This window comes from Panthera pardus, unplaced genomic scaffold (genome assembly GCF_024362965.1).
Source record: "Panthera pardus isolate Hobbes unplaced genomic scaffold, ASM2436296v1 HiC_scaffold_21, whole genome shotgun sequence".
Lineage (NCBI taxonomy): Eukaryota > Metazoa > Chordata > Mammalia > Carnivora > Felidae > Panthera > Panthera pardus.
Window position 1 is genome coordinate 63,332,058 of NW_026526777.1, and position 144,179 is coordinate 63,476,236.

The 144,179-nt window shown below is 41.7% G+C and overlaps 1 long non-coding RNA gene across 1 annotated transcript; it reads right to left on the bottom strand.

The window, feature by feature from the left end:
* Positions 1 to 43,469: 43,469 nt before the first annotated feature.
* On the bottom strand, positions 43,470 to 98,392 carry LOC128778904 (uncharacterized). Its single transcript, XR_008424768.1, has 4 exons — positions 98,185 to 98,392; positions 97,994 to 98,089; positions 45,506 to 45,656; positions 43,470 to 43,923 (listed from the first exon to the last, which is right to left on the bottom strand). It is a non-coding gene; the product is annotated as an uncharacterized LOC128778904 (long non-coding RNA).
* Between the last annotated feature and the right edge of the window lie 45,787 nt (positions 98,393 to 144,179).

Genomic DNA, 144,179 nt, shown 5'->3' on the forward strand with positions numbered 1-144,179 from the left:
TCATGCATAGCTAGAGTCCATTCAGGGAAAAATTGTATTTCAACATAAAAACATGAAATTAGGTCTCCAGATATTACACCCTACTCAAAAATAAACTCTAGACTGATTTTTAAAAACTAAATGTGAGGGGAAAAAACAATTAGTAGAAAATACAGCAGAATATATTTGTTACTCCAGAATAAGGAAGAGATTCTTAGATAAGGAAAACCACAAATCCCAAAGACAAATACTTGGTTAAACTGATCATATACAATTTACGTTGTCAACTATAATTTTAAAAATAGACTAGTGACAATAGATACAGCATAGATGGCAAAAGATTACTATCTGGAATTCATAAAGAACTCTTCCAGAATTCATAAGAAAATGACAAATGATACAATAGAAAAATGGTTTAAGAATAGGTAAGTCACACAGGAAAAAAAACCTAAAGGGCTAATAAACAGCCAAAGAAGTTTAACCACACTTGGGTAATCAAGGAACATAAATTAACACATTAAGCTACCATTTCATTGTCATCAGACTAGCAAAAGTTTAAAGACTGATGATAAAAGTGTTGGTGAGAACAACACTATTAATGCTGTGGCTATAAATTATTAATACCATTTTGGAGAACAATCTGGCAAATTCTGATAAAGCTATGTTCTTTCTGTCTTGTATCTAGATAAGAAGACATGGAAATGATTGTTCATTGAAGTACTGTTTGTATAAGGAAAGATAATGACCAGTATAGTGACTAGTAAAGAGTTTGTTTACTTTCCTAATAAGAGAAGACATGCAAGTCAAGTAATTCACTGAGTAGTTCTATAATGGGAAAGAAGGGAGGGACAGGGCTCATGGAATCCATGCAAATTATACACTGGAGCTTGCACTAGAGATAGAGTTAAATATTTTAATATACTTCATAGCCATGCACAGTTGATTAAAACATGTTAGCAGTAAATGTTGAAGGAGAAAAATATCACCCAATATCTGAAACCAGAAAGCTCAACTTATTGCTTACTTAAGAGAGGGGCGGGTATGCTGGTCAGATATACAGTCATTAAGCAAAGCAAACTGCTCATCTTGTGTATAAGGTCCTTTGAGAAGCTTACTTTGGGCAGTGATGGTTACAGATGCAGAAGTAGATTGGCTCTAGTCTCAGAAGCATGGGTTGATTGTGTTGCCTACAGAGCATGTTTAGATTAGTTGTGGAGGTGGGAATGGGGTGACATCAGTCTTAGAAGCATAGTAACTGGAGTCTGATGCTGATTGGCTGCCTTTCAAAGCATGAAGCTGTCACTGACAGGTGTTTTCACTGAAGTGAGTTGCCTTTGATTTAATGGAGGGATTTTAAAAGCCAATTCTGATGCTTACTTGTTATTGTGGCTATAAGTCTATCATTGATTAAATAAATACATTTTAAAACCAGTTCCGATATTTATCTTTTACTTCTAAGAATAAGGGTACTTTAATTTTTCTTAGTATCAAGAAAGAGAATTAATTAGTTCACTGATACACCAAAGTCACTCCAAGCATCTAGTCACCATATTTAGATAGTAAGAAACAATCACAGAGAAATATATTACTTGGTTTGATTAGCTCTTAAGCAAGGGCTACTGTGAGTGTGAAATTTTTGTCTTACATTTGCATGAGGGAAAAATTGGAGATCAAAAAATACCATTAATAGAATAGGTAAGTTATGGTATATTGGTGTCAGGAATATTGTTAAAATGAGATAGATGCACATTTATCAAGACAGAATGTTTGGTACAGGAAAAAAAACCCTTCAAAATATTACATGTAATATACTACATGTGTAACTTTAAAAATAATAATAAATTTTGTGTATGTATGTGTATTAAAATTTAAAATACATGGACTTTATAACACCAAATTCATAATTATACCTAACTCTGGGAAGGGTGGGAAATATATGAAATTGGGGAAGGAAACCCAAAGAAGTTTGAAGCAAGTATTTGTTTATCTGGGGTAACTCATTTTGTATGTTTCTATATATTACACATGTTTTTGAAATAAAATAAAACATGAGGTTAGAATAATCATTCTACTTCTTTTCTTGAAACATTGTGCAAACAATAATCTAAAGAAACTTTTTCTAAAACCACAGTTTTTTCTGTTTGGATTATAAACACATAAATACTGAGATTAAATTTGTATCACCAATCTAAAAGCATAAATAATAGAAGATCTACATAAAAGGACAGTCTCCTTTTCTAGTACTACACTCTAGCTCAAATTCTGACTGGTGGCATTCTCCTCAGTTTCTGTGATTTTTAATTTAAGGGAGAGAAACACAGTCATCTCTGAAAGTTTCTCCAACATTTTCTCTAAGAAAAGATAGAAATTGCTAGAGAGAAAATATAAAGGGTAGGACTAAGCCCTCCCTTTTTTGTTGAAATTTTTATTAAGATAATTAGAATACAGAATAGGTTTACATGCAATATTACAAAATAATGCATAGAGATCCCATATACCCTTTTACCAGTTTCCCCCACTGGTAATATTTTGTAAAACTGTAGTATAACATCACAACTATGATAGTGACATTGATGCAATCCACAGATTTTATTCAGATTTCCCGTTTTACTTATGCTCATGTGTCATATAGACAGACACGTGTGTGTGTGTGTGTGTGTGTGTGTGTGTGTGTGTGCATGCGTATTGGTACTATCCACTTAAATTTTTTTTAATGTTTTTATTTTATTTTTGAGAGAGAGAGAGGGAGAGAGACAGAGCATGAGCAGGGGAGGGGCAGAGACAGAGGAAGACACAGAATCTGAAGCAGGCTCCAGCTCCCAGCTGTCAGCATTGAGCCCAATGCGGGGCTTGAATCCACAAAACGTGAACTCATGACCTGAGCTGAACCGACTGACCACCCAGGCGTCCTGGTACTATCCACTTTTATCACATGTGTAGGTACATGTGTCACCACCAAAGTCAAAATACCAAGCAGTTCCCACCCCACCTGAATCTCTCGTATTAGCCCTTTGTAACGAAACCCAACCCTCTCCGAACGCCCATCCCATCTTTAACCTCTGGAAACTACTGATCTGGAAACACCTATTTCTAATGTTTTGTCCTTTCTTAAAATGTTATGTAAATGGAATCATGTAGTACGTAACCTTGGCAAGATTGGCTTTTTTCTCTCAGCATAATTGGAGATTCATTCAAGTTGGTAGTGTGTGTCAATAGTGTGTTCCTTTCTATTGCTGAGTAATTCCAAGGATGTAACACCGTTTATATAACCATTTTTTCCCATTGAAAGACCTCCAGGCTATTTCCAGTTTGGGGCTATTATGCATAAAGCTATGAACATTTGCATAAAGGTTTTTGTGTGAACAGAAATATTTATTTCTTTGGGATAGATGCCCACGTGTTCAATGACTGGGTCATATGGTAAAGCATCTTTAGTTGTGTAAGAAGCTGCCAAACCATTTTCCAGAGAGGTGGTACCATTAGACATTCCCACCAGAAGTGGAAGAGTTCCTTCCTCTGCATCCTTGCCAGGTTTCTTGTTGTTGTCATTATTCTTATGTTAGCCATCCTGATCAGTGTAGATAAACATAGCTCATTGTGGTTTTAATTTGCATTTTTATGATGACTAATGACGTTAAACTTTTCACGTGTGAATTATTTTTAAAGTAAGCTCTACACCCAACGTGGAGCTTGAACTCAGAACCCTGAGATCTAGACAAGAATGCTCTCCTGACTGAACCAGCCAGGAGCCCCTTCATGTGCTACTTTCTGTCTGTATATTTTCTTTGGTCAGTTTATATTTTTTGCCCATTTTCTAACTGAATTCTTTGGATTTTTAATGTTGAGTTTTGATGGTTTGGAAGTGCAGGAATACCTTAGGGACATTGCAGGGTCAGTTCCAAACCACTGCAGTAAAAAGAATATTGCAATAAAGCAAGTCAAATGACTTTTTTTTTTAGTTTCCAGTGCAAATAAAAGTTATGTTTATACTACAAGATAACCTATTAAGTGTACAATAAAACAACTATGTACATACCTTAATTTAAAAAGACTTTATTGCTAAAAATGCTATCATCTGAGCTTTCAGCAGGTCATAAGCACTGATCACGAATCACCATAATAAATACAATAATAATGAAAAAAGTTTGAGATAATGTGAGAATTACTGAAACGTGACCCAGAGACACAAAATTAGCAAATGCTGTTGAGCAAATGGTGCCAACAGACCTGCTCCAGACAGGTTTACCACAGACCTTCAATTTGTAAAAAATAGTACCCGTGAAGTGCCATAAAAGGCAAACAAGCAATAACATGAGGTGCACCTGTATTCTCTTGTAGTTGGTAGCCTGTCCTTTCTGCCTCCTCACATGGGCTTTTGTAGATAACAAGTTTTCATTTTAATGAGTCCAAATTTGTCTACTTTTTCCTTTTAGGGATCCTGCTTTTGGCTAGAACTCAGTCAAAGGAGCAAAGAGTCCAACAGCTGTTCATTATTTACACAAAATTACCAAACAATGACTGCTATTTTTCTTTTCCTCTAGTTTGGACATCTTGTAAACACTGCCACAGGGGAAACAGGATATCTAATAGCAGCATTCTTGCCTTCCATTTTCATTTCAAGCTGAATCAGGCATCATACCCCTACCCAAATGACCACAGGGTTTCCAGGGGTCATGTATTCCTTCCAGAGGCACATTCTGGACAGTCCCTCTGCCGGGCAGTGGGCTGTTGTATGGGACTGTGACAATGAGGGTTCAGCTTCTGGCCACCAGGAGCTTGTAGCCCAGGCCAGAGGACAGACAGGGTGCGCACATGATCAGAATCCGGTGGGATGAAGGAAGCAAGGATAAATGTTGAGAGATCTCCAAGAAGGACGTGCCCAGCTCTGCAGTGGACAAGAGTGACCTTTCAGCTGAGACTTAAAAGACGAGCACAGACCTATATGTCAAGAAGAGAAATAAAACAACAAAAATTTTGAAAATAGATGTCATAGTGGTTAGAAAGACTGAAAGATGGCATGTGAGAGCAAATGGCATGTGAAAGGAGGTGGGTGGGAAGGGATATCAGCAGAGGTAGATTGGGACAGATGTTTCTGGACAGCTCTTCCTGTCGCTCCATCTCTGTCTCTCTCTCATTAATTAACAAAAAGCTAGTCTCACTTTTTAAAAGTCACCTTATTTATCCTGGTTATATCAAAGAAGTTGTTTGGGTTAAGAGAGAAACACACACAGGGGGAAGTCCAATTTTAGACTGTAGTTGTATTCTTCAGGAACGCCATATTGGGAGGTGGGACACTAGAGCTGTCCTTGCCACCTCACTACTAAGCTGAGGGATATACCATGACCTCACAATCTCAGGACAGACAGGCAGTTGTTGCTTTTTACAGCTGGGGTTAAAATGCCTCTGAGGTGTGAGTCTTCATTCATCATTAAACAGGGAATGAATGAGGGGAACCCTTCTGGTTGCTCAGTTACCAAAAATAAATATAGTCAACATCAACAATATGATAATTAAGTGGGTATTGATTTCCCAACAATATGATAATTAAGTGGGTATTGATTTCCCCCTGAAATGGATATACTGAACATTCCAAAGTGGTATTTCACTTACTTTTTTAATCCCAATGAACAGATGTGAGCCCAAGCTCAGCCCATGAAACGGTGGACCCCAAGCTTTTATTGGTGATCAGCAGATACTGCTTTAGTGCAGGGTACATCTCTTCTGATGATTGGTCTTTTAACTGTCACTAAATAATATAGAAGTTTGTTTACCTTGAACTTATTATATTGGAGCCCTTATGAGCTGATTAGTTGATTCTATACGAAGCAAACAAAGCTGCTTTTGTTCTACAGAAGGAGTCACATAGAATTGTGATTTGAGGCTCTCTAGAAGGTTTTGTCATTGACAGATCTGTCCCCAGACCTTTCTTATACCCAGTACACCCTCTGTCTCCTACTTGCCCCTGCATGAGAGCACTGGATCCCAGGGCAATGTGCTTCCAAAGACCCCTAAATCAATAAACACCTGATTTATGCCAGAAAGTGTGAGCACATTAAAATACACTGGTCATCACCAAATCTGAATTAGTCTCATATGTATTGAGAAGGTTGAGACATTGTAGGGAAAATTGGAGTCCCTAAAAAGGAGGCTGAAGAACCCCCAAACATATTTTTTTGCCTTAGACTGGGGCAGGACAAAGTGTCAGTGTCAATTCAACTTATAAATATTTATTAAACAATACCACCTACCAGATGTAGGGAAACACTAATACTTTACAGGTGGCTCAGACATAGGCTCTGCCCTCCACAGAGATCTGGATTCATATCTCCACTCTGTCACTGAATTGTATATGCAAATAACTTTACCTCTTGGTGTATTTTCCTTATCAGTAAAATAAGAATGGTAGGACCTGTCTCATGGGGCTTTGGTGAAAATTAAATGTGATATTTTAAATAAAGCTTCTGACACACAGTAGGAGATCAGTATGTGGTCAGACACCAAACAGAAGAATCAAGGAAGACATCCCAAAGAAAATGAGGCCTGGATTTAGCTTTGAGCTCTGTCACAGATCAAGCACATGATGGTAGAGAGGGTGGTACAGTCACAGAGAATAGCATAAGCTAAGCCTCAGAAGAGAGGGACACATGGGGAAATGCATTGTGGGAAGGACACAGGGAGGGGAAACTGAAGTTGTGGATGCTCAGCATGCTTAAGGTGGAGAAGCTGAGGGACAAGTGACAGGAGAGGACACAACACCGGTAGCTAATCTTGGTGGGACCAAGAAATTTGGAGTTGGTCCTTAAGGCTTTGTGGGGACTCACTCAAAGATTTTAAGTAAGGGAGGCAAATACTCAAGCTTGCATTTAGAATTATTACCTAGGCAGTGGTGAATGAACAAGAAAGAGGTATTAATTAGGGGACTGATGGAGTGCTCCGGGTGATGGTCCTGTCCCCAGCTAAGGAACTGAATCAATAAGACCAGGATTGATCTACCATGGCGAGTGAGGCAGGTGAAGGTATTTAGGAAGAATCTGGAATGTTGGTTTGGATAACTGACAGGGTGGTAGAAACTAGAAACACAAGACAAGCTTGGGGGAGGGAAAAGGAAAAAACAGGTCAAACTCAGCAGTCTGCCCCAACCCTGGTATGCACAATACACTTGGCATCTGACATCTCAGTACCTCAAGGTTTCAGATTTATAGATGTTCATGTTCCTGTCCCAAGAACACCTTGCTTTATTCATCAAAATCTGGCAGCAGATTAACTGAGCTATGAACTAGAAGCAAAAGCAGAGAATAAATTGCTAAATTGTGAAAAGCATTCAGATGATCTAATATGTGATTCGGTGCAGTTCTGTTGAGAAAAATGTCTCAGTGTTGGCTCGTCTCTCTCCCTGTTTTTGAGACAGAATATCATGCCCATTGCATATATGTGACGACCACAGGTCAATATAGTCCAGCAGAATTTTTAGATAAAGCAACAATTTTGCATGTTTCCTCCTGACTTCTATAGTGGTTTTGATCTACTTTCTATACACAAACATATCAGAGGCCGTCATGTCCCACCATAAAGCCACACATTTTTTTCCACACTATTTCAGATGGCCTTTCCCAAGTGGTCATGAGAATTAGAATTAATTCAATTCAACTCAACAAGTAATTAAAAGTCTGCTATATGACAGCAATGTGCTAGATAATCCTGAGTCAGAGAAAAAGAAAAACACTGTTTTTTATGATAATCACAGTCAAAGATATGAAGTCATAGATATGAAACGACAAGCTCGTGTGAGAATCACCAGACATAAACCAGAGTCCACCTTTCTGAATGAGGGATATAAAGACTGGATAGCTGGGGCTGCATGAATTTGGGAATGAGAGCAATGCTGAGGAAGAGAAGTCCTGCCAGTGTGCACTGACCTTAGTCAGATGTGCTGTTGTCTGACTTGGAAAGCTCCCTTTCCCCAGTTATAAGGGAAGGCAACTCTGTGCCTGGAAAGACTGGATTCTGGGACTAATTTTGACTCCCTGAACAGGCACCCCCATAAACCTTCTCTGTAACCTTGTATGGGGATAAGGCTGACAGGCCTTCAGACATTGTGAACCTATATTCATATTCCCATCTGTAATGTTTAGTGAATCATGGTATACGTTCCATGAACTGTGATTTTAGATGTTCAGTTCGCAGGACAATAACTTAAGAAGGCCAATCACTGGAAGACAATAATAAAATCAGTTTTGAACTTGGCACACATGGACAGGTAACTGTGGGACACCAGATGGAGGTGTCCACTAAGCAGTAGGAAGTCTGTGTCAGAAGCAAAGTCTTAACTGGGATTACTCACTGGGAATTACCAACTTAGTTGGAGGCTTGGACACAGATGAGAAGAAAAGACAACTGAGGTAGAATCCTGGGGGTCATGCACTTTCAGGGGGTAGAGGAAATAAGAGGAGCCCCATGAAAAAGAGTAGAAAGAAAGTGGCAATTAAAATGTGGGAGAATCAAATCTTATGGCACCTGGATGGCTCAGTCAGTCGGTTAAGCATCTGACTTCGACTCAGGTCATGATCTCACACTTCGTGACTTCAGGCCCTTCGTCGGGCTCTCTGCTGTCAGCACAAAGCCCACTTCAGATCCTCTGTCCCCCTCTCTGTCTGCCCCTCCCCTCCACTCTCTCTTTCTCTCTCAAAAATAAACTTTAAAAAAATGCGGGAAAATCACAAGACACTTCCATTCTGAAGATGCAGTGGAGTAAATCACCAGAAACACTTTCTGCTACAAAACACTTGGATAAACTGTATAATACATAACAAAACTATTTCTAATGCACGGTTGAGTTTCTAATAAATTGAGAAAGCTCCAAATATGCAAATGAAGAGGAAGTTGAAACCAGGAGAGGTGAGCATATTTTGTGAAGATATTTTGTTGATCTCAGAGACAAGCAGGGTGGATAGTAGCTACTCCATGGAGACCGGGAAGAAGGTTTTCGGCCTCTGCAAGGCCATAGGGTTGAAACCGAGACTTTTGCATGAAGCTATAATATTTTATATTTTTTCTGCATGTTTAAAATTTTCCAGATAAAAAAGGGTCACCAAGAGTGAACCCTAATGTGAACTATGGACTTTGAATGATCATGTATCCTATGTACTGCTCTGGTGGGGATGTTGATAGTGGTGAAGGCAGTTGGGCAGGGTGGAGGTGGGGGAAGGGTATACGGGAACTCTGTACTTTCTGCCTAATTTTTCTGTGAACCTAAAACTGCTCCAAAAATTAAGGTCTGTTAAAAGAAGAGAAATTGGGTTCTGGGTTTCCTGGCAGAAGTAGGTTTAAGATCTCTCTGGAGGAAAAATATAGGCAGTACCAAATTCTCACAGTTATGTGCTCACAATCGCATAGTGACAGATATGAAAAGACAAGCCCACATGAGAATCACCAGACATAACGACTGAGATCAGAGCCTTAGAATCTCAAATAATACAATGACTTACTATAGTATAGAAAATAAATAAGCTTTATATTATTAAAAATTAAAATAAGAAATTAGAGCATAAGAAAGAAACTATTTGCTTTTTAAGGGAAAAATATATTTTAAAAGGAATGAAACTTCAAGAAAAAAATTAAAACCCCAATAATGTAAAAAGTAGATTAGACACACAGCCAAAGAGATAGTTTTTATACCTGAGGACAGATCTGTATGAACTATCCAGAAAATAGCACAAGGAAAAAAATATACAGAAAATGTAAAAAGAATACAGAGAATAACAATAAGAATTCTTATATACTGTGGATAGGAGCAGAACTTGGTACAACCACTTGGAAATACAATTTGGTAAGGGTGCCTGGGTGGCTCAGTCAGTTACCCGTCCAACTTTGGCTCAGGTCATGATCTCATAGCTCATGAGTTCAAGCCCCACATTGGGCTAGTGCAGAGCCTGCTTGGGGTATTCTCTCTCTCTCTCTCTCTCTCTCTCTCTCTCTCTCTCTCCCCCCTCTCTCTCTCCCCCCTCTCTCTCTCCCCCCTGCTCTCACTCTAAATAAATATATAGACTTAAAAAATGCAATTTGGCAAAATCTAGTTAAATTGAAGAAGCACACATTCTCTACCTAAAATTTTCCTCTTAAAATATGCCTGTGGGTGCTGAGGTTCACGGCTTGGATCCTGCCCCTTAGGACTCAGGCACTAATTTCATCTCAGGAAATTGCTCTTATTGAAGGGAGCTGCCTCACCCAACAATAATGACCTGCTGGGGATAGCCAATATCCAACTTGGGGATCTAGAGTCCAAAACTTGCCTTGGGACAATTTCAATGTCCACATCAGCTGCAGAGTTGAGGCTTCTTTTGTAAGTACATCTCAGTGTAATATTTTTCTCTACTCAGTCCTGTTTCATTCGATTCCTTGCATGTATTGTTCCAAAGAGCACTGCATAGTAGCATCTTCTATATGTAAATGTCAGTCTCCTTCCTAAAGAACCAAATTGAGACAATACCCTAGAGTGAAACCCATCCAAACTGCACCAAGATTCATAGACAAGTTCATTGCAGCAATGGTGGAAACATGGGAACAACAAAAAAGGTCATCTACAAAAAAATGGATAAATGAACTTTATATATTTGTGCAATGTTATAATGTAAAATGTCATTAAGCACCTACTAGGTGTTAGCTGGCAGGTATGCATCAGTGAGCAAAACAAAAGTTTCTGCCTTAATGGAACTTACCTCTAGTCTGGGAGAGGAAAAACTATAGATAGAAGATGATAGATAGATAGATAGATAGATAGATAGATAGATAGATGATAATGGATGGATGGATAGATAGATGATAGAAAGATAGGTAGATAGATGATAGATAGATGATAGATAGAATGTTAAAAGGTTCTAAATGCTTATGAGAAAAAAAGCTAAGAGTGGGGGCTATATTTTTTGTAAATGTAATCAAGGTAAGCCTCACTAAGAAGGTGGCATTTGAGCAAAATTTGACAGGAGTAAGACATTGGTTAAAAGGCTATCCAAGGGAAGAGCATCCTGGGCAGAGGTCCAGAATATCAGGTGTAAAGGTCCTGAGGAAAGATCCTCACTGGTTTGTTAAAGTAAGGAAGCCAGAGCAGCTAGAGAGGAGTAAGGGAGAGGACTGGAAGACAGGGTATGATTAGATCATGTGAAGATTTCTTTGACTTTGTGTGTGGTGGGAAGATGTGTGAGGGCTTTGAACACATAAGTGGAGTGATGCATTTTAGGTTTTGAGAAGGATGATGCTGCTGAAAATGGACAGCAGGGGGCAATGAGAATCAGGGGCCACAATTGGAGGCTATTGCAATAATGCAGGCAGCAGATGGTGGTGGCTTAGACAAGGCTGGTAGCAATAAAATGGTAAGAAGTGGCTGGATTCTGGAGGTTCGTTGAAGGTGCAACCATGGGATTCACTAGTTACCTGGTGTGAGAAGTGATGAAAAAGAGTTCAGGAAGGACACCAAGGTGGTCATCCTGATCAATCAAAGGTATGGACTGCCATGAACTGAAATGGCAATGGCTGTGGGAGACATACACTTGTAAGAAAAGGAATCAGAAGGTTGGCTTTGAACACGGTACACCTGAGATACCCATTATACACCCAAGGAGATGTGTCTAACATGCAAATGGATTTAGGAGTCTGCAGCTCAGGGACGAGTCTGGGTGAGAGACACAAATGGAGGCTTCATCAGTAAGTGGATGGCATTTAACGTCGTGAGATTGGATGAGCTCATGCAGGTAATTAGTTTATATAGAGAACAACAAGGAAGTACAAGGGGTGAGCCCTAGACACAAATCTATATATTTGTAACTATCAATAAGTAACTCTCCATAATGATACTCTCAGTGCCTAAAATATTGAGGGCTTCGTAAGTAGGTACTCAGTAAGTATTTAGCAAATCAATAAGTGGAATGAATGAACAAAGGAACAAATATTGGGTTTCTGCATACATTTATGTTTGAAGAAAATGCTTTTATTTCTTTCTTTTAGAGTTGAAAAAACCACTGTACTTAAGAACTGTATATCAAGGGACACTGGTTTTATTTGAAACATTCCAATTTAATAAAAATTTACTTATGTATTAATTAGAACTAGTTAGAACTGCAAATATGTTGCAAAGAAAAATAATAGCCATGAGACCAGAGGACCAGATCAAAATAAGGAATCAGTAACATTACCAAATATCACATAGTTCAAAAGGAGTGGAAAATGTTCCCTTGCTTAGATAACAGGGAGGTCATTGATAATGTCAGCAAGAAATGTTTCCAGTTAAATAAATGAGAACCCCTAGGATTTAATTAAAATTGGGAGAATCATGGCTGTAAGTGGAAAGAGAAAGATCAATTGATGGCTAGATCTGGAAGATAAAGATCATGTCTCTGTGCTGCTGGAAATGAATTCAGAGAGAAGAGGCTAATGCCAGAAGAAAGGGAGTCATTGATAAAATTACTAGTTGTTGATGAGGGAGGGGTAAAGCCTGGTGAAATTTGCTTTATCTCAGAAAAGGAAAGAGTAACTTACACAAAGTAGTTCAGGAACATTTCTTTAAAGAGATGATCAGGAACTTAGAGAATATTTTCTCTAGGAAGAAGGAGGAGTGTGACACAAGTGAGAAGGAGGGAGTAGAAGAGGAGATTTGAAAAGAAGAGTGAATTTTTTTAAAGATTTTTTATTTTTAAGTAATCTCCATACCAGATGTGGGGCTCGATTGAACTCACAACCTTGAGATCAAGTCGCATGCTCCACCAACTGAGCTAGCCAGGCGTCCCAAGAATGGTGAATATTTTGAACAGATCGCAGAAGGAACAGTCTAGGAACTCCCCTGAGGGCTGCTAGGCATTGCCGAGGGTGTACCTGTGATCAGAGACAATGACATCATAATAGCAGCAATTCACATAAATTTTGATGTTCTTCAGAAACCTTTAGCAACATGGATGGAGGAGCAGAGATGACAAGTGTTTGGATTGGAGGTTAGACCAAGGGTAGCTGAATCTCACAGGATTAACAGAGTAGTTCAAATGACAAACCACTGGATCGAGGAAAATGTGAAGATTTGAAAGTGTTTACTAACTTGGAGGAAAAAAAATGAGGCGACAAGGACTAAAATTTGTGTGAGATTGATTAGCAGATAAGATGGGAAATGAGACTGGGAGAACTGGAAATGTGAGAGATTGTCATCTTATATATGATATTGCTGATCAGATCTTCAATGAGGGCAAAGTTCTGCACGATGATGGAATATGGGAGTCCTCAGATGGGCTGGTGGATTCAAGATGGAAGATAATGATGTCAAAGAGGTCAAATTTCTGTAGGGATTTTGGATGAACCATTTAGTTCCAACACCCACATCCACATGGGCAGTGGCAGGGCTAGTAGCACGGAGGGCATTGTTGCTAGAGAAGACAATGGTCTTGGAAGGATGAGTCAGGGATCAGGAATCTTCAAGCTCTTTGGGAATGCCTACACAGAGAGAGAAGTTTGCATAGTCTAATGGAGTTGGGGACATAAGGCTATCGGGTTAATTGGCCTCAAAGATCAGAATGGAATCTGATGTCAAGTTGCTTGGTACAAGCACATGCTGAAGTCCAAATTTCTGTCAGAGGCCTAATGTATCTTCCCAAGCTTCCAAGAGGAAGTTTGTCAAATGGTCTCTTGTGGCCTTGGCAAAGATCCAACAGTTGGAAGGGACACATGGGAGAAAGGAAGTCAGAGCACTCACTGCACACCAAACACTGTGCACAGCACTTAACAGTGATTATCTCATGTAATCCTAACAGTCTGTCTATAAAAATAACTATTATTCTTATCCCCAAGAAACTCTAAAGGGAGTTGAAGTTAGAAGACCGGAAACAATTCACAAAGATCATGCAGCTATTAAGTGATGGGACTGAACTTTGAACCAAAGTCTTTATACTCCAAAGCCGAACACTTCTTTCACCATACACATAAAAGTCATGCGATTCAGGAGTTATTGAATGGGCACACATCCCTGAATGAGCCCTGACTGGCTCAAGGCAAATCTTAGAGTCCCTTCACTTCAACCAAGGTGATTGGCTCAGGAGTTGGCACAAGCTCCAGGAAGGCCAATCAAGACCATTTACATTCATGGCCACGACTCAGCTTGTGTCCTGCTAGACCCAATAGATTACAGCCCCAGAAGCTTCTGGAAGGACCACAGAAGAGCAGACTGTCTCAGTTCAGAGACTGGGCTAAGAAACCCAGAGAGAACACCAGCAGGGTGGAATTGAAAAATGGAAAGAGAGAAAGGCGGCTGGCATGTATGTTTTGAGTCTAAATTAAGTCTTGTTTTTGAAATCTACATCTTTTCAGTTTTGTGAGACAGTAAATTACCTTTTTTCTTTTCCTAAGCCAGTTTTGTTTTGTTTATTTTGTTTTTTTTTTTTACTTTTTTTTTCCTAAGCCAGTTTTGATAAGAGTTCTTAACTGATTCAATACCAAAATATAAAATATAAGCATTTGTAAGCAAACCATGATCTTAAGAGTAAACTTGACTGTGAGAACAGACCTGTTTCCCTGTCAACATCTCATTCTTGGTTTCCCACCCCTCTACTCTGAGAATATCTAAAGAGTCTATGGATAGCACCATTTTTTTCTTTTAGGAGTAGGGAAATCCAAAACCTAGCAGTCCCTTGTCTTCCTTTTCATCCAGGCCCTCCTCCTCAGACACTTGAAGGTCTCAAAGTCAAACACGACATGAAATCACAAGGAGTTTCTCCTTGGCACTTTGCTGACTTCTTGGCAACAGACTCATATCTCTCTGAAAATGTGAATTTATCACACAGACTTGGAGAGGGCTTGTTTAGAAGAGGATGAAGCAATAATAAAGCTAATATGTGGGATGGAGTGAGGTGCAAATGTTAGCTTCATTTGGTGCAACGTGTCCTTAAATGTACTTTGTTAGTCTTAAATTTAAAAGGGGGAGGGGGAGGAAGGAGAAGAAACGGGAATCTCTCCAGGAGAAACGTTCTTAATCTTGGATGATATTTCTCTTTTAAATAGATAAAAGTTTCAGATATTCTAAACATATTCTCAATTTTGAAACTGTCTATGTAGAAATATACTTATCCAAAATTTGGATTTTCAGGGGAAGAAGATCACAAAGCTTGGTCAGTATTTGTTAATGGTTCTTGTATTACTTTTCAGGCAATCAGGACGTGTGAGTTGTGCCCTGGCTGTTTAGTTCATAGGTTGAGAGAAAGCCCTTCTCTTGTGTTATAATGGAGTAATTACCTTAAGTTACATACAGCCTCTAGAAACACAAGAACTGTGACAACAGAATTTTTCGGTGGGTCAACAGTAGCTTGGCAGATGGGAAGCAGAGATAATTTAATTTTAAAGAGGTAAAACTTGAGCTAATACTTGGAGGGAGATGCAATAAGACAAACGAGGCGTACTTGAGCCATCTGTCACCTTAAGGGGTCAATCCAGGGAGATCCTGGAGCCGGAGGTGGAACTAGGGTTCTTTACCCATCTTTGGCAATGTCTCTCATGCTTCTGCTTCCTGCTCCCACCACTCTGGCCTAGAGCATGGTTGTTTATGGAGCAGGTGAGCATCCTGAACTCTGCCATTGCCCCTGGCCGTGTAGTCCCTTCCAGGAAGCTCACAGGGCACAGTACCACCACAGAGGTTACAAACTGACAGAATGTATGGATGACATCCTGAGGATGTCAGGATCTCTGATGCTTAGTAATATAAATATTTAAGCAGCTAATAAGGACACAGAGGTACTGATTTGGATAACGAGGTGCCAGGAGGGAATGTGAGGACCAGCATTCAGAAACATGGTTCCCCGGAGTCCCTCAAAGCCAGAGATGCACTCAAGCTGATGGACAGCTTGCAGGACGCAGCCTCTGGGTCTGGAGAGCCTGCTGTTGCAATTGTCCTCATCGTTTCCAGGGGACGATTGCTGGAAATTGGTGAGGGTCCTCGCAGAATCAGGTCGACTATTACCCCTACTCATACTTGTGACATGGATCTTCTGCTGAACATTTGTGTGGGACACGTTTCATCAGGGGTCTATCCTCGGGTGTGTGATTTGGCTTTTCGTTCCTTCCAGGCTTGGATCTGGAGTGAGAAGCGTGAATTCTGGTTCCTGCCTTTTCTCCCCTAAAAGCTTATAAAAGAGGGGCGTCTGGGTGGATGAGTCAGTTAAGCATCCAACTCTTGGTTTCAGCCCAGGTCATGAGCTCACAGTTTATGGGTTCAAGCCCCACATCGGGCTCTGTGTTGACAGTGCGGATCCTGCTTGGGATTCTCTCTCTCCCTCTCTCTCTGCCCCTCCCCCACTCACTCTCTCTGTCTCAAAAATAAATGAATAAACATAATTTTTTTAATAAAAAAATAAAAGCTTATAAAACAGCTGCACCTGGTTCCATCTCTCCCTCAGCACCAACAGTGTGTGTCCACTCAAGACAGCATCCACAGATCTGCAGAAGAGAAGCACATTTCTCTCTTATTATATATATATATATATATATATATATATATATATATATATATATATATTTTTGCTGACTCAAATATTTATAAATAGACACTACAAATAGATCTAAGTCCAGTAAAACATTATTAAAACCCTGGCTTTGCCCTTCCACATTCTTGCCTAGAACATGTTGTATGTTTTGAATTATACTTGAAATTTGGTTAAATTCACAAAGTATTTTTTAAGCATCCTGATATTTCTTTGTTTAAGGCTGATTACATGTTTATTGAGGTGGCTGTGACCCCCAGAAGATGAGTAAAAATACATTAAATCACTTCTTTTATTTAAATATTTCTTGGGGCACCTGGGTGGCTCAGTTGGCTGGGCGTCTGACTCTTGATTTCAGCTCAGGTCATGATCTCATGGTTGTGGGATCAAGCCCCTCAGCAGGCTTGGTGCTGAATGTAGAGTGTGCTTAAGATTCTCTCTCTTTCTCTCTGTCTCTGTCCCTGCCCTACTTGCACTCGCGCACACTCTCTCTCTTAAAATTTAACGCTATATATATTTCTTGAACACTTACCATCTTCATAAAATGCATTCAAAGCATTCCAAAAGCATGTCAAATACAATGATTTTATCCTGTTTTTACAGAGAGGATGCCTGCATACATAGTTGAGGTAGACTGACTCAGCTCCTATGCCAATTCCTTGACCAAAATCTTTGGGCGGGAAGGCGGGGGCAGGGGGCAGATGAAGTCCCAGACTTTGTCTATAGAAATTGGTCCTAGCATCATAGGTGAAGTCTCAGCCTTTAAAAATGCCAAGATACCACTTTTGCTTTCTGTGTTTTGGTGCAACTAACATACTTAACATTCAGAAAAGTACAAGATGGATACAGATAGACAGAGATGGGAGTGCAGATTAGTTTCAGATATAGATGCTTATGCACAGAAAATGAAGAGAGCATCTACAGCAAAATATCAGTCTCTGCGTTCTCTCCAGGGTATCTCTGGGTGTTGTGATCAACTTGTGTTTCCTACCTTTGCTTTTTTGGCTTTTATACATTTTCAGTGAATACTTTCAGAATCAACTTTTTAAACTTGCTCCTCTTTTCCTTCCCTCCCCTTTCTTTTCCAAACAACCCAGTCCCCGAGCTGTTTGTGAAGCCAGAACAGGATAGGCTGGTAGGGGTGGATGGGCCATAGTGCCTCAAAGCAAGGTATCAAAGCCCACGTGGGCTGAGGAGGGCATCACATAGGAAAAGCTAGAGCCCAAGCAAGGAAAGGGGATTGTCCATGAGGTGGGCAGTGTGATGTGAAGAGTCAGAGTCCCAACAAGGACAGAAGGGCACCTCTGCAGAGGACAGTCTCGTATTGGTCATCAGAGCTTGAGTGGGGTGAGGGGGTGTCCATACTAGGGGGCCAGACCTGTGTGGGTCAGGAGACTAAGCAGCATCAGGAAGGCATCCTCACAAAGGGGCAGGCTGGCAGGGACTGTTGGATTCTGGGCAGATTGAGAAGGGTGTTCATGCATGGGAGTAGCCTGACACCATATATGAAAGACCAAGGAGGTAGCAAAGGTATCCATGTGGGTGGGAAAGAGGGTGGGGGAATTGGGAGCCTAGAACTGAGCATCTGAAACCAAGTGGGGTGAGGAGGGCTCAACATAAGTTGTCCTATTTGTCCCTGAATCATGTAATGCCTTGACAGCACTAATATCTCAGCATCTAGATTTTCTCTCTCCCCAAAGAAGGAAAGGACACCTGGGCTAATGTTAATATGACATTGATGCCATTGGAAAAGAAAATTTGCCAAAAAAAGTTATGTTATGTCATAAAATTTTTGAAGTTTGAAAAAAAAAAGCTGTCACTTTTCATCTGGTTTTATCGGTCACAGGCTCTCCCTTATCTCCCTGGGCTTCTCAGCTGTGTCTATGTGAGGAGGCTGTGAGCTCACTTCTGTTACTCTTCGCATTCACAGGCAGAACAAAGGCAATTTTGATGCCTGATTCACCCCCACAGGGCTCTGATACGGGAGTCGGACCTCAGCAAATGTAAAATTCAGCAAACACAAGACAACCATGCTACCGTCCTTGATTCTCACGTCCATCACAGATAGTAGTAATTGGGCAAATACTCTCCCACACCAGGAACCAACGCCTCAGAATATTTTTCCACACAAGACCAATTTTCCATTACCAATCAATAGAAGTTGATACAAGAGATAAAATTTATTTGCTAACCTTGATATAAAAATAATTGAAGTTCTTGCTTAACATGACATGTGTCTTATATTTAGGCAAAGAAAGTGTAGCAAAAAATCAAAATTCACTCAATATGTGTGGGGAAGAGCAACGTGGGAACTAACCAGTGTGAAAATATTTAGAAACCCTCGAATTTTGGCATATGGCTCTTTCTAAAGTAAGTATTCACCCTACCCAGCCCCGAGAAATTTTTAAGTGACCACTTGGCTTACCCTGGAGGAATACAATAATTAAGGGAACCAGAACCACCTGAAAGTTTCACATTATGTCAAGGGCAAAGCCCACACAATTTCCCTAGGAGCACATTGGCCTTTTCTAACACCAATGATTTGATAGCCTCACAACACGCAAGGAAGGGGCTCCTTCTGGCACAACCATTTGTTTCAAAGCCCTAGGGGGCATAGCAACATGCAGGGGCTTAGGAGAAAGAAAACATGCAAAATTACATGACCGATTCTCTTTGTGAAATGCAAGAGAATGCATGTAAATAGCATTAAAGGTTTGAGTAATAATGGCAATTGCTAACATTTATGGAGATCTTCTAACGGTCTGGGCACTCTGCAAAGTATTTTACGAGCACTATCTCATTTAATACACAAACAACACTTTGACGTAGGTAGTTTTTATCTTGGAAGCCCTTATCCTTATATAAAACTTATAAACTCCTTATCCTTATATAAAACTGTCCCTATACCCCATGCAAAAATGCAGTGAAGACAAGGGATATTTCAGAGGATGCAAACGCAGATGACATTTGAGATATTAAAACTCAATTGCTCACAAAATTAGGCATTTCTTTGGAAAGCTTTCATTTGTCATTGAAAATTAAATAGTAACTCACGTAAGTCTGTCAGTTGGCAAAAGAAAATGATAAACACTGTCTTCAAGAAGGAAAATGTTCTCACGGGGCAAATGGAAAACTGTGGTAGCTAACTTAACCATCAGCTGAAAGGAAGGGAAATGAAGTGAGCTTCAGGATTTACAGCAATGCTCTATTAAATCTTGGTCAATTGAAGGCACACTGCAGAAGCAGAACTCCCTAGAGCCAGGGGAGAAGGAGCCAGCTCTCACTCTTCAACTGGCTTATAACTTAGTCTGGGAATCAAACAGGTGGAACAATATGAGGATAAAACTGTGTGTTGAGCAGAGCAAAGGAATAAATACCAAAACAAGTCAAATTCAAGTTCTGAAGGATGCAAACCCAAAGCGTGCTCAGTCATTCTGTGTGATCCACGGTTCCAACAGAAGTGGAGTTTGAGCCAGATTATGTTCCAGGACGGACGTGAATGAGGATCAGAGCAGAAAAGACAAGTATCGGGAAAGGAGCGATCAAAGGCATGAGGAGGGAACTGAGTGGTTTAGTCATTTGAGCTCTGGACTCTTGATTTCAGCTCAGGTCATGATCCCAGGGTTGTGGGATTGAGCCGCACTTTGGGCTCTGTGATGAGCATGGAGCCAACTTAAGATTCTCTCTCTCCCTCTGCCCCTCTCCCCTGCTCGCACTCTCTCTCTCTCTCTGAAATAAGAAAATAAATTTTGAAAACTAAAGAAAAAAAAAAGAATTCCAAGATACTGTAAATTCTGCACTTCTTTCAAGGAGTGCTGGAAGTACTCTGCAAATATTAACTCATCTAATCCTCACAATAATTCAATGTCATCAGCCAGGAAGTATCATTCATCCCATTTTAAGTGAGGAAATTGAAACACAGAGTTGAATGAACTTGATGTCACCTAGGTGGAGTGGGAGGAATAAGTTTAGGAATTCCCTGAGCTTGCATCAATGGGTTAACAAGGCTTAGGATGAAAGCATCCAAGATTAGGTAATCAGGGCTAGGTAATCAGGGCAGAAACACCCCCAATATAGAACAAAGGCATAAACGAATAGGAAGTCACAGGATGAAAGCATCCAAGATTATTATTCAGGGCAGAAGTGCCCAAACTTAGTACAATAGCAGAAAGTTGATTTCACAGGAGAGAAGGACCAAAATAGGTAAACAGGTAAACAGGGCTATAGACCACAGCAGGGTGAAGTTGCCTGGAGGAAGGGAGCTAATCGGCAAAAGAAAAGTGCCTTGTTGACCCTGAGGTAGTACGCTCTATCTGTCTTATCCCCTAGGCAAGCTAAGATAAACAGACATGGTGCCTCATGCTTGTCCTAAACAACCATCTACCCTGCACTGGGATTTTGTTTTGTATTGACCTAAACCCCTAACACTGCATATCTTTGAAACCCCCTTTTTTTCACACACATAAATTAATATTCACAATTTCATTGTCTGTTTGTGCACGTCCATCACATTTGTAAGCCTTCTGATCCTAATAAAAACAAAGCAAGGACCCTTATTTGGAGCTCTTGTCTCCTCCTGGACATTAGCCTCTCTTGCATTTTAATTCTGTGCCCGCTCTCTTGCTGGATAAGAGAGAACTCCAGACCCAGAGGGTATGACAGTGGAAGTGGTAGAACTGAAAGGCAGGTATAGGCAGAATGCAGTGGTCTTAACCACTCTCTTTGGTTGCCATTCTGCTTGGTTACACATCAGAAACAGGACATAATCATTTGGTCCCAGGGGGTTGCATTTCTGGTACCACATTATGGGAGGGTTTTTGTTATTTTTTTTTAAGTTTATTTTTTTATTTTGAGAGAGACAGAGAGTGATCAGGGAAGGAGTAGAGAGAGAGGGAGAGAATCCCAAGCAGACTCTGAGCTGTCAGCACAGAGCCTCAAAAGGGGCTTGATCCCACAAACTGTGGGATCAAGACCTGAACCAAAATCAAGAGTTGTACACTTAACTGACTGAGCTACCCAGGGGTGCTAGGTTTTTGTTATTATTTAAAGCCCATCCATCAAAATCAAAGAGAATCTGTTAGGGGCTAAATTGTGTCCTGAAATTCTTACGTTGACATTTTTATCCCCAGTACCTCAGAATGTGACTGTATTTTGAGATAAGGTCTTTAAAGACCTAATCCCTGGAACTTGAAAATGTTACTATATTTGAGAAAAAGTTCTTTGCAGATGTAATTAAGGATCCTGAAGATCGTCCTGGATTGTCCAGGTGGGTCCTGCATGCCTTTACCAGTGTCTTATAAGACAGAAAGAAAGATGAGGGCACCTCAGTAGGCTCGCATCCAACTTCAGCTCAGGTCATGATCTCACAGCTCATCAGTTTAAGCTCGTGAGTTCAAACCCCCGCACCAGCTGTGCTGGTCAGCTGTGCTGACAGCTCGGAGCCTGGAGCCTGCTTCAGATTCTATGTCTCCCTTCCTCTCTGCCCCTCCCCTGCTCATGCTCTGTCTCTCTCAAAAATAAATAAACATTTTAAAAAGTTATAAAAATTGACAGAGGGAAAGAGAACCTCCAGAGAAGGTGAGAACCTGCCAACACCTTGATTTCAGACTGCAAGCCTCCAGAACTATGACTGAATAAATGTCTAGTTTTAAGCCACACTGTTTGTGGTAAGTTGTTATAATAGCTATAGGAAATTAGTAGAAAAGTAAGAAATAAACTGTTTTTCCGTGCAAAATGACATTATTTTATATGAATCTACATAAAAACCTACTAGAATCAATAAGTGAACTTAGCAAAGTTTCTGGAAGCAAAGTTAATAGATAGATATCATTTGGATTTTTATATATATTATACACTAGCAAAAACTAATTAGAAAAATTGAATTTTAAGATAACACTGTTTATAATAGTATTAAAAATCATCAAAGTTCTAGAAATAAATCTAAGAAAATATGTGCAAGACTAAGACAAATTATGGTTAAGAGAAATTGAAGAAAATCAAGAGATATATCATGTTTATAGATTGGAAGTTTCATTATCATTATGATATTAATCTCCCCAAAATTGATCTATACATTCAATGAAGTCTCAGTCAAACTTCCAACAGGTTTGTTTCTCATTAAAATTGACAAGCTAATTATAAAATTCACATAGAAATGCAAAAATATCCAGAAAAGCTAAGACTAGAAAAGGAAGACCAAAATTAGAAGATTTAAACTGCCAGACTTTAGGACTGACTATAGAGCTATAGTAAATAAAGCAATAGAATATTGGTTCAAGATATAAAAACATAAAAGTGGAACAGAATAAGAAAGACCAAAAATAAATCCACATTACAAGGTAATTTGTTACAACAAAGTTGCCAATTCAGTTTAGTAAGAAAGGATAGTCAATAAAAAAATAAATGATGCCAGAGCAATGGTATATCTATATGGAAAAATTATTTTTGACTCCATCTCACCCTATACAAAAAATTAAATTGAGAATTCTCACAGACTTAAATGTGAAAGCTAGATGAGTAAAACTTCTAGAACAAAACAAAGGAGCATATTTTCATGACCTTGGGGATAAAAAAAGATTTCTTAAGACACAAAAAGCCCTAAACATCAAGGGAAAATTTTTGACAAATAGAACTTCAATGAAATAAATCAAATCTACATATTAAAGACATCATTAAGAAAGTAAATAGGCAAGCTATAGGCTGAGAAATATAAAATGCATATAAAATGAGGATATATATATATATATATATACACACACACACACTTTCATATATGTCATATTATCTATACCCTTACAGATTATCTATATTCTCATACATCTATATTTTTATACACTCACACATGCACACACACACTAAAGAGCTTATATCCAGAATTCCTACAACTTAATAAGAAAAAGCCCAATTTTTAAAAATATTTTTAAAAATTTTTTTAAAAAAGTCTTAGGCACTTCACAAAAGAGGATATCTAAATGGCAAACAGGCATAGAAAAAGCTCCCAAAAATCAGTCCATATTAGGGAAATGCAAATCAAAATCACAATGGCATACTACTGCCTTCCCAACAGAATAGCTAAATTGAAAAAGAAAATATCGAATTTGGGAAGAACGTGAACAACTGGCAGTCTCTCAAATATTTCTGTGGTCCATGGAAATCGGTTCAACCACTCTGGAAAATTCTTTGCATTATCTACTAACACCAAACATATGAGTCAGCAGTTTCATTTCTAGATATATACCTGAGAAAAGAGTGGATGTTTCCATCAGGAGCCTAATTCACGAGAGCAAAAGATTGGAAACAACTGAAGGGTCCATCAGCAGGAGAATGGAGAAATGTAATATTCCAAAACCATCCCGAATTGAGATGAGGACTAGGTATGTGTATTTAACATCCACTAGTCATTGGATGGGTGTTGACCTTAGAAGGGCTGTGACTGGCAAGGTGGCTCTCTTCAGCCAAGGGCAAGTCCCTGAGAGAGACAGTCTAGAGCAACCAACCGGCAAACATCCTGTTACCTGCGGAGATCGAGCTTCTAGCCTGGAAGGGGTGTCTGGGCAGTGGACCACAGCTCCCACTATTCCCAACCAGGTCAGAGCTTATCCACCTGTGGTTCTATAACTTCAGGCTATTCCCAGAAACCCCCAGAAATCTGTCAAGTTGTTTGCAGGTTGTGTAGCCACTGGGGAGCAAAAAACTGTGAAATAAGTTTATTTGCATCCATATTTCGCATTTGAAATGTCAAAATTAATAAATCCTTTAACAAAAATCCTTCCTCATTTTGATAATGATTATATTCTTAAACCATCTGTTTCCACTAAAGGAGCTGAATGAATTAGATTATCTTGGTTATCATTCCAAGGCCCGGGGCACCTTGGCTAATATATTTTCATGTTAACAGCATATAATGTTTTATGTTGTTTAATTTACACTTTTTCTCATTATTAGGTTGATGTATTATATCCCCAAAGTGGCAAAAAGGGATGGCTGGCTCAAAACCGGTGCATTGATGCATGAAAATAGCAATGAAAATAGAACCCAAACACAACAACTCAGAATAGCACAATAAACATGAAGAGGAATAAGAATTCCAGTGCAGTGCACGCTCTGAGACAGGCGAGGGTTTTGTAGCAGCTGATAAGGAAACAGGTGAACAGAGAGCATAATAAGGAAAACACAAACAAGCTTGTATTGGCTACTTGTTTCTAGTGCTTCTGGTGTTCTGTTATGATACATTGTCAAACGTTGGTAGGAAGCCACTGAAGAATTTTTCATCACTTACAAGGACAGTGCCCTGACTTGTGAGTCCATCAAGTTGTCCAGGAATAACTTCAAAATGCTTTTTAGTACAAAATTAATGATTTTAGTCACAGAAAGTAGAGAAAAAACCAAAACCACAAAGTCATCATTCAACGTTGCATTCCTTATAGCAAAAATGGGGCCAGCTTCAGGATGTTGCCAAAGTCTTACAAAACGGGAGAAAGTTTTATGAAATGATGCTCAGAGAGAATGCAGAACGTGTTGTTGGCACAAATCCTTTTGGAAATGGAACTCTGAGCAAAGTAATGGCATTCAGTGTGGAGAAATAGTCACCATCATATATGTGCAAGAAATATAGTTTGCTTTGGGGACAAACAATCCCACTGTTGTACAAAACATGAATCAGCACTTGGAAAATGTATAAAACATATAATAGAGGGATTTTTATCTGCTTAGCATTGAAAATCAATGCCATTAAAAGTAGAAATAATCATTTATCAGTCTGATTTTTATATTGAAAAAAAATGTGTGCTGGCACCTTTCCTACCAGACCATCAGTCCTTAGCCTCCTGAATAGAAGTTGTATCTAAGTCTGTAAGTCTCTCTAAGTAAACTTGCTGCTTTATTAACAGACAACGGTTGGGGGTCAGTAATGTGCCTCTTGATCCAGTGTTGAAGAAAATTGTGAAAACTAGTTGAAACAATGTTTCCCTTAGAGTACATCTTTGTAGGTGCTGGGCAAAGAAAGGGCAATAAGGATAAGACCTTGCCAACTACTAAGGGCAAAATGACCATGAGAGTTTCTGAAATGAGAGGAGAAATAAGAAAACATTTTTTCATGACATGGCAATTGTAGTAAAGGCAATTTCTGCTCTCTCGAGTGGCTCAATTGAAGAAATTAACTCAACAATATATGTGGTGTCATAAATAACCTGCACATAGCACTCTCAACAATAGCCAAATTATGGAAAGAGCCTAAATGTCCATCAACTGATGAATGGATAAAGAAATTGTGGTTTATATACACAATGGAGTACTATGTGGCAATGAGAAAGAATGAAATATGGCCCTTTGTAGCAATGTGGACGGAACTGGAGAGTGTTATGCTAAGTGAAATAAGCCGTACAGAGAAAGACAAATACCTTATGTTTTCACTCTTATGTGGATCCTGAGAAACTTAACAGGAACCCATGGGGGAGGGGAAAAAAAAAAAGAGGTTCGAGCGGGAGAGAGCCAAAGCATAAGAGACTCTTAAAAAATGAGAACAAGCTGAGGGCTAATGGGGGGTGGGAGGGAGGGAGGGTGGGTGATGGGTATTGAGGAGGGCACCTTTTGAGATGAGCACTGGGTGTTGTATGGAAAACAATTTGACAATAAACTTCATATATTTTAAAAAAATAATAAATAAAAAAATAAATAACCTGCACATATTACATCACAATTTTGATCAGGAATTATAAGAAGTCCAACTAATGATCTCTTTAACAAATGGTGCTGGGAGAACTGGACAGCAACATGCAGAAGGTTGAAACCAGATCACTTTCTCACACCATTCACAAAAATAAATTCAAAATGGATAAAGGACCTGAATGTGAGACAGGAAACCATCAAAACCTTAGAGGAGAAAGCAGGAAAAGACCTCTCTGACCTCAGCCGTAGCAATCTCTTACTCGGCACATCCCCAAAGGCAAGGGAATTAAAAGCAAAAATGAATTACTGGGACCTTATGACGATAAAAAGCTTCTGCACTGCAAAGGAAACAACCAACAAAACTAAAAGGCAACCAACGGAATGGGAAATGATATTTGCAAATGACACATCGGACAAAGGGCTAGTATCCAAAATCTATAAAGAGCTCACCAAACTCCACACCTGAAAAACAAATAACCCAGTGAAGAAATGGGCAGAAAACATGAATAGACACTTCTCTAAAGAAGACATCCGGATGGCCAACAGGCACATGAAAAGATGTTCAACGTCGTTCCTTATCAGGGAAATACAAATCAAAACCACACTCAGATATCACCTCACGCCAGTCAGGGTGGCCAAAATGAACAAATCAGGAGACTATAGATGCTGGAGAGGATGTGGAGAAACGGGAACCCTCTTGCACTGTTGGTGGGAATGCAAATTGGTGCAGCCGCTCTGGAAAGCAGTGTGGAGGTTCCTCAGAAAATTAAAAATAGACCTACCCTATGGCTCAGCAATAGCACTGCTAGGAATTTACCCAAGGGATACAGGAGTGCTGATGCATAGGGGCACTTGTACCCCAATGTTTATAGCAGCACTCTCAACAATAGCCAAATTATGGAAAGAGCCTAAATGTCCATCAACTGATGAATGGATAAAGAAATTGTGGTTTATACACATAATGGAATACTACATGGCAATGAGAAAGAATGAAATTTGGCCTTTTGTAGCAACGTGGATGGAACTGGAGAGTGTGATGCTAAGTGAAATAAGCCATAAAGAGAAAGACAGATACCATATGGTTTCACTCTTATGTGGATCCTGAGAAACTTAACAGAAACCCATGGGGGAGGGGAAGGAAAAAAAAAAAAAGAGGTTAGAGTGGGAGAGAGCCAAAGCATAAGAGACTGTTAAAAACTGAGAACAAACTGAGGGTTGATGGGGGGTGGGAGGGAGGGCAGGGTGGGTGATGGGTATTGAGGAGGGCACCTTTTGGGATGAGCACTGGGTGTTGTATGGAAACCAATTTGACAATAAACTTCATATATTGAAAAAAAAAAATAAAATTCCCAGCAGCAACATGAAAAAAAAAAAAGAAGTCCAACTAATGAATTAAATAAGTCAATTGCTAAGAATTCAACTCTATCCCAATATTTTTATATTTTATTTCACTTATTAGAGGAAGAAATTAATCATGGACCATGAAAAAATGTAAGACCACATCTAAATATCTGAGCAAAATATCATTTTAACTTTCAGAATAGTATGCAATCAGTGAGTTCATCGTAATCTATGTTCTCCTCTCTCCCTAATTATACTTTTGAATTTTCTAGTGTTTCACTGTGACCAGTTCTCAGCACTGACAGCCACCAAGTACTTGCAACCCTTCTAGAGGACATATTGTGAATTTGGCATTTCTAATTTAGAAGAAATAAAACGTCTAAATAAGAAGTGGACGTGGAATTCGATCTATGGCTCACATTCCTTGCCCTAAAACTCTATAGACTTACCTGGGTTAAAGTTGAAAACATCATCTCACTGATGTGAAATCATATTTATCTTTATTTTAAATAATATAATTTACATATATTTCAAATTTATGATGAATCTTTTAAAAAAATATATGTATACCTAAACTTGTGGTCTGTGTTTGTTTTAAGTCGGTTTATGGACATCATAAGCTAATGAGAGCCACTAACTGAGGGTAATTCTGAAATTATGGCACAAAGGCAGCTGTCTTCAAAAAGACCAGCCCTGGACAAGAATAAGAGCCAGCACAATGAGTTCCTTCCCTCCTGTATGAGTTCAGCTATGTAAAGTCTTTGGGGATAGTGTCTGGCACATAGTAGGTGTTAAGAAGAAAATCTGTGTCTACTTCCTCTCATCCCTGGCACCAACTATTTATCTGATTTCATTAGAAGTGAGATGGAGAACACTTTGTTCCTTATTCTGAGCAGATACTTTGCATGGATCTATCAAAGTCGTGAACCATGCCACCTCAATGAGATTAGAGATGCTGTAATTGCCAAAATACCCAGTTTTCATTTCCTTTCTAGTTATATGGAGGCTGTGCTTCCCAGGCCCCAGTGAAGGTGGACAGAGCTGGGTACTGAGATGTGAGCACAAGTGTTGTGTGTCAAAGGCCCTGCCTGCATCAATCTCTAGTCTTCTTTGTTTTGGTTTTTGTTTTTGTTTTTTGTGCTTTCTCTTCTCATGGTTATAAAGGTTGTTTGTTTGAGGTATCAATGTACCCATCAGCCTGGGTCGCCGAGTCACAAGAAATTACCTTTTGCTCTATTAAAAAAACTGAGATTTCTACAACAACATGGAGAGACCTTGAGGGTATTATGCTAAGTGAAATGAGTCAGAAGAAGAAAGACAAACACAGTTGATCTTATGGAATCTGAAGGTTAGGGGTGCCAAATCCCACCCTCCCCACGCTGTCAAAACAACTCATGTAACTTTGACTCTCCAAAAACTTAGCTATTCATAGCCTACAGTTGGCTGGATGCCTTAACACATATTTTGTATGCTATATGTATTATGTAATATATTCTTAACAATTCAGTAAATTAGATTAAAGAAAATGTTATTAAGAAAATCATAAGGAAAAGAAAATACATTTATAGTACCGTAGGATATTTATCAAAAAATAATCCATATTTTACAAAAATCCACGTATAAGTGCACCTGTACAGTTCAAACCATTGTTGTTCAAGGGTCATCCATACTGTCTGATCTCACTTATGTGTGGAGTCTTAAAAAAAAAAAAAATCATAGATACAGAGAACAGGTTGGTAGTTACCAGAGGTGGGGTAGGAGGTTGGCTAATGGGTGAAGGGGGTCAAGAAGTACAGACTTCTGGGGTGCCTGGGTGGCTCAGTCGGTTGAGTGTCCGACTTTGGCTCAGGTCATGATCTCACAGCTCATGAGTTCAAGCCCTGCGTCAGGCTCTGTGCTGACAGCTCAGAGCCTGGAAGCTGCTTCGGATTCTGCGTCTCCCTCTCTCTCTCTACCCCTCTACCCCGTTCATGCTCTGTCTCTGACTCAAAAATAAATAAACATTAAAAAAAAATTTTAAGAGGTACAGACTTCCAGTTATAAGATAAGCGAGACCTGGGGGTATCATGTGGGCATGGTGAAGCTAGTTAACAATGCTGCACTGTATATTTGAAAGTTACTAAGAGTGTGGATCTTAAAAGTTCTCATCACAAGAAAGAAATGCATACATGTGGTGGTAGACATTAATTAAACCTACCGTGATAATCGTTTTGCAATATATACATGCACCAAACCATTATGTTGTAGCCCCGAAAGTAATTGTTGTATATCAATTACATCTCAATCTTTTTAAGAAAGAAAGAAAATCAATAGATAAATAATTAAATAGTTTCTTGTTTTAAAAAGAGAAACTGAAATTTGAAGTTTATTTTGTTACCATATTATAATATTGTGTATTCTAACTTACAGGCAGTTGCTCTCATTTAGGGAGAATTTAGGGAGAATATTTATAAGCATATAAGCATTTAGGGGGACCCATTCCCCCTAAAAAAAAAACCCAAATTCCTAATAACAGTCCTCCAACCTCCTCTTGATCCCAACACTAAACTCAGACCCTAGGGCTCTGATGTATAAGGTAGAGACAAACTTTTGTTCTTCTGGGGGGGAAAAAAGTATTGATTTCTACTAACTTACAACTTTATAGATCTGCAGGTGTGATGAACGCCTGTCTTTTTCAAATCACCTCCATTTTAATCGGCCATGAAGTCAGTCTTTTCTCCTACTTAAGCTTGAAATTCTATGAATTTTAGTTTCCTCATCTATTCTATAATAAAGACATAGAAATATTATATGGATACTGACTGAAGCAGCCTGGCAGAGAGAAAAGAGCTTGGGTCTTGGCATCGAACAGACTGGTTTTCAATACCAGTTTCTAAGCTCACTCCTGTTTATCCAACCACCATTTCCTTTCAGAATGTGCCGGGTTCAAGGCTAGATGCAAAAAGGCATGGTCGTGGCTTCCCTCTAGACGTTCATAGATAGGTTTCTGAGACTTTATACCTCCTATACTCTTACCCTAATACTGTCTCCCATCCCTATTTGTGTCTCAGGTCTCAGCCCAGACTTATTTCCAGAAAAAAAAGCTTTACGTGATCTCACAAGACACACCAGATGGTCGTCCCATGTGCAGTGGGAAGTCCCATTAATTTGCCCCCTATGTCTGGCCACTTACCCCACTTCTATTGCCAGCACGCTCTGGTCCACAACTGTCGTCTCTGGCCCTGCCTTCTGCAGAAGTCTCCTACTTCCTCTCCTCAAATCTACTCACTCCCTTACAGCAAGAGAGATCTTTTCAAAACTCAAATCTGATCAGATGCCTGTTAATTGATATTTCACAACACACACTCGCCCACACAGCCCTTTGCTGTGTTCCCACCGCTCTTAGGCTAGACAGAGATCCAAAGCCTTCACCTTGTCCCACTGGGTCTGCACCAGCCACACTGACTTTTCTTTCCTCAATAAGCCCTGCTACCTCATGCAAGGGGCTTACACACCTTCTGCCCTTTTCCTGGGTTAATCCTCATCTTTCAACCTTCACTTCCTGGAGGAAACCTTCCCTGATAGGATCCGTTGCTCTGATGTAAGTTTTTATAGCCCATGTACCTCTCCTTTGCATGTATCACTCTTGTAATTCTACCTTTACAAAAAAGTATGTAGTTTTTTTGATTAATGGTTTTCCTCCCCCACCCTACACCCTTTCCAGGCTAAGCTGGATGAGGGCTAGAACTATGTCTTTGTTCACATCAGAACAAGAAGACATGAAAGGGGACCAGTCAGGAGGTTACTACCGTCTTTCAAGTGAGAAGTCATGACAGTTTGCTGGAGAAGGGTGGCAGTCAGGAGGCAGGCATGGATTTGATAGTTATTTAGGAATCAAAAATGAAAGCACTTGGAAATGGCTTGGCTGTGAGAGGGCAAGGGAGGGAGGCATCAGGATGGTTCTTAGGACTTGGAACAGTTCAGTGGATGAGGTGTCAATGGTTAAGGCAGAAAAGCTTGGAAGAGGTTCAGTGTGGAGATATTTGGTTTTTAGGAAGAGGGCCTAGAGGAGGCTACTTGGGCCTATTTGTACACATGCTGGGGGACTCTGAGAGCCAGGTTTAACTTCGTGCTGGCCTCAGCTTTTGAGCCCCAGCATGAGGAAGCCTATAGGTAACTACCTATTGCTTTTAAACTCCTGACGACCTGCAAAACTGCCAAGGGTCTTAGAAAACAATGCAAATAAGCTGCCAGCAGGGTGCCAACACTTATTGCCTTAACTACATTTGCATGGAAATTGGCAATTAGAAACCTATTAATCTTGCACCAACTTATGTGAATTGTTGCTGTCAGGTCTGTTTTGCCAACTCATTCCCCAATTTAAGACTAGGTATACTAGATAATTAAGAACTTTCTGAACCTCCTGTTCCCTTGACTTTTTGGTAAAATAATAATAATAATAATAACAACAACAAAATATCTACTTCTGAAAAGAATAAGGTAAGATGACCTTGCTTATAGTCTAAGCCCACTGTGACCCAGCTGTTTTTTTTTTGTTTTTTTTTTTTTTTTTTTTTTTTACTAATAAGCCTTGATTGCTTCTCACTTGATTTTCTCACTGATTCTCTCACTTCTGCATTGTACAGACCAAAAGGAAGCCCTGATATATGATGTTTTCTTGGTACAAGAAAGAATTCATGAGGGGCACCTGGGTGGCCCAGCCAGTTAAGTCTGACTTTCACTCAAGTCATGATCTTGCAGTTTGTGAGTTCAAGTCCTGCATTGGGCTGCATTGACAGCTCAGAACCTGGAGCCTGCTTCAGATTCTGTGTCTCCCTCTCTCTCTGCCCCTCTCCCATTCATTCTCTCTCCCTCTCTCTTTCTCTCTCTCTCTCTGTCTCTCTTTCTTTCAAAAATAAATAAATATTTAAAAAAAGAAAGAAAGAAAGAATTTATGAGGCATGTGCCCCACCCTCTACAGGAATTTGGAAATAAGGCTGCCAACTTAAAGTGGAGCTAATGAAAAACCACCCCCCATGAATGAGATTAGCTAGAGGCAAAAATAGTCCCGGAGATGATTGTCCTTGTGCAACTGACAAGGTCTGGGAACACTGAAAACTCCAATCTCAGTGGCCTGGGAGTAAGCTCAGGGCTGGACTGTGGGCTTCCATAGATTTCTATGGCCGCCCAAAAAAAGTGCCACCAACTGGGTTGTTTAACAGCAGAAACTTACAGTGTCATTGATGAGGGAGCCAAAGCAAGCTGAGAACAAAGCACAAGCTAACAAAGCCTCCCCACCCAACCCCCCTACCCCACCAGCAGTGATTCCTCAGGCACTCTTAGCTGCCCAGGAGCAAAGGAAAGGGAAAAACCAATGGTTAACTGATGGAGATCACAGTCATGCAGGACATGAGTCTCCATCTTTTACATGTGTCTTAGTAAATTACAAGGAAAAGGCAGTCTTATCAGTAGCCTAATCTCCAGAAATCCATAAACTCAGTTTCCAGGAGCCCCAACACCACTCTCCCTTCCACAGTGATGTGGGGAACAAAGGCAAGAAGGAAATGGCAGGTAAAATTAAATTTCTTTATAACCTGCAGTCCATTGACAAATACTTGAGAAAGGCAGAATATGACATTTCTCCAGGAACTCCCTACTGTCTTAATGTTAATGCCTTACTAGAGGAAACAACCACCTTAGCTTGACAATAGCTAGGCCTCCAGTATCTATGAGCCCTCTTTAGCATATGAAAGTCCTTTTAGAAACCTCCCTTTTGTCTTTACCTCCCCCAACTCCATAGTATATAATCAGTCACTCCTCACAACCCCAGTGCAGCTCTTTCTGTCCCTGTGCTTTAATTAAATCACCGTTTTGCACCAAAGACGTCTCAAGAATTCATTCTTGAACATCAGCTCCAGACCCCCACCACCACTCCAAAACTGCGTTATCACGTTCTAGAGGTCAGAAGTCTGAGATCAGATCAGTGTTGGTAGGAGATCTGTTCCAGGCCTCTTGCCTGACATCGGGTGGTTTGCAGGTGATCTCTGGTATCCTTTGGCTTACAGACGCATCACTTTGATCTCTGCCTTCATCTTCACATAGTGTTCTCTCTGTGTGCATGTCTGTCCCTGTGTCCAAATGTCTCCCCCTTTTATAAGGACACAGTCATACTGCACTAAGGGGATCATCTTACCTTCAATCTGCCAAGATCCTATTTCTAAGTAAGGTCACATGCACAGGCACCAGGAGTTTAGACTTTTGTGAAGATACAATTCAATCCATAATAAGAAGTAAAGTTTAATAAGCCAAAATGTAATTGATGTATCCTCAGTGACCTGTCAAGAAAAGAGCTCTGTAAACACAACAGGATTCAGCCTAGAGCATCTGTGAAAGACCAGCCAGAGAGTACACATGGTAGTATGTCAAGGAGGAGGGATGGACCAGGGAATGACAAAGGGGATTTTCTAACTTTATAAGCAGTAGAATCATTTTTTTTCCCTAACGAAATTTCAAACAAAACCCAATGAATAAAATAACTAAAAATAGAGCTATTCTAGTGGCATCTTGGGTGGTGGTCTTGAGATTCCATCCAATGAGCCTTCCCCTTATCCATCAAGAGTATGTTGTCCCTAAGACATATTCCATGAAAATGGTACCAAATTAAAGCAGTAGTGGCTATACTTAAGTCAACAACTAACTCTAGAGAGAGAGTCGTTGTATAATGCTCAATGAGTCAATTCAACAGGAAGATATAAAAATTATAAATCTATATACACCTAACTTCAAAACACCTAAATATATAAAGCAAATATTGGCAGGTCTGAAGGGAGAAATTCACAGCAACACAATAATAGTACAAAACTTTCATACTCCACTTTCAATAATGCAAAGAACATCCAGACAGGAAATCAATAAAGAAAGAGCTATCTAGACCAAATAAACCAAATAGACATATTTAGAATTTTCCACAAAACAGCAGCAGAATACACATTCTCCTCCAGGATATATCACATGTTGGGTCATAAAACAAGTCTTAAAATGCTAATAAGATTGAAATTATTACAGGTATCTTTTTAGACCACAATGGAATGAAACTAGAAATCAACACCAAAAAAATAGGAAAATTCACATATCACATGGAAACCAACAACACACTTCTTGTATAGCCATTGACTCAAATGGGAAATCAAAAAAGAATTTTCAGAATATTTTGAGGCAAATGAAAATAAAAATACAACATACCAAAACTTATGAGTTGCAGCAAAAGCAGTACTAGGAAGGAAGTTTATAGCAATAAATGCTTTCATTGAAAAAAAATATCTCAAGTAAACAACCTATGTTTACACCTCAAGGAACCAGAAAAAGAAGACACTAAGCCTAAAGTTAGCAGAAGAAAATAAACAATGAATATTAAAGCAGAAATAAATCAGAGAATAGAAAAATGAAACCCATAGCCAGACTAATAAAAAGGAGAGAAGACTCAGATAAATAAAATCAGAGATGAAAAGGAAATGCTACAAGGAATGCCTCAGAAATAAAAAGGATAACAAGGGACTTTTATGAACAATTATACACCAACAAATTGTATACCTTAAAAGATATGGGAAAATTCCTGGAAACACAATGCACAAAACTAAATCAAGAAGGATTAGAAATCTTGAACAGACCAATAAAAAAAATAAAAAGATTGAAGTAGTAATTATAAACCTTCCAAGAAAGAAAAGCCCAAGGCTAGATGGCTTTACAGGGAAATTCTAGCAAATACTCAAAGAAGAATTAATGCCAATCTTTATTAAACTTTACCAGAACCAAGAGGAGATGCTTCTGAACTCATCTTATGAGGCCAGTATGACCCTGATACCAAAGACAGAAATGCTACAAAGAAAGAAAGCTATAAACCACTAAATCTGATGAAGATAGATGCAAAAATCATCAGTAAAATACTAGCAAAGTGAATTCAACAACACGTTAGAAAGATTATGCACCATGACCAAGTGAGGTTCATCACTGGGATGCAATATTGATTCAATATATTCCAATCAATCAATGTGTCCCAGTACATTAACATAATGAAAAAGAAAAACCACATGATCATCTCAATAAATGCAGAAAACATATTTGACAAAGTTCAGCATTCATTCATGATAAAAATTCTCAACAAAATCAGTATAAATGGAACTTACCATAATCAGGGCCATTTATAAAAATCCCACAGCTAATATCATATTGGGGGGGGGGGGGAGACAGAGCTTTTCCTCTAAGGTTCAGTACAAGGCAAGGGACACCCACTCTCGACACTTCTCTTCAACATAGTATTGGAAGTCCTAGCCAGAGCGATTAGACAAGAAAAAAAAAAAAGACATCAAAATCAGAAAGAAAGAAATAAAATTATTTCTGTCCTCAGATGACATGATTCTATATGCAAAGACTCTATTAAAAAAACTGTTAGAACAGCTAATAAATGAATTCAGTAAAGTTTCAGGTTACAAAATCAACATACAAAACCCAGCAGTATTTTTTTATACCAACAAGGAAATCCAAAAGGAAATCAAGGGAAAAGGTCCCATTTACAATAATCTCACAAAGAAGGAAATACTTGGGAGTAAATTTAACCAAGGAGATAAAGATATGTACTCTGAACACTATAAAACCTTGATGAAAGAATTTGAAAATGACACAACTACTCTTCAACAGAGTGCCGAGAACACGGAACAGGGAAAGGATAGTCTCTTGAATAATGATTCTGAGAAAACTGGATAATCACATACAAAAAAATTAAATCAGACCCTTATCTTATACAGTACACAAAATCAACTCAAAATGGGTTAAAGACTTAAACAGGAGACCCAAGACCATAAAACTCCTATAATAAATTATAGGGGAAATTATACATATTATACAAATTATACAGAAAAATCATGCATATATGGAAAGGTGTGCAACATTGCTAATCAGAGATAGGCAAATCATCAGAGATAGGCAATCATCAGAGATAGGCAAATCAAAACCACAATGCGATGTCACCTCACACCTGTTAGAATGACTACAGTCGAGAAGGCAAGAGCTGTGGGTAACAAGTGCTGGTGAGGATGCAAAGAAAAGGGAACAATGGAAAGTATTCAGCCTTAAAAAAATTATAAAAAGAAAGGGACGCCTGGATAGCTCAGTCGGTGGGACATGTGACTCTTGATCTTGGGTTTATGAGTTCAAGTCACACATTGGAGGTAGAGACTACTTAAAAATAAAATCTTTGGGGAGCGTGGGTGGCTCAGTCGGTTGAGCGGCCAACTTCGGCTCAGGTCATGATCTCACGGTCTGTGAGTTCGAGCCCCGCGTGGGGCTCTGTGCTGACAGCTCAGAGCCAGGAACCTGCTTCAGATTCTGTGTCTCCCTCACTCTCTGACCCTCCCCCGTTCATGCTCTGTCTCTCTTTGTCTCAAAAATAAATAAACATTGAAGAAAATTTTTAAAAATAAAATAAAATCTTTAAAAAAAGAAAAGGAAGAAGGAATTCCTGCCATTTGTGATAACATGGATGAGCCTGGAAGACGTGATACCAAGTGAAATAAGCCAAACACAGAAAGAAAAATACTGCATGATGTCACTTATATGTGGAATCTAAAAAACTCAAACCCACAGGTGCAGAAAGTAGAAATGGGGCTACCAGGGACAGGGAGGTACTGGTGGAAGGGTGTGAAGTTCCAGCTATGTATGATGACTGAGTTCAGGAGATCTAATGCACTGCTTAGAGACTGTAGTATGTACTTAAAATTTACCAAGAGAGTAGATCTTAAGTTCTCTCTCTCTCTCTCTCTCTTACACACACACACACACACACACACACACACACACACACACACGGCAACCATGATGGATATGCTAATTAGCTTGACTGTGGTAATCCATTCACAGTTTGTATGTATGAATAAAAAAGTATCTTGTCCCTTTGACAGGTATATCAACAGTGGACTCAGAGACAGAAAACTCACATAGGATATGTCAACCCCCTTTCTGAGTGTATGTTCACCAAGAAATCTTCTGATTATATGTCAGTGTCCCTGCAGGGAGAGATTATCCTGATAAGATGATTCAAGTGTCTATTCGCAAATTATATTTACAATTATAAGGTATACTGACCTGACTTATCCATTGATTTCATATGAGTTTGTCTATCTTGGCAGTCAGTGTCCCACAGCCCATTCAACTCCTGCTGCCTGGTCATAGATGGAATCAGGCCCTGCAAACAGAGAGACAAACTGAAGCCTTCGTGAGAAGGCTCCTGCACATTCCCTCTCTTCATTCTTTCCCACCAGCTTACTCCAATTATTAAAACATGTATGATTAAGGCCACCCAATATCTGTTCCTGAATGCTTTCATTTGGAGCCCTCACTGTTGTTCTAAATACTGTTTCTCAGTACCATTGACATTTTGAGTCAGACAATTCTTTGGGGAGGAGACTATGCATTATTGGGTGTTTAGCAATATCCTTGACTTCTCCGTCCTAGATACCAGTAGCACCTCCTAAGTTGTGATAACCAAAAATGTCTCCAGATATTGCTGGAGGGGGTAATCACCTCTGGTTGAAAACTGGTATTCTAAGTTAGGACTCTAGAACCAAGGCAATTCTTCTTTGTACACTATCCAAGGGAGGTGGTAGGCTTGAAGGAGAATTGACTGTTTCTGCCACAGATTGTTATATATACGATATATATATATATGTGTGTGTATATATATATATATATAAAACGTATATATATATAAAACGTATATATATATATAACGTATATATATATAACATATATATATATAATTATAGAGCTGGACATTTTTCCCATGTAGCTTTAATCCTGTGGGAAGTTTCATCACATGTACCAAAGGGTAAATAATCCCTGAGAAGTGTTATAACATTTATGAGAACTAATCCTTACTGGAATAAGAAATAGACTATTCTGGGGTTGGGTTTTTTTTTTTAAGTATAATTTACATATAACATTATATTAATAGTTCAGGTGCACAACATAATGATTTGATATTTGTATACATTGCAAAATGTTCACCAAAAAAACTCTAGGTACCATCTGTCACCAAACATAGTTACAGAAATTTTTTTCTTCTTTTTTCTTGTGATTACAACTTTTAGGATTTACTCTCTTAGCAGTTTTCAAACATGCAGTACAGTATGATTAACTATAGTCACTATGTTGTACATTATGTCCCCATGACTTAGTTATTTTATAACTGGAAGTTTGTTTCTTTGGACCCCTTTGGACCATTGTACCCTCACCTCCACCACCCACCCCTCCGGCAACCACCAACCTGTTCTCTGTATCTGTGGGTTTGGTATTTTGTGTTTTGTTTTGTTTGTTTCATTTTTTAGACTCCACAATAAAAATGACATCATATGGTAGTTGTCTTTTTCTGTCTGACTTATTTCACTTTGTATAATGCCCTCAAGTCCTACCATGTCATCACAAATGGCAAGATTCCATTCCCTTTAGCTGAATACTATTCCACTGTATCGATACATATACGACATCTTCATCCATTCATCCATTGGTAGACACTTCCATGTGGAAACATCCATTGTTTCCACATGTTAGGTATTGTGAATAATGCTGCACTAAACATGGGGTTGCATATATCTTTTTGAATTAGTGTTTTTGTTTTCTTCAGATAAATGTCTAGAAGTGAAATTGCTAGATTATATGATTACTATTGTTTCTTAAGGAGCCTCCATACTGTTTTCCATGGTGGCTGCTCCAATAGTGCACAAGGGTTCCCTTTCTCCACAGCCTCCCTAGAATTTGCTACTTCTTGTCTTTTTGATAATAGCCATTCTAACAGGTGTGAGGGGATATCTCAGTGTAGTTTTTGTTTTCATTCCAATATTGTTAGCATACAGTGTCATATCAGTTCCAGGTGTACAACATAGTGATTCCACAATTCCATATATTACCCTGTACTCATCACAAGTGTACTCCTTAATCCCCATCTTATATTTCACTCACCCCTCCCACCAACTCCCCTCTGGTAACCATCAGTGTGTTCTCTATATTTAAGAGTCTTTTTTTGGTTTCTCTCTCTCTCTCCTTTTGTTTTTTTTTTCCTTTGCTCATTTGTTTTGTTTCTTAAATTTCACATATGAATGAAATCATATAGTATTTGTCTTTCTCTAACTTATTTCACTTAGCATTATACTGTCTAACTCTATCCCTGTCATTGCAAATGGCAAGATTTCATTTTTTATGGCTGAATAATATTCCAGTGTGTATATGTATGTATGTATGTGTGTGTATATGTGTGTGTATAAACATATATATATATATATATATATATATATATATATATATATCTCACATCTTCTTTATCCTTTTATCTTTTGATGAATACTTGGGCTTCTTTCATAATTTGGCTATTATAAATAAATGCTGCTATAAACATTGGGGTGCATATATCCCTTTGAATTGTGTTTTTGTATTTTTGTATTGAATTTTGTTTTTGTTTTTTTATTTTAAGGTAAATACCCAGTAGTGTGATCACTGGATCATATGATATTTCCATTTTTAACTTTTTGAGGAACTTCCATACTGTTTTCCACAGTGGCTGCACCAGTTTGCATTCCCACCATCAGTGCACGAGTGTTCCTTTTTCTCAGCATCCTCGCCAACCTTGTTGTTTCTTTTATTTTTTATTTTAGCCATTCTGACATGTGTGAGGTGATATCTCCTTGTGGTTTGGATTTGCATTTGCATGTCCTTGATGATGACTGACACTGAACTTCTTTTCATGGGTCTGCTGACCATCTGGATGTCTTTGGAGAAATATCTGTTCGTGTCTTCTGCCCATTTTTCAATCAGATTGTTTGGGTTTTTTTGCTGTTGAGTTGTATGAGCACTTTATATATTTTAGATATTAACCCCTTAACTGATATTTGACTTGCAAGTATTTTGTCTAGGTTGTCTTTTCATTTTGTTTGTTTGTTTGTTTGCTGTGCTGAAGCATATTTGAGGTAGTCCCACTTGTTTTGTTGTCTTTGCTTTTGGAGTCAGATCCAAAAAGTCATTACCAAACAAATGTCAAGGAGCTTACTGCCCATGTTTTCTTCTAGGAGTTTTATGGCATCAGGTTTTACATTCAAGACTTTGATCCCTTTTTAGTAAATTTTTGTGTATAGTGTAAGATAGTAGTCCAGTTTCATTCTTTTGCATGCATCTGTCTACTTTTCCCAACAACATCTGTTTACTGTCATTTCCCCCCAGTGTATATTTTTGCCTCCTTTGTCATAGATTAATTTGCCATATATGCATAGGTTTACTTTCAACCCCATATCACTTCTTTTGGGGGAAGGATGTTACAAATGAGAGGCTGGTACTCAAGCCATGACTGTAAATACCAACCCATCTCCACAGATGAGATTTGGTCCACTCTCATTATTGCTGCTATTCCTTGGTAATTGGAAGGAAGCATTTTTAATAGCTGTCTTAATGCTGAATAAGCTTTCTTTCCTATTCCAACTGGGCTTGCTGCTTATTAAAAGTACTCAAAAGTATTTATTGTGATCCTGGTATGGTATAAAGGAATCTCATTACCTTTTTGCAATAAAAATCTTTGGGAAAAATGAGTTTTCCCCTGCAGTTCTAATAAAATAGAAGAAAAATAGCTGGTTTCTGCAATAATATTTGCTTGGGGAGCTGGCAATGAAACTGGCACTTAAGATACTGGCTACAGTAGGGACTGTGTGTCTTGTCATAAACTCCTTGTTCAGAGCTGGAAACAACTAGGGCTCTTCCCCCAGACTCTAGCTCAGAGCAAACATCAGAAACAGTAAGGTAATGATCCCAGAGGCTGGTGTGGTGACCCAGTGCTCACTATTCCCTCCATGCTGGTGGCCCTGTGCTGCCTGACATTCACAAAGGAGGATTTCACTCCGTGGACATGGTACCTGTTCAGAAAGTGGAGCTTACACGCCATCCTTGAAGTGGTCCACTGTGAGTCTATAGAAGAGGGACCCTATGTAGCTTTCAGAATGGAGAAGCATAGGCAGGGCAGATGTCACAGTTGTGAAATTTATTTTTGTTGCCCCGTTGTACATCAGTAAGAAGGGTGGGAGATCGAAGGACAAGTTTATTCCAACAACCAGGGCTTTTGAGCACATCAGGACTTGTGAACTTTATAGACACACTTGATTTTTCTGGCCCAGCACATTTCTAGGCGCAGAAAGAGCCCAAATTCTATTGTTCTATGCCCAAAAGCAATTACTCTCTTCAAATTCATACCCAAGCTTAAAAACAAACTTTCTAAGCTCCATATCTGTCATAAAATAACTAATGTTTAATTTAGTTGAAATTTTTTAATAAACATGAAACTCAAGGTTTGGTATTATTTAATGAAAACATTGAAAAATGATGTTGACCCAAGATCTTTTGATAACACAGCAAGGAAGCAATCATGACTTTTTTTCATACAGGCTAAGGGATAAGTTTAGGGAGTTCTTCCCACGGAGAGAGAAGCCCAATCACAACTGTAAGACGTGGAGCTCTGTCCATGTCACGGCATAAAGCTACGTTGTACATGCCCAGCACTGACACACTGATCAATTTACACAAAACAAGAAATGTCCAGGAGACTGTTTTATTCCTTGCAGACAAAGTGACTATAGCTCGCCAAATTTTTCACGTTAGCCAGTGGCACGTGCAGTGTTCCGAGCTTGGCTTCTCCATGGATTTGCTAATGATCATGATGTCACCTTGCTTTCCTTCTTTAATGCCCTTTGGCATCTTCTTCAATGATAAAGACTTTTCTGAAATTCAGCACCTGACAGATTGTTTTCCAGTTCCAAATTCAGTACACAACACATCCTGCTTTGAATCCCACTGTGCATCCAAATGTAAATCCAATTCAGTGTAAACCCAATTCACCATCTTTCCGCCACTAAAAACTGAACTAATCCAGATGCTCAGAGTATTGTGGCTAATTAAATGTTCTGATTCGCTTCAGATTGAGCAGAGAATTCCTTTTTGTTTCAATCTGTGTTGTTAAAAACATTGTTAAACTGTGTTAGTTCACTTCTTGCATAAATACCAAGACTTGTAAGAACCCTGCCCTGGAAAGAGCCCTTCTTTTCAGTATGCCAGAAAGAGAAAGTTCCCATTCAGGTTTCAACAAGGGTCATTCCTTTTCTGAAGTCCTACTTTTGAGTCAGAGTGCTGGGTGGTGCTAAAGTTTTGAGAACTGTCACCCAAGACTAAATCCAGATTTAAATATAAATCTTAAGTTTATTAATTCAATCTCCCCACCCTCATGCTAAAATTACACTGTGGTCACCTTTTTGTTCTTGACTTTTCGGGATGTATTTTTGCAGGGAACTTGCCTGAAATAATGTCTATAAGGAAAGATCAGGTTAGAAAAATTTGGCCTTTTGAGTTTTTTGCCTTTGTATCCTGTCCATAAACCTAGGCTTAGATTTATCAAGCCATGTGTAAATGAGGGAGTGGATTTTGCTGATGCTCATATGGAGACAGATTATCCAATATTAAGTGAAGAATAAGTAACTTGGGAAAGATAATCAGTCTGGAAGGTAGGAGAGTTTATTTCCTATTCCAGCTACTTATTAGTTTTGAGTTTCAGGACAAGTTATTTAACCTTGATCTCCAAGGTTCCTGATTTATAAAAAGGAAGAGGTTTATGATTATTTTTAAAGTCTTTTCTTGCTCTCCTCTTTTACAAACTTATGAACTTCCTCAGCAACATTCAATCAAATGGAAAAATTTTTACTGCTGATTAAGACAAATTTCCAGGATTGGTTCCATCATTTCAAACCAGCATCTTAACTGACATACAGAACACATTGTGATTTTTATTCTTCTCTTATAATCTTACATCAGCCAGTGGCATCCTGTCAACAAACCTTTATGGGGAGCAATTCCACAAATCCTGGTGATCAGAGAGATAATTTTTCTATAAAGTAAAAGTGGGATCATTTCATCATTCATGTATGAAACACCCTATAAATTTGACAAAAGTATAATTGCATTTGAGAGGACACTGCTTGGCAGATTTCACTGAGTGTTGAACTAAGAATCTGAAATCATTTATACACCCCCAATTTGCCATCAGAATGTGGAAGAATCCATAGACTACTGGAATCTCCATTTTTAAGCTATTGATAAGTGAAGATTATTAGAAATTATTCTGGAACAAAGATATGAAGTTGTTATATTTTAGTCAATCCCACAAGTTTAGAAGAAGCATAAATCAGAAGAAAATAAGAAATAAGATTATTGTAGGGGTGCTTGGGGGGGCTCAGTTGGTTGAGCATCCAACTTTTGATTCCAGCTCGGGTCATGATCTCAGGGTTGTGGCATCGAGCCCTGCATCTGGCTCAGTGCTGAGGTGGGAGCCTGCTTGGGCTTCTCTCTCTCTTCCCCTCTGCCCCTCTTCCCTGATCATGCTGTTGTTCTGTAAAATAAAACAAAAGAAAGAAAGAAAGAAAGAAAGAAAGAAAGAAAGAAAGAAAGAACATTATTGTACACTTGGTACATATAATGATTCAGTTCCATAATCGTTTCATTGCTTGGAAGCATAATTTGTAGTTATTTTCATCTCCTATATTCTTGGATCTGAATCTAAGTTGGTGATTTTTTATTGGTTAACTATAATAATAAAGATACCAAGAGAATATGTTAGAAAAGTTAGAAAGCCTACATCTTTGCAATCATCATGATTTTCTGGTTAGTATCTTGGGTCTTTTTGGTTTCGATCCCACAGTTTAATAATGCTTTTGGGTGCGGTTATGATCACAGTGGTATACAGTGATTTGTTGGCCAGAATTCAACATCATACTCTTCTGAAGGTTATTAACACTTTTTTCAAATAAGATTCCTAAAAATAAAATCTCACTCCTATCCTCAGTCACTCTCTCTTTCTGTCTTTCTATCTCTCTCTCACTCAATCACTCTTGCATCTACCCTTTCACATCTGAATAAAGATAACATTTACTTCATTGAAAATATTACTGGACCATGGTTTGAAGTCACTCTACCAAAGAGAAGCAAGGACAAAAAAAGCATGAAATGTCTTTCAGCTGACTTTCATTTATATTCCACTTTCTTCTTTGTAGCACTACACATCCTCTCATTGTGTTTTGCAATTCCCTTAATATATTTTAGAAAGAAGAAGCTCAGACCTCCTTTTTTCCATTAATAGGTATTTCTTCATTTAGATATCTGTCTGTTTCTTTCTTCACCCTCAAACATGATCTTTTATATAAAAGTGGGTCACAGAAAATTGTTAATGTCAAGCCATTCAAGATCTATCAATCTACCTTCCGGGGCTTAAGAAGCAATAGCTGACATTACCAGGAAGCAATTTCAGGTGAGCTCCACTAGCGTTTCTAGTATTCTTCCCTAAGGAAATGTCTTGATCAGAAGAAAATGGGTAATTTCAAATATTGCACTCGGTTTCAAAGGCTTGACAATCCCACAGCCTTGTGCTCAGAAGAGTAAACAGAAATAAACCTGCATTATATTACATGTTATCGGATTAACAATTTTTCAAACTATTTTTTAAAAATTCTTCAGTCCCAGAGCAACATGAAGAACACTGAACTTGGAGCCAGAAAGTCTAGGTGTGAGACTAGATCTGCCACCGACAAACTGTAACAGATTTGCACGCTCATCATTGGCTGCACTGTTTTCTCTGCAAAATATGGATTTAAACTAGAAGACCTTTGAGGTCCCCTATAACTCTATGACATTTCTACCACTTGCTGCAGTCCATGCCATCTGTATATATTTGCCAAATCTGAACTTGTGCCAGGCCCCGTCCTAGAGCCCGAAGAAAGAATAGATGACAAGGTACAGCCCTGACCGCTCAAGATCCCGCTGGGCTGACCAGCAAGTGAATCCAAATGAGCACACATTCAAGCATGGTGGCACCTGCCGATATTTTCATCACTTCCATCAGGTTCTTGCTACTCATACATGCATCTCTATCCGCATGCACAGATGCCTACTCACTCTTCTCACACACACCTACCTACCTTACCACAAAAAGATAGCTATTCATCCAATTTGGTGAATCGATATCCACTATATTCACATGGCCAAATGTATCGTTTTGAATGGCTGAATTCTTCAGGGCGACCTGGTTCTCCAAAATGTGAATGGGAAGCTGAAAACCCTCCATCATGACTACAGAAAAGAAAGCGTTTTCAAAATGAATTATGTTAAGCCACATGTTAACAAGGAAAGACATTTCAGTTGTGAGCCTCTCTAGAAGAGTGTAATCATCTTGCACTAAAGTATGGCCTCCGTTAGTTTCTCATATTGCCTGAAACATAACTATCATATTCTTTTGCTTTGGTTTAAAGTATCAGCTGCTGTTAGAAGTTAAAACTTCATGATATAGATATTAGATGCTGTATCTTTTCCAATCATGAACTGCTTGGAGTAAATTAATTATCAGCTTCTATTTTATAGTGAGTGTAGAGTGAAGAGTGCATAGTAGAAGCTGAAATTGTCCAAACCCCTCTGCTGTAGGTGGGGGCTAAGGAGCAGACTGTGCAGAGGTTCTCAGAGAGGTTGGACTTAGAATTGGCTGAGGCTAGGGCTGTGGACAATGCAGCTGGGAGAGAGAGCCACAGGTGATATCTAGAAGCAGAGTCACAGCAAGACTCCAGAATAGAGTCCTAGTGAAACGTTAATCCAGAAGGACTGGGCAGGGGAACAGAAATGATGTGACCAAGAGAAGGGTCAGTAACACAGATCCCTAATATAGAGTAAACATGAGCAGAATGGAGTTGAAATATGGCATTCAAGATATTTCTGAAGATACTGGCATGTAAAACCACAGGAAATTTTTACAGAAAGCTATAAAGATGGCCAAATCCAGAAAGAAAGACAACAAGGAGAGACAAAATCAGGGAGGGAGGACAACTTGGCCCCAAACTTATGAAAACATTTTGAAGGTGTGTTAGAAAAAAATTTAATGGCCTTGAGCACCTTTAAAGGAGTTGAATAATGCCAGCAAAGTCTTGCTTTTAGCTATCAGTCAGTTTAGTGCCCAAATCGTATTACCTTCCAACAGAAAGTGCAAAGGGAACATTTGCTTTGGTCTTATTTCTTAGTAATGCTAGATCTCATGTTCCACACATGTCCCTAGAGGACATAGCTGCCAGGATAGTGACATAGACTTTAGAGATTAACAGAACAACTGAATCAGTAAAATGACATTTTCTTATCACTAGTTTACCCCCAATATCTAAGCAGCAACTGGTCCAACCTTTCCCAGTGCTGGACCCTGGTTCTGTTCTCCCAGATTGTCCCTGTCGACCCTGACACCACACTCATCAGATGTCATTACATCTGATCTAGTGAGTCCCTTGTGCCTACTAGAATTGGGAACATCGTAGGTTCTTTAATATATATTCATTGAATAAATTAATGAAAGGATCTATTGATCAACTCAGCTCATTTTATAGGTCGACCACCCAAATTTGAAAATATTCCTTTTCTTGGATATATAACTAATAACCACCCAAATCTCTCCAAAAAGCAGGCCTTGTCCTAAAGCTGCTTTACTTCTATTAAGTAGAAGTCCAAGGCAAAAGCATTTACTTATTTTAAAAAAGCTCTTTGGGGCTAGAAACACATGTCCAATTTGGGGGCCTTTCAGTGTGAACCAGACACTTTCTTTGCTAGACAATAATTTATTTTTTTCCCCCTACACTTCATAAGCACACTGCTTCTCAAATCACCTCCTGTTCACATCCCTTTCTATGTTAGAATGCAGATTTATAAAGGTGGAAAAGATAAGGAAACACAGGTCTAGGACGATTATGACAAAGAGGTTTTGCCCTGGATTTTAACTGCTCAGATAGAAATACACACTTTGGATTAAGCTCTGCTTGGAAATTTCAGCTCATTAGTGCCCCTTCAAGCCAAAGAGACCCCAAAGGACATGTTGAAAAACAGGGCTGGTAGAAATGGGTTATAGAGGAGATAGAATGCAACCCCTTTATATTTTCTGACAGGACAGGTCCTGTTGGATACAGCATCTTTTCTGACCCTCAACAGGGAATCCAAAGTTATCAAGGTCCCATGTGACAGTGGAGTCATGTAGAGGACAGATGATGAATGGGGTCCTGGCTCTGGGACATCCACAGGGGTCCTTTCCCAGGTCCCAAGTGCATAACGATGTGAAGGGTGGACACACTTTGCATACAGTAGAATCTTCACACTAGCCCCTTGATTTGTGAGGTAAGAGCCATCATTAAGAAAAGCCAAGAAGAAGCCCTTAAAACTGTTCCTCCCTCTCTCCCACCAAGATTGCCAGTAAAAAAGAACACTATCTCTTATGTGGATGGAATAGCAGAGATTCATGCCACTCTCAAAGACTTCAAGCTTGCAGTAGTAGGGAACCTCATCATACCCCCCTCTTAATCCCAGTCTGACCACTGAAGTAGACAGATGGGTCATAGTGCTTGATAGAGACAACTGCAAACCAAATCAAGAAACGGCCTAATTGTAGTTGCTGGGCAATTTTATCCTTAGTAGAGTATATCAACAAAGCATCTTACACAGGATGTGTCTGTGGATCTGATAATTTCATCCTTGTCAATAAGCCACCAGGAAAGAAGACCAGAAGCAGTTCACATTCAACTGGGAAGGACAACAATAAAAATGCAATCTTATCCCAGGGCTGTTAACACTCCTGTTCTCTTTATAGTATTCCCTAAAGAGAACTTTATTGTTTAGACATTCTACAGAGTAGCACACTGGCCTAATTAACAATTGGATCTGATAGGCAGGAAGTGGCAGGTCCTCTGGATGTCCTGATGAGACACATGCAGTCCAGAGAGGGTAGAAAAACCCAACAAAGATTCAGAGACGTAGCACACTGGTGAAGTTTTGGGGGTCTAGTGGTCTAGGGCATGACAGGATATCTCCCTTCCAAGTTAAAAAATAAGTACTACTGGGGCACCTGGGTGGCTCAGTCAGTTGAGCATCTGACTCTTGACTTCAGCTCAGGTCATGATCCCAGGGTCATGGGATAGAGCCCCACATCTGGGTCTATGCTGAGCATGGAGCCTGCTTAAGACTCTTCTTCTCTCTCTCTCTACCTCTGTCCCTCTCACTTGCTTGTGCTCTCTCTCTCCCTCTTTCTCAAATTAAAAAAGTAAAAATAAAAGAATAAGTACTACATCTTGCAACTTCTACCACTAAGTAAGAAATACTGCTCTGAGTAGCCTCCTCAGAGTGCAATGTAGCATACACCAAACTTAAGAATACTGCTCAACTCATTGATCAGTAAACTCAGAAGTCTTACAGCTTTGAATGGAGCCCAGAACAAAAGAAAGCTCTACAGTGGGCCAGCAGATCCCATGGTGCTAGTGTTATTTGTAGTAGACAGATGCTGAACTGGGTATCTGGCCAACTCCAATAGGAAAGTTTCAGTGCAAGCTCCTAGAATTCTGGAGTAAGACCATTTGAAAGCATCTTCTGGCAGACTGGGTCCTTCTGGAGACTGAGCTCTGACCATAGATCAAGTGACCACGTAACTGGAGCTTCCCATCATGAGCTGGGTGCTATCAGACCAACCAAGTCATAAAGCCACTTGAGTAAAGCCACAATCTGTTGTACAATGGAGGCAGTACATTGTGGATGGGGCACAAGCAGGACCACTGCGCACAAGTAAGCTTCATGAACAGGTGGCCAGGCTCTAGCATTACCCACCCTGTTGCACCCATGTGTCTCCCTCAACTCACATCTATGGCCTCCTACTGCAGTTCTCTACAACCAGTTGTCAGACATGGAAAAATCCTGGGGCTGGCTTACAGAAGGGTCAGCTTGATATGCTGGTGTGAACTGGAACAAATATTGCTGCTGTACTATGGTTTCATTCAAGCATGAGCCTGAACCCCTGCGATGAGAGCAAGCCCTCCCAGTGGGTGGGGCTTCAGAAGGCATCTGGTTGTCCATTTTGTTGAGAGAAAGAAGGGATATGCACACATTCCCGCCTTTGGGGTAGTGTTTAGCTGGTTTGTCATAGGGTTGTAGTGAACAACCTGGAGAAGAGGCATATGGAGAAGCATGTGGGAGTGGGCTCAACGTGAGCAATTCTTTGTGCTCCACATTATTGCTCACCAGACAGTATCCACGGCATAAGGGGTGCTAAACAACCAGGTAGACAGAATGACTCATCCAGTAAGTGTTAGCAATCCCAGTGCTTGCAAAATGGGCCAGGGCAGAGTACAGCCATAGTCTAACAGATGGAGGCCATGCCTGGGCCCCAAACCAAAAGCTCCCTCTCATCAAAGCTTATCTAGCCACTGCCACTGCTGCATATCCAACCTGTAACAGCACTAGTCAACATTAATAGGGTACTACGATGTCCAATTATGTACAGAGTGGGATCTCATGGAATATCACCCTGGACCAAGAGACCGGCTTATTACCAAAGGACATGCAACCATGAACATGGTCTATGGTATTCCATGATCATACACCATACTGTGCTGCACCACACAGATGCCACCAGCCTGGATGATGATGAAGCAGTCATTTGAAGGTGCAGCTGAGGCACTAACATGGAGATGACATTCTGCAATGTTGATGCACTGTCCTTCAGAATGAAGTACGTATCCTAAACCAGTGGTCTCTATATGGTTCTGTGTTCTACATATGTAGAATACAACAGTCTAACAACCAAGGGGTGGAAAGACTCTTATCATCACTGCTAAAGTCCCACTGGAGGCAAACAGGTTCTGAAGGTCTAGAGTACCTTGTTTCCAGAAGAGGAACTCCTCTACCTGGGGACTATAAGGGTCCTCTATACTTAAAGTCATAGCTTGTCAGGTGATTTTAGGTTACACTGGTAGACCAGCAGGCAAAGAAATTGTATCAGCAAGGGTAATCTACCATTGGTAGGGTTATTGCTACATAATGGGGGCAAAGAGGAATATATTTATGACACAGATATTCACTAGGAAATATCTTGGTATCTTCATGTCCAGTTTAAACTGTGAAGAGACAATTAAAGTAACCATGGATTGACAAAGGTATGATAAATAAGGACTCTGATCCCTCATGGATGAAAATCTGGATCAGCTAACCAGACAAGCTGTCTAGACCAGCACAAGTATTAGCCATGCTGAGGAGAATCTGGAATGGTGGTGGATCAGTCATAGCACTTTGAAGGATCCGCCGCACCAGGAGATGAAATGAAATAGCTCGTCCACCACTGTGTCTTCATGTGCCCCCTCCTGCTCTGGTTTTCAAAATCCATACCTTCAGCAGACTTTGGAGGACTGCCCTCATTGCTCTCTTCAATCACAGAGAACTGTCTTCCCCAGCCCCATACCTTGTAGCTTACAGGAGGTTACTCAGGACTACAGGTGAACTCTATGCCTATGGAATGGAACAGGGAGACACTGGGACAGCATCTTCTGTTCACAGATGGAAACTGCCAGAACGGATGGCCCCCTTAACACTGGTCATCCACCTAAACATGTTAACTGTCCAAGGAAGGGAAGTGCAAGTTATATCCTTTGAAAATTATGTGCCCAAAACACAGAAGATTTCACCACAGAAATTACACATATCAATACAACTCCAATTTCTGCCAAGAGGGATAATTAGCCCAAAAGTATCCCTTTTTTGGATGCTTTCTCAGATAAAGTGAATGCAGAGCATACAGACGACAGGTCTTTTGTTAAACTGCTTTAAAAAAAAAGAAGACAAGACATGGGTACCCATTATGTCAGATGGACATGGTGGCTCTTTGTCACAGTGGCAGTTCCGACAAAGGCTGTGTGTTTTGAAATTTCCTTCTTGGTGCCAAGAACCTGTGTGCTGTCTATAAATGTCCATCTCACTCTGTGGAAGGCCCAGCAGTTATCTACAATTTGGTCACTTCCCTTCCATCAAAACCTTTCCATTTTCTTATCTCTAAAATAAACCACTATGGCTATTTTCTATTTTGGAGGAAGGAAGAGAAAAGACGGCTTATCTTTATTTATTTAAAGACATATATACTGTGTGCTTCCAGAAGGACCTGGGGCTAGCTCACAGTTTTGGCATGTAGCGCAAAGGCACAATGGGACATTTAAGCATAGAGCAAAAAGGAGCCCACAGAAAGGGAAAGGAAAGAGCTGGTGCTAGTAGATACCACAGCTGAACAAATTTTTCCATTTGGAAAATTATTATGGACCTCACTTTTCTATGACTGAAAGTGAAAAGAGAAACATGTTGTGGTTATCTGGCTTTGGCTTCATAACATTACACGGCTCATAAATTTATCTTCAGGAATGCAATTACTCCTGAAACAATAGAATGGATTAGAAACAATGATTCCCTCTATCAAAGTTACCAAAATACAGAAGGCCCAAGATTTTTAGAATCATTTCTTCAGAGCTAAGGAGATGACAGCAGTTGGAGCTATGCTCTGTTTACTGACCTGAAAGAGCCTGGTCACCCTGGGACAGAGGAAGAAAAACCCAGATCTCCACAATATGTGCTGCCAGGTCACTGGGAAAGACACTGTCTCTAGGTACAAAAGAGCCAGAGGACCGTCTCACCAAAGACCAAGCAGAGAAGAGAGAGACTGGCAGAACTACAATAGAAAAAGAAACACCAAAATCAAGCTTTTAACCTTCCTATATTTTTTCAACGCTGTTAACACAGTTTCTGGCAACCAAGCATGTCTTTGAAATTCACCCCATCATTGATTTATTACCAAAATTAATAAATGCTTCTTGGAATAGCTGTCATCATGTGGTCCCCTTCTGTGGGAGCAGCCCTTTCTCAGCTACAGGACTCCAACAGCTTCTTCTGTGATCCCCAATTTGAAACAGACACAAGCTGGTGGGTCACATTTCCTTTCTTATGAATGAAAAGCTTGGACTGGAACGTTGTAATGGTGGAAGTTGAGCTGATAACAGTACTCTGCCAGAAAAGAGACCTCGGAACTCTTGCTCCTAGATACCTTAGAACTCCCACAGGATCGTTTCTTCCCTGGATCCAGATGAATCATCTTTTTCTTGGATTCTGTGGGCTGTGCCATTGTCTTTCAAATTTTCATCTCCTTTTTTTCCCCTTTAGTTGCCCAGAATTGATTTCTATTTCTTAACTTATAGCACAAATGAATCCTTGCATAAGTCTTGCAAATGACACTAAGCGACATTGGTGGAAAATAGTCAATGATTATTATGAATAAGAAATACAATCATACCCAATAAAATTAGAAAGAACAGAACAAAAACAGGGGGCAGGTGGTGTATGGAATTAGCCAGTGCCTTGGTTCCAAATGGAAACAGGTGCTGTCACAGGTGGAGTTTTCTAGAAGCAAATGCTGAGAAAGTTTGGATGCAAGATGTATACAAAGGATGAACACCTGTGAATAGAAAGGATAGGATCTGTGCAAAGAGCAAAGTCAAATTGTGATGTCCATCCAGAAAATCCTCTTGGCCAGGAGCCCTGTAGTACCAATGCTGAGGCAGACCCTGCAATGAGCAGATAACTGGAGGTTGCCTTCTGGTCACTCCCACAGTCGGGTGGCAAGTCTTCCCTTGAAGGTATAGACTCAGTGTCTATCAGAGGCCACCCTTGGTGCCATTTGGATTCACTTCTCCATATACATTCAGGAAATATCTCGTCCCATATCCAGTGGCAGAAACTTAGAAAAGCAAGGCTAGTTAGGGGGAAGAATTGCCCTCCTTCTACTGTGGTTGACCTTGGGGCTGCAAGGATACCCATCATCTCCCTCCTCCACTATCATCCTCAATTGCCCTCATCATTAGCTGCATCCCTGCTGATCTCATCAGCTTACCCGGGCCATGAACCAGACCATCACTTCTGAAACATGTCCTGCTCAGGCCAAGGTTACGATCTCTGTCCATTTGCAGTCACAGTTGTGAAAGACAGTCCCAAGAAGCACCCAAGTGGATCATCTTGGTTTCTTACAGATCCCTCCCTACCCCTGCACAACAGCAACCCTGTCCCTTCCGGAAGCTCAAGGCCAATGACCCTTACCAAAACAATGACACCTCTTCTTGTCTGTCCTCCACACAAGTTGTCTACAGGGCTCAGGAGGTAGCCATACCTCAAAATTCAATGGGAACCTTGGCAATAGTATGCCCCCTCTGGGTACCAGCATCTCTCACCCTATAGAATCCAGAGTTGCAGAGATGGAAAGCACAGAGTCATTCTGTGGATTTCTGGGAGTCTTGTAAATTGTAAATGTCATTCCAAACAATGGCTGAAACCATGCAATCAGCACAGAAACAGCAGTACCCATGAAAGGGGCACCTGTTAGGAAGCAGGCACTGTGCATGAGTTATTTCATTTGACACTCTCAGCACCCGATGACATGAGTCCCTTCATTATCTCCACGCTGCACTTGAGGACAGCAAGGCTTCCCAAAAGGAAATTACTTGCTCTGGGTTGCGCAACTAATAAAGGTAGAGCTGGGACACCTTCGCTTCTGCTATTTTGTGACATCATATAAAATAATTAAAGTTTAGCTACAAAGCCAAAAATAAATGAGCAAATGCATGTTGATGTAAGAAATAACTTTATGGTGCTCTGTACACGCTTGCTACTTGAATAAATGAAGAACTAGCTTGGCTTTATCCTTTCTGTTATCAGTTAATTATTCTTCATACTTTCATGTCTCAGAATGGCCCTGCGTCTCTTCTTGTTATCATTATTCAATTAGAACCATGCCCCAGTTTCTATCCTGCAGTAAATCCTGGAGTGGTGTCTGTTGAGTGTAAGTGTAAGAGAATGATAAGACAGTCTCTTATTCTAAAAATACAGCGAAGCGGGAGAAATAGGCTGTACATTAATTTTTTTTTTCCTAAAGAAGCTCAAAATGGCATCTCTCTCAGCTCATTAATTCTAGAAGCTTCCCTGTGAAGATGGCTACCAAAGGAGTTTTCTAATGTCTCAGAATGAAGGGGAAGTAGTAAGTGGATAGAAAGAAGAGATCTCAAAACTCCAGAAAGAGCCATCTTATTAGAAACTCAGTGTCTGCCAGTGAAGGAGCTAAAATCAGATCTTAATTCAAAGCCATAGTCGGAAGACAATTTCTCTCTTTTGGGAGCAGGCATGAAAGGGCACGGGTAAAGTATTTTTAGAGATAACTTGTTTTTAATCTAGGAAGGAGAATTTGTAGATAATGGGTATTCATTATATTATTATTCCTACTTTCCTATATTTTTTCAAACTTTTTAATACAAAAAACTTTTTAGAGAAATCAGAAAGAAAGGTAACAAAGACCAGATTTATTTTTCCACACACAGATCTCTCTTCTTCCCGCAAGGAGAAAATACCTCTCAGAATCCATTTATAAAAGTAACCACCCCAGCTTTTCTTCCTCTCTTACCTTCCAAATTAAAAAAGCAAACACGAAAAGCAATATCCCCCAAAAGAATGTAATAAACTGGAAGAAAACCTGGAACTGACCGTGTTCTGTAAGAAGTTCCTTCTTAATAAGAAACACGAACTGATTGACAAACAGCAGCAGGGAACAGCAGTGGCCCCTAGGCACTGCTGACCTCTGGTGAATGTGTGGCTCTGCCATTTGCTGGGGTGCGGCCTGGGCAGGCTGTTTAATCTCTTAGTGCCCTACTTATCTGTGGTGTGAAGATAAGAAAACCCACCTCTGCAGAGTTTTCTTAAGAGACTACATGAGATGGGGGCGCCTGGGTGGCGCAGTCGATTAAGCAACTGACTATCAATTTTAGCTCAGGTCAATCGCACGGTCCATGAGTTTGAGCCCTGCATTGGGCTCTATGTTGACAGCGTGGAGCCTGCTTGGGAATCTTTCTCTCCCTCTCTCTCTCTGCCCCTCCCCCGCTCACTCTTGCTCACTCTCTCTAAAAAAAAAAAAAAAAGAAAAGGGAGAGAAAGAGGGACTACATGAGGCGATTTAATACAGTGTCGGGCATTAAGTAACAGCCTTTTGTAAACCCTCTTCCCCACCCACTTTTTTTTGTTTTTTTATTTATTTTTGAGAGAAAGTGACAGAGTGTGAGTGGGGGAGGGGCAGAGAGAGAAGGAGACAAAGAATCAGAAGCAGGTTCCAGGCTCCCAACTGTCAACACAGAGCCCAATGTGTGGGCTTGAACCCACGAATGCAAGATCATGACCTGAGCCAAAGTCAGACGCTCAATTGACTGAGCCACCCAGGTGCCCCTCTGCCTACTTCTTTACGAGTAGATTGGCTTAGAAAGGAAGCTGTGTTGACCCAAGAAGCTGAGCTCTTTGGTGCTTTTAGGTGCAGCCCTCTGCATACAAGGCCTTCTCTGCACATGAGCCAGGATGGATTTACTCCCTGAGTCTTATGACAGGGCACAACCAGGGCATCACCCCTCTTAAGGGCAGCATTGGGAGCAGCAGGTGCACACCATGACCTGATTCCTAATAAGCCTCTAATTTACTTGGCTCTAGACCTATGTCTTTGCTCTGCTCTGATGCTGAAGTGGCTCTAAGGCTTCCATGCCCTCCAGACTCCTGTGGCTGGGGAAGCTACTGCAGGGGAAAAGATGGCAGGGGTGAGGTCGGGAGGGGAAGCAGGGACAGAGATGGCGCGGGGACGGTGCATACAGAAAGAATGAAAAGGAAAAGACCACAGTCCACCAATGTGATTAGATGCCACCTTTCTCAGGACTTTACTCAACCCAGAGTGACAGCATTTCTCACATCCTGCAGGAGCAAGGTTCCTGAGCAGAACCCAAGAGAGTTTAAGCTGCCAACATCCGAAGTGAGAGTAGAAAGACAGATTTTAAGTACAGTTGAAAGGCTCAGAAGTGATCGTGGAAAAAGGGATAAAAGCTTTGTTAAACATGCTCCCTTGTTAGGCTTTCTCAGCTTCTACTCTCCATGATAAGGAGGAAAGCAACCTTGTCTAAAGCCTCTCAGACAGCACTAGCTACACCTTGTTGCCCAGCAAGCTGAACACACATGGCTCAAAAGGGCAGCTCAACTCTGGTCCACTATGACCCCAAGCCCATCTTTTCAACTTCGTCTCCAATCCAGGTCCTCTTCCCAAGACTAGATTAGGTAACAATATTATTTGCCTCTAAAACACCCTGTCGCTTTCTTTCATAGAAATTACACAATTCTGGGGGCACCTCAGTGGCTTAGTTGGTTAAAGTGTCTGACTCTTGATTTTGGCTCTGGTCATGATCCTGTGGGATTGACTCCTACATCAGGTTCTGTGCCAACAGCTCAGAGCCTGCTTGGGATTCCCCCTCTCTCTCTGCCCCTCCCTCCAGTCTCACACACACTCTTTCTCAAAGTAAATAAACATTAAAAAAAAGAAATTACACAATTCCTTGTGCATTTATGTATTTAAAGTGTGTTTAGCAAAAATGCTGCTCAGGCCAATTTATTTTTATTTCCCACTCACTATGTCTTTCCGTTTATTCTATGGGGGTCTTTTTCTTCTCCACTCCAAACAAAAATTCAGGTGGACACCATTTCTTATCTGATCACTTTAAGTAATAAAATTTTCCCTGGAAATGAACTGAAATGCAACATTTATTTCTTTTAATTTTTTTAATGTTTATTTATTTTTAAGAGAGACAGAGACAGAGTGTGAGCCGGGGGTTGGTGGGGGGGGGCAGAGAGAAGGGGAGACAGAATCTGGAGCAGGCTCCAGGCTCTGAGCTGTCAGCACAGAGCCTGACGCACGTGGGGCTCGAACTCACCAGGCTCAAACTCACCAACCACACGATCATGACCCGAGGGGAAGTCCAATGCTTAACCAACTAAGCCACCCAGGCACCCCTGAAATGCTACATTTAAAAGGTCAACTATAGAGCCGAGGCTTCTGCTCCTGCCCCTTCCCTGCCTCTTGACTGTGGTAAGCAGTGGTTGAATGCTTCTCGTTCCCCTTCTTCTGTCCCTTCTCCACATTGATGAACTGTCTCCAAGCCTTCCTGGTTGGCTCTTGAGGGCAGAGAAGAGCTAAGGGAAACAGAGAGGTTCTTACATGGATAGTATTTTCTGAGCTTGGTCAATGTGTCGTCAGAGCCTCCCTCAGCACCAAGAGACTTTCCGTGTGGAACAAATGCATCCCTACTCTGGCTGGTTGGTTTCCCTTTCCTGTAGCTCAGCTCTTCCCAAGGAAGGCTCCAGGAAGTCCTGTGGATTCTTGGGACCCTTTCAGGGAATCCCTTTGGACGCTTAACCAACTAAGCCACCCAGGCACCCCAAGATTATTGCTCTTTTTAAATGAATTCGTAAATAAACGTTTAAAATTGTTTCAGGTTTAATTTCTAATATGGTAAGAATCAGTAGCTATAACCCATATAAACAAAAACTCTTCAGGGTCCACAATTATTTTTGAAGGTGTAAGGAGACTCTGAGGCCAGAAAAATTGAGAATCACTTCTTTAGCCCTGGAAATCCAGAGCCTCCAAGTTTTTTCTGCTGACACCGGCCCCCTGTCCAGGCAGCCTTCTCTATAAGGATGTAAAATAACATGCTGACTCCTTTCATGACCCTGTATGGCCCTCTAATGCAGTCAGCCAGGCAGGTCACACTTATGCAGTCACAGAGAAGCCAGCCTTCCTCAGTTTCCACTCATTTCAGCTCCTCAAGGTGACTCAGACGGAAGTTCACTATTCCTCAAACTGCTTGGGATGTGATCAGGCTCACAGCTTGGAGGAGAGAACACCTGTGAGGGGTGGTGACTTAATCCACAAACTCTCTCCCCTCCATTCCTTCAGACCCACAAGGTGGGAAGGGGTTCAATACTGCAAAGTCTGAATCCTAAAACTTCCCTCTTCTGAACCTCCATAATATGTTGAGGTTTTGAGGTGCCTACCATTGTTTGAGGTCGTGGACAAACCTGGACCAAGTAGAATGTAAGCTTCTTGAGGCTCTGATTTATTTACCTTTTAATCCTCAGCACTTAAAAGAGCAGTACTGATGGCATATTGGTGGAATTCACAGAGGCCAGTTCTAACCTCCAGAGAAGAGGTCATCAGAAAAGAAGATCGCTCTTAGACTGTGTTCTTGCCCATTTTTCTAGCATTTGTTCCTCTAGATCTCTTCTACACTATTGGTAAGAAAAGCAGCATCAATGACAGGCTGGGATGAAAGCCCAACCTTCATGGGCTGCCTGAGGCTCTTGAATGAGGCTGTGTTGACTTAGGAACATCATGAGCCTGTTCTGGGAGGAGGTGGCCACAAGCTCAAGACAAACTGTTCATGGAGCCATTTATGTCATCCTTCAAGCACCCCAGAAACAGTGACACCATTTTCTCCCGCTTTGCACACAGATGTGGGCAGGTCAGAGCATCCTGAGACACCTGTGCAAATAAGAACTTCGGACACATCTGGCCCAACCACTCATCTGCAAGTGAGTCATGGATGTTGCTCAGGGGCTAACCAACAGTGGAGCTCTCACTCAGGTACGACCCTGTCAGCTGCACACATTCCAAGAGTATGTGACTGTATGACCATCACCTGTCACAACAGAAACAGGAATCAATCTGACAGGGAAGGGATACTTCAAAGGAAGGTTTGTGGATGGAGGGAGAGAAACAGGAAGAAAGGAGGGCAGGAGGAAATAGAATGCAAGCACAAACACATAACACTAAAACTATGATTACTGCTCGAAAGAAAAAACAGGGGTCCCTGGCGGCTCAGTTGGTTGAGTGTCTGACTCCTGATCTTGGATCCGGTCATGACATTGGGCATTCTTGAGACTGAGCCCTGTGTTGGGCTCTGCACTCATAGCTCCGAACCTGCTTGGGATTCTCTCTCTTCCTCTCTCTGCCCTTCCCCATCTCTTGCACACACTCTCTCACTCACTCTCTTTCTCTCTCTCTCTCTCAAAATAAATAAACTTCACATAAAAATTAAAAGAAACAAAACAAAGCCAAAGCAAATCACATCACATCCCTGTGTTGTTCCACTCAGAAAATCCACTGTGGATTTTCTTTTTTTTTTTTTTTTTTTTTTTTTTTTCTTTTTTAATATATGAAATTTACTGTCAAATTGGTTTCCATACAACACCCAGTGCTCATCCCCACTGTGGATTTTCTATTTCTGCACCACAAATCACCACAAACACAACTGAGCATAACTCCCAGTGGCTCTGTCAGTCCTGCAGCTCAGAAGGGCCAGCAGGGCTCAGCCATCCCCTCAACTCAGGTGTCACAAGGCCATAATCTTGGCCTCTCATAGCAGCTTGTCTCTTCAAGGCCCACCAGAAAGTGTCCCCACTACTTTGACTCTTTCCGTATCACTCCTTTGAAGGGTTTCACCTGATTAGGTCAGGCCCACCCAGGATAATCTCCTTTTGAAATTAATTCAGTCAACTGGCTAGTAACCAGTTGAATAATATGTGTGAATTAATATTGATTTCACATATTAATATGTGAACTAATATGTGTGAATAATATGCCATCATATTCACTAGCTCCACCTACACTCAAAAAGAGAGGACTATACAGGTTGTGTACATCAGGCGTCAGGAGTTCGAAGGGCCAGAGTGAAATTCTGCCCCACTATAGCCCCAGTTCAAAGCCTAAAACCTAGCCTTGTTTCTCCACTTGCTGATTTTCAGAAGATGAAAGTAACAGTTCTGACCACCAGAGGTTAAACAAAAGTAGATTCATTACTTCTAACAAGAAGATATTTGTTATCGGGGTGCCTGGGTGGCTCAGTCAGGTTGGGTCCCCAATTCTTGATTTCAGCTCAGGTCATGATCTCACAGTTCTTAAGTTCAAGTCGCACATCAGGCTCTGCGCTAACAGTGTGAAGCCTGCTTGGGATTCTCTCTCTCTCTCTTTCTCTCTCTCTCTCTCTGTCCCTCCACCACACCCTCTCTCAATCTCTTTCTCAAAAATAAATTTTAAAACTTAAAAAAAGAAAAAGAACAGGAATACCATGACTGTCCTTAAAGATTGCTTCTGGTCTACATACCGGAAGTTCTTCATTAATTCTTTGCAGTCATTACAGACTTGGATTCCCCAGAGTACAAAAAAAAATAAGGACTTTAGAGGCTGTTCTCTGAGTAGCACATACATTCAGTCTCTGGCCACACTACCAGCTGCTTTAGGTGGGCTTTGTACTCTATAGAACTAAGAGGTTGTCACTACAAATGGTCTCTGTGCCTTATTCACTGGTTACTCTAAGCTTGCCATATAATAGTTCCTCCAGTTTCTATTATGCAAGGAAGTGAGCTGGCCAGCAGACCACACCTGAGGCAGCAGGGAGGGCCTGGACAAGCTGTGCCATTTGCAACCAGCGGTTAGATTCAAAGCAGGCATGGGAGAGAATGGAGAGTGACTGAGGAAATGCCTCCTGCTCATCATCTTTTCTGGACACCTGTCCCTTATGTCTCTCTGGGTTTCACCAGTACTACGTCTTTTTTTTTTTTAATTTTTAGTAGTATACTTGAGATATAACATATTAGTTCCAGGTGTACAACATAATGTTTTGGCATTTGTAAATGTTGCCAAATGATCATGACAATAAATCTAGCTGTCACCTGCCACCATACACAGATACAAAATTCTTTTCTTTAATGAGAGCTTTTAAGATTTCCTCTCTTAGCAATTTTCAAATGTGCAATAGAATGTTATTACCTATAGTCACCATGCTGTACATTCTATCCGCATGACTAACTTATTTCATGCCTGGAAGTTTGTGCCTTTTGACTCCCTTCAACCACTTTGCCCACCCCCCACTCTGGCAACCACCATTCTGTTCTCTGTGTGTTTTGTTCTCTATGAGCATGGCTTTTGTTTGTTTTGTTTAGTATCCACCTATAAGTGAAATTGTATGATATTTCCTTCTCTGTCTGACTTCTTTCACTTAGCATAATACCCTCTAGGTCCATCTGTGTTGTTGCAAATGGCAAGATTCCATTTTTTTTAATGGCTGAGTAAAATTCTATTATCTATCTATTTATCTATCTATCTATCTATCTACTCACATATTCTTTATTTAGTTGCCCATTGATGAGCACTTGAGTTTTTTCCATACCTTGCCTTTTGTAGATAATGCTTTGATGAACATGGGGGTGCAGATATTTTTGTTTTCTTCAAATAAATACCCAGTAGTGGAATTGTTGGATAATAGAGTAGTTCTATTTGTAATTTTTTTGAGGGACCTCCATTTTGTTTTCCACGGTGACCGCACCAGTTTTCATTCCCACCAACAGTGCCCAAGCATTCCTTTTTCTCCACATCCTTGCCAAGACCTGTTGTTTCTTGTCTTTTTGATAATAGCCACTCTAACATCTTCATGACGGTTACCCTGAACTCTTTGTAAGGTAAAATACTTAACCCTGTCTCATTTAAGGTTTTTTCCTGAGGTTTTATCTTGGTCTTTTGTTTGGAACATATTCCTCTGTTTACTCAGATTGCTTGCCTTTCTGTGTTTCTAGTACCAGGAGAAAGAGCTGCCTCTCCCATTCTTGACAGAGTGGTCTTGCATAGGAGATGAATCTTATCCTTCCACCTTGCCTTGCTGTTGGTTGTCTCCAGAACCTTTGGGACTGTCTAAGTAGCCTGATTTCTTTGTATTGGCTTCAGTTGTTGAAGGTGTGCCAAAATACACTGGTGTTCCCCAGGGAGGGATCTCAGCCAGCACCTAGTTTCAGGCTGATTGGAAACCAGACCCTCAGGCAGCCGCTTTCAAAGTGTGCAAATATACACAGTCCTGAGGGGCTGCAATGGTAAACTCTGCTGGTCTCCACATCAGGAGTTCTGGAGGCGACCCCTCATGCAACAGCTGCAGAGATCTGGGCTCAGGGTCAAGTGTAGAATCTCCTTTCTGAGAGGTACCAACGAGCTGCCGTGAGGCACAGAGAGAGAGTGAGAGAGAGAATCCCAAGCAGACTCCACACTGTCAGCACAGAGCCCAACTGGGGGGACTCAATCTCATGAGCTGGGAGATCATGACCTGGGCCCAAATCAAGAGTTGGATGCTTAACCAACAGAGCCACACAGGTGCCCCCTGAGATGTACATTTTTAACTGAGTTGAGGAAATACTTTACTTTATTTTGAAATGGTAAATAAAAAATGAACTTCATCAAACATTATTTTGCTAGCTATTGGGACAATACATTTTCCCCCTCCATTGAACTATTAATAGAGTGACATATAGTGATTCATTTCTATATATTGAACCACACACTTGCATTCCTGGAATGAATTCCATGTGTCAGTGTATTAATCTTTTGCTGTACCACTAGAATTCTATTGACTGACATTTTGTTTAGGGGTTTTGCATCAATATCCAAAAGCTGGTTCATTTGCAGTTTTCTGCACTATCATTTGTTTTTGGTAGTATGTTTCTATGCTGAAATTATACAAATAATGAGAATTTTTTCTCCTATAAACTCTGGAAAGGGTTGAATCACAGCACAATGATCTGTTCTTTTAAAGTTTGAAGGAATTTCATTACAAAGCTATAGAGACGCCTAGTACTTTCTGGAATGGTAGATCTTGACAATTTCAAAATCTTTTTCACAATAACTGGTTTATTTTGTGTGCAGTGAAGAATACTCAGTGGGAATAAGTTGTTTAGACCCTGCACGTTCCAAAGGTCTTCAGGACTGATGCTTGACCAGCTCCTGGGACATGATGTCTGAGTCCTTTTGCTATCCTGCCTGAAGAGTATGTCTGCACAATGGAGGCGTCAGGCCATGCCAGAGTTTGTGCTAACCATGTGATTTATGGTGAGTGCCTAATTTTGTTCATCTGGGGTCCTGGACCATGCTGTGTCAGTTTGACTTCAGAAGGGGCTGGAAACTAAATATGAAAGTCAGACCCAGGGGCACCCCAGGCCCACATGACAGCAAGGCTCAGGTGAACATCCCTGGTTGGCAATACTCTGCCCGTGTTGGTCCCACACAGCTGCTGTCTGTGGGAGTCCCTGGGAGAGGACAAGCTGGCAGTGGTTTCTCCTGGGCTTCATCCTATTCACCGTTTTCCTGTGCTGATTTCAATCTGTGTCTTTTCACTGCAATAAACGGTGTTTCTGAGCTCTGTGAATTCTTCCAGCAAATCATCAGTCTGAAGCTGGCCCTGGAAACGCCTGTCATATTTGGTTTTGAATTTCTTCTTAAGTGAATTTTGTTTGTTTCTAATTTCCTCAAATATCTTCGTTCTCGGGGTGCCTGGGTGGATCAATCGGTTAAGTGTTGGACTTCAGCTCAGGTCATGATCTCACAGTTTGTGAGTTTGAGCCCCACGTCGGGCTATGTGCTAACAGCTCAGAGCCTGGAACCTGCTTTGGATTGTGTGTCTCCCTCTCTCTTGTCCCCTCCTCTGCTTGCACTCTGTCTCTCTTTCAAAAATAAATAAACATTAACAAAAAATTTTTTAAGAAAAAAACTTCCTTCTCATTCAGTTACAAATGTAAGAGCAGAATATTTCATATTATTATATATTATAGTTACCTTATAATTATTCTTATAAATATTATATTTATTATAGTATTATTTCTTATAATTATTATTCTTATAATAATTCTTATAATTATAAATTATAATTTCTTTTGTGATGACAATATTGCTTCTCTAATCCCTGCTTTTGTGTACTTGTGTTTTCTCTCTTTTTTATTAAAAAAATTTTTTTTAATGTTTTATTTGTTTTTGAGAGAGACAGAGACACAGAGAATGAGCAAGGGAGGGGCAGAGAGAAAGGGAGACACAGAATCTGAAGCAGGCTCCAGGCTCTGAGCTGTCAGCACAGAGGCTAATGCGGGGCTCAAACCTGTGAACCGTGAGATCATGATCTGAGCAGAAGTTGGATGCTTGACTGAGCCGTCAGGTGCCCCTTTTTTATCTTTAAGATTGGTGTAGGTGGTGTTTTAACTTCTTTTATGGTTGCTTTATATTCCGCTTGAGTTTACTTCTTAAATGAGCTTCTTTATTTATAATTCATTAATTTCTGCATTTATCTTTTATTTTCTTACTTCTACTTTACTAATGTTTGTTCGTCTTTTTCTTAATTTATGAATTCAGTGCTTAATTAACTGACTTCCACTCTTTCTTTTCTGGCAAACAAGTGTTCAAGTCTCTGCATTTTTTCTGATTATACCTTTGACCACATCTATAGGTTTTGATATGCAGTATTCTTATTCTCATTATTTTCTAGCTCTTTTGGAATTGCGATTTTTTTCTTTTTTGACTGAAGAGGTTTTTTTAGGAAAGGATGTTAAACTTGTTATTGGGGATGTGAACTCTACTTTTACTATGTGTTTCTAATTCCAATTAATTAAACCCAGAGTGGCCTGTGCCAGTTTTACACAAAAAAACTAATTAACTAACTTAATGTAATATAGGGTCAATGTAAAAATTTAATCAGTAGTAGGAAGTAATTTGTATTTTCTGTTTGCAATGTATAAAATTTGATGTATTTCTTTAAAATCAGTGTCAAAGGGGCACCTGGCTGGCTCAATTGGAGCCTGCAAATCTTGGTCTCAGGGTTGTGAGTTTGAGCCCCCCATGGTGGGTGTGGAGATTACTTTAAAATAAAAATTTTAAGGGGCGCCTGGGTGGTTCAGTCGGCTAAGCGTCCGACTTCGGCTCAGGTCATGATCTCGCGGTCTGTGAGTTCGAGCCCCACGTCGGGCTCTGTGCTGACAGCTCAGAGCCTGGAGCCTGTTTCAGATTCTGTGTCTCCCTCTCTCTCTCTGACCCTCCCCCATTCATGCTCTGTCTCTCTCTGTCTCAAAAGTAAATAAACGTTAAAAAAAATTGAAAAAAAAAACATTTAAAAAATAAAATAAAAACTTTAAAAAAATAAATTAAAAAAAATGAATTGAAATCAGTATCAAAAATTATGCCATTCTTGGGCCCTTGGGTGGCTCAGTCGGTTAAGCATCCGACTTCAGCTTAAGTCATGATCTCACAGTTTGTGAGTGCATCAGGCTCTCTGCTGTCAGCGCAGAGCCTGCTTTGGATCCTCAGTGCTCCCCCATCACTCTCTCTGCCCCTCCCCCACTTGCATGCACTTTCCCTCTCTCTCTCTAAAATAAAAACATTTAAAAAATTATGCCAGTCTTATCCTATATTTTCCATTGTCTCCTTGATCTATCAAGGACTGGGAGGTATGTTAAGAGCTGTCACAATTATTGTGCTGTTACCAGTTTTCACTTACATTTCCAAAGATATCTGCTTTTTGTATCCCAAAACTCTTGGTTTTTAGAATTGTGTTAATAGCCTCCTTGAGGACCAAACCCTCATCCTCAATAACCCTCCTGGCTATTTAATATCTTTATATTTTTCCATCAAACTCTTGTGCATCATTTTCCTTCCAATGTGTGAGTCACTTCATTTTCGCTACGTCAACAGATTGCTGGATGCTTGTTTTTAAATCCACTCTCAGAGCCTTTTTCTTTCAGCAGGTAAGTTCCCTCCCTTCTGCTGTGAAAACAAGTTCAGTTTTCTTATTCATTTTATTTTGTATTATGTTTTATATCTCTTTTATATTTCTAAGTCCTCTTTGTTGTTTTCTTTGTATTTTATTTTTGTTTATATTATTTTATGCTTTCTTTGATTTTTTTTTCCTTGAGATTTTGAAAGGTCTGTAGTCTGGGTTAGGTTCTACATAGGCTTAGCTTTAAGTTATATGCCTAAAGCTACGTCACCAATTACCTCAACTTTGAACTAAGCCAGGAAATAATTAGCACCAAATTCTGGAGAAGAATTGTCTTTGGGGCGTAGGCAGCAGGATGGGATGAGAGTAGAACACACAGAAGCAAATGATGGATACTTGTTCAAGATCCCATGTTGGATGGTGGGCTCCAAGCACTCATTGCATCCTGACGTTGATAGCTCACATACGTATTATTTACATTGTCATGCACATACCAACTGTGATGTAAAACCTAATTATCAAAAAACTGTTATTTAAAGTTTAATGATAAAAAAAATTTAGACATATTGTCCTCGTCCACTCTCTTCCCTGTTTGATCTATCAGCCTTCCCCCTCCCCCAATTCTCAGCATGCTATTTTCTATCATTATCATCTTGACTTCTCATCCTGTTTGTTGTAGACAAATGACTATTTTGAGACTGTGGGACGTTTAGTTAAAGAATACCAACAAAATGGCTGGCATACAATGATTACAACACAATTAAAAATTATTTATAAATCAGGGCGCCTGGGTGGCTCAGTCAGTTAACTCTTGATATTGGCTCAGGTCATGATCTTACAGTTGGTGAGTCTGAGCCCCGAGTTGGGCTCTGAGCTGACAACACGAGCCTGCTTGGGTCTCTCTTTCACCCTTTCTCTCTGCCCCTTCTCCACTCATCCTCTCTCTCTCTTTCTCTCTCAAAATAAATAAATGAGCATTTTTTAAAAAACTTATAAATCATATAAACAAATTCTAAAGGATAAAATGCAGAAATGAAACCATTTTAGGTTACTGTTGTGGAATTATGTAAGACAATTTTTCCCTGAAATCATTTCTTGCTACCTCATCATTTGACTTCAAATGTCAAGAAGAAACAATAAATGTAGGGATAGTCTTCTTACAGATGTAGTGATGAAAATATCACTACAATTTTTTTTTTACATATTTGTGTATTTTATTCTCAGAAGTGTTTTAAACTGTCAGAAGAAAATAGTAAACTGTCTCTTTAGATGAATGGCTCTAGCAGATTACAAAAGCCTGAAACTGTTGGCAAACTTGCATTTACAAAAGTAGTTTGATGCTAATTAGCTATTTAAATATGCAAAAGACAGGTGAAGTGAGAGAAAGGAACAGAAGAGAAAGTCAGACCTGTACAAATAGTAACAATATAGAGGAATGCAGATACTGCAGAGCTGCAGGGTTAAAATATCTCCTAACAGAACAAAAGGGAAAAAATACTTTGAAGTCTTGGCTCCGATAAATATGGAAAACCCATAGTTGAAAGAGCCTATCTACTATCTACAAAAATTGCATTTTTAAAAACGAGCTCATGTTTTACCAACCAACTTCAAATTAGCATGAGGGTTCCCACCTAGAGTGGAAATAATTCCAGTCCAAAGTAAAAACACCTGACATTTTAGTTAGCCTGAGGAGTCCACCATGGGCAAACATGTACATTCCTTTGTGATTTTTGAGGTATGGAAAACAGCCCTGGACCCGAGTCCAAGGTTGAAACCAGGGCTGACAGTGGACTTTGCAAATCAAACTTTGCTATTGCAAATGTTACATAGACCCAGATCACTGGGAGAGCTGGGTGTATATGACTGACATTATTTTTACCTGAACCCACTCTCCAAATACCGGGGGCTCCCTGAGGGTTGCCAAAATAACCCAAAAGGCTCCTTATAGAAAAAGCTTAGGTCATTTATGTCAATGTGTTCGATGTAGGAAATGTAAAACCCTCTGTCTGCTGGGATTCCTCACCTTCCCTGAGACTCAGTCATATTCTTTCTCTTCCCAAAATAACTTGGTTCCAGAACAGGGCAGAATAGAGAAGGACATCCGGACTTCAGTTTGGCTCTTTCTCACAAATTTCTTCCCTTCCCAAAGGGCAGGAATACATCAAAGCCCTGAAGTTTCTAATGCAGCTTTTGACTCAGCCCCTGTTCTTCCATGCCTCAGTTGTGGAAATGCTGCCGCAGTTCTGACATCCCTCATGCCATCTGCCCTACACCGAGTTTCTCCTGGTGCTCTCCACAGCATCCACACAACACTGAATCATGGAGCACCTATCAGACACAAGGCACATACTGGGCACAGACAGAGGACTGTAAGGTGTGTAATATACAAAAATTAATAACCTCAACATAAAGTATATAATAAGGAATGGATTGAAGACAGTGCTTTGGGCTCATAGAGGCAGGAACAGATTATTTTGTGGAAAACCTGTGAAGTTCCATGTAGCAGCTGTATTCTAGAAAGGAGTCAGAGAAATAGGACACTAATGGCTGTTTTCCAAGGAAAGGCAACCAAAGAGAGGATTTAAAAGCACAGGGATGCTCAGGAGATGTCTGGGAAAGAATGAGTAGCCCAACTTAGCTGAAGTATAGTGAGCTCAATGGGAAAAACTGATATAGCATAGAGTTTGTAGTGGCCTATGTTTTCCAAGGAATACATGTATGCAGTTGGTCCCATGGAAATTCAAAGCTACTTTTTCCCTTTATCTAGACAATGCCACTTCTCTAGGATCTAATTTTGTTTGTCCTCCCCAAAAGTAACAACTGTGGACATGACCGGTCAGCTTGTAGGGGTGCTGCATGCCTCTCTCAAAGGAAGTGGCCTAATCTGATTTAGCACCCTTTCCTCTGGTCTTTCTCCGGCTCTGAGGTAATGCAGCACTGTACTCCTGAATAATTATATTAAGAACTGCCATCACAACCAAAATGAAAGACAGCCCAGTCATAAGGAAGAGCAATGATGCAAGTCAACCTGTGGAAACATTCAACAGACACGAGAGTACAATGTCATTCAATGTGATGGAAAATTATAACCTGGAAGAACCACTGGTCTAGCACCAGCATGAGGCTTCCCTCAGTAAAGGGAAAGTTCTGCTTTGGGGTCTACACTTGGTGAGGGGGGCTGGGAAGGGGATATGAAAATGGGAAATAATAATAGTAGGGGGGGGCACCTGGGTGTCTCAGTCAGTTAAGTGTCCAACTCTTGATCTCAACTCAGGTCATGATCTCACAGTTTGTGAGTTCAAGCCCTGCATCAGGCTCTATGCTGACAGTGTGAAGACTCCTTGGGAGTCCCTTTCTTTCCCTCTCTCTCTGTTCCTCCCCCACTTGTGCTGTCTCTCTGTCTCTCTCTCTCTAAAAAAGAATAACAGGATAGTTTAATAAGAGACATGTGAATGGGCACAAATGTACAAGCATCTAATTGGCTGAGAGAAAAATATGGTTTGTGTTTATTGTCCTGTAGAAATGAAAGAAGAATGGATTTTTCATCAAAGAAAAAGTCTACAAAGAATCTACCTGTAGAACATTAATTCCATTTCTTTCTCCTGAAAGACATAGAAACTAGCCAGACTCTTCCCATGTATTCACCTACTGGATAATTAATAATAGGGCAACTCATTTTTTTTATTTTCTCTAAAGAAAGATAAGAATGCTGACAGATTTTTTAAAAATGCTCTCCACCAGCAAGGATGGTGATGATTCATTCATTTATTGATTCCACAAGGATTTATAGAGCCGATGCTTTTCTAGTCATTAAAAACATGAAATTAAATAAAAAATGTCCCTTCCCTACTGTACAGTGGGAAAGCACTTCCATAGACAAAAGGATGTACAATCTAGAGAGCTAAGTGGTGTGACAAAATCACGTACAAGAGGCTCTGGGAGCATGAAAAATATTTCATCTGTGCTGGAGAGAAATTGGTGTGATGCCGCTTCCAGATTGTCCTAGGCCAAGGATTAAGTGATGAGTGGAATTGTCCCAGTGAAGAGGAAAAGAAAGTACTTTTCAGGCAAGCGGTTACAAAAGATGCCCATAACCTGTCATGAAACTGCTGGTAGTTGAGCGAGCCTAAGAAAAATGGGGCAAAGACAGAGAGGGACTGGTGAGCAGGAGGCCCAGGGCCTTATGTGTCATGGACAGGAGTCTGGACTTGGCTAAAAGCAATAAGGAACCAACAAACAATTTTAAAAAGGTGAACTTCATGTTCATAACTGTCTCTGATCAGTCAAATTTGTGAAACAAAGAGAATGTTTCAGGGAAGGGCAAAAGCGTATTTGCTAGGAAGCACATTGTAATCCTAACAAGAGTTGATGAGCCAAATTTGTGGCAGTGAGGATAGAGAGGAGACATTAGAGGACTTGTGGGGGTGGGGGGGGATGGGGGTAGGCAAAGTTAGAGGATTTGGCTTGAATGTGGAGAGTAGAGGAAAGGATTAGGGATTGGGGAAATAGATGACAGTGGCATGACTGGTCACACGCGAGAGTCCTCCACACGATTTATCGGTGAATTTCTCAGCAGAAGTCTTTTAGACCAGAAGGGAGTGGGGATGATACACTTAATGTGCTGAAGGAGAACTCCACATCTGCAAAAGTGTCTGTGAACATGAGGACAAAACTAAGACATTCCCAGTCAAACAAAAGCCAAGGGAGTCTGTTATCATGAAACCTGCCCTGCTCGAAAGGCTAGGAGAGTCTTTCTGGTTGCAGTGAATGCCAAGTTATTATTGAGTGGGTACAGAGTGTCTATTTAGGCTGATGAACAAGTTCTGGAAAACTACAGTAGAGATGGTTGCACAACACTGTGAACGTACTTAATGCTACTGAATTGTACACTTAAAGATGGTTAAAAGAGTGGGGCATCTGAGTGGCTCAGTGGGTTAAGCCTCTGACTCTTGGTTTCAGCTCAGGACATGATCTCTTAAAAAAAAAAAAAAAGAAGAAGACAGTTAAAATAGCAAATTTTAATATATGCATATTTTACCAAAAGAAAAAAAAGAAAAAAGAGACATAGAATGGTGCTTATTATCTGCACCTACACCATGATTGGTATACAAGTCAACAGGTTGATTTTCTTAATTCAATTAAATAAGTCATTGTTTTATTTTTCAAAAATCTATCAACGGGCTGAATAATCAGCTTATTCAAAATACCTGATCTAGTATTTCTGTGTGCACGAAGTCTGCAGGTGGCAATATTGAGGAACAAAAGTCTTCAAATATTACTCTCAATAATCAATACCACTTTACGTCTCCAAACCAGCCACATCTTCCTTCTTATCAGTTTCTACAGCACCACTGACAAATTGTAACCCACTATAAGAGCTACAAATGTCAATTCTCCGTGGCATGACTTTAGGAATCTCCTATAGGGCTATTCCCTCCTATTCACCTCCCTGTCAACGTTTCAGAGGTAATCTGAGGTCATGGGAATTTTTAGTTCCTTTAGGGCCTCGTGCTCCCTTGATGGCTATAACTGGTTTTACGAAGGCATGGTTATCAACTATGACATGGCACCATGTAGGTCCCTAAAGACTCAAGCAAGTAAAATGTGTTTCCTGGAGGAAGGAATATCAACCTCACTGGAGGGCCCACTGGGAAAGGCATCAGAGAGGAGGAACATGAAAACTAGCTATAACAAACTGCTTGGGATACCAAAGATACACCCAGGACTCAGATGCTGTTTCTGTCACTTACTGCTATGAATGTGAGAACATCTTCAATCTTGGAGACAGAAATAACCCTAGAGGTCTCAGCCGGTTCAACCTCAGCTTCACTGCAGGTGCTCCCGCCCAGCATTCCCAATAGGAATGAACCCGTTCTCAAACATCGGGTGCCTACTGGAACCACACACTGTTCCAGGGGCTAAGGATTCAATAATGATCAAAAGAAAGGCCCTGCTCCCATGGAGCTCATAGTCTAGCGGAGAGAGCAGAAACTAGCAAATAAACACATAATATGTCAGGTGGTGGTGAGCGCAGGGAAGAAAAGAAGGATAAAGTGACAGAGAATGATAGGAAGTGGTAAGCAGAGCAGACAGAGGAAATGCCCTGAGCCACACAGACATAGTGGAACAGTTACCGAGGAGTGTAGCTAAAACAGGTATAGTTGTAAAGTCTCTACACAGATTAACTCTTTGAATCATCATCAAAATCATATTCTGTGGGTGATGTGATTAGCCTCATTTTGCATATGAGGAAACTGAAAACACAGAAGAGCTAAATGTCTTGTCTGGCAAGCGGCAGAGGTGTGGTTTGAACCCAGGCAGGCTGGCCGGAGCCTATGGGTAATCCCACCACGCCAACCTGAGGAGGGAGGGTCTCAGGTGGAAGGAAAGTTAGGCAAAGGCCCTGAGGTGAGGAGAGAACTTACTATGTCTCAGGAGCAGCCAAAAAGTGAGAGGGGAAAGATTTATAAACACAGGTCCAGGAGGTGTGGCAGGACCCAATCCTATAGGGTCTTGAGGACTATCATTGGACTTGGGAGTCTGACACACTGGAGGTCCTGGGCAGAAAAGAAACATGATCTGTCCAAGGTTCTCAAAAGTTCCCTGTGGCTGTGGGTGGAGAGTAATACTTAAGGTGAGTCTATTACTTTCCTATTGCTCCTATAACAAATTACCAACAATTTAGTGCCTTATGACAACACAGATTTATTATCCTATGGGTCTGTAGGTTAAAAGCTTGACACTGGTCTTGCTGGGCTAAAATCAGGATGTAGGCAGTGCTGCATTCCTTTATGAAAGACTCTATGGGGCAATCCATTTTCTTGCCTTTTCTGGCTTCTAGAGGCCACCCGGATTTCTGAGCTCCTGGTGCCCTTTCTTCATCTTTGACACAGCAATGGTGAGTGCAGTCCCACATCTCATTATTCACACCCTTCTTCTGTCTCCTTCTTCCACTTTTAAGGACTCATGTGATTACATTGGACCCACCTAAAAAGTCCAGGATGATCTCCTCATCTCAAGGTCCTCAACTTAACTACATCTGTAGGATCCTTTTGCCACGTAGGGAAACGTATTCACAAGTTCCAGGGTTTGATCTCCTCATCTCAGGGTCCTCAATTTAATCACATCTGCAAGATCCCTTTTGCCATGTAGGGTAATGTATTCACAAGTTCCAGGGATCACAAGCCATCACAATAGTGCAAGGAACTAATGCCTAAATAATTATCTTGGACATTTATTCTTAAACAATGCACATTCTGCATTTTACATATTTCATTTCATTGAAATATTTTTTATTTTTTAATTTTTTTTGAGAGAGTGAAGGAAAGCAAGCATGAACAGGGGAGAAGCAGAGGGAGAGAGAGAGAGAATCCCAAGGAGGCTCCATACCTTTGGCAGAGCCCAGCATGGGGCACAATTCCACAGCTGTGAGATCTGACCTAAGCCAAAATCAAGAGTTGGATGCTCAACCGACTGAGCCACCCAGATGCCCCTTCACTAAAATCTTATAACCACAGTCCAAGTAGACATTGTCATGATCCTTGCTTTACAGCTGAAGAAATCAAGAGTTATGTCTGGTCCAAAAATGCATGGCTCGTATTGGAGAAAGCTGGACTTTGCATACAGGCCTGCTTGATAACACATCCCCATGCCTTTTCTACTGCCACATGACTTCACTTCAATAACAGAAGCAAGTTCAAAAAATAATATAAACAATAATTTTAAAAGCTTTTTGAAACCTGTTAGGATATGGGAAGTAGGAGAAGTATGCATAGTGAGAAGCAGGAGAGCCCAGTCTTCACAAAGGAGTTGTTTCCTCACCAAGGATTTAAAGGACAATATAAGGATCCCCACAAGGAAATCAGCCTGGTTCCCAGCACACCACACTTCTGGAAAATTCTGCCATGTTGAAAACCATTATATACAGGCACCGTTATTTGTGTTAATGCTCTAATGGTAAGAGTCCACAGAATTAAAGCTTTCTAGACAGCAAGCTGGACATGAGGGATAGATGGTGAGTGAACATATAAATATATACTTTCTCTTGACCTATTTCTAACAAGCCATTCATCAGTTATTTCAATAGAAAACTCATTAAGGATTTTCTTCCCCAATAGACCTTTTCCATTTCTTTCTTTCTGCCGAGTCTACCCGTTACTCTAATGCATTGCTATTTAATGTGTTCAGGCTTTAGACTGCAGTGATGTTGCAAATCAGATCCAATAATTCCTCAATCACTCATTTTCGAAGGCTTCCTAATTAGGACACTTATCTCCTCTCCACAGAAATGCACTATTAGGGCTCCAGGAAGCAACACAGGTGAGCCCCCCCTCCCACCCTGTCCCCTGGTGCATAGCAAAGCAGCCGGGGGTATGTGGTTGTGGGGGAAGACTGGGATGGGGGTCAGGGGCATTTTGCTTTGTTCCTCTTTGCTTCGTTGTATGGCACTTCTTATGCTGTGGACATAGAGCAGAGTTCATGTGAAGCCATACCTGATGCTGTTCTTTGTTTATGTATTTCCACTGGGCAGGACGAGTGTCAGGGCTTCCCGTTCTGCTATAGAGTAATTATCATTCTTTTTTTTTTTAAGTTTATTGATTTATTTTGAGAGACAGCAAGAAAGAGGGAGAGCATGAGCAGGAGAGGGGTAAAGAGAGAGGGAGAGAGAGAATCCCAAGCAGCCTCCACGCCCAGCGTGGAGTCCCATGCGTGGCTTAATCCCACGACTGTGAGATCATGATCTGAACCAATATCAAGAGTCGGATGCTTAACGATTCAGCCACCCAGGTGCCCCTAGGGTAATTATCATCTTGAAAATTAGGAGCCAGTTTGACTGAATTCATGAGGAGAGCCTCGTTGAGCATTTCCGTGGAGGGGGGCTGGTCATACTGCAGTGTCCTCCCTAGTGTTCTCTTGGGAGAACTACTTGTGAAGTCTCTGGGTCACAGCCAGACAGGGAACAAAACGTTTCCAGAGCTAGTAGCACCCAGTGGCCCTGTGGCCCTGGGTGGCCTCCTTCCTTGGTCATGGAAGATACCTCTGAAGCTCACGGTAGGTGGGAATCTGGAAACTCCCTTCCTTCTCCCCACAGGAAACTCAATGTCAGGAGCGAGTTTGGTCTTCCAAGCTTGACTGAAACCCAAGTATAAAGAAACCCTTCTAGAAGATGTCTGCTTCCAACTCTTAGAAAATCAAACAAGTCCAGCAAGTTGGGATATGCTGCAGCTCAGTTGTGTGTCTTCAGAGAAGCCTATCCTCATCGGGATACAATGCCATGGTCTGGTGTCCTCTTGTTCGCTGGTCTGCGAGAGTGACAGGAACAGGTGACTTCTTCGTGGGAGCCTGTGCTTGAAAAACCATGTCCCCTTCCAGTGGCAGGGGCCAGTAGCAGGCTGCATCTATTAACATATTTCAGTCATGGGAGGTTCCTTCCTGAGGGAGAGCCAGCGGAAAGGTGTTTTAACTTTGCATTTTAATACTTTCCCAGTTTCCATGGAGACCAAGGTAAAGCAGCTGCACAGAATTTCCTTGTGGAAGGCAGAGTGACATCATCGTGCCTGAGGAGACATTTGTGGCTCCCTCCCGCCTCCTCAGAGCACTGCCCTTCTGGCCCCTCCTGGAAGCTCGCCATAGAAAGTTCTATCCTCCTTTCCATGGTCTCTCTCAACTTGCGAGTGAATGTTGCTCTAAAGTAAAGTGAAATTAAATTTTTACATGCAAGGACACATTTTACTGCTCACCTTGTTCATTTTCAGAACGCCCATTGGAAGTGCAAACAGAAGTAGGAGCAGTAAGAAAGGAAATGATAGGGCTCCTTAGCCACGCCAGTTCCTTAACGGCCATTTGCGTTGGAAGCAAATTGTGGCTGGAGTAGAAGCTGGCCTTTGGGGGCTCTCGGTGCCCTGTTCACTCAGCCTCGGCCGCACACTTAGCACATTCGCACCTGGAGTCTCATGAACTCCTATGCACCTGCTGTATGGGAACCCTCTGCTCTGCGGCTCAGGATACGCAGGGCGTGTGGGACACAGAATGGTAGACCAGTGAATCGTGCATTTCTTTTGTTTGTTTGTTTGTTTGTTTGTTTTGAGAGAGAAAGAGAGCAAGGGAAGGGCAGAGAGAGGGAGAGAGAGAATCCCAATCAGGCTCCCAACTGTCAGCACAGAGCCCAATGTAGGGCTTGAACTCATGAACTGTGGAATCATAACCTGAGCAGAAATCAAGAGTCAGATACTTAACCCACTGAGCCCCCCAGGTGCCCCGTGGATCATGCATGTCTGCTCCAGCCATGTGCGTGTCTATCACCCACCCCTGCCCGCTCACAAAACACACATGCACAGATAACATCGCTCAGGATTTTAAAATGACAACAGCAGAGTACTAAACCCCTGGTGTAGAGCCCTTTAGAGCCCAGAGGCATGCGGGAGGGCACAGCCCATGAAACCAGCCCTGAGTTGGAGACATGGGCTCCTCCCTCTGATGCTTTGTGCGGGCCAGGCAAGTTCCCGGGGAAGCTTCCGTCTCCTTCTCTGTCAACTGAAGGCAAAGCATTAGCTTCAAGGTGGCTTCCAATATAAAAACTTTGTGCTTCCAGACATAGGACTAACCTCAATCCCAAATGCTGGTTTAGATGGCTCAGCACAGAGGATTTGAGGCAGCCACTGCCCAGAAATAACCTTGAGCACTTTCACCAGCTAGACATAGAAGCACCTCACTAACAGCTAAGCTTTCCTGCCCCACCATCCACCTCCCACTGCAGCTCAGTTTGACGGACTTGCCTGCCTGAAGACCCCTGTGGGATATTTGTTTAAAATGGGATCCTGACGGGGCTCCTGGTGGCTCAGTCGGTTAGGCGTCTGACTTCAGGTCATGATCTCATGGTTCGTGGGTTCTGGCCCTGCATCGGGCTCTGTGCTGACAGCTCTGAGCCTGGAGCCTGCTTCAGATTCTGTGTCTCCCTCTCTCTCTGTCCCTTCCCACTCATGCTCTGCCTCTCTCTCTCTCTCCCTCTCTCTCTCAAAAATAAACATTAAAAAATAAAGAAAATAAAATGGGATCCTGACCCCCACCCCACCCCACCCCCACCTCTCACCCAGTCTCCCAGCATCACATTCAATAGGCCCTGTGCCATTTTTACCTTCAGGTTCATTTGAGAAACCTAGTCCTCCAATTACAAGACTCTTGCATGAGCAATAGAAAATTCTTTAAAAGATGCCCACTTTACAGGGTGCCTGGGTGGCTCAGTCAGTTAAGTGCCCGACTCGGTTTCAGCTCAGGTCATGATCTCATGGTTCATGAGACTGAGTCCCACACTGTGCTCTGTGCTAACAGCATGGAGCCTGCTTGGGGTTCTCTCTGTCTCCTTCTCTCTCTGCTCCTCCCCACTTGTGCTCTCTCTCTCTCTCAAAATAAATGAATAAAACCTTAAAAAAAAAAAAAAGATGCCCATTTGACTCCAAAGCTGACTTCTCATCTAACCAGAACATTGATAATTTGGTTTCACATTCTCAAGACCCCATGATTTGTGTACTGCACAGTACAAAGGTAGGCGGGCTCAGGGTTAACAAAGGCACGGTGGAAGAAATGAGAATGGCCAATCAGCAGGACAGTAAGGAGCCAGGCTGCTGAGCAAGGAGGTCACAGTGAAGGACAGCTTCACTCTGGGTCACAAGGAAAAGAGCCAGCCACGCAATACCCCCCACAAGCCTGAAGCAGTACCAGAGTCTGAGAGGTGTGTTACTTTCAATTAAAACAAAACTCAAGCGAAGTTTCTTCCCGATACACCTGCTACACAATCTTCTTGCTCATTCTGCAACCCCCCCCCCCCCCCGCCCCACACTTTGATTTGCAGTGTGGGCAAAATTTTCTCGGTCTTAAATGGACTCATCGATTCAGGCAGAATTTTACCTTCCTCAGTGGAGCTAAGTCAGTAAAGTGGGAGGTTAGGCTCCTTGGTCTAAAGATAAAGGCTGATTGACGGAATGTTTCACTTTGAAACCAACTGTAGCGACCTCATGTAGACACAGCTAACGTCCCTTCTCAACAGGGAATGCCTCCAGGGGACTGACAAACCTATTTCCAAGAAATCAATACCAAAAAAAAAAAAAAGAAAAGAAAAGAAAGAAAAGAACAGTGATAGGGTAACTCACACCCCCCTGCACAGTGGGGATGGGTTTTATACCTGCTCAGCCCCTTCCAGAGGGTCTGTAGACCCTGTCTCCCCAGATGAAGACTCTTTCTGAACTCATGTGGCAGAAGCCACTGGAAGAAAACTTCATGCCAATTTGGCAATAGAGATTGTGTTTGTTCTTAAATGAGAAAAGAGCTGTGCTGTCTGCCCCACTATGTACATACAGGAGTTAAGGTAGACAATGAGTGAGGGGCAGAAATTTTGTAAATAGGGGGAAGAAACAAACTTCCTGGTGGACTTTTTTGGAAGCATTTTGATGACAAAACTCTTGAGAGTGAAGATAAAATTCATCCATGAAACCCTCTTTATGTTATTATTAACACCACGTTACCTTTTTCATGGAATGGTAACTCCCTGTGCTGTTTCCCGGAGAAGAGAAAATCAGTAGTTAGCTCTCAGAATTACAGCCATAATTTTTCTCATTCATGCCACAAAGTTTGCCCCTCATTCACCTATTATCTACTGACAGTGCAGAAATTTATCAGAAGCAGAAACTCACAATAAAAAGAGAAGCTCCTTTTTATAGCTTGATTTTACCATATTCCCCAAAGAATGAAAGCTATTATCTCAGTAAATTTCTGCAGTTTGGTTTTAGTATTAAATATTAAATAAATATTATGAATTTATAAATACTGACTTTGGCAGAAACCTCCACAGCCTCATAACTTAGCATATATTCAGATGGGCTGATTTTGCTATGAATTTGTTCTTCTGGAGAATAATGTTACATAACCGCATTTACTCAGTTTCTGTTTCTTAAGTAGCAGTGTAAGTCCTTAAAATAATTAAGGCTTAAGATACCATACGGACAGCTGTTGGATTATTCACCCCAAATCTTAACCCAGTTTCCTATTGTTGCTCTTGCTTTTTAAGTAATAAAGAGGGCCTATGCTCTCAACAAATAAATACTGGGTACCTACTATTGTGCAGGTGCTATTTTAAACATTGTAGGATACACAGGGATGAACAAAACAGATTAAAGTCTGTTACACTCTAGCGAAAAGAGGTGAAATAAACAAGTAAATGAAGTTATTAATTTCAGAGAGTCATAAATGTTTTGAAAAAATAATATAGGGTGATGCCAGCCTTAATTCACAAATGTGTTTACATGATGATATGCATGAAACTGGGTATCCTCATACAGTGGGTCTGGGGAAAGAGCATCCCAGGTAAAGGAAACAGCATGTGCCAAAGCCCTGAGGCAGGAAAACTATTGGCAAGCTTGGAAAACAAAGACCAATGAGCTAGAGGATGGCGAGCACCAGAAAGAATGGAAGGCAGAGAGGGAGAAGTAGCCAGAGGTCAGTGCACCCAGGAGTCCGTAAACCAGCAAGGACCTTGGGTTGATCAGACTTGCAATGGGGAGCCACTGGAGGGTTTCCAGCAAGAAAGTGACATGATCTTGTAATGCAGGATCATGTTCTGATGGAGCTGAAGAATGGAACCCACGAACAAGGTTAGGAGCACAGGCACCAAGTGTATTAGGGCGAGAATAAACAGGGGAAAAGGCTCCTTAGGGAGGACGCCTGTTTAGACAATCATCCAATATATCAGGAAGGAGTGTACCAGCCTGGTAAGTGGCCAAACACATTCTACAAGAGGTTCTTAGACCAGGGTCCTGATTTAGGGCCATTCAGGGATGGACATAGGGTACCTCAGTCTATTTGCTTTGTTTCCTACAGAAGAAGTAACTTCAGTAGTTAGTAGGGGAACTGATGAAAAATAATAAAGCCATCCTGGTCTATGCAACATTCCAACACATGTAGTCTTTACAGCCAACTTTCCTTGGAAATGGTCCCCAGTTGGGTTGTAATTCAGTCAGGTAGTATTTTTGACGGGTTCTGAGCAGAGGTCTCAGCTAGAGAAGAGATATGGAGGGGACCACATTAGACCAATGAGGAGGCAAACTCACAAAGGAGTCTTAAAGATTGGCAGCCGTCTGAGGGACTTAGGTGGCTGTACTGTGCCCAAGACAGACAATTTTGTATAAGAATAAGAATAAAGAGAGGGCATCAAGTTTCTGAGTCTTATTACCATTCTGGCCAGGGTACTAACTTCCAGCCAAAGGACAGGCTTTCTCTTCCCTGTAGAGTAGCCGCAGGCTAGAGGATTACAGCCTGAGCAATCGACATGAAAGTGTTCCAACAAGACCATATTCCTTGAAAAGCCCCCAAAATGAGAGTAAGGTAACAGAAGAGGAATTAATCACCAAGTTTGCTCTGGGGCTCAGGGTCCAGATGAAAAGACTCAAAGCCTCATATAAGGGTGTCAAAATGATGAAATTATAAAGTGGAGTTCATGAGCAGACAGATAAGAAAGAATTCTTGAGACGTTTTGGTGCAAAAAAGGTGATTTTATTGTAGCACGAGGACAGGACCCATGGACAGAAAGAGCTGCACCAGAATTGTGAGGAGAGACTGATGGTACACTTTTAAGTTGGTGGGGGTTAGTGATAGCATACATTTCTAAGGAATTTGAAAGCAAGGATTTCAGGACCTTGAGGGGCTAGCTGCTGTTAAGATAAGGTTACTTTTAGGGGTGCCTGGGTGACTCAGTCAGTTAAGTGTCCAACTCTTAATTTCGGCTTAGGTCTTGATTTTACAGTTTGTGAGTTCAAGCCCCGCACTGATTCTGGCTCTGCACTGACAGTGTGGAACCTGCTTGGGATTCTCTTCCGCTCTCTCTGCCCCTGCCCTCATCTCTCTCTCTCTCTCTCTCTCTCTCTCTCTCTCTCTCTCTGTCAAAATAAATAAATACACTTTTTTTGAAAAGATAAGGCGGGGTGCCTTGGTGGCTCAGTTGGTTAAGTGTGCAACTATTGAAATCGGTTCAGGTCATGATCTTAAAGTTTGTGGGGTCTAGCCCCATGCTGGGTTCTATGCTGATGGAACAGAGCCTGCTTGGGATTCTCTCTCTCCTCTCTCTCTCAAAATAAATAAATAAACATTTGAAAGAAAGAAGAAAGAGAAAGAAAGAAAGAAAGAAAGAAAGAAAGAAAGAAAGAAAAGAAGGAGAGAGAGGGAGGGAAGAGAGAGAGGGAAATAAATTAATAAGAAAGAAAGAAAGTGAGGAAGGAAGGAAGGAAGGAAGGAAGGAAGGAAGGAAGGAAAGGGAGGGAGAGAGAGACTGAAAGAAAGAAAGAAATTAAAAAAGGAAGAAAGGAGAGGGAGAGAGGGACGGAGGGAGAGAGAAAGGAAAAGAAAGAAATTAAGGAAGGAAGGAAGCAAGGAAGGAAGGAGAGGGAGGGATGGAGGGAGGGAGGGAGAGAGAGGGAACAAAAGAAATAAGTTAAGAAATGAAGGAAGCAGGGGTGCCTGGGTGGCTCAGTTGGTTAAGCATCCGACTTCGGTTCAGGTCATGATCTCACAGTTTGTGAGTTCTAGCCCCATGTCGGGCTCTGTGCTGACAGCTCTGAGCCTGAAGCCTGCTTCAGATTCTGTCTCTCTCTCTCTCTATCTCTCTGCCTCTCCCCTGCTTGAGCTCTGTCTCTCTCCCTCTCTCAAAAATAAATAAACATAAAAAAATTCTAAAAGAAAAAGAAATGAAGGAAGGAAGGAGGGAAGGAAGGAGGGAAGGAAGGAAGGAAGGAAGGAAGGAAGAAAAGAATTGCAAAACAAAGGAAGACTCCAGACCAGAGGAAAACTAAGAGAAAAGAGATAGTCTATGAAAAACATTCTCCTCTGTTTCTCTTCCTATGTGCAGAGGTAACTGTAAACATCTGAAAATGAGTCTAACACGTTCAACTAGGAAGGATGTAATTTGCTTCCTATTTCCTGTTCTCTCCTTTCCATGTGAGTGGACACAGGGAGTAGTTGATGAACCAAATGCCTCAGACTGAAATTGTGGGTGGATATTAACACAGCCTCTGAAGACAGAGGAGACTCGGCCAGACAACTGGCATGGACTTCAGGTCTGGCCACTGCTCGCACTGCCACGACCTCGCCGTCTTCGGAGCCAAATCGGGAAGTTCAGTTTGACCTCCATAACCCTGCTGTCTCTGTGCAGCCACCTGCCCGTCCTTCTCCCGGGGCCCAGCGGGACTGCAGGAGAAGACTGGAAATCCATCCAAAGGAAATTTCAGTGACCTGTTGAAGCTTAAAACATGAGGCCCCAGCAAAGCTCCTTTCTTAATGTCTTCTGCTCTCTCGGGAATTGGAGTGCCAACGAAATGTACTGCTTGGCCAGTGAGAGGGACAGAGACTGCTCAGCACGGCTGGATGCCAAGAGAAGCCTGAGAACAGTGTGTCCAGGGGCTGCTCTTGCACAGGCTCCCCTCCCCATGGGGGATGCGCTCCAAGACCCCCAGCGATGCCCTGACACCGGGGATGGTCCTGACCCCCATATTTACCGTGTCGTTTCCTGTACGTACATACCTATGAGAAAGTTTAATTTGTAAATCAGGCACAGGAAGAGATGAACTACAGCAACTAACAAAACAGTAGAACAATTATTGCTATATTCTGTAGAGCTGTCCGCAGGGGTCTCTCAGACTATCTCACTGTACTGCTCTCACCCTTACTGTGACGATGTGAGATGGTAAAATGCGTATGTGATCAGATGGCGTGAGGCGAATGACGTTAAGCATGTGACCTAGTGCGAGGCTCCTGCTGACGTTCTGAGGAGACATCAGCGGGGATCATCTGTTTCCAGATCACAGTTGACTGCGAGTAAGTGAAACCCCAGATAAGGGGGAGGACTTCTGTGTTCCATTAGTCAGGCCTGCATAAGCTGCCCATTCGGGGACCCAGTGCCAGGACCACACAACTCCTAACATCTGCCTGAATCTGCCTGGACAGCTCCCTCCTGGGTCCTGAGGGGAAGATAGAGAACTGCCGCTCCCTTCTCCTCCCTTCTCTCTCCTCTCTTTACTTTCTCTCATTCTCTCTCTCCTCCCCTTCCCTTCCCCCCTCCTCCCACTTTCCCCTCACCTCCCTCCCTGCCCCCACTCAAAACCATCGACACAAAAAGTCTTTCAAGACCCTCCAGCTCTCTCCAAGTCTAAGACAGCGAATCTAATTTCTCCAAAGAAGAGGAGAAACAGCCATCCATCGTCACCCGCTTTCCTTGCCCCTGGATCACACACATACTCTTCCCTCCCATGCACCCAGCAGACAGCGGTCATCACTCTGGGCCTGCCATCGGAGTTATTACCACCCTGTACAAGGCTAGGTCAAAGCTCCCTTCGAAATTCACTGAACTAAGTTCTTGCTTCTGACCCACCCTTTCACACTAGTACTTAAAAAGGCAGTAAAAAGCAAAAATAACTCCAAAGACTTGAGAAATTGACAGCTTGGCTATTTGGGGGCAGCACATTGGCCTGCGACTAGATTTCTGTATTTCCTGCCCAGGTCCTGTCCAGGCACATGTTGGGGCATGTGGCTCAGTCGGTTGAGACTCCGACTTTGGCTCAGGGCATGATCTCACCGTTTGTGAGTTCGAGCCCCGCGTCAGGCTCTGTGCTGACAGCCTGGAGCCCACTTTGGATCCTGTGTCCTCTTCTCTCTCTGCCCCTCCCCTGCTTGCACACTCTCTCTCAAAAAGAAATAAATATTAAAATAAATAAATCAACAAATAAAGGCACATCTTTCTGTGAGATAATTATGCCAGGGCAGTTGGTCTTGAGTATCTGTGTCACTTGTGCGATACATGTGTCTGGATAATGGATACGAAGCCTGATATTCCTTCCCAACCTCTCTCATCTTTCTATTCCAGCACAAAATAAGGTCACGTCCAACACATCCACCGAAGAGCTCTTACGTTTAATGTGTTTTCAAGTTGCCTTCAGTCACTTTCTTTGGCACATAAGAGCCATTTGGCTGTAGATACTGTCCTCTCTCTTCTCAATTCAAAGACGTCATTTTTCAAGATGAAGTTTTAACCAGAACGAAATATGCACAGTTCTTTGCACCCTGTTCTTTCAAGCACTCTTACTACCTACATCTTCCACCCTGCTCGGCTGACCCTTCCATTCATTAGCCAGTTATTCCAAGAAGCATCTCCTGGGCACCTCATGTGTGGTAGACACTGGACAGTCCCTGGGCCATGAAGATGAATCATCTCTGCCCACCCAAGCCCAGAATCCATCTGGGGAAACAGTTGTGAAACTGCCCAAATAAAACAACACCCTGTGAAAGAGGGAGGTATCATGGGATGCCATGGGAACACAGCAAAGGAGAAACCAGCTCGGCCTGGGTGAGTCAAGGAGGGCCCCTCAGAGAAGGTGGTAGGAGAAGATGATATTTACTCTGGGTCTGAAGAAAGCCTAGATGTTAAGCAGATGGGGATTTGGAGGGGAAAGTGACCCAACAATGACTCATAATTATGGGTGTCATTCTCGCCCCCTTCATTCCAGCCTCAGACCAAGCCCCAGGTGGTCCTTGCCAAGAATCTACACTTGACTTAGTCCCTGTACACTGAGAATCACAGATCTGCCCTTGCAAGAACCCCCTCATTTATGCAGGAAAGAGCTACCTCACCTGTAAGCCCACCAGCACACCTGGGTTTTATTTTCCTCCATTCCACCTCAAAATAACACAAATCATTTCTGAGAGCATCCTGATTCTTCACTTTAAAGTTTCCTTGCTAGAGGCACCTGGGTGGCTCAGGCAATCGAGCATCTGACTCTTGATTTCAGCTCAGGTCATGATCCCAGGGTCATGGGATGGAGCCCCACATTGCACTCTGTGCTGGACATGGATCCTGCTTAAGATTCTTTCTCTCTCTCTCTCTATCTCTCTCTCTCCACCCCCCCCACCCCTTTCCCCCCTCACTCTCTCTCTTTATAAAATTTTAAAAAAAGGATGATTTTGATTGTTTAGAATCACAAGTACATCGTTGGTGGCCAGCCAATTATCATTTAGAAGACCACACATAAAACTGGCTTGTTTACAAAATTATTGTCTGCATCATGGAGGGTAGTTTGGGGAGAAACGCTTTATAAACTGTCAAGAATCCTTTACAGAAAAGGGAACACATAAATCAGTAGCACCCCTTTTCATCTGTGTATTGGCTTTGGGAGACATGAACTGGCAGGTGGCTGTTCTTAAGAGGTTGTTTAAACACCTTGGATGGAAAAGGTTAGTTAATAAAATGACCAGCCCAGAGATGCATGTTTGTGGGAGACAGTTATTGACCTCAGTGTTCATCTGTTAATATTGAGGCGCAGGTAGAAAGGCTAACCAGGCAGCTGGACAGACAGACTGAAGCTTGAGAAAGATGAGAGTCAGCTATAGGTTGGAGCAATAACTGTGTGCATCCTGGACAAGACTGCTGCCCGTAACCCACAGTCCACTGCCCAAATGTCTTCGAAGACTGTGATAGTTAAGAAAGGTGGTTCAAGTTTCCTTCTCATGTGCAGTGGGAAACACAGGGAGCTCACTTCTTCTATAGATTCCCAAGGCAGGGGACGTGCAGATATCATCATTATTACAATTTTTCCTTTCACTGAATTTTCTAAGACCCTCATACTTGGTTCATTTTGACTCCCCAAAGCACCCTTAATGTGATGTACCATACTTTTATGTATGGTAGTAGGGAGCAAAATCAAGCCAAGCCCAGAACCAGCTTCACCTTGAAAATCGGACGTACCACCCTCCCTCATCAGAGAGCTTTTCTCCCCAAGGGGGTTGTGCTCAGGTGCTTGGCTGGTCCCTGTCACTGGCTGCATCTCACCTCCACTTCCTCCCCCTACTCAGAGCTGTGCAGTTTCTTTCAATCCAATCCTGCTGCCTTTTCACGCCTCCTTCCTGGATTGCCATCACATCGCAAAATTCCTCTCCCTTTACTGTGCATGTGATTTCAGTTCTACCTTGTAATTAATGTTGCCCAACAAGCTGTGTCAAGGGAGTTTCACTTTTCCACCCACACAAGGCCCCTCAGGGTCCATCAACCACTGGGAAAACCCACCCCTGAGACAAATTACGGTCCTTCTGCAGATGACAAAGGCAGTGGCCAATATATTTGGAAAGACATGCTATCTTCCTACTATGCAGAGAAAGCAGAGAAGATTGAAACTGTTTATTATATTAATTTTATTGCTAATTGTATTAGCCATCATTTCTAAAGCCCATTCCATAAGCTGAGCTAAGAATTGTGATAAATGTCTTATGTGCATGGCACTGACTGAACCTCACAACAACCCCACTTTACAGATGAGGAAATAATGCTCAGAGACCCTAAGCATCTCACCCAACGTGATACAGCCATTGACCAGAGACTGAGAGCCTGCTCTGTCGCTCTCCTGAGGCTATACCCTCATGCTGCACTCGGTGGTGTGCTAGTAAATGTCTAACAACCGGCTCTACAGAAGAAAAATCCCTGCTTTGTTCAGTTTGCCGATTTCCATGGTGAAAATACTCCCACCAAAGCCTATTTCAGGCTATTTCATGACATCACTGAACACAGAGTGGAGAAAAAATGGAGAGCAAGTAGCATATACCGTTATATATTCATTCCACCCATGGACCAATAACTTTAAGAGCACGCGTAATACCAAAATGTAGTAAGATAATTAGAAAGTAATAAATTTTACATATTTATTACCTGTTTTTAATATTACTTAACTATAAGCTTCAGTAGTTTTAAGTTTTAATAATAGTTATGTTTAATAATCAGCTTACAGGGGTGCCTGGTTGCTCCTTCAGTTAAGCCTCCAACTCTTGATCTCAGCTCAGGTCTAGATCTCAGGGTTGTGGGTTAAAAATCAGCTTGCAAAATTCCTGACAACTTACCAGTTGGCTCTAACAAGCCGGTACGAGCTGCCTCTAGAATATACAACTGCTTCTTGACTGTACCTTAAATACCCAGACTTGGAGGAATTAGGGAAGGAAATAACATCAAGATGGAAAGAAAATCAGAAACGTGTTCTGTGAGGAAGTACAAAATTTCAGGAAGCTGGGACCCGAATTGGGGAGGGCAAACACTTGTTGTTAAATATCATGACAATGCTTGGAGTTTGGACATATTTGTCATAAGTTTCAGAATTTGGTTCAGCAGACAAGATGATTAGGGGAAACGTGTGGTTGCTTGATTATTGATCACGGTGAAACTATAAACGAATTATGAGCCTGATGACTTCTCATAAAGACAAGAAAATATAAAAGAAAATAAATGTAATCACTGTGGATTTAGGAAATGTTTGGCTTGGTGGGGAAAACAGAATGATTTCAAGTCAGCTCCAAATATCTTTTAATTCATTATCAATTTTGAAATATTTTCATATTGGAACATTCACACAAGGAATTTATAGCAGCTAAGGACAATAGTTTTCTAAAACTTTTCATATCCATTCCCTTAGGGGTGGAGAGGAGGATCCGTGAGTGTATGGAATTCGTGCTGTGGTAGCTGGGGAAACAGACCCCAGGCTCATGAGGACAGGCTCAGAGACAGGAGCCCAGGGCCAACCTCTGCTTTTTCATTCACTGGCTTTTTAACTTTGGGACAGGTAACTTGGCTTTTTGCTCCCTCGGTTTACATGCTCCGAGGATATTGATAATCCTATCTGCTCTTCCTGGCTACTCTTGAGTATGTAGCCATTAAAATAATAGAAGCCAAAGTTCTTGGAATCCAGTTCCCCTTGAGAAATACTGATTGGGCAAAAGGTGCTTAGAGAATGAAAATCTATATGCAATATATTCATTCCTGTTGTTATTTCTTATTCAAGAACATACATTGGCCAAGTTGAGGATTTTAAAAAGAATCCATGAACACCCAGAACATGCAGAATGTTCTACACAGTGTCCTGAAATTCAAAGAAAGGGACAGGGTTACACTGAGATAATGATTTTTGCAATGAGAAGACCCACCATCAGGACCAGCTCTAAAAACAAGACAAATTCTATTCCCTGACAATGGTTTTCTTTGTAACTTTAAGAAACTCCTTCCACTGCAAATAGAAAGCATTTAGGAGATAAATGTGTGGTGAAAACAAGTCAAGATAAAAGCCTACAAACCTTTTCCACACTTTCCAGCAAAGCCACTGTTGGTGACAAGGTTAGTTTTAAGTTGGACTCAAGGTATTTAACCTTGAATGTCTGGTTTTCATTTGCATAACAATAAGTTCTGGCTGTTGTGCACTCTGTCCAAAGATCTAAACATCTATTATGACTTGGCTTAATGGCCTGTGTAACCTAATTTAAAATGTAAGGGTGAACTTCACGTTGTCGCTCGTCAGTTTGCTGTGAAGTCGGTATTAGCATATTATTGTGTTCTTGCTGTCATTTATCATGGATGGTTCCTTCCAGCGAGAAGAACCCGTCCCATCACGGTGTCTGGTTCAAAGATAGCCCTTTACACGTGCCCAGACTGACACAGGGGCCGGGGTGGGGGTGGGGTGTGGCAACAGAGTAGATGGTACTTGGAGAGATGGTAGGCTTTAAAAGGCATAGAAATTTACATTATTTTATTTTATTTTATTTTATTTTATTTCATTTTATTTTTAGAGAGAGAGAGCAAGCAGGGGAGGGACAGAGGGAGAGGGAGAGAGAATCTAAAGCAGGCTCCATGCCAAGCGAAGAGCCCAACTTGGGGCTCGGTCTCATGACTGTGAGATCATGACCTAAGCCAAAATCAAGAATCTGATGCTTAACCAAATGAGTCACCCATGTGCCCCTAGAAATTTGCATTTAATCTAAACTCTGCATCTCACTGATGAAAATGTGCCCTTGAGCATGTAACCTGATGTGTCTGAATTTTAGTTGCCTCATCTCTACAATGGGAATAGTGACTCAGTAAACACGTCCTGGGGTAGCTGCCTTCTCTGCAAACACAGCACTGTGGGTCCCCCAGAGCCATGCCTGTACCAAGTCACCTTTCCACCTCTGCCTCAAACAACTCATCCCAAGGTGACACCTGGCTCAACAGCAGGTGTCTTAGTACAGCAACAGTACTAAACAAGAACAATAAATCGAACACAGGTAGGGTTTACTGGGTGCCAGACACCATTCTAAATGCTATTATTGTTTACATCTTCAGAACCAATCTACATACAAGGACTGTTGTCATCTCCATTTAACAGATGAGGAAACTGAAGCCCAGAGATGGGTCTGTGGGGAGAAGATTCACAAAGAGCTGCCTCTCAGACCCCTGGGGATGCCCAGGCTCTGACCTCTTCCAAATCTTCGTGGTCCAACAGTTTGGATTCCATGGGGGACAGGGCATTCCATGCTCCTTCCTCTTTTTGCTACGATTGCCTAGAAAGTGGTTGTTTGCAAAACAAAAAAAAACAAAATCTTGACGAATGCAATATTTACCATCAGTATTGTTAGAAATAGCTTAACTAAAGCAGATAACAAAAGGCCTAGCACAGTTATGAGAGAGATTCTAGAAGAGTCTATCACAGAAGCATCTCAACCATCCGAGGTCCTCCAGCCCCCAGGAGACAGCTACAGTACTCCTACTACTAATGGCTCTTGAAAGATTGTTCTGTGCCCTGCACTGTGCTGAGGCTTTGCTTCCATTACTGCCATTTGAATTTGGGGAATTGCCTATGAGGCAAGTATTTTCACTGTTTCCATTTTGCCTGTGGAAGAAGGCGGTTCTGGTCCCTTTCACCCCTGCCCCTCCTCCCCTTCTTCCACTGAGTGGAAAGAAGGTCTGACTTAGTATAAATAGCTACAGACTGCATTTGTTAATGTCTCTGAGGAGCTGACCAACATGAGCAAGAGAAAACTTGGCTTGTTTTACAGACGCTAAAACTTACAGAATGTGAAAGCCGTGAGGCCACTCATACCTAGAGCATCTGAAGCCAGAAATGTTGTTCACAGAGGGAGCTGGGACCCTGATGTGGACAGAGTGGAATGAAGAGGACAGATGAGAGGCAGAGCTGGGGAGAGAAGAGGCTCTCCAACACTGCCACACACACTCTGAGACTTGACGAGGAAAGAAGGGCCATCATCTGGGTGCTAGAGTACCCACCATCTGTCAAGGCCAAGGTGGTGCCCTCGCTGGTCACAAATGGCAAGACCCACAAGATGCTGTGGGCAGCACCGAGAGTTTCCTTATAAATGGGGGTACTTCGGCGGAGAGAGGTTAAGTAATTTGCTTAAAGTTACAGAGCTAGTGGGGCGCCTGGGTGGCGTAGTCGGTTAAGCGTCCGACTTCAGCCAGGTCACGATCTCGCGGTCCGTGAGTTCGAGCCCCGCGTCAGGCTCTGGGCTGATGGCTCAGAGCCTGGAGCCTGTTTCCGATTCTGTGTCTCCCTCTCTCTCTGCCCCTCACCCGTTCATGCTCTGTCTCTCTTTGTCCCAAAAATAAATAAAAAACATTGAAAGTTACAGAGCTAGAAAGGTAGAGGCAGACGTGAAACCAGCCAGCAGATTCTGGAATCCACGCTCTTAACCCACCACTCCATATGTCCTCATTGGCTCTCTATAGAGAGAGTTAATAATACCATAGGTATGATTACAATTATTACAATTATTACCTATTACAATAGGTAATAATACCATAACATGTACTTGAAATTACCTACTGATGTTCATGTACCTACTGATTGTTCCAGGTTTCATACCTTGGAGCTTTTCTTGGCTTGCATTTGCTCACCTAAGTCCCCCAAATGTGCAAATCCGCCTCATCCTTCAAAACTGGCCTCAGATGCCAAGCCTTTCCCAGTCCCTCAGGCCCCAGGATCCTCCTCCTCCTGACCCCCCCACGGCACTTTACCTCTAACCATATAAAATGGATTCTGCTTGGCACAGAGCTGGGTAGGCATGTCCGGTCTCCCCTGCTAATGGCAGCTCTCAAGTGCAGAGGTATTTTATACATCTCGGGCTTTCCCCCAGCCCCACCCCAACACACACACACCATACCACCACCACCAGGACATTGCCTTGCAATTGGAACACAAGAAATACAAATTATAAATAAGTCCTGGGGATCTAACGTGCAGCATAGGGACGTAGGTAATAATACCATAACATGTACTTGAAATTGGCTAAATGTAAATGTTAAGCGTGCTCACCACAAAAAAAGGAAGTAATAACTATGTGAGGTGATAGATGTGTTAATTAACTTGACTGCGGTAATCATTTCACACCGTATATGCATAGCAAATCGTCACGTTGGGCACCTGAAATACACACAATTTTTATTTGTCAATTATACTTCAATAAAGCAGGGGGGAGAAAAAGAAATATGTATTGAGAGAGGCAGGCATTCAGAGGCTTCAAACAACACACACACCACAGCCTCCGAGAAAATGTCAGAAGTGAGTCTCTGCCCCAGCACCATCCGTCAGGCTGGAAGGGCAGCCTGAGTCTTCTGAATCAGCCAGCCTCAGGAAGCTTCTTCCAAAGACAGGGATATGGCATCTTATGAATAAGTCATCTGCTGACTCGCTCGCTACACAGGAATAGTTAATTTGTTATCTAATTTAAATGCACAAAAAAGGAACCTGAAGGAAGACAGGATCTGTGTTCCCCTAGTGGGACCGATGGAATTTACCACATTTACTCTGGTAATTTCCCTTGGTGCCAGTTTGGTACAAGGAACCGCTTTCCTAACCTCACAGGCCTCCAGCGCCCTGCCCGGTGCCCCCCTCGTGGAGACCCAGCAGGTGCCGCACCCCCACCCTCAGGAGCCACCCCCCTGCTGGCCCGCAGGATGTCACTGCGGCTTCTCCCAGCTGCACTTGTGCGCGAGGCACCTGCTAACTCACCCCATCACGGACCGTGCCAGCGGGCTTGGACCAGGGTGTCGCTGACAGGCCCTGTTCCAGAAAGCCTGACTGAAAGCCGTCTGGGGAAGCTCGGCCTTAATGTGGCTTCGCCGTGTTGCTGCTGAATTTACATACCTATTTGCGGGGGTAATTGCAAAACTGCTAAACAACAGAGGAACAAAAAAGTGCTGTGCTCTTTCTCCCTGGTGGTCGGATGTGGGTTTGCATCGATACACAGCGAATGGCAGGGCGGGTTTTCCTGCTCCACTCACCTCCGCTGCCCACAGATGACTGGTGAAATACCTGCTCCCCTTGGAGCTGCTTTCTGAGCTCTGGGTTCCTCAGATGGGTCGCATGACGGCACTCTTCTCGCACCTCCTTTACATCGGGGAGACGCAGGCTTACTGCAGACTTGCCTCTTCAGTCCTGCCACGGGCCTGCAGATTTCAGGGCGCAAGCGATCGCTAACTCACCGGTTCCAAACACCCAGCGCTGGATTTCGTATCTCTTTTAAGCTCCGTTAAAAAAAAATCACCCCAAAGGCCAGGAGCTGGACCTCCATTTCCTTGAAAGGGCATATCGTATAGCCCACCTCCAGCATCACCCAGAAAGCATCCCCAAACCCGGGATGGGCTGTCTGCCACAGTCTTGAGGAATCACCCTAAAATACAAGTCTATCTTTGTTGCACATCTACCTCCTGTCTGGTCCTCTGTGAGGAGAAGGAGGGCAATCCAGATGCAGTTATGGTACAGGGTTCAAGCCAGCCACAGGGAAGCACCCGCTGCAGGCTCAGGGGCTATAGAATGTGGAGGAGAAGGGGAAGCAGGAAAGCCAGTGGTCAGGGACACCTGGGCGGCAGTTCAGACTGGAGCTAGAACTAGAACGGATTAGTGCACGGCTGGGGGAAGAACACTCTGGAAGAGAGGGAAGCATGAAGAACAACTCTGCTCTGGTGCAGCTGAGATGGAATGTCACTCTGTCCGAGGAACAGGTCTGGAAAAGGAGCAAGATCTCTCAGAGGGTCTTGACAGGATCTTGAGAGCATGCCTGGAGATTTAAAGGTGCCCTGCAGACTTTTCCAACGTTCCTCACGTCTCCGCCTAAGTGGGCCAGCTACTTTTTACATCTCTAGATATATTTTTCACTTAGATACCAGACGCCTAGCTAAAGCCTGGGCCAACGTTTATTGAGTGTTGGCTGTGCCAGGTGTCCTGCCCGGGACAGGAGCATTGTGGATGAAAGTCCTGGTTACACTCAAGAAGTCCCAGCATGTGGAGAGGGATCCACAGGGTCACAGTTAGTGGTCATCTACGTGGGGCAATGGCAGGGCGCTTTTATTTTCTTAGTTGTAATTTTTAAATTTTTTTCCAATTTTCTGCCAGGAGAAAAGATTACATTGTGATAAAGATAACAATAACGTAGGGGCACCTGGGTGGCTCGGTCGGTTAAGCATCTGACTTCGGCTCAGGTCATGATCTCACAGTTCATGAGTTTGAGCCCCACTTTGGGCTCTGTACTGACAGCTCAGAGTCCGGACTCTGTGTCTCCCTCTCTCTGCCCGTCCCCGGCTCGTGTGTGCACGCACTCTCTCTCCCTCTCTCAAAAAATAAATAAACACTAAAAAAAAGTAACAATATATAACAAAATATCTGGTGTGATACATGACATGATAGGGGTAAGAAAAGGGGTTTTGGGGGAAAAGGGATGAAACTTCCCTTGTGCCATAAATAAATAAATAAATAAAACAAAAGCTGCCGAGCCTAAGCCAAAGTACTTTGGGGACTAGATCATGTTCAAATATATTCCTACAGAGACCCTGTTCGGGAAGGTTCTGAAGCTACCAGGGAGAAGGTGACTAGGGAGAGTGTTGTAAATGCACAGGCCTTCCTGGGCTGAAACGTTAAAACGGAGCCCAGGGATCAGCCGTCTGACATGAGCGAGGCTTTGGGCTTCCCCGCTCACTCTGAGAAGGCAGCATTTGAAGCAGGAGACCCAGCCCCGCCTTCTCTTAGCAACTTCACAAGTCTTCTGTCTTCTGCCCTCTTCTGCCCTCTGCCAACAGCCTGCGAGCAGAGTCCTTTAACTCGCGCCAGGGACAGGGTCCCCTGGACAACACCTGCAGCCACATCCCCAGAGGACGTCTCAGCCCCTGATGTCTGTTCCCACTGTCCTCCCTCTTTCCCCTCACTTGTTCTTCTAGAGGCGGCAGAAGATGGTGATGGGGTTTAGAACTGGACTTTTATTTAGCTATTTATTGTCAGATTTTAATCTAAATTCCAGTTAGTTAACATACAGTGCAATATTGGTTTCAGGAGTAGAATTCGGGGATTTATCACTTATGTACAACACCCAGTGCTCATCCCAACAAGTGCCCTCCTTAGTACCCATCCCCCATCTAGCCCATCCCCCACTCACCTCCCTCCAGCAACCCTATTTGTTCTCTGTCCCTAAGAGTCACTTGTAGTTTGTTTCTCTCTCTTTTTCCCCCTTCCCATATGCTCATGTGTTTTTTTAGAGCTGGGCTTTTTAGACCGGACTGCTTTCTGCCTCCTCCTTCTGCTGCCTCTGTGACCTCAGGCTACTTACTAACCACTCTAAGCCTTCAGAGCTCATTTTCACCATCCGTATAATGGGTATGTGGGTGAATGACAAGACTAACAGAGATATTCCAAACTTATTCCTAACCCGTCTCCGTGCTTCCATGGCTACCCCCAATCTCAACTTATATTTAATCACAGATATAAAACAATAACAACAACAAATAATTCTACAAGTCTTCTTACCAAAAAATGGCCTTCCCCAGGCAGCTCTTTACCTCCCATTTCCTCCTCCCTGGAAGAAGCCACCTTCAACTCTTTGAATCTGCTGCATTTGTCTTCATGTCCCTAAATAGCCTGGTGAGTCTTAGGCATTAACCTGATTTTCCAAGGCAGAGAATGAGGACATGGCTCTTGTATGTACCCCACCCCCTAGTCTGTGAACCCCTAGTCACTCTATCTTCCCAACTTATTAATTTTGACTTGATTACTAACTAGGATTTCCATTATTGTGACTCAGTCACAGCTCTTACAAGGGAATCTGAAATAGGGGGCAGCGTTTGGTTTGTCAGCATTGGGGGGTGAGGGGTTGGGTCAGCGGCATGTACCGGGTGAGGGCACAGAATTCTACAAGCCCAACAAGTCCAAAAGCCAACAAGTCCTCCTGAGAAGCAGTTCACAGGAGGGTTACATTCCAAGACCCCACAGTGGAGGCCTGATCCAGCAGACAGCCAGAACACGACAGGTTCTATGTTCCTTTCCCTTATGTACAGAACCACGATAAAGGTGAATTTATAAATGAGGCACAGTAAGAGATTGGCCACAACAAGTAATAATAAAATAGAACAATTATCACAATATGCTGTAATAAAAGTTATGTGGACATGTTCTCTCAAACTATCTTGCAGGGCTGTACCCACCCCCCTTCTTCTTGTGATGATGTGACTCCTATACCTAAGAGACAGGCATCTAAATATTTGGCGACGTTGGTGATCCTCCAGGGCCTGAAACCTGAGTCCTTGAGGTAGCCCTTTGTGAGGAAGCTAGTATTCCTCACAAGCTAGTATAGCTATGGAAGCTAACATTCCATACCACGATGTGGGAATGTTCTTCCCTGGTGGCCCAGGCATTCCCACATGGCTGTGTCCTACAGAGGACACCAGTCTTTTAAGTCTAGAAAAAAGGGTCACTGGGAAGCACCTCCTTTGTGCTTTTTCCCTTTAACAGACCTCCATCCACATCCCAGCACAGTTTTACTGTGGTGCTTTATGCTTGGTTGTCTCTTTACGTGCCTCCCCTGCTAGACTATGAGCTCCTGAGGACACAGGCTGTGCTTATTCATTGTAATATCCCAAATAAATGTTTAAGAACTCATTAATAATCAATCGCTACAGTGAATCCAGGCAATAGCCATAATAAAACTGCAAATAATAAAATTCGGGGCGGCCTATAAATAAAGTAGTAGACAGAGTCGACTATTTCTTTCATTCTTAACAATAATAAGTGGCTATTAACCAGGCTTAGCCACGAACTAGGCATAGAATGGAAAATTAAAATTGCGTCTGTAGAAACAGTACACTTTATTGAAAATTGCTTTAGAATGTTAAGGAAGACTGACGCCCAAGTGACTCAGTCGGCTAAGTGTCTGACTTCAGCTCAGGTCATAATCTTGCAGTCTGTGAGTTCAAGCCCAGCATTGGGCTCTGTGCTAACAGCTCAGAGCCTGGAGCCTGCTCCAGATTCTCTCTCTCTCCCTCTTTCTCTGCCTCTCCCCTGCTCGTACTCTCTCTCTCTCTCTCTCTCTCTCTCTCCTCTCAAAAAATAAATAAATGAACATTTAAAAAAATTGTGGCACCTGGGTGACTCAGTTGGTTGAGCACCCAACTTCAGCTCAGGTCATGATCTCACAGTTTGTGGTTCAAGTCCCATGTCAGGCTCTGTGCTGACAGCTTGGAGACTGGAGCCTGCTTCCGATTCTGTGTCTCCCTCTCTCTGGCTCTCCCCCGCTCACGCTCTGTCTCACTCTCTCTCTCAAAAATAAATAAACATTTAAAAAAAAAAGACTACAATGAGGTCTGTCTCAGAGGGATCAGCTTCCCCCGTGGCAGTGATAGAGTTTGGGGGTGATGGAGGGTTCGTGGGATCCAAGAAAGAATTCTTGAAAACATCTTTGGTGCAAAAAGGTGATTTTATTAAAGCATGGGGACAGGACCCACAGGCAAAAAGACCTGCACTGGGGTCCTGACAGATAACTCATTATATACCCTCAGGTTGGGAGAGGGTCAGGGATAGAGTAAGTCTCTAAGGAATTTGGGAAGCAAGCTTTCCAGGACCTTGAGCGGCTAGCTGTTGCTAGGGAAACACCATTTATCGCCGTTTAATAAAACCTCAGTCATGAGACCCCTCAGATGCATATCAGGGGACCATAAGCTTGAAGCATGATTGCCAGCATAAATCCTGAGGCAGCTGAGAAAAAGAAACTGGACTTACAGCGTCCTCAAGGTTGGGACAATGTTGAGCCATGGTTCTCTTTTGCCCCCAACAGAGTGTCATCATAGAGGCAGCTGAGCTCCTAGAGGGAGGTTTCAAGGACTTGTCAGTGGGCTGCAGACAGGAAGGGAATTTAATTTTTCATTTGCCTTAGTTTCCCACATCACCATGGCAAGCACTTAAACCCCTTTCCTTTGTTCCTGGGTAGCCAGGAGTGTCTGAGGAATATCACATATTCCACCTGGCAAGTGGGGTGCCAACCTATATTTTGCCCTCATCCTCCCTCACCAACAGCTCCACACACATTTGAACCACAGTACACAGCCACACATTTGGAAGGCCAACAATCATTTCATTACCTCCTCCTCCCTTCCCCCATCTCCCAACACGTGCACTAATGGGAAGGCCACTCCTGCCCTGGGCAACGTCACACACAGCCCGTCATCCAGTGTTGCTGGCCTTCCACTGATGCTTGCAACCCCTCCCAGACACCCTAATTCAATAGCACATCGTGTTCAGTTGTCAGAAGTCAACAAGCTTTTAACTTATTTTTTTAATGTCTATTTATTTTTGAGAGAGAAGAGAGAGAGGCAGAGAAACAGAGCGTGAGTGGGGGAGGGGCAGAGAGAGAGAGAGACAGAATCTGAAGCAGGTTCCAGGCTCTGAGCTGTCAGCACAGATCCCGATGTGGGGCTCGAACTCACGACCCACAAGATCATGACCTGAACCGGGGTACGATGCTCAACCAACTGAGCCACCCAGGTGCCCCAGCAAGCTTTTTATTTTTAAAATTTAAGAACCCTTTTCTTTTAGCATCTTCATATTTTGTAAAGAAATTGCCTGTAGCCATCGAAAAAGAATTGCCTGGCTATTTATTTTCTACAGCATCTACCTTTTCAGTTGGAAGACTCAATGTCATTCATTCATTAAACGTATGAACTCGAGCTCCAAACTGAAGTCAGACTTCTCAGTCTGGCTGCTTGTCCCTGCCCCGCATCAGCCATACACTTAGTCTAGGAGTCGTGGATACTTTCTGAAAAACTCTGACACTTGTATTAAATCACACTCCCCCAGCACTGTTTTGCCTGAGCTTGACCAAGTGAGATTTACTGTTCTTATCCTCTCTCTTAACCTGTATCTCAGTGCTGCCAATAAATTAAACAACAACCAAAAGGTGGGCTGGTAGAAAAAAACAGGAAGATAGGGTTCAAATGAAAGTAGTTGGTTCCTTGCCCTTCTAAAGTGTTACTCTCTAATGTGTATAAACACCAACGGCCTTTTGGCTCATTAACTGATGGCACCTTACCTGGCATCTTCCCTCAGAGAATCCACATTGCAAACAGTGATACCCATAGATCTATGTGAGATTCCTGTTGTCTCTCCTCAGTGGAAGGATTTCAACCTAAGTAGAGAGACAGCAGATCAGAAACTCATCTTCAATCAAGTGAACCTTCTAAAGCCAGTCTAGGCTGTTCCGGCTGAGTGAAATATTCTTACTGTTGCAGGAGAACACACAGGGGAGTCCAGGAGAACAGTCTGCCTCCTCTTTTTGTGTGAAATTAGAGCACAGACCTCTAACTCTGGTGCAAAGAATGCAGAATGCCACGGAACTCCCAGAAGGAGTTTGTTTGCAGAGAAAAATACACTTCCTTTGGCCCAGGGGTGAGGGAGGGTTCTCTTTACAGAACTCGAAATGTACAGGCTAATGGCACTGGGTATACAGAGGACAATCACTCAGTGCTATTGGCTAGCAAATAGCTTGAGAAGCAGTCTGAATGCTCCCGGAATTGGTGATTTTCTAACCCCTTTCATCCTGTCTTCAGTTTGGCATTTGAAACATCCCCCTCAGGACCTCTGTTTGAAAGAATTGCATCATTGTAGATTCTTTTAGATCCTTAAGAAGCCTTATAATTTCTTTGACTTCAAAGGCTTGGGGTCAGTCCACCTCAGATGAGGAATGTGAATGTTAGGAGTCTTGTCTTTTAAAATTGAAAAACTTTCGCCTTCACACTGGGTTGACAGTCACTGAGCACAGGAGAACTGAATCCCCTTCCCCTGCTTCCAGCTGATGTCCTGGCCACCCAGGCAACAAGAAGGTTCCAGAAAGTACAGGGCAGGGCCCACTTCCTCTTTCCACAAGTCTTAACCTATTGTCTCTAATTTTTAGATGTCTTGGGCAAGGTGACCAATACCTCTTATAGTGCATTCTATCTTTGTGACCTTTCTTGCATAGGGATCAGGTAATGGGTGAGAGGGGATTAAAAGTCATCAAAATGGGCTGAATTGATTGACACTAGACATGACAGGTAATCATTGACCAATGAATATAGATGACACACAGAGATGAGATGAGAGAGGGGAAAAAGAACCACTGGGACAGGATTGGAAAGAGCTTGGGGGGAGATGAGGGTGAACACAGATGATGGAGGAAAGGATTATTGGGGTAGCTGTCATGTTCATGAGTTGCTGAGAAGCAAGTGACAGAGATTTTTTTTAACTTTTTTAATGTTTATTTATTTTTGAGAGAGAGAGACAGAGTGGACAGAGAAAGAGATGGAGACAGAGACTCCAAAGCAGACTTCAGGCTCTGAGCTGTCAGCACAGAGCCTGACAAAGGGTTTGAACCCATGAACCATGAGATCATCACCTGAGCCTAAGTCGGACACTTAACCAACTAAGCCACCCAGACACCCCAAGAGATTTAAAAAAATTTTTTTGAGCATTTATTTATTTTTGAAACACAGAGAGAAAGTGAGCAGGGTTGGGGGCGGGGGAGGGAGGGAGACAGAATCCAAAGCAGATTCCAGGGTCTGAGTTGTCAGCACAGAGCCTGATGTAGGCCTTGAACCCACGAATTGTGAGATCATGACCTGAGCCAAAGTAGGAAGCTTAGCCAACTGAGCCACCTAGGCGCCCCTGCCCTGAGAGATTTCAGTAAGCTTGCTTCATATTAAGAATGGTTTGGAATTGTTCATAACATTGAACTTGCTTTTCTTTTTTTCTGTTTATTTTTTTTTAATGTTTATTTTTGAGAGACAGAGAACAGAGCATGAGAGATGGTAGGGGCAGAGAGAGAAGGAGATACAGAATCCAAAGCAGGCTCCAGGCTCTGAGCTGTCAGCACAGAGCCTGACATGGGGCTCAAGTTCATGAACTGTGAGATCATGACCTGAGGCAAAGTTAAACTCTTAACCGACTGAGCCACCCAGACACCCCTAAATTTGTTTTTAATGTTTATTTATTTTTGAGAGAGAGACAAAGCGTGACTGGGGGAGGGGCAGAGAGAGACTGAGACACAGAATCCAAAACAGGCTCCAGCCTCTGAGCTGACAGCATAGAGACCAATGCAGGGCTCCAACTCAGGAGCCATAAGATCATGACCTGAGCCAAAGTTGGATGCTTAACCAACTGAGCCACCCAGGTGCCCCTCTTTTTTTTTTTTTAATGTTTATTTATTTATTTTTGAGAGAGAGAGAGTGAAGGAGAGGCAGAGAGAGAGGAAGACAGAATCCCAAGCAGGCTCCACAGTGTCAGCGCAGAGCCGGATGCAGGACTCGAATTCATGAACCCGTGAGATCATAACCTGAACTGAAATCAAGAGTTAGAGGCTTAACCGACTGAGCTACCCAGGTGCCCAGAAATTGCTTTTCAAATACTGTTGGATGTCAAGGGGCGCTCCTGCGAATGCCATGCTGCGCTGAGCCCCTGGGCCACCAGGGAGCTCAACTTAGGAGTTAAGGGGCTGTCACACTTTTGTCCAAGTCTACTCTGCCCTGTTGCAAATGCCTTCAAATGCATCGTGTTGTTTTATTTACCACAACATTGGCGAATAAGAGGCTCCTCCTCAAAATTTATTTCTATAGAGTCTGAGTGTTAGGCAGGAAATCTAATCCTATATCAAAGATCGATTTTTTTTAATGAAGGAGAAATCTTCTTTGATTTCCAAAGGTTTTATTGATTAATTTTAGGACTTGGGTATGAACTTTATATATTTATTTCTTTATATAAAAAGCTCTATTCAAATCTCAAAACTTTCAAGTTATTAACCCATTCTCTTTTTTTATAACAGCTTTATAGAGATACAATTTATTTACCATATAATTCACCCATTTAAGTGCACAGTGAAATAGTTTTTAGTATATTCATAGAGTTGTACAAACATCACCACAATCAACTTTGTTTTGTATCACTCCAGAAAGAAACTTGTACCCTTTAGCTATCACTCCAAACTCCCTCTTCCCCCATTGCGCTGACCTACAAGCAACCACGATCTACTTTTTGTCTCTTATAGATTTACCTATTCTAGACATTTCATATAAATAGAATCATCATTTGTGGTTCTTGTCACTCACATCTTTCACTTTGCATAATGTTTCATGTTGTGGCATCATTAATTGTTATGAAGCTTTCTTGGCCAAATAATATTCCATTGAATGAACATACCACATCTTATCTATTCATTTGTCAACTGATGGATATTTGGGTTGTTTTCACTTTTGGTTATTTCAGCTATTATGGGTAATGATGCTATGAATAGTCATGTATGTGTTTTTATGTAGATATATATTTCATTTCTCATGGGTATATACCTAGAACTGGAATTACATGGTCATATGGTATCATTAGGTTTAACTTTTTGAAGGCTTGTCCTAAAGTTCTCCAAAGTGCCTGCATCATTTCACATTCCTACCAGCAGTGTATGAGAGTTCCAATTTCTCCACATCCTCACCAACACTTGTTTTTACCTGACTTTTTGGTTATATTACCCTTGTTAGTATGAAGGCCTATCTCATTGTGATTTTGATTTGTATCTCCAGGATAACCAATGGTGTCAAGCATCTTTTCATGTGCTATTGGACATTTGTATGTTTTCTTTGGAGAAGTGTCTGTACAAATTCTTTGCCCATCTTTTAATTGGGACATTTGTTTTCTTATCTTGAGTTATAAGAGGTTTTTTATTTACATATTCTAGATATATTTATATATTACATATTTAGATATTGTATTTATAGATTTAGACATTTAGATTTAAGATTTGCAAAATTTTTTTCTCATTTTATAGATTTTCCTTTCAGTTTCTTGATAGCAAAGCAAAATTATAAACAAAAGTTTATAATTTTGATGAAGTTCAATGTGTCTATTTTTTCCTTGTTTGCTTGTGTTTTTGATCTATCTAAGAAACTATTGCCAAATCCAAGATTATGAAGATTTACCTCTGTTTTCTTCTACAAGTTTTATAGGATTAGCTCTTACATTTAGGTTGATCTATCGTGAATTAATGTTATATGTGGCATGAGGCCATCTTCATTTTTTGGCCTGGGGATATCCAATTTTCCCAGCACCATGTGTTGAAGAGTATTCTTTCCTCATTAAATGGTCTTGACACCCTTGTTGAAAATCGACTGACCATAGATGCGTGGGTTTATTTCTGGACTCTCAGTTCTATTTCGTTGATCTATATGCCTATAATTATGCCATGCCCTTGGTTACCATTAGTTTGTAATAAGTCTTGACATTAAAAAGTGTGTATTCTCCTACTTTGTTCTTTGCAGAACTATTTTGGCTATTTTGGGTCCCTTGCAATTCCATATTAAGTTTTAGAATCAGCTTGTCTGTTTCTACCAAGAAACCAGTTGGAACACTGATAGGAATTGCATTGAATCTGTAGATCAATTTGCCACCTTAATAATATCCCAGTCCATGAAAATGAACTATCTTTCAAATTACTGAGGTCATCTTTCATTTATTTCAACAATGTCTTACAGTTTCCAGAACATAAGCTTTGCACTTTTTGTTAAATTTATGTCTAAGTGTTTTATTCTTTTGTAAATATAATTGCTTTTATTTTATTTCATTTTCAGATTGTTCACTGCAAATATACAAGAATACAATTAATATTTACATATTAATCTTATATTCTGATACATTGCTGATCTCATTTGTTACTTCTAATTGTTTTTTAGTGGATTCCTTAAAGTCTTCTATGTACAAGAGCAGATTGTCTGTGAATAGAGATAGTTTAATTCTTCTTTTCCAGTCTGAATGACTTTTTTCCATTTTCTTGCCAAATTGTCATGACTAGAACCTCCAGTACACTGTCAAATAGGAATGGTGAGAATGGATACCCTTGACATTTTTTCCTAGGGAAAACACGTCCAGTCTTTCATCATTAAATATGATGTGTATTTTCTATAGATGACTTTTATTAGGTTGAGGAAGTTCCTTTTATTCCTTGTTTGTTGAATGTTTTTAACATGAGAAAGTAATTCTTTCTCTATTGAGATGATCATGTGCATTTTGTTTTTTATTCTATTGATATTACATTAATTGATTTCCAATTTTAAACCAACTGTGTGTTCCCAAGATAAATACCATTTCATCACGGTATATCATCCTTTGTATATGTTTCTAGATGTGGTTCACTAGTATTTTGTTGAGGATTCTTGCACTGATATTCATAAGAGATATTCATCTGTAGTTTTCTTGTGATGTCTGCGCTTTAGCATCAGGATGATCTCACAAAATGAGTTGGGAAATGTTCCCCCCATTTTATTTTATGGAAAAGTTTGTAAGGACTTGGTTTTAATCCTTCTGGAAATGTTGGGTAGTGTTTAATTCATTTTTTTACTCATACATATTTGTTCTGGGACTACTAGGGTCAAGACAGTGTCCTAGGCACTGGGAATACAGTGATAAATAAACTCCTGTCCTCAAAATGCTAACATTGTTGCCAATTTTTGTTTAGCTAACTAAAATGTGAATATTCAGTTTATTTGTGCCCTTTCTCATATTACTTAAGATTTAACAACAAAAAAGTATGAAGTGAGGACATAATTAAATTTAGTATTCCAATTCCTGGGGCCTTCATTTAGCATTTAGCATAAAATGACCTCTTTCCGTCTCTGTCTCTCTCTCTTTCTCCTTCTCTCTCTCCACTTCTCTTTCTTCTCACACACACACACAAACACATATGCATGCATGCATGCGTGGGCACACACACACACACACACACACACTCCTTTTCTTCTTCCCTCTCTTTCTTTCTCTTTCTCTTCCTTTCCCTCTCTTTTTTAATACTAAGCTTTGCCCCTGATCCCCATCCCCCCCACACACACACATGCGTGTGAGTGTGCACACACACACACACTCCTTTTCTTCTTCCCTCTATCTTTCTCTTTGTCTTCTTTCCCTCTCTCTTTTAATACTAAGCTTTGTCCCCGATCCCTACCCTACCTCTCCACTGGCATCTACTCTCTCAATCTAATACAGGATTCTAAAAAATAAGGGTACATTACCTAAAATAATTTCTGCCTCTGAGAAAACTAGCAAATGTGTCATCTTAGACTTCTCAGTCTCTGAGAAGTGTACTCTGTGACAGAGGGGAGGTAGACTTGTGTGTGTGGGGAGTGCCAAGGGCTTTCTTTATCACTCTATTCACAGCATTTTGACAGTTTCTACTACAAATATGACTTGTTCTGGCCTTGCCTATAAAGATTTCCCACAGGGGTTGCAGAAACTTGTTTGTATTCAAAGCCAGACAGCTGGATCTCTGCCACAGATTCTGGGGATGGCCAAGGCTACCACAAATCACTGAGGCAGCGAGGGACCTTTCAAACTGCATCCCCCATAAAAGAACATTGACTTGTCCCCATCCAAGAAAGAGAAGAGAGTTCAACCCCAGGCAGCCATATGATCCCCTTTAGCAGATTGATTGAATGTTCTGAGTCAATACTGTTCCAGACAATATCATCATTGGTGGCCAACAATAGTACTGAGAACTGAATCTTTAGAAGTTGACAGAGAACAGGAAGCACATCTCAAAGCTGACCACTCACTGCTCTAGTGGTCACAGCTATGGAGCCAATACAATTCCTTCTTTAGTGATGTATTCATTCTCTGCCATCCATAAACATGTTGACCACTTACTATGTGCCAAGGACTTTGCTGATTTATTATGAAGATAACTAAGAAGAGATTCTGTTCTCCAAGAGAAACAGTGAGGAACTCCCTTCCAGTGGAGTGCATAGGACAGAGTACTTTCTCTCAGATAAAACTCCTTATGCCACCAGAGGATCTAGAGACCTTATGACAGCCTGAAGTAATGAGATGCACTTAAAGCTTCAATACAAACAGGGGCACCTGGCTGCCTCAGTCGGTAGAGTGCATGACTCTTGATCTCAGGGTTGTGAGTTCGAGCCCCACGTTGGGTATAGAGATTACTTAAAAATAATATCTTTAAAAAGAAAAAAGCTTTGGGGCACCTGGGTGGCTCAGTCGGTTAAGCGTCCGACTTCGGCTCAAGTCATGATCTCACAGTCCATGGGTTAGAGCCCCGTGTTGGGCTCTGTGCTGACAGCTCAGAGCCTGGAGCCTGTTTCAGATTCTGTGTCTCCCTCTTTCTCTGACCCTTCCCTGTTCATGCTCTCTCTCGGTCTCAAAAATAAATACATGTTTAAAAAAATTAAAAAAAAAAAAAAGAAAAAAGCTTTAATACAATGTAGCCAGCACAAAAATATAAACATAAACATTTCCAGGAAGCATCTACATGCCCTAGAATCCCATAATAATCTAAATAAATATCTGTGTCTCTATGTCCCAGGCACTGTGCCCGGTGTTGGAACATAATGTTGAATAAGACAATCCTTTTCCTTACAATGGACTAAATGTAATTCAGTAATTCAAAAAAGACAGCAACTCTGTCAAAAGTGATGAATTTCTTTAAAAAAAAAAAAGCCAAAGAAAACTATAAACGAAGGCAATTACTGTTACAAAACATGCTAAACCCCATGCCAGGTATAACTTACTTATTAACAATGCTCTATAAAGACTAATGGTCTCTGGCATTCTCCAAACCAAGTGTCACATTACTCCCTTAATTGATCTGTTTCTTTTTAAACCCAAAGCATGACTGGAAAGACACCTTCCCCAGATCCCTATAGCACAAGCCATTCAATATCTTATAATAAGGCAGAAGATAATGTAAAATAAACCCCCTCAAGGCCAAAATATGTACTAAACATAGTTGGGATGTTTTTCTAAGATAAAACCAACCACTCACCTTATGCTTACTCTGGCAATTGTACAGCAGTGATGAATGCCTGGAGAGAGCAAGAGAAAAAGGTAAGTGATGAGGTCCCAGTTTAAGGAAGTGTCTTCTGGGTGTACAGAATGATTCAGCCCTGAATTCTACCCCAAGAAGGTTACAATCTAAGATGAGAGTGAAGGTATAGCCATGAATAATAGTTGAGGTAGAAAGTGAAATCCTGATTAAACTCTGTTAGCACAGGGGACTAATAAAGGAACATAAAAGGTGTAGCCAAAGCCATCAAATTGACTTTCTCATGGTTGTAAATGTACTCTTATTAGCTGAGAATCCCATCACGTATGTGAGAAAGCTACACACACACAAAAAGATTCTATATAGAACATACAAGAGTAGCTCCTTAGGGATGTATACATGAATTCTTAAGGCTGCTGGAAAGATTGCCCCATTTGAGCTAAAGCCAGGCACAAACCTGGCAGGAAAGGGGGTCAAAAAAGACTCCTGGACCAGAAACTACATCTTCCAACAAGGAATATATAAAATTAGATGAGTTTATCCAACAGGGACAAAAACATTTCTACAATGCTAGTGATAATCTGAAATGCATAAACCCCCTGGCTCACCACCAGCCTTGACCAATCCCACGTAGTCCTCCTCCCCCTGCCACATGGACCTTCTGCTTCTTGGGATAGAACCAGCTTCCTCCACACCTGCCACTTCCTTTAATGGAATATTCTTTTTCCTTATCCGCCCCCCACCTCCAGCCAATGGCTACTCACCCATCACGTTTCAGTTCAAATGTCACCTTTGCAAAACTCCTTTCTCTGAGTCTTCATTCTAAATAGAATGTCTCTGCTGGTCTTTTTTGTGGCATTTTATATATATTTGCTTCATCAAATTTATCACAGTCTTTGGTTATGTATTTGTAAGAATATAATATAGAGATATTTATAGATCATCGATCATCATTACCTTCTACCTAAGTGAAGGCAGGCACGACATCTGCTCGCTGCTACCTACTGCTACCTACTTTACTGCAGGGAGCCAAAAGTTATGGGATGACTAGATAATAAGGGAGCATATAAGAGAGATAAAGTTATTTTCACAGGTCAGAGCTAAAACCAATAGAAAGAAGATAGTTCCAAGGCTATAAATAAAAGTTGGTTATTTCCTCTTATAATTTTAATCAATATTGTACTCATAATGTAAGTTAGTTGTAATGTACATGTATTAAATTATATGTCCCAATCATTATGCTAAGTAAGGAAATTGCCATGTCAATGAGTAATGAGCTGTCAGTCACCAGCGTGTCCGAGAGGAAGCAAGATGATCACCTTGCTTGTGAAAACAAGGTTTCTTGCACATCTCATAGATGCCAGGCACTTTGCTAAATGTTGAGGACACAGAATAAATAAGATAAGATTCCTGCATTCATGGAGCACCTAGTTGAAGAGAGTTCTTAGAGAAGGCATTTTGACCAGAAGGTCCATAATAATTCCGATGGGGGTAAGTTGATCTCTTCCCCTCCCCCTCTTTCTGTCTCTCTCAAAATACATCAATAAACATTTTTTAAAAAAATAAACAATAGGGGCGCCTGGGTGGCTCAGTCGGTTAAGCGTCCGACTTCGGCTCAGGTCACGATCTCGCGGTCCGTGGGTTCGAGCCCCGCGTCGGGCTCTGGGCTGATGGCTCAGAGCCTGGAGCCTGCTTCCGATTCTGTGTCTCCCTCTCTCTCTGCCCCTCCCCCGTTCATGCTCTGTCTGTCTCTGTCTCAAAAATAAATAAACGTTAAAAAAAATTTTTTTTTAATAAAATAAAATAAATAAAAAATAAACAATAAATAAAATCAGCATCATCCCTTATCCTTAGTCCTAGTCATACGAGGATGGTGCCACTACCCAGAAAAAGCAAAGAAACCGGAAGCAGTGTTGAGCCCATATTTACATTCATTAGGAAGGTAGAACATGTTGGCCCAATATTTCCCAACACCCGCTCATCAAACAGAATACATTAAGGTAGTTTTTTTTTTTAAGTTTATCATTTTGTGAGAGACAGAAAGAGAGCACGTGTGAGAGCAAGTGCGTGAGCAAGTGTGTGAGCAGGGAAGACACAGAGAGAGGAGTGAGAATTCCAAGCAGGCTCTGCACTGTCAGCATGAAGCCAGAGGCAGGGTTTGAACCCACAAACTGTGAGATCATGACCTGAGCTGAAGTCAAGAGTCGGAAGCTTAACCAACTGAGCTACCCAGGCACCCCAAATTTTTTAAAAATCCAGATAATTAGACACTTTCCCCAACCAATGAACTAGGACTATGTAGAAGTTTTAAGGAATCTATCCTTTTAAATCTCCCTGGCTGTTTCTAGGGATTAGTTAAGTCTAAGAACCACCGCTTTTGACCTTCTGACAACACTACAGCCTGTTTTCATAGAAAAAGGGTGTCGTACCCTTCCCATCTTATGCCTCGTTTTTGTCTTTACGCTCAAGGAAACACTACAGATAAATATGAATAATATAATCATGTGGATTGAACTTGATCAGGAAGCTTGCCAATTAGCTTGAGGCTAACGCTTAAACAATTTAAATTCATTCATCCAATCACTTATTACAGTCACGTATTTATCAGTTGTTGTGGAGTGCTTACTGCACACCAGGCTCGGCACCAGATGCTGGGCATGGAGTGGTAAATACATCATGATGCTTGCTTTTCATCCCATATACCTCTGTGAACAGTCTCATTGGCTGACAGGAGGTGCTGGAACTTTTTAGCTTCTGCTGGCTACCTTAGGTTGAAACTCGTTTTAGAACCCTTAAGGCAGGGCACCTAAGTGGCTCAGTCAGTGAAGTATCTGACTCTAGCTTGGGTCATGATCTCACAGTTCATGAGTTCGAGCCCCACATTGGGCTCTGTTCTGAAAGCTTGGAGCCTGCTTTGGATTCTGTGTCTCCCATTCTCTCTCTCTCTCTCTCTCTCTCTCAAAAATAAATAAACATTTAAAAATTAAAATAAAAGGAACCTTTAAGGCAAAGATTGTATTTGTTGCCAAGGTGAGGTGGGGACTTCTCCTGAAAGTTACAGCCCAGTTGGAAAGCCAGCCACAAATCATGCTCAAGTTGGTAACACTCTTTTTTTATTTGTTTATTTATCTTGAGGGAGAAGGAGAGAACATGAGCAGGGTAGGGGCAGAGAGAGAGAGAGGGAGAGAGAGAATCCCAAGCAGGATCCGCACTGTCAGCAAAGAGCCCAATGTGGAGTTCCATCTCACAAACAGGGAGATCGTGACCTAAGCCTAAACCAAGATTCGTATGCTTAACTGATGGAGCCACCCAGATGCCCCTGATAGCACTCTCAAGAAATAAATTATATCCCAGTCTTATTGGCTGGGTGGTGTTGTCCAAAGGACATTAATTCTATCTTCCCTTTAATCACATTCCAGAACTGTATACAAGCCAACTAGAACAATAAAGGCAGCTATGCAGCCAGACATACCAAATTGTTTAAATGGCAGCTTTCCTGAGATTTTTCCAATGCTAACTGGCATCTATGAATCCATTTCCAGCTCAGGTCTCAGGGTAGCCACCGGGCCATACATGTGGGCTACAGTGCTGTAGCAGCGGCATGGCATTTTGCCAAATGCTGCTACCCTGGCTGGTTTCTGTTGTTAGTGTCCACACTGCAGCTCTCCTTGCTCTTTCCCCAATGATTGGAAGGTTATGGAGAGTTCTGCCAACAGCCAAGGTCTCTAAGGTACCCTGGACCTTTGAAGACACCAAGCAAGTTCTGAGAGGATGATAAAAGGCAATCTCATCTGAGATATTGCTAATTTTCTTCTCTTTTTTTAAAGAAAAAGACAGCAAGTGGAGGAAGGGCAGAGGGAGAGGGAGAGAATCTCAAGCAGGATCCACACCCAGCTCAGAGCCCAATGCGGAGCTTGATCCCCAACCCTGGGATCATGACCTGAGCCGAAATCAAGAGTTGGATGCTCAACCGGCTGGCCACCCAGGCGCCTGTGGGATATTGCTTTTTAAACAAACCTTCAATTAAGTGGGTGCAGATAGCTTCATGGTTTGAAACTTTTTATCCCAGTCTGAGTGTTGCCCGCAATGAGGAGATTCTTTGGCACTAAACAATCATGATTCACTCTTAATCGGGTTCCATGTTTACCCCACAGCTCTTCCCTGCTCTTATGAAGTAGATCCTATTTTAAAAAATAAAAAAAAAATTTTTAACATTTATTTATTTTTGAGACAGAGAAAGACAGAGCATGAGCAGGGGAGGGTGAGAGAGAGAAGGAGACACAGAGTCCGAAACAGGCTCCAGGCTCCGAGCTGTCATCCCAGAGCCTGACGTGGAGCTCGAACTCACGGACCGCGAGATCATGACCTGAGCCGAAGTCGAACATCCAACCGTCTGAGCCACCCAGGTGCCCCAAGTAGATCCTATTTTTCTAGGACTATCTCTCAGCCTGCCTCTGCTTTGGAACTTGCTAAGCCTTCTCCCTTCTCTCTTTGCAACATTGGCTTTTCTCTCTCTCTCTCTCTCTCTCTCTCTCTTTCTCTAATGTATACACCCCTTTAATTATATGACTGGACTAAGAGTAAAAAAAAAAAGCAAAAAGCAAAACACAAAACAAACCTATTTAGTTTTTTTTTTTTAACGTTTATTTATTTTTGAGACAGAGAGAGACACAGCATGAACGGGGGAGGGGCAGAAAGAGAGGGGAACACAGAATCAGAAGCAGGCTCCAGGCTCTGAGCCATCAGCCCAGAGCCCGACGTGGGGCTCGAACTCGCGGACCGCGAGATCGTGACCTGAGTGAAGTCGGGCGCTTAACCGACTGAGCCACACAGGCGCCCCAAACCTATTTAGTTTTTAAGCTAGCGATGATCACCAACGATGATCAGAAATGATCACCAGGAAGCTTAGCTCTGTCCTTGCCTTGGCCAAGAACTCTTTATTTTTGGACCTTCAGTGGGCCAGAGAAAAATGGATTTCCATTAGAGCCTGGAAGAATGAGTATGACCACAATTCATTGGTCATTCGATCCCACTATTTTACCAGTGAGAGGTTCAGTCTCTTTCTGACCCTACCTTGATTCCAATAATTTCATACTCTTATTCAGCTAGTTGAATGAATGTTGGTTCCTCACACCTGGGGAGAGCATTGGATCCTTGAGAGAAGCTGGGACATTCACTCTCTATTTGTCCCCGTGAGCTCTGACAATGGTAACCATCAGATGTAAACCACTTTGAAGACCCACTTACACTCTGCACACCCTGACTCTCAACAGTGAATTGTAAGAATAAAGAGCTGCCCTTTTAAGGTATGAGATGAGGAATTAATAACGAGTGTGGGGCACAATTACTAGTCAAATGTATTTATTTCTACTTACTTATTTATTTTGAGAGAGACAGAGACCGGGCGAGTGGGGGGAAAGGACGGAGAGAGACTCCCAGGCAGGCTCTGCACTGTCAGCTCAGAGCCCGACACGGGGCTCGAACCCACGAAACCGTGAGATCATGACCTGAGCTGAAACCAAGAGTCAGGTGCTTAACCGACTGAGCCTATTTATTTCTAATCTAAATGCTCCTCTCATTATCAGTGTTTGACCTCAGGAGAATAATGAGGTCAAAGAGGTAAAAAGAATACATGTGGCCAAAATTATATAATACTATTATAATAAGGTAATAAAACAGTGTAATAAATGTCCTGACATTTAATATTCAGGACAACTAGCAATCTCAAGGATTTAAAAGCTTAGAAATTTCCTTTGGCGATGATAAGCATGTCTGTGGACTTGGTCACCCATTTACATTTTATTATGATGTAAGAAGGTTTGCTTATAAATTGAGAAAACAAACTATATCCATGTGGGCCAACTTCAGGGTACAATGGGAAAACAAACCTACTAACATTTGCTTTTTTGAGTGGAACAGAAGCTTTCAGTAGAGTGACTGATTTATTCAGGGTTTTGTTTTGTTTGTGCTTCTTTGTTTTAACCGCAAATAAAAGAGAAAGGGAAAGAAAGGGAGAGAAGCAAAGCCTACTCCTCTTTGACAGATCACAGGACCCTCAGGAGCATCTTTTTTCTTAGATACATCCATTTTTGTATAACTAAGCATGCCTGCATTTGGAGTTTGCAAGGAAATGTGTCCAACAACCTGCTCACTAACCAGAAAGCACAGACTGAATGGTTAAGAACCTGACCCATATATTTTAAAGGTACCTTTAAAAGAACCTCTTTAAAGATACTCAGTTCTCAAGATGATTCAGCTAGGGGGCAATGGTCCGATTTAGCTGTCTACTATCTTTTTCCATGAACCATGTCTCAACAGTGGTTGGAGGAGTAGCTTCAGCAAAGTTAAAGGAGCCCCATGGGGACATCCTCTCTGGCTTAGGAATTAAAAAATCTCAAGAGAATGTCACTCCTACACACAAGCCACAGTCTACAAAAGAATAATGTTCAGGGTGCCCGGGTGGCTCAGTTGGTTAAGTGTCCAGATCTTGATTTTGGCTCAGGTTATGATCCCAGGGTTGTGAGATTGAGCCCTGCCTTGGGTTCAGCACTGAGCATGGAGCCTGCTTGGGATTCTCTCTCTCTCTCTCTCTGTCTCTCTCTCTCTCTGCTCCTCACTCACCCATGTGTGTGCACACACACAAGCCTTCTCTATCTCTAAAATAAAATAAAAAAAAAAAAGAATAACATTCCTTAGTCTATCAGAGAGCAGATGTTGTAAAGTAACCTAATGAACTAAAATCGTGCTTTTCCAAGGAGAAAGGGCCATACAACTATTTCACTCCCATTGGCAGGCCAGCAGTGGAGATAACTGTCAAAAATTGAGAGAGGAACAAACACCCGTAGATTTAGTGGTCAACATTTCAAAACTTCCCATCACGCTAACACCTTTTAAAAAGTCTATTAGTTATTTGCAAGTTGCACGTTGATGATAATGGCTAGCGTTTAGCATGTTGTGTGTCAAACTTCGCACACTGTGCACCTTTCAGCTCTTGATCACCCAGTGCAGTAGGTAACACTGTTTTATAGATAAGGAAGTCAAAGCTTGGCCAAAGGGAGCTGCAAGCCTACTAGTCCACAAAGACTAGGCTTCGGATCGATCACTCTTTTCCTGCTGCTTATTAGATGAGATTGGAAATCAGGCGGTGCTTACATTGCTACAATTCTCCGAATATCTCGGGCAGATATTCTTTCAAATCCTAAGAAATTACTGTGTCAATTCCAGCGGAAGGAAAAACATAACTTTTTTAAACATATGGATATGTTAACTGCCTAAAATCATCTGAACTGATTGTTTTTTTTTTTTCAACGTTTTTTTTTTATTTATTTTTGGGACAGAGAGAGACAGAGCATGAACGGGGGAGAGGCAGAGAGAGAGGGAGACACAGAATCGGAAACAGGCTCCAGGCTCCGAGCCATCAGCCCAGAGCCTGACGCGGGGCTCGAACTCACAGACCGCGAGATCGTGACCTGGCTGAAGTCGGACGCTTAACCGACTGCGCCACCCAGGCGCCCCTGAACTGATTGTTTTAATTCTCGAAGGAATTGTGCAAGAAATTAAAGATGCATAAAGATTGCGTACACCTTGAGAGGCATAAACGGGGTGCCTAAACTCCTCTCTGCAACAGCATTTTTGACTGCTTTTCCTGAGATGATAAATTTCTGAAATTATGATGAAAGTTGTTATTAAAGGCAGTAGAATCCAGGGGCACCTCGGTGGCTCAATTGGTTTAGTGTCCGACTCTGTATTTCAGCTTGGGTCATAATCTCACAGTTGTGAGACTAAACCCCAGGCCGGGCTCTGCTCTGACAGCGTGGAACCTGTTTGGGATTCTCTCTCTCTCTCTCTCTCTCTCTCTCTCTCTGCTCCTCCCCCACTGGCAGGTGCACGCACGTGCGTTCTCTCTCTTTTCTCTCAAAATAAATAACTTTAAAATTTTTTTAGGGCGCCTGGGTGGCTCAGTCGGTTAAGCGTCCGACTTCAGCTCAGGTCACGATCTCGGGGTCCGTGAGTTCGAGCCCCGCGTCAGGCTCTGGGCTGATGGCTCAGAGCCTGGAGCCTGCTTCTGATTCTGTGTCTCCCTCTCTCTCTGCCCCTCCCCCGTTCATGCTCTGTCTCTCTCTGTCTCAAAAATAAATAAAACGTTAAAAAAATTTTTAAAAAATTTTTTAAAGAATAATCCATATTAGCAATGGTATGTAACACACTCCTGATCAACTTTTATATTTAGAACTTAACCCAACTTCTATTTCAATAAATTAGTTCAGGATGGTATTGTCTCACTTGAACATGAAGACTGTTGAGAAAGAGAAAACGTATTTCCTAATGTAAGTACAAATGTAAGCATTTGGTGCTTTTTTAAAACAATCGTGTGTGTGTGGCAACAAAATGTTTCCACTGGTTTCATAACCACTTCCCATTCTCTGTCAGGGCACAGGGCTCAGGGGACCTTGCTGAGCTCACCCTGCCACTGAGGAGCCAGCAAGATGATGCTGATGGGGACGACGACGATGATGGATCGTCGTGAAACGTTTACCCAGTGCTTCATATGAGATCATCTGACTCAACAGTCACAACAGCTTTATGAAGAAGACATTATTGTTACTTCAGTTCCAAGTGGAATCTTCACTCCACCATGCCTCTGAGTCTCTGGAGGGAGCCATGATGAAGACAGTCTCTGGAACTCCTGGCTGGAACTTCTTATGTGAGATCTTTGGCCGATGAGCTTAAGATTGTGGGATTCTGAGACACCTGAGTGGCTCAGTTGGTTAAGTGAACGACTTTGGATTTCAGCTCAGGTCATTGTCTCACAGTTCTTGACATCAAGCCCCAAGTCAGGCTCTGTACCAACAGTGTGGTGTCTGCTTGGGATTGTCTCTCTCTCTTTACCCTTCCCCCCTCAAAATAAATAAATAAACGTGTTTTTTAATAAAAAAAAAAAGATTGTTGGATCATAGCAAGTCCCACCCTTGGAAATTAAGGATGTGGATAAATGAAATGCATTGCAACTGGGATACTTGCTCTCCTGGCTCAGCCACCACATCAATCTCATTGATGAGCAAGGGCTTATTGCAGCTCCCAGGTGCTGGGGAGTGCTCCTAGGTCAGCTCTTCACCATCTGCTTAGAAATAACCATCCTACAACTAGTGTGGAAGTTGGAAATTACTTGGAGACACTTTCTGAAGCAACCTCCTGCCATCAACACAACAACCAGACACTCAGGTCTATAATGTCAGAAAAGAATGTTTAAGAACAGAATCATGTCCTTTGAAAAAAAGCTTCAGGGGTGCCTGGGTGGCTCAGTTGGTTAGGCATCCACCTTCAGCTCAGGTCATGATCTCACGGTTTGTGGGTCAAGCCCCATGTCAGGCTCTGTGCTGACAGCTCAGAGCCTGGAGCCTACTTCAGATTCTGTGTCTCCCTTTCTCTTGCCCCTTTCTTGCTCACACTCTGTCTGTCTGTCTCTCTCTCAAAAATAAACATTAAAAATTTTTTAATAAGTTAATTAAAATAATTAAAATTTTAAAAATGCTTCATTTTCAACTGATGTTGGTTCATGAAGTCACCTATTACAAGGTGCTATGCTCTAGACCATTTTGAAGCAAACCTCAGATACAAAGTCACTCATGTAAATATTTCAGCATGTGATAAGAGGAGTTAAGAAAAAAAAACCCAGAACTGTATCTCATTATTATATTTAAAAATTAATAACAGTTCATTAATATTATCAAATATTCAATCAGCATTCAAATAACTCTGATTGTTTGCTAATTGCTTTCATAGTTTTTCTGAATACTGTGTTCGTCTTTATGGTTACTATAGGTCATCATTTTCCAAAGTGTCTTCCCTGAGATATTAATTGATGTTATGCAACTAAAAAAAAAAAAAAAATCTCATGGGCTCATAAATTTAGCAAACACTGGATTAAACAAAGTTAAACAGTTTTCTTTCCTGCATGGCCTTCCTAAGCTTTCACTATGTTAATGTGCATTGAGACTCTCCGTAAAAGGGACCTGGCCTACAGTTTACCAAATCTGTTGGAACATGGGTTTCTTTCTCTGATCCAAACCCAAACCATAGGAAATACTACCAGAGACAAGTCACTTAATTTTTGTGTCAGCTTTCTTTCCCCTGTGAAAAATGTGATGGGATTGGTTTTGTCTAGAAGTCTTAATGATGATCAATATGGTCTTTCCAAAGCCTGCATTCTATTACTAACTGGATTCCAGAACTGTAGTTACTAACAAAGTAACTACAGTGTGGTTAGACCAATGAACACCAATGAACTGTAGTTACTAATAAAGTAACTATAGTTACAGTAAGTGCAGGTGTGGGCAAACCAATGAACACCACGTGTTTGTAAGCAAGAATTTAACATATATTGAACCGATACAGGGTCTGGATACATGGCTAAGGAGGTGCAGAATATTGAAACTGGCACTGCCCTTGGAGTTCAGAGCATGAGGTCAGACTTGCTGAGCAAGCAGACCTGTTATCTATCAGGAAAGTAGCCTATGGTGTTTCAACATCCATAGTGACAACATTTTCCCAAAACCAGTATGACCCAGTGTATTAAAAGGGAATTTTGTTATTACAAGGGGTTGGAGATAAGCCACCTGAGAAATATAGACTCAATTCCAAAACAAAAGAATATCCAGGACATCTTACCAGTTGACAGGAATAACAGGATGGAACATTTGAAATTAGAAATCTCCCAAAGGTTTGCAATGAAGAATGGCCACACAGGCTTATCTGGTTCAAGCACTTACTTTTCCATTTCTCCTGAGGTACATGCTATACTTCCAGCACTCACTCATAATCCTAAAAGCAATACTGTGGGGGAAAAGTAATTCAACTTGTGTTTCAAAATGAAGAAATATGCATTTGCAGAAGACAATTCTTTTTCCATCGACTGGCGGTGGAGGTCAGGGAGAACATGGAAGGCTGACAATGATATTAGCTTAGGATTGCCCTTATTTGGTCCAGGCGACCCTGATATTTTTATAAAAACATTTTAGAAAATTCCCAGGAAACCACCCTCCACCAGGGCTGGTTATGAAAATGCCCCCTATGTAATGGAATGCCTACCTGCCACGAATCTTTCTTAAGACAAGTAGAGTTCAGCACCCCAGGGGTTATATTTTATTTCAAGATCTTACTTAGCTGACTAGCCTCACCTTGGGCAGAAGCAGCAATCAACATGAGTGATGCTAATTGGGATGCTGGTTGATTTCTGTTTTCTTTTGCACTAACTGCTCTGGGAACAAAGTTAGAAAAGTTTGTTTTTCCTGGCAGGCATTGGGAACATGACTGCAATTACCACCCACTCATCTTCCAAACTAAGGCTATAAAGAGTGAAGGATGTCAGTGTCTCCTTCCACTGCAGTGACACTTGAAATTGCTAGTCTGTACGAGTTTCTCTCTTGCTTCCTGATTAATGACTAGACATCTGTATTGAGGCATTATCGCTGGAAACCTTCAAGGTGCTGGGCCCTGGGCTTCTTACAGGGACCAAGCAGGTACAAGGCAGGCCCTAGACCTCCGGGGTTTGCAGTCGGATTGGGAGATGAAGCTAAAAAGTGATGGTACTTGTAAGCTCCTTTCTTTCCAACTTTTTGTTATGAAAATGTCAGCAGTCTCAAAAGCTGAAGGATAATGTATATTGAGCACTCATATTCATCACCTCTATTAAAAATCTAACATCTGCTGTTTCTTGCTTTATAACTGTGTGTGCATGTGTGTGAGTGAGAGAGAGAAAGAGATTGTTGAACAACTTGAAAGCAGCAGGTATCTCTACACTAAAAGTCCCTAAAATAACTCAGCTACTTCTCTTAGAAGTAAGAACATTCTCCTCCCATTTAACCACAATATTAATATCATATCTAAGATAATATTCCATAATACCATCTAAAATCCCATGTATATTCAAATATCCCAACTTGTCCCCCCAAAATGTTATTTGTTTTGTTCTAACCAGCACCCAATTAAAAATTGACACATTAGATTTGGCCATTACTTTTTTGTGAGGCGGGCGAGGGGCACTTCTAATCAGCATTCCTCTTTTCTTCAGTACGTTGACTCATTGACTTTTTAAAGAGGTCAGGCCAGTTACAGATTATCTCACTTTCTTATTATCTGATTTTCCTGATTGCTCCCTCATGGTGTCTATTAACTTTTTTCTCTGTCAATGTTTTCTGTAAACTGAAAGTTAGGCTTAAAGTCTTGATTAAACATGTTTGACAAGAAAACTTCATACCTTCATACATTGCTAGTGGGAATGTATGAAGGTATGGAAACCTTTGGAAAACAGTCTGGCAGTTCCTCAAAGTAGTAAATATTCCCAAAATATTGGGAATAAGGCAAGAATGTCCCCTGTCACCACTCCTTTCAACATCAGACTAGAATTACTAACTATTGCAGTAAGACAAGAAAAGGAAATAGAAATGATTCCAATTGGGAAGGAGGAAATAAAAACTGTCTTTGTTTACAGGTGACATAATCCTCTATATAGAAAATCTGAAAGTATCAACAACAACGACAACAAAAGTCCTGGAACTAATAAGCAAGGTTGCAGGGCACAAAGTTAATATACAAAAGTCAATCTCTTTCCTATATACTAGCAGTGAACAAGTGGAATTTGAAATTAAAAACACAATATCATTTATATTAGTACACACCCAAATGAAGTACTTAGGTATAAATTTAACAAAATATGTATAAGGCCTAGATGAGTAAAACTACAAAACTGTTAAATGCAATCAAAGAAGAACTAAATATTGAAGAGAGATTCTGTGTTCATGAATAGGAAGATTCAATATAGTGAAGATGTCAGTTCTTCCTAACTTGATTTATAGATTTGGTGAACTCCAATCAAAATCTCAGCAAGTTATTTTGTGGATATCAACAAATTGATTCTAGAATTTATATGGAGAGGCAAAAGACCCAGAATAGCCAACCTAATACTGGGAGAGAAGAACAAAGTTGGAGAACAGTGTTTCTCAACTTCAAGACTTGCTATAAAGCTACAGTAATCAAGGCAGTGTGGTATTGGTGAAAGAACAAACAAATAGAGATTCCAGAAGTAAACCTGCACAAGTATTGTCAACTGATCTTCAACAAAGGAGCAAAGGCAACAGGATGGAGAAAAGGTGATGTTTTCAACAAGTGGTCCTGGAACAGCTGGACATCTACATGTCAAAGAAAAAGAAAAGAAAAGAAAAGAAAAGAAAAGAAAAGAAAAGAAAAGAAAAAAAATGTAGAAACAGATATTACACCCTTCACAAAAATTAACCCAAAATGGATCACAGACCTAAATGTAAAAGGCAAAATTATAAAGCTCCTAGAAGATAACATAGGAGACCACCTAAGTGACCTTGGGTCTGGTGATAACACTGAAGACATACATAATCCATCAAATCAATAATTGATAACTAAGTTTTATTAAAATTTAAAAATTCTTCTCTACAAAAGACAATTCAACAGAATGAGAAGACAAGCCACGGACTGGAAGAAAGTATTTGCAAATGACACATCGGATAAAGGACTGTTGCCCAAAATAGGTAAAGAATTCCCGTGACTCAACAATAAGAAAACAAAAAACCCTATTTAAAAATGGGCCAGTAGATCCTGGCTGGCTCAGCCAGTGGAGCATGTGACTCTTGATGTCACCAATGTGAGTTTGAGCCCCATGTTGGGTGTAGAGATTACTTAAAACCTTTAAAAATAAATAAATAAATAAATAAATAAATAAATAAATAAATAAATAATAAAAATGGGCCAAAGGCCTTAACAGACACCTTATCAAGGAAAACATGCAGATGAGAAATAAGAGCATGAAAAGATGCTCCACATCATGTATCACCAGGGAAATATTAATTAAAACAATGAGACACCACTGTATGCCTCTTAGAACAACCATAATCACACTGAATGCTGGTGAGGATGTGGAACAACAGGGACTCTCATTCATTGGTGGTAGGAATACAAAATTGTACACCTATTTTGGAAGACAGTTTGAGGGTTTTTTTAATAAGTAAACATATTCTTACTATATGATTGAGCAATTATACTTTTTGGTACTTACCCAAAGGAATTGAAAACTGATATCCACACAAAAAGCTGTAAATGTATGTTTATAGGTGATTTATTAATAATTGCCAAAACTTGGAAACAACCAAGATGTCCTGTAGTATAGTAAATGGATACATAAACTATGGTCCATCCAGACAATGGAATAGTATTCAGCACTAAAAAGAAATGAGCCATCAAGCCATGAAAAGACATGAGAAACTTTAACACATATTACTAAGTGAAAGAAGTCCAGCTGAAAGGGGCATATGCTGTATGATTTCAACTACAAGAAAATCTGGAAAAAGCAAAACTATGAAGACAATAAAAAGATCAGTGGTTTAAGGGGTTGGAGTGGGAGAGAGGGATGAATAGGTGGAACACAGAGGATTTTTAGGCAACAGTGAGAGTGAACCTTAATTAAATACCCTAATACAAACCCTAATACAAACTTTGGGGAATTATGATGCATCATTTGTAACAAATGTGCCACGTTCATGGGGAATGTGGATAATGGGGGGCGGGGGGATGTGTGGGGGCAGGGGCTATATGGAAAATCTCTGTACTGTCCTCTCAATTTTGCTGTAAAACTAAAAGTATTATAAAAAAAAATAAAGTCTTAAGAAAACATTCTAATAATACACAATATTAACAGAATAAAGGAGAAAAAAATTAATTGTATTTAAAGTTATATATATATATATAATTATATATAAAATATAGAGTTGGCATGTGATCCAGCATTTTTTTAAATCTTTATTTATTTTTGAGAGAGAGAGGGAGACAGAGTGTGAGCGGGGAGGGACAGAGAGAGAGGGAGACACAGAATCCGAAACAGGCTCCAGGCTCTGAGCTGTCAGCACAGAGCCTGATGTGGGGCTTGAACTCACAAGCTATGAGATCATAACCTGAGCTGAAGTCAGATGGTTTACCGACTGAGCCACCCAGGCGCCCCCAACATTTTTTTTTAATGTTTGTTTATTTTTGAGAATGAGAGAGCGAGAGTGCGAGCAGAGGAGGGGCAGAAAAAGAGGGAGGCAGGGGATCTGAAGTAGGCTCCACACTGTCAGCAGAGAGCCTGATGCAGGGCTCAAACTCATGAACCGTGAGATCACGACCTGAGCTAAAGTCGGATGCTTAACTGACTGAGCCACCCAGGCACCCCTGATCCAGCATTTCTACTCCAAGGCATATACGCAAGAAAGAAATGAAAACAAAATATGTCCACACAAAAACTCGTACGAGAGTGTTAACAGCAGCATTATTCATAATAGCTAAAAAGTGGGAAAAAGACAAGTGCCATCAACTGATAGATAAATAAAATGTGGTACATTCCATTCCATGCAATGGAACTAATGGATATTAGTTGCCATAAAACAAAGAATGAAGCACTGATGGGCAGATAAACCTTGAAAACACACTAGGTGCAAGTAGCCAGTCACAAAAGACCACAAATTATATGACTCCATTGATATGAAGTATCAAAAAAAAGTGAATCTACAGAAACACAAAGTAGAGTAGCAGTTTCCCAGGGCTGGGGGCAATGGGAGGGGGATATGAGAGTGACTGCTAATGGGTCTGGAGCTTGTTCTGAGGGTGATGAAAATATTCTGAAATTAGACTCTGGCAATGGTTGTACAACTCCATGAATAAAACAAAACAAAACAAAACAACAACAACAACAACAACAACAACAACAACAACAAAATACCTGAACTGTATACCTTGTAAGTGGGTGAATTGTATGGTGTGTGAATTGTATCTCGGTAAAGCTGTTAGAGACAGTATTGTGCATTTTATATTGCACCACATCAAGGGACCCATAATTTCAGGTTGTCCCTCCGTAAATAATGCTCATTTTGACCTCTTGATTAAAAAGGTGATCCCAGATCTCTCCAGAGTAAAGGCATGCTTCCCCTTTGCAAATAGTGCGTAATCTGTGGATTGATGGATGAAAAACACACAAGCACCTGCTCCCTGAAACCTTCTCACCTAATGTTCAAGTGTATTCTGACAAGCCTTGCTCGAGTCAACCATTTCACCAGTCTGAGAACTACAGAATAACCAGCACCACTTTTACAGATTCAAAACCTTGGATGGCTTGATGGAGTTTCCAGGGTCACTAGGCATGTTGGTGGTACAACAGAGGCTCAAACCCAGGCCTTCCTTTTCTAGTCCAAAGCTCACGCCATTGTCTTATCTTAGGCTGCCATTCACCGGTGTGGAAAGACGGCTTCTGCCACCTATGCAACCTTGAGCAAGTTACATAACCTCTCTGTGCCTGGATTCCTTGGCTATAAAAGAAGAATTGAAGTAATAACAACCTCACTGAGGTTTTGTGAAAATTAAATGAATTTGAGAACAGTTCCTGGCAATAGAGTCCTCAAAAACATTGGCTATCATTACATTTTACAAAATGTTTGGATAGCAATTTGCAAAATATAGGATAGGCAGAGGCCAACAGCAGCCAACTGCCTTTCCTTCTGAAAACATGACATTGACCCTGCTCAGTGGGCACCTGTGGGGACTTCTACTGCAAGAGGCAGCGTAAGCTCCAGAGAGAGAGAGGTCAGGATTGGAACCAGAAAATCTGGGTTGTCACATCTCACTTCTGCTACCAACCACCACCTGATCCAAAGTGAGTCCCTTCTCTTCTCTAAGCCTCAGTCTCTACAATGGTAGATGGAAAAGTTGGACTAGTTTACGTACCAGGGCCCTTTCCACCTCGTGAGATTCTAGGAGCCTTCATTGGGGGCCACAGTCAGTACATTCTGCTCAGGGCTGTGAGGGGATGTAGAGCTTTCTCTTTGAACGGTAAGGCATTGCTTCTCCACAGTCAGAGTTGGGGCACATCAGAGCACCCACGGTTACTCAGGGTTGCCTCCACTTACTCATTCATCAGAAAGGGAGATGTATGGGGTGCCTGGGTGGCTCATTTGGTTAAGCGTCCGACTTCAGCTCAGGTCACGATCTCACGGTCCGTGAGTTCAAGCCCCGCGTCGGGCTCTGGGCTGATGGCTCAGAGCCTGGGGTCTGCTTCCAATTCTGTGTCTCCCTCTCTCTCTGCCCCTCACCCGAGCCACCTGAGTTCATCCATCTCTCAGGTGCATATGTAATTTTTTAGGTAGTTACTATTATTATGAGTCATTTATAGCTCACTGTGTTGATGTCACAAAAGTTATGCTAATTTTCTTTGATTTGTTTTCTACTTGTTACTCTATCTGCAACTTACCAGCAATCATGGTTGGCCAAAAAACAGAATTTGTGGGGGAAAACTATAAATCTTTGGTTGCATGAGGTCTCTTTGATGTTCATCTGTATACAATATGAAGCATGTCTAAATAGTATGTTATATTGATGATGGAGAAACACTAGGTGTATATTCAACTAGACATTCTGTGTATAATACATGCCTTCTTAGCACTGTATAAGACATAGTAGGCACTCAGTCAGCAAAGGTAACTGGTCAACTGACTGAGGAATTACAGCATATCATGGGAAAAAGTGGATGGAAAAATGTGTCCAAGCTGATTCATTAACATCAATTGCTAAAGTTTATGAGCAATGTGCTGCTTAAGTACTATTTCCATTACTCCTGGGTCTTCAGTGCCTTGAACGGTGCCTGGTACAGAGAAGGTAATATATAATTACTAGAGGCTGTAGTGATTTTGAAACACATCCACAAATCCTGATGCTCTTCCTTTCAAGAGGTAGGATGTAATTCCTCTCCCCTTTGAGTGTGGGCTGGATTTAGTGGCTCATTTCTAATGAAAAGAACAAAGCAGATGAGATGATGTATGGTTTCAGGGACTAGGTAATAAAAGGCACGGTGGCCTCCTCCTCACTCATTCTATGAAATCTCTAACTCTGGGTGAAGTGAATGGACATGTCAGGAGCAACCCTATGGTAAAGCCCACATAATGAGGAAATGAATAATGAAGAACCGAGGCCTCCAGCCAACAGCCATGTCAGTGAGCCATCTGGAATGGAATTCTCCAGCCCCAGCAACCCCATGAGAGACCCTGAGCCAGAACATCTAGCTAAGCTGTTCCCAGATTCCTGACCTTCAGAAACTTTATGGGATAATGGATGACATGTTATAAGCCATTCTGGAATACTTTGACAGTTAGCAATAGGTAACTAATACAGATGCACAAATGAATAAATAGAAAATGTGTTGCATGTGTATGTATCCAGAGGAATGTCAACAACTAGACATCTTTCTTTTTTTCTTATAACTTCTCTAAGTTATTCCTTACTTGTGTCCTTCCTTGATGTATTCCTTATTTGATTGAAGTCCATGGATTATTTTGTGGCAGAACTGTCAAAAGTGATAATAAAAATGTAATGAAATATGACGTGGTCTGATTAAGATCAACTGAAAGATGTGGAGGGTCTGGCTAACTGGAGGGAAAGCCCAGAAAAATCCCACTCACAAGGGGCAAAATACTCTTCCTTCTGTGTCTTTTCCACACTCATATGTGAACTGCCAGTCCTCTCTGCAATTCCTTTATAGGGAGTAAAGTTGCTTCCTGCTCCTTCCTTTTAGCTTAGGGAAAAAAAAAAAAAAGACAAGTAAGCTGTAGATTTTTTAGCAGCAGCAACCAGCTATAGAGTAAGCCATGTTATCTGTGAGAAACAGGAACATTTCAATCAGGGCTAAAGTGATTTCTTCAAGGATAAGGGCCCAAATATATCTCAAATGGAATTTTCCAGGAGGAGCACACGTTGTGAGTCCAGCTCCCATTGGTTCATCATTTAGTAGACTAAGAAGCCGGGTAAGGGATTACAGGTGCATCTCTTTCAGACTTACCTAGTTGGTTTCATTGTGGTGTAAATAGATCCCAACTTTGGGGTAACTGCATAGTAGAGGTGACACTCACTGCTTCAACAGCAGCACATTAACCCCCAAATGTAAGGATTCAAACAGGGCGGATGATTATTTCTCACATCCATAAAGTCTACGACTCCTGTTCCTGGTAAGCAGGAGCCTCTCTCTCCTAAGCCAGGGAACTACTCCCTTCCTTCCATCTTGTGGCTCCACCTTCTGCAACATAGAGCTTCCAGATCACTGTCCTCATCTACGTCTAGTGCACAGGTGGAGAGAGCACACAAAGAATCACATGTTGGGTAATTCGTGGGCCTGGGCCAGAGGCACCTTGCATGGCTTCTGCTCACATTTTATCTGCTGCAATTCTGTCATGCGGCCTCCTGACCACAAGGGGAGCTGTTATGCCCAGGAGGAAGGGGAGACACTTTTGAACAACTAGCCAGTGTCTGTCACAGTGATGGTGCCACTCACCTCCCTACCACTGCAGATCACCTCCTCAGCTGGCACCTCCTTCCCCTATGCTTCTGCACCTGTCCCTACTGTATTACTCATTGCCCAGTACCATCGCTTATTGATCTGTCCTTCCACTTTTCCATTGGCATTTGGAGAGCAGACAGTGTCTTTCTGTTTGTGTATCCACAGCATGTGGCAAAGAGTAGGGACTCATTTTGAGTGACAAATGGATAAACAGAAGGGCGACTAATATGTTACTCACAGACCAGGTAAGAGAAAATGGATAGTCGTGTACTGTGACCACTCTTTAATCTGAAAAGGGAAAATATAGGGGATAGCTCAGTCATGCCATGTTAGAAAGGGCAGTTTGGGGGCACCTGGGTGGCTCAGTCAGTTAAGCGTCAGACTTCGGCTCAGGTCATGATCTCATGCGCGGTTCGTGGTTTCGAGCCCTGCGTCAGGCTCTGTGCTGACAGCTCAGAGTCTAGAGCCTGCTTCAGATTCTGTATCTCCCCCTCTCTCTGCCCCTCCTCTGCTCGTGCTCTGTCTCTGTCTCTCAAAAATGAATAAACGTTTAAAAAAAAGATTTTAAAAAAGAAAGGGCAGTTTTTCTGGTTCTGTAACCTATCTATGCAGCACTTATAAGTGTCAAGGATGAGAATTTGAGCATTTATTATAGTCTGACAGTGGACAATGTGAAATCTCCCTCCAACACTCACGTTTTTAAAAAAAGATCCAGTATTTATTGCCAGGGCCCATGACAGCAAGAGAGTTGGACCCATAGGGAAAAAAATACCGGGAAGCTGACTTTGACACAATGGAAAGAAAGGACACTGGAGTCAATGTCAGGAACTCAGAAGTTCTTGTGTTGATTCTGCCCTTGACTGGTGGTATATCCTTGGATAAATCATTTGATCTTTTTGTGCCTTAGATTTCTTGTCTGTGGACTGCTTGGTCTCTCGTGTGTTGAATTTTAAGATTTCTTGAACAAGCTACTTTGTGAGGTACTTAGCTCCCCATCACTGAGAGCCTTTGAGCAAAGATGAGATGGTCTTTATGACACCAATAGGCACATTTATTGACTGTTCACTATGTTCCTAGCAGCATGCTGAGTACTTCTCTGCATATTTCCTCTTAAGAACAGTGAAAGGTAGGGGGCACCTGTCTGGCTCAGTTGGTGGAGTGTGCAACTCTTAATCTCAGGGTTGTGAGTTTGAACCCCATGTTAGGTGTAGAGATTACTTAAAAATTAAATGACTTTTTAAAAAAAGAACACTGAGAGGTAGTTATTAATATTATCCCCTCTTTATAGATTAGGCAGCTGATGCTTACAGAAGCTAAATCATTTCCTGAAAGCCATCCTGCTACCCAATGGTGGTACCAGGATTTGGGCCAGGCCAGCACTCTTGCTGCATGAACTGGATTAGAAATCACACTTGGGTAAGAAATCTGTGTGGATGGCCTCGTGGGGATGTTTCCTCCTTAAAGATTTTATACAGTAAGAATTTGAGGGCCTGGCCCAGGAAGGAGAAATGGGAAACCCCATACCAAACTCACCCTTCCTCTATTTCTTAGGATCTTATCATTGCATTTCAGTTATCAGGAAGAGCTATTAGGGGTCTAGGAAAGGCTTCTGAGCTGGGAGGAGTTGACCAAAGTAAACCACAAAGGCTTTGGGAAGTTTTCTGCTCAGTGGGTAGATCAACCAAGACTCAATGTACAAGACTTGAAATGGCTCTATTTCAGTGGTTTACTTCTTGATTTTTTTTTTTTTGCTTGTTTTTTAACTAATGAAACTGCCTTTTTAGGATGCTATAGAAAGGTGACATAGCAGCATAACCCAAGAAGTGCCCTTGGCCCTGCACTTCCAAAGGTTCCAGGCACAGATAAGCAACCGTTCCTGAGGGAGGCAGCCAAGGGTTCTTTGTGCAGGGCCCAGGGTCGGGTAGACCGCCTGGACTCATCTGGACCGTGTGCTTGGGGACAAGGACCCCACCTTGTCAGTGGCCCACTATGCCACCAGCAAAGCAAGAGGAGTGACAGACTATGCCTCATTGGGGTTGCTAGGAGGATGGCATGAGGGAAGACACGCAAGGTGCCAACAACGTGGCTGGTGCACGGACACTTAACACAGCCATTCCCTTCAGGTTCAAGTTGGCAATGGGGATCTTACTTTTTCACAGTCTGAGACCAAGGATTTGAGAAAAAGATTCATCTCAAAGTCATAAAGTAAAAGAGTGGCAGAAGTGGGTGGGCAAGAACTAACTCAGCAGCCAGGATCATTCCAGAGTCACCTGAGGTGGCTGGGTTTCACAGGTACCACCAGCCTGGCCAGTCCATCCCTGATGGCGCCCTGAGACCTCAAAGACCCTTCCAAACACCCTCTTCCCCATGAAACAGTTAACGATTCAGAAGAGAGTGCTTTGTTTTTTTTTGAGACATGTCCAAATGGATATATAGTATCACCGTTGAAACTGTTTTCATCACCTTATGGAACTTAAGAAAGCCTAGGTGTGTATTAATAAATTCAGCATTGATAGCCACGTAACTATAAAGTAACATCAGGCATCATTTCTATATATTAATGGAAGCTGGATTCCAGGGACAGAGAATGTTCCCAGAGGGAGCTGGCCCACTTTATTATTTTTATGTAGGTTCAGAAGTTATTTATTTCTCAGGTACGATATGAAATGATGCTTTATGCCATCAACCATAACGCTGGCACACAAAGTCATCCCATTTCCCAAAGCAATACAAGCAAATAAATCTATATGCAACATAAGGAAATATGTTCTTTCTTCTCTTCCAACCTCCTATCGTGGGGCAGAATGAGCAGATTTTCCTGAGAGTAGGCTCTACTCAATCCCCAAGGGGAGCACATCCTCAATCCCCAAGGGGAGCACACGGGATCAACTGCCCCAGAGATTTCAAAGTCGCAGGACTTTGAATTCATTAAGACTCAATAGGAGGGCTCGGTAAAGGCTGTTGACACGGCATCAAGGATGAAGACACAGTGGAGATGGCTATTTTGCATGATGTCAGACAAACATCTTGGTGGCTGAGTTAATTACTCAAATGTCGATCTGTACTTCTGAGGCTGTAGGCCACGTACATTTCAGCCAAAGCACTACTCACGTCTGAGCAATGCTGTTGGAGCAAGCAAGGGCCCCTGGGGTAGTGTGCACGTTCAGTACCTTAGTTGAGGGGACACAGCAGCAATGACCTGACATTTATGAAAACTCCCCTTGTGACACGGCCTCACTGGAGTTGTTCCAGTTTGTTCTTTTACAAAATCCATTTGATCCTATTGATTAAAAATGAAGTCTCGGGATAGGTTCAAGGAAACAAATTCTTTCCGAAACAGGCAGTGCCAGTCAGGACTGGAAACAAACACGGAACTTCAATCCCTTGCTCATCTCGTTGTCCGACCGAAAGTAGAAAAAAGCAGACACGAACACCGATGGCTGTGTCGTGCATGGCACTCACACAAGGATGCGAAAAAGTTTAGTCTGTGCTGTGCTCTTTTCACTGGATCAGACGCTCAAATGTCTGAGTCTGGTAGGCGTCCTCTGCTAATGCACTTCCAGTGATCAGACCAATGATTTGATGTGCTGCTTTCTGTAAAAGGCCAAGACACTCCTTGAAACACTATTTAAGAGATCATATATCCGCACACCCGATGTGGCCCTTTTGTTCACAACCAGTGTTGGTTCTCTGGCAAGAGGGCCAAAGGCAGCCCCCGTAGGCTACTCCTCATTGATGTTCTTACATGTTTCAGCAGCTGTAGACCTGGGACAGAAAAGCAAATCTGCGGCTGGGTGAGGAAGCCAGGGGGACCGCGGGAGCCAGGCTCCCGTCCCAGGTAGGTGCTGACCCACGGGGTCAGAACATAACACAGAGTGTGGCAGGCCTCAGTCACAACAGAGTCAGTGTGGAGTCCAGACAGCATTCACAAAAGGGATAAATGGTATTTGCTCCCTAGGATCACAGCATTCACATACTCCACTTCTGCAAAAAGCCTGCCACTTTCATTTGGGGATGTACCACAACCACCTGGGTCTATATGTTTTTAAAAACTAACCACCACCACACTCTGGCCAATCAGAGCCACTCATTCTTCTGAGCTCTGTGCCAGGCTCAGGGATGCACAGGTAACCACACCAAAGCCAGAGAGAGTCTATAAGACTTTGATGGGAATTCTGGACTTGAATGTTCTACCAGACTTGAATCTGAGAAGGTATAAGATCTAGAACCCCTGCAGCCATTCTGTTACCACAAGGCCAATCCTTTTGGAGAGTGAAGCCAACACAGAGAAAGTGCAGCCGAGAGGCAGAGAAAGACTGCTTCCTGATAATAGAGTGTGTGCCTGGATCAAGCCATGCCTGAAAGCAGTGTATTTCTGAACTTTGACAATAAACTTTATTTTCCTTAAATCATTTTGGATTGGGTTTTGTTCACTTGTGAGTAAAAGTGCACTAATAATATGAGGCAATACAAGATACGTATTTAAGACCTAGAAATGAGCAGTGTCCAGCACCTGAATCCAGGCCAGCCAGGAAAGCAAAGAGCCAGGCAGCATTTGAGAGGCCCATACTCAGTATCCAAGCTCTGATAGGTGGTCAAATCTTAATGTGCAGAAGAACCTGTGTAATGAGAGCAGAGATTCCCAGCCATCCCCTGGCCAGTGCTCAGGCTTACAGTCCTGAGGTGGGCAGTGGCGAGAGCCACATGGGAGAGAAGAATGTGAGACAAGAACTTAGTGCAGGACCTCAGAGAGACGTGCACATGTAGGAGCTCAGCTGGTGACTTGTGTGCACATCGAGCCTGTGGGTCATGGGCAATGATTTTAGAGTTGGAACATCACACAGTGGTTCAGAGAAGCAGAAACAAGATCTGGTCAGAAGTACCAGATGAACATGTCCAAGTACCCAACTGCTTTCTCAGGTCAGTCTACCCTGTTCTAACCAACCAACCTGTCTGGCAACCAGTGATTAGGAAACCCAAACCCAGAGCACATCAATCACACGCATCAGACCACGCAGCTAACTAGTCAGGCAGCCTAGACCTGGGTCCCAGTCTGTCTGACCCCAAACTCCACACTTTTTAATCATTCCTAACTCAGCTGAGGGCAGGCCTGGAACTCGAGAAGGGCCAGCTCCTCCCACTGTGATGAAAGGGAGAGGTGCAGAGGCTGGTGATCAGTGAAAAGACCCCGTTCCAGCAGGGCCCATCTGAGGGTCCACCTGACCATGCAGGCAGGCAGGATGTGTTCATGATGGATCTCATCAACTCATTTTACTCAAAAAATCCTGGTCCAGCTTGGGAATGGAGAACTAAGAGGGCAGGATGGCCAGCCTTTGGGAGAAACGGAGATAATATTTTATCTCTTTGAGTCAGACCCTGGCATCAAGGGGAGCCCCGTTTCTGCTCCTGGCTCTTCCGTTGGCACAAGAGAAATGGATTCTGCTCTCAGGAAGGTTGTAAACCAACCCAGCCCTCAACCACACTGGCACTTCTCATACACTTACCTAAGTTTTCTTTGTAAATGAAAAATATGTTTAAAATTAATACAGATTCAACATAAGAAAAAAATAATATTTTCCAAAATTTCATTACCTGTAATGGCAAAAGGATTTACCATTATTTTCATCCTCTGCACGTGAGAAGTTGAGTGGTTTCTCTAAGGTCTCATGGCCAAGAGAATAAAAACCAAGGTCACTTAGATTCCAAGCCTAGTGTTTCTTGCACAACAGTGTTTCTCCGCTCAGGCTGCCCATGAGAATTCACCATCCCCAGTGGTTCTGGCTTAATTCACCAGGTACGGACGTCTGATGGGTGAACAACCCTTTTGGGAATCCAATGAAAATGACGGGTCTTCTTCCCAGAAAAAAAGGACACACGCATACATGCAGAAAATTTGTAAATACAATTTCAGGGTGGAGTCAAAAAGACCAGTGCCCATAAATAGACCCAGAATCCAATGACCCAAAGATTAGACACATTATTCATTAACACTGTGTGGTAGGCAGAATTCTCAGATGACCCCAGTGACCCTCACCCTTATATAACCTCCTCTCTCTTGAGTGTGGTTAGAACTTGTGCATCAATCCCAAGATTATGTTATGAGATCGCCTTGGGTAGGTCTGACCTGATTGTGAGCCCTTTAAATCCCGGCCTAGGGGCGCCTGGGTGGCTCAGTTGGTTAAGCATCCAACTTCAGCTCAAGTCATGATCTCCCTGCTCATGAGTTCAAGCCCCACGTTGGGCTCTGTGCTGACAGCTTAGAGCCTGGAGGCTGCTTCAGGTTCTGTGTCTCCCTCTCTCTCTGCCCCTCCCCTGCTTGCTGTCTCTCTCTCTCTCTCTCAAATGTAAAATAAAACATAAAAAAAAATTTAAATCTGGGCCTAGAGGTCAGAGATGCAAAGCAGGAGAGAAACCCCATGCGAAAGAAATTCTGGTGGCCTTAAAGGCAGATGAGACCCTGTGGCAAGAACCTGAGAGTGGCCTTTGGAGCTAAAAGTCACCCCTGACTGACAGCCAGTAAGAATACAGGGACCTCAGTCCTGCAACCACAGAAGAGGCATTCTGCCAGCACCGTCAGAAATGAGCTTGGAATTCAGCCTGGAGCCTACGGCACGCAGCCCCAGCTAACACCTGATTCTAGCCCTGTGAGACCCTGAGCAGAGCATCAAGCCACACTGGGCCTAAGCTTCTGACCTACAGAAACCACGAGATGATAAATAGGGGTTGTTTCACGCCACTACCTTTGTGGGAATTTGTTACACAGCAATAGAAAACTAATTCAACCTGATACATCCGAGCACCTGCTAACTTATTAAGATCCCTCTTGTAAGGGATAAAAGGAATCTTTTTAATGTTCCTGTCCTTCCTTCTATGAGCATCTACCTATGAACACAGACACACATTAGCCTAAAGAAGGTGACTTCTATGTGGGGTGCTATAAACAAGGCTCAAACCCTGATTTGGGAAGCCTGGGAGAGGGGCCCTCTGTTCTCTCCTTTCTCTCCATCCCCAGGGCCCCCTGCTTGGCTAAATGAGAAGAGCACTTTCTCAGGGCTCAACAGATGATTTAATCTTCGCAATTGCTCAATGAGAGCTGGGCTCAGCCAAAGCGCATGTGGTAACTTTTAAAGGGTTATTACTGCTTGGAATATTCCAGCTGTCTCCTGCCAGACCATCAATAACAGCACATCAGAGCTAAGGGGGAAGGTTCTGCCAATCGACATTGAGGATTTATAATTAACATGGGTCAGTTCCAGAGCTATCAGAACCAATGTAACTGGATTTAAGGTTTGCAGTCAGCTCTTTGAAATGGAAATCTGATGCAAAAGCTCCAATTTGTTCACCCAAAGGGTTAGCTTTGGCAAGCTACCCACTTAGAAAGTCCGAGTGAAATTTGTACTGGTCCACCCTCTGCTCCTAGGATGGAGTAGAATCCTCAGCACTCATGCACACTGTTAATGTCTCTTCCAATTGGGTGCCCTGGGGGATTTTGACCATTCTTCTGAGCCTCAGTTTCATCTTCTGTAAAATGGGGATAAGAACATGGTTCATGGTTACTCTCCCCCGTGAGAATGCCATGCTATTGACCCATCATGGGGGAGACATGTGCTGACTGTGAAGAGACAAAAGTCAATTAATTTTCGACAAAGGAGGAGAGACTATCCAATGGGCAAAAGATAGTCTCTTCAGCAAATGGTGTTGGGAAAACTGAACAGCAACATGCAAAAGAATGAAACCGGACCACCTTCTTACACGATACACAAAAATACATTTAAGGGACGCCTGGGTGCCTCAGTCAGTTAAGCCTCTGACTTTGGCTCAGGTTGTGATCTCATGGTTGGTGAGTTCAAGTCCGATCTGCACTGACAGCATGGAGCCTGCTTTGGGTTCTCTGTCTTCCCCTCTCCCTCTCTGCCCCTGCCCCACTTATGCATGTGCTCGCTCGCTCTCTCTCTCTCAAAAAATAAAATAAATAAATAAACATTTTAAAAGGTAAATAAATAAAACTCAAAATGATTTTTAATCCATTTTGGTCTGTAGACCTAAATGTGAGACCTGAAGCCATAAAAATCCTCAAACTTGTCTGAGCATTGGTATCACCTGGGGACAGTTTTATAATTGCTGATGATGCCTTGTCCCATCCACCCCACCCTGGGATTCTGAGTTCATTGGTCTGTGATGCAGCCTGGTCATTAGGATTTTTCAGGTCTCTCCAAGTGATTCCAATGTGTAGGCATGCGTGATTATACAGAGACAGGGTTAGCAATGCTTCCAGGGGCGATGAGCCCCAGGATAACTAACTGGCCTCAGTGCATTGGTGACCACGGCCTCATCAGCACCCACTGTCACCCCCAGCACACAGGGAGGAGGAGCTGGGTCAGGCGATGTCCCTGGGGGCTAAAGTAATGGAGAAACAGGACCCTGACCAGGAAGCTGTCTGCACACAGCGTCCCACCCAAATGCACCAGGCCTCTGGTTAGCAATCCCCCACCTCTTCTCCTTCACTCTCAGGCTCGGGGGAATTCCTCCAAGAGGTTAAAATACAAAGTTGCTATTTAGATGCCCCATTAATGAAACAATAAACCCCCCCCCCTAAAAAAAGCCAAAAAATCTGCAACAACTTTAAAAAGAAAAAGCAGGGGCACCTGAGGGGCTCAGTTGGTTAAGCACCAACTTCGGCTCAGGTCACATCTCACCACTGGTGAGTTCCAGCCCCACACATCCAGCTCTGAGCTGACAGCTCAGAGCCTGGAACCTGCTTTGGATTCTGTGTCTCCCTCTCTCTCTGCCCCTCCCCCGCTTGTGCTCTGTGTGTGTGTCTCTCTCTCTGTCTCTCTCTGTCTCTCTCTCTGTCTCAAAAATAAATAAACATTTAAAAAAATTTTAAAAAGAAAAAGAAAAAATCAGTGCTTTCCAGGCACAGCCTCCAAAGTGTCAGTGTCCCAAAAGCTTCTGGAAGCCTGTCTTTTCTGAGATGTTATGGTCTCTTGGTTGGATTGGATGATCAGCAACCAGAAGTCCTATAAACAGGTGCAGCAGGGCCCCAGGGGGTGCTAATTATTCAGGTTTGAGGCCTGGTTTCCTCTGTCCCACTCTCTCCGCTGAGATCCTGACTTAATAGAAATGCTGATTTCTCAGCATGAATTCTAACTCAGCTACTGATTCTGCAAGCATTGCCCCTGACCCGCTTAGAGCACGGACGCTTCCGAGAATCTGCGGCCGCTGCTCCGGGGCTCCCTGGCAGGTGGGCACGACCCTGACCCTGGGGAACTGCCCGCCACTGCCCTTCTACCCCGCACACACTGCCTTCCGAACCCCTTTGGCTGCCGGCAGCACCACCGGGGCCAGCAGCTTTGTCTGCCGCTGTGTCCGCTTTCTCTCCGACAAAGGCCGGAGACAAAGGCACAGCAGGTGTTTTCTATGAAGTGAGGCCGAGTCTCCAGACCAGAGATAGTTCCGCTGGAGGATGGGGGATGTAGCCTGAGAAAAATGCATTGCTGATGGACCCAAAACAATAAACAAGGAAATATGCCGTCACAGGAGACGACATCATCATCGTCATCATCATCATATTTTAATTATTATTATTATTATTATCCTCTGTCTTTTCACTGGATTGTAAACTCCCCGAGAGCAAAGACTTTTGTGTCCTGCTGTGTCCCAAGAGCCTGGCACATGGTAGGTCCTCAATAAACGTTGGAGATGGAGAAGAGGGTGGGGTGAGCACCTGGACTGTGGAGTTAGATAAACTCAGAGCCCAGTTCTTTCTGCAACAATTCTAACTGTGCAAAAACACAGATGTGTTATTTACTTTCTTCAAATTCCCTTCCTTCTTGTATTACCAATTACCAGGGCCAGGGTGAATAAAGATCAGCGATATCGTATGTAAAGAGGCCAGCATCCATTAGGCAATCAAAATGTAGGCACTTCTAACTATAGACTGATGGTTACTGGAAGGAACAGGCTGGGGGCGGGGGGTGGGGGGGTTCCTGGGTGAAATAGGTGATGGGGATTAAGGAGGGCACTTGTCCTGATGAGCACTGGGTGATGCATGGAATTGTTTCACTATACTGTATATCTAAAACCAATATTACATATATGTGTATATGTACTACATATATATGTATATCTCCCACATCTTCTTTATTCATTCATCAGTTGATGGACACTTGGGCTGTTTCCATAATTTGACCATTTGTAGATAATGCTTCTATAAACATTGGGATTCAATGTATCCCTTTGAGTTGGTATTTTTGTATTCTTTGGGTAAACATCCAGTAGTTTGATTGCTGGATTACAGGGTAGTTCTATTTTCAACTTTTTGAGGAACCTCCGTACTGTCTTCCACAGTGGCTGCACCAGTTTGCATTCCCACCAACAGTGCAAGAGGGTTCCCCTTTCTCTACATCCTCGCCAACACCTGTCATTTATGTTATTTTTTTTAGCCATTCTGACATATGTGAGATGATATCTCATTGTAATTTTGTCTTGTATTTCCCTGATGAGCAGTGGTGTTGAGCATCTTTTCATATGTCTGTTGGTCATCTGGATGTCTTTGGAAAAATGTTTATTCAAGTCTCTGCCCATTTTTAATTGGATTATTCATTTTGGCGGTGTTGTGTTTTATAATTTCATTATGTATTTTGAATACTAACCGTTTATCTGATATGTCATTTGCAAATATCTTCTCCTAGTCCATAGGTTGCCTTTTAGTTTTGTTAATTATTTCCTTTGCTGTGCAGAAAGTATTTACTCTGATATAGTCCCAATAGTTTATTTTTGCTTTTGTGTCCCTTGCCTCAGGAGACATATCTAGAAAGAAGTTGTTACCATTGATGTCAAAGAGGTTACTGCCTGTGTTCTCTAGGATTGTTATGGTTTCAGGTCTCACATTTAGGTCTTTAATCCACTTAGAATTTATTTTAGTGTATGGTGTAAGAAGGTGGTCCAATTTCATTCTTTTGCATGTTCCTGTTCAGTTTTCCCAGTATCATTCCCAGTACTTGTGGGTTCATTTCTGGGTTTTCTATTCTGTCCTACTGATCTATGTGTCTGTTTTTGTGCCAGTACCATACTGTCTTGATGATTACAGCTTTGTAATACAGTCTAGAATTGTGAGGCCTCTGGCTTGGCTTGGCTTTCTCTTCTTTACATACAAGATTGCTTTGGCTATTCAGGATCTTTTGTGGTTCCATACAAATGCTAGGATTGTTTGTTTTAGCTCTGTGAAAAATGCTGGTGGTATTTTGATAAGGATTGCATTAATTCTTCAGATTGCTTTGGGTATTATAGACATTTTAACAGTATTTGTCCTTCAAGTCATGATCATGGAATATCTTTCCACTTCTTTGTGTCATCTTCAATTTCTCTCACCAATGTTTTATAGTTTTCAGAGTACAGGTCTTTCACCTCTTTGCTTAGGTTTTATGCCTAGGTATCTTAACAGTTTTGGATGCAGTTGTGAATGGAATTGATTTCTTAATTTCTCCTTTTGCTATTCATTACTGATGTATAGAAATGCAACAGATTTCTGTTCATTGATTTTGTACCCTGTGACTTTCCTGAATTCGTGTATCAGTTCTAGCAGTTTTTTGGTGGAGTCTTTCAGGTTTTCTATATAGAGTATCATGCCGCCTGAAAATAGTGAAAGTTTGACTTCTTCTATGCTGACTTGGTTGCCTTTTATTTCTTTTTGTTGTCTGGTTGCTGTGGCTGGAACTTCCAGTACTATGTTGAATAAAAGTGGTGAGAGTGGGCATCCCTGTCTTGTTCCTGACTACAGAGGAAAAGCTGCCAATTTTTTTCCATTGAGGATGACATTAGCTGTGGGTTTCTCATAAATGGCCCTTATTATGTGAGGTATGTTCTCTTGAAACCTACTTGAGGGTTTTTATCATGAATGGATGTTGTACTCTGTCAAATGCTTTTTCTGCATCTACTGAAATGATCTGTGGTTCTTAGTCTTTCTTTTTAAAAAAATTTTTTTTACATTTATTTATTTTTGAGAGAGAGAGAGAGAGAGGCAGACTGCAAGTGGGGGAGGGGCAGAGAGAGAGGAAGGCACAGAATCTGAAGCAGGCTCCAGGCTCCAAGCTGTCAGCACAGAGTCCAATGTGGGGCTCAAACTCACAAACCATGAGATCGTGACCTTAGCCAAAGTCGGACGCTTAACCAACTGAGCCACCCAGGCGCCCCTATCCTTTCTTTTATTAATGTGATGTATCACATTGATTGATTTGCGAATATTGAACCACACTTATACAACCCAGGAATAAATCCCACTTGATTGTGGTGAATGATTTTTTTTCCAGAGTATTGTTGGATTTGGTTTGCTAATACTTTGTTGAGGATTTTTGTATCTATGTTCACCACAGATGTTGGCCTGTAGTTTTCTTTTTTTGTAGTTTCTTTATCTGGTTTTGGTATTAGGGTAATGCTGGCCTCATAGAATAAATTTGGAATTTTTTCTTCCTTTTCTATTTTTTAAGATAGTTTGAGAAGAACAGTTATTAACTCTTCTTTAAAATTTGCCTTGAAGCCATCTGGTCCTGGACTTTTGTTTGTTGGGAGTTTTTTGATTACTGATTCAATTTTTTTGCTGGTTATCAATCTGTTCAAGTTTTCCATTTTTTCCTGTTTCAGTTTTGATAATTTATATGTTTCTAGGAGTTTATCCATTTCTTCCAGGTTGTCTGATTTGTTGTTTTTCATAATGTTCTCTTATGATTGTATTCCTTTGGTGTTGGTTATTATTTCTCCTCTCTCATTTGTAATTTTATTTATTGGGGTGTTTTCTCATTTCTTTTTGATAAGTATGGCCAGAGATTTATCAATTTTATTGATTTTTCAAAGAAACAACTCCTGGTTTCATTGATCTGTTTTATTGCTTTTTTGGTTTTTATATTATTTATGTCTGCTCTCATCTTTATTATTTCCTTCCTTCTGCTGGCTTTAGTAAGCATTTGTTTTTCTATTTCTACTTTTTTATGTGTAAGGTGAGGTTGTTAGAGATTTATCTTGCTTCCTGAGGTAGACCTGTATTGCTATACACTTTTATACTTTTCTCTTAGGACCACTTTTGCTGCATCCCAGAGGTTTGGGATTGTTGTGTTCTCATTTTAATTTGTTTCCATGTATTTCTTATTTCTTCTATTTCCTGGTTGGCCCATTCATTATTCAGTAGCATATTATTTAACCTCCATGTATTTGTGGTCTTTCCAGATTTTTTTCTTGTGCTTGACTTCCAGTTTCATAGCACTATGGTCAGAAAAGATGCATGGTATGACCTCAATGTTCTTGAAAATGATGAGGCCTGTTTTGTGGCCTAATATGTGATCTATTCTGGAGAATGTTCTGAGTGCACTTGAATGTGTGTTCTGCTATTTTAGTATGAAATGTTCTGAATGTATCTGGTCCAGTATGTCATTCAAAGACATTGTTTCCTTGTTGATTTTCTCTTTAGATGGTCTGTCCATAAGTGGGGTGTTAAAGTCCCCTACTATTATTGTATTATTATTGATTAGTTCCTTTATGTTTGTTATGAATTATTTTATGTATTCGGGTACTTCCATGTTGGATGTGTAAATATTTACAATTGTTATATCTTCTTGGATTGACCCTTTTGTTACTATATAGTGTCTTTCTTTGTCTGTTATTACGGTCTTTGTTGTAAAGTCTAGTTTGTCAGATGTAAGTATTGCTATTCCAGCTTTCTTTTGACATCCATTTCCATGATAAATATTTCTCCATCCCCTCATTTTCAATCTGCACGTGCCTTTAGGTCTAAAATGAGTCTCTTTCAGAAAGTGTATAAGTGGGTCTTGGTTTTTTTTATCCATTCTGACACCCTGTGTCTTTTGATTGGAGCATTTAGTCTGTTTATATTCAAATTATGATAACATGTAGTTAGTGCCTTTATTACTTGTTTTGTGGTTGTTTCTGGAGATTTTCTATGATCCTTTATTGTCTTTCTCTTTTTAATGTTTTGCTGATTTTCTCTAGTGATATATTTAGATTTCTTTCTCTTTAGTCTTTGCATGTTTATTGGTGGTTTTTGATATATGGTTACCATTAAGTGTGTATATAATCTCTCCTGCATGTAGCAGTCTGTATTAAGTTTGAACCCATTTTTTTCTCCTCTCCCCTAGTCCCATGTTTTAGGTATATGTTATTATATTTTATATCATTTTTGTGAGTTATTTGACTTATTTTATAGAAATGTTCATTTGTACTGCTTTTGTGTTTCCTGCCTTTATACTGTCACTTTTGGTCTCATCTTTCCACTCAAAGAAACCCTTTAATATTTCTTCCAGAGCTGGTTTAGTGATCATGAACTCTTTAGTTTTTCTTTGTCTGGGAAACTCTTGATCTCTCCTTCTATCCTGAATGATAGTCTTGCTGGATAGAGTATTCTTGGCTGCATACTTTTCCCACTCAGCACTTTGAATATATCATACCACTCCCTTTTGGCTTTCCAAGTTTCTGTTGAAAAATCTGCTAGCTTTATGGGTTTCCCTTATACATTACTGACTTCTTTTGTCTTGCTGCTTTTAAATTTTTTTCTCTTTCACTTTATTTTGCAAATTTAATTACAATATTTCTTGGTTGCCCTGCTTATGTTGATATTGATGGGGGTTCTGTGTGCCTGCTGGATCTGTATACCTATTTCCTTCCCCAGATTAGGGAAGATTTCAGTTATTATTTCTTCAAATAAATTTTCCACCCCCTTTTATCTTTCTTCTTCTTCTTCTTCTTCTTCTTCTTCTTCTTCTTCTTCTTCTGCGTCTGCTTCTGCTTCTGGGACTTATGTAATACAAATGTTATTACATTTGATGGAATCACTAAATTTCCTATGTCTATTCTCATTTTGCATAATTCTTTCTCTCTTACTTTCAGTTTCATTGCTTCCTATTACTTTTTCTTACTCCAGTCCTCTTCTCTCCTTTCTTCTCTACTTTTTCTTCTAGGTCACTAACTCATTCCTCTACATCTTCAAGCCTGCTGTCCACTGCATCAAGGGTATTTCTAATCTTGTTTATTGCATTATTCACCTCTGATTGATTTTTTTAGCTCCTTATCTCTGTGGTAGGTGTCTCACTGATATCTTCCATTCTTTTCTCAAGTCCAGTGAGTATCCTTATGATTGTTGCTTTAAATTCTCCATTAGGCATGTTACTTATATCTGTTTCATTTAGCTCTCTGGTCATGGCCTAATCTTTTTCTTTCATCTGGGATAAATTCCTCTGTCTTCTCATTTTGTCTAAGTCTCTGCCTTCTTCTATGTGTTAGAAATGCCAGTTACGTCTCCTGCTCATGAAAGTAATGGCCTTATAAAGAAGAGGTCTTATAGTGCCCAGGGCCTGGTGCCCCAGTGAGTGTCTCCAATGTGTGCCATGCACTCTACTCTTGAGTTCTGACTGCTATATCCATCAGGCTAGCCATCTGCCAAGGTTCTCCTTGCATGCTCTGGGCAGTGTTTGATCTCTGGCCTGAATGCAGTGAGTTTTACCTAGGTATGCTCTGGTCTTCTTGCAAGATGAGACCTGTCACCACTTCCACCAGAACTGAGGCCATGCAAAACTCTCTGGTTGGGAGACATAGTATGGTCAGGGGCTTGTGCCGATCTTCTGGGGGAGAGGTCTGCCACACTGGGACTGAGGTAACCATGACTGAGAAGGGCAGTTCCACCAGAATGCATGGGGGTTGGCTTATTGTAAGCAAGTTAGGCAGCCAGTTTTTGGTACTAGGCTGCTTCCAGAGGTGGCTCTGCCTTTATACCAAAGGGCAGGGGAGAGAAATGGTGCTGGCCAGCTCCTTTGTTCCCAAAGAGGTGCCTCTGTGAATGCTGCCTCTCAGGGACACACTCCAAGAACAAATAACCTCCCCATTCTGTGCACTAGGCACTCTTCAGATCACTGTTTCCATGCTATCTGCCCTCAGGTTGTTTGCCTGCCTTCTCCCCAATAGTGGCACAGTGCCCTCGGGGTTCTATCCCAGCCAAGCCCTCTGACCTTTAAAACTCCAGGCGTTAAACCCTACTGGTTGCAGCACTTCACAAAATTCAGCCCTCTTGTTTTCCAAGCCAGTGGCAATAGGGAAACATTCTTGTGTGTACCCCTATGTGCTCCTCTCTCTCTTTTCCTTCTCCATGACCATGGCTCTCTCCCCTCCACAGCAGCCAGGGTCCCTTTCTCCCCAAACCACATCTCCACACTTGCTACCTTTTTTGATGTGGCCCCTTCTCTTCCTTTCACTATGGAGTTTGTTCTGTCCATCTTCAGGTCAATTTCTGGGTATTTAGGATGATTTGCTAGTTACCTAGCTGTATTTGTGGGATAAGGTGAGCCTAGGGTCCTCCTACTCTGCTGCCATCTTCCTCCATCCTTTTCCATCTGCAGATTGACTTCTCTGCTCACTTATCCATTTCTGGGCCCATCAAAGTTACTCCAAAATGACAGTCTGAGCACGATAATCAGCAGAACCTTCCAGCTCAGTTTCCACTGTCTCGCAATCCCCAATTACTAGTTAAGCGGCATCTGCCTCAAGTGTCCATCCCTGGTCCTATCAGCTGTGCCCAGGCACACTTTTTCTGCTATTGATAGAACAGCTTCTCTGAGAAGAAGGATAGGCGGGAATGGAAGAGTGTAAAGAAGGGAAAAAAATACTATAATTGAAAAAGAACCATGCACTCCAATGGGAGCAGGAAAATATAGATGTCCCAGCTCAAAAGGAAAGAGAGAATTTGCTCTTCCTTCACCTTTTTGTTCTGTTGAGGCCCTCAGTGGTATCCACCCACATTGATTAGGGTGGATTTCTTTACTCAGACTACTGAATCAAATGCTAATATTTTCCAGAAATACTCTTACAGACATACCCAGAAATAATGTGTGACCAGCTATCTGAGAAACCCTTAGTCCAGTTGAGTTGACATATAAAACAACCAGCACAAGACCTAAGCTCAGACAAACCTAAGCTGGGGTTTGTCTGGGGTCAGACAAACCTAAGCTCACATCGAAATTCTACAATTTGCTACCTGTATGGAAAAAAAGATCTCTTGATTACTTTGAATCTCCCCTTTTCTTGTTCATATAAAGTGTCTTTGTTGTGGTGTTATCATAAAGAGTCAATGAGATACCTAAAGGGCCTTAGCAAGAGTCCAATGGATAATAAGCAGTCAATAAATGGTAGCCATCACTATAACCAGCCTCCAAGAGGAAAGCAAATGTTTGTTCGCAAGAAAAAACTTGCAGAAAGGTCCATTTTCAGTCTATCCTCTTCTCAAATTCTATGATCATGATCTGAAGGAAGAATGATATTAGGGACAAGAAAAAAAAAAGGAGAGTTAGCATGAAATACTATAGATCTGCTAACAATAAAGTCTCTGAGTCTGTGTTTGCCTATATCAAAAATTTAGACTTGGACCAGTTACTCTCTGTACACCCCATCACTCTGTACATGCCATTTGCAGCATTCATGAGATGCTCGGTGTTTATTACAATGTACCTTTGCCATCCTAATAGGCTAAAAGCCCCTGGAGGACAGGGACAGTGTTTTATTTATCTCCTCATCTCCTGGCTTAGTATCTAATAATACTTATTACTGGATAAGTATCTGTTTAATAAACGGATGCAGAAAGATAGAAACTATATGAAGGGAGAGATGTGGGTCAAACTGGTAGCAATCTCGGCTACCTGCCTGGGCCCCAAGTCATCACTCTGAGGTTAAGCCCACCATTGTGTAAATTCCAACTTCTAGAGAATGCCAAGCTTCCTCTGGGTTCTACATACCAGACACAACAGAAGGCTGGACAGCTTCTCTTGATCCTCCAGGAGCTGGCCCCAGGCAAAGCAGGACTGAGCTCTGAATAAGCAGGTCCAGGAGCTGCTGGCTCAGCTGCGACAGCCTCCTTACTTCCAAGAGTGTTCAACTTCTGCCCCGAAATATCATTTAATTTTCAGGCATGAGTTGCCAAAGCTACTGTTCCAAAGAGGCATAAGTGGCCCTGAGGAGCAGTGCAGGTTGGGATCAGATTCCTCCCCTGCCCCAGTCCCCACTTCTTTAAGCATAGCAGCTCTTACCTTCTGCATTATACATTCTGGTCATCCGCCTATGATTTCATTGGGAAACCAGTGCTAATATTTTCACTGTATTTTGAACTACTGCACAAGAAGAATGTCACCTCACACTCTCTCCAGTAAACGGAAGGACACAGCGTCAGGGGTGCTCAGAGTGACAGTGGAACCACTAACTGCACTTTCTGTCCCTCTGACCTTACAGCCCTCTGAGTCAGGCATAAATATCACCCCATTTTAAGGTAAGAAAGCCAAGGCTAAAGAGGTTAAATGTATTCTGACTCAAGGGTGCTTCTGAGATATTGTGGCCTGTGGAGCTAGCATTTGAATCCAGATCTGAAACAAATAGAATCGGGGGGGGGGGGGGGTTGAGAAGTGGAACAGAAATTCTTACCCAAAAAAAGAACAATTCTTTCTGCAGCCAGCACTTATTAAAAATCCAGTTTGTGTCTACCAACAAAATCTTTGATTTCACTTTGTTTTTCAATGAATGGCTTGGAACCCATTTTAATAAAGACCTCAAATGAAAACCAGGTGGTGACCTTTGTGCATGTACTTTCTGAGTCAAATGGATTTGCAAATAAGGACGTTAGAGAGACTTCAGCTCAAGGAAAGTAACAGGCATTTGGACCTCACCTGCTGGCTGATGACCTCTATGCAATTTCAACAATGGTTTCCAATATTTCACTTAAAATCAGTGTGGCTTAGGTATGAAATTGGTTCTCCCTAAAGCAACCCTGAGGCCTAAACAGTAACTGTGACCATAACCATGACAGGGAGACTCTTGAATTTAAAATATATTGACCGCCACAGCCTACTTTATAAGTTCTTCTCAGGATTTCTTAGCTATGGAAATGCATTTGATCGTATAGTCTCTTCACTCATGACCCGCCAGATAGGACTCTGAGCCACCCCACTGGCTTGGTATGGACTATTCAAAATGGCCATTTTCCCTTCAGCCCCACTACCTGACCTACAGTCTGTGAAT